Source organism: Aedes aegypti, chromosome 1 (genome assembly GCF_002204515.2).
Source record: "Aedes aegypti strain LVP_AGWG chromosome 1, AaegL5.0 Primary Assembly, whole genome shotgun sequence".
NCBI classification, from domain to species: Eukaryota; Metazoa; Arthropoda; class Insecta; order Diptera; family Culicidae; genus Aedes; species Aedes aegypti.
This window is the reverse complement of record NC_035107.1, coordinates 58,961,937-59,105,215: the sequence shown is the minus strand read 5'-3', so window position 1 is coordinate 59,105,215 and position 143,279 is coordinate 58,961,937. Positions and strand designations below refer to the sequence as shown.

Here is a 143,279-nt window from a genome sequence, read left to right as displayed (position 1 = left end):
TTCCAATGAAAATATATTTAATAAAATCACAAAGTTTTACCTCCAAATGATCTAAACAGAGCACAAATGCTTTCAGTGAAACGATTAAATGACTTATTAGTGCTATATTTTGCGGGGAATAGAGAAATGCTGTTTGGTAAAGCGATAACAGTACATTTGTTTTTGACGAGCGTGTTTCATGGCTTGACGGAGTAAAGTTATCGATTTTGATGCCCTCAGAAGAAGTTGCGAGTCGTAATACATAAAAATGTTTATTTGACAGGTTTCAATAAGATTGCATTTTTTTACATGAGTAGTTAGATGAGTTATTCAGAACTCAGAATGTCCATACAAGTAAGAATTTCAAATCACCATATGTCAATGGAATATTTTCAATGAATGGATAGTGCTTCTTTTTCTTATATTCATGAGCTAAACAAAACACAGTGCGATGAGTGTCAGTACTTGTAAAACTTGCAACATTTGCATTTTCAAATAAAACATTTAATAAATATTCAAAAAATAAAATAAACTGGTCAGTGTTTCCCCGGATTACGGTACCTCCTTTAATTTTAAGGACATAAAACACAGGCAGACTAAACCTTTTACGTAGCTCAGATATCTGGGGATTCAAGTTAATTTTGAAACCTTTTTGCATGCTGAAATTTTGGTTCCAGATTTGAAAAAAAAAACATCTAGCTTATTTGAAAACGATCGTGCATTATGAAGCGTTAGATAGGATAACGAGAAACATTATTAAAACAGTTTGTTTACATGCACATTTTTATTCTTCTTCTCAATATTAACACATTTTCCGTTTTGTATGTTGATATTTTCTATTAGCAATAGCTACTAACATCATTCTTGCATACTGCCGACAGATATAAAATTTAACAACTAACAAAAAAATCCGGAAGATTGCCGCTCCTGAGGCACAACAATAATCACTCAATATAATCGCATAAATTGATAGTGAAACTAGGTGCATCGGAAAGAGAACTTTTTTTCTTACAGATTATGGATCGTTTGTTTCTCTACTACAAGTCAAAAATTGAAAAACGTGCAAGTTTCCTATGTGGCGCCATGTAATTTTGTGCTCGCAGCACTTATTTTTTTGCGGACTTTACCATAGTCACCACCGGATGTCTAAATTTCTATCAAATAATTATATTGGATGAACCAGTTAGCTCACTTTCTAGTAGGGATCCAACAGTTTGATATTTGGCTTGTGTCCGTTCACTATTAAACGTTAGATCAATAGATCCCTTCAAGACAATGAGCTAATTTTCAGTAGTATAAGCGCATGTAAAAAGCGAAATATGATCTCGGACTCAATGCAAGCTGATAACTATTTTCAATTTATCATATATTAGGGGGATTAGGGGCATAATGAACACACGAGGCGAAATGAACACTCCTTTATTCTCTGAGAATATGAATATTACATTAAGGCTAAGTAGCCCGTCATTCGTTTTGGCAACAATGATGACTTTTCAGCTTACATTTCAAAGTGATAAAACTCAGCCTTGATAGTTTATATCGACTTGAAAAAGTATCACTGTTGATACTTTTTCAGATGTGTCAGTGCAAAACCAACTGATTTTCTTCGATTAGAAATCGTGAGATGAATTAGCAACAATCATCAACGACACTTACAAATTACAATGACGGCCTACTTCGCCTTAAAGTTTTGTGCATAGTATGAAATCTGTATGATTTGTTTGACGGTATGAAAGTTTATGGTTTGCTACAATTATCCTCTGAAATTTGACTTTTTTCTTCTTAGCTTCAATTGGGTTAGCAAGGCGGCGGAAGAATCTAATTTTTGAGCAAAGTCACTTACCTAGAAAAGTTTTTTTTTTGCTAATGTGATAAATGGGACTCTCTTTTACCTTGTAATAGGTTTAACAGCCAATAATAATAAAGTTTTTACTAAATTTCACAAAAGTGTTCATTTTGATCCGATACCTTTTTTCTAGCCTTGTTTTCTATCTCGTTTTTCTGACATTTGATATGATTTTTTTTCACCATGAATAAATGTAGCACGTCGTACTGATAACAAACTTGGAAGAACGTCGAAGGTAACTGAAAAATATTGTTATTATATGGTCTTAAAATATGTATTTGCTTAATGTGTTCATTATGCGCAGTAAACATTGCAATAACAAATGTTTTGCTTGTTTCGATTTAGTTTCGTCAGCGCAAATCAAATGGAATATTTCGCTGAATTATTTTTTTTATTAATGATTCCAATACTCTCCACATATTCGCCCACAAAATCAACTGGCTGCATCTGACAGCGAAATCTGGGCTGCATATGACGTTGCTTTTTTTCCTCTTCGCGAGTCTCGTCTCAGGTTTTGATGATATCTGCGGTTTTAGTACCTAGTAAACCGGGTCGGCCAGAGACACCAACGGCATTTCCATCGTTTTCCCATCGATGTTTGGGTGAAATAAGTTAACGATTGTCACGATTATTGGGAATTCATGGAATTGCATCGAATGTAGCACCACAATATCCTCTGCAGATAATGCGGTCCGATTCCATAACATTCTTTTGGCAACGCTGACAAGCCATTGCAATTGATGTGGAATATGCCTGATACACTAGAGATGGGCAAAAAGAATCTGCTTATTCTGTGCGGCGTGTGAGGTGAAACGAGTCGAATGAGGTGACAAATATCGATTCGCTCTCATTTGATTAACATTAGTCGTTTCACGTCACTCGCATCGAAGGCGGCTCGTCTCAACTCACACGCCGCGCAGAATAAGCACAATTAACGAAACTGAGACGATAGAACTACCTTAAAATTGTGAATTCAGATTAGACCGAAGTTCATAAGAGAAATGAAATATCTCCCATAAAAGATCGCCGAAGTTCGAGGTCGGCATTCTAACTAGTGCTACGCCGAAAAAGGCAATTCTCATGCGTCGTCGAAGCACTAAATTAGAATGCCGACGCCGAAGTTTTGACTGCCGAACTTCTATAAATGTCACTCGAATTGTCAAAATAACCTCTAGATTGACCACCGACATAACCTCACCCTTACTCGCAAAAATGCATTTCTCGAACCGGGGTTCCGATCGTTTCTGTAAATATAAAGTAACTCGTTTCGCGCCAAATTCTCCACATAGGTATATAGGTTTCGTTTCCCGTAGCTGTGCTAGCTGTACAATCTGTTACGACAAAAAAAAGTTCAAAATAGCGCACTTTCTCAAAGCAAAACCACACACGAATTTCGACTGTGAACTCGGTCCCACCTTTGCGCAGACATGTCGCACAACTATGCGAAATTACATCGGACGAACTCAAACTCTTGTTGTAACGTGACGGTATTCGTATTACTTTAGAGAGAACTAAAACTCACGCTTTCAAAAAGCTGGCTGTCTGCATCTGTCTGTCTCTTCTTATAGATGTGAATCGGAAGGAATTATATGCAATTCGAAAATTAAAAAACAAAAAATCAGAACTATATTGCGCTACTGATGTTTTGCGCTTATTAACTAGTATTTAGTGTAGTAATTTATACAAAAGAAAAACATAATACAGTAAAACTCACAACCTCTCTCTTTATCTGTTTCTTGAGATGGAAAAGTACTCTAACAAAATCGACAAAAATGAAAAATTAAGAAAACAAAAAACAAGGAAATGCACTTTGATACTTAGCTGGTAAGCGAACTACTTTACTTATATAGGTGAAAAAATGGCAACCAATTAGCTAGAACTACTGGCTGGGAAATCAAAGGCAAAAAAGCGCTGCTGGGATAGAAATCTCTGGTAAACAATTACATAGTAGGTACCCATCTGCATTACGAATATGTATTTCTGAAATCTCATTACATTTACATAAATCGAAACCAAATTCACCAAATTTCTGACAAGGAAGCAAGCAAGCACAAAGGAAATCACTGGCGAGGAATGCTCGTGTTCGGTTAACCTATTAAAGAAATTTGCTCACTTTACACATTATCCAGCAGCAATGCGCTTCCGGTCCGAGATAGGTGTGGAATTGTCAATTTGAAAAAGGGGATCGAAAAGCGAAGAACTCATCTCAGCATGCCGCGACTGAGCAACTGAGATCGGACGCCATGGCACTCTTTGATGTTTAGGTAGGATACGGTTATGACGCGAGCATTTGTGCATTATTGTACATAAAGAGAAAACGATATTACAAATCGATGATTGGCACATAAAACTCAAAGGATCATCACGAGCGAGCGACAAGTTCGGTCACGCAACCTGACACAGAAGGATATTGATAGAAAACCTTACTAGGTATAAGAGGTCATCACATATGATCGGAGCATATGAAGGTGGGCTACAGCAGAAAATGAGATAAACTATTATCGATAAAGGAAATTAGATTTTTTTCTCTTATGGAATTAAATAACACTGCTACGATGCAACTGTTGAAGGAATATGAAAGCAGAAGGAGAAGAATGTAATAAAAAAAAAAAATGAAAATTTAAACAGTATTTCGCTTATTTTGATGACATGCCATTCGTGACATAACGCAACGCTTAAATGCGAAGGTGGCGCTCTTGACGAATTCCATGTGAAATCGGTCGGTCATAGACCCCGACCATCTTCGTCCCAATTTTGCACATGTTTTCGTTATGGTAGAATAAGTGTTTTCCATAGATAAATCGATCATTTTTATTAAAGAAAAGCTTCTGAATATCGCCATGAGTTCTTCATAAAATTTATGAATGAAAAATTCTAACAACGAAACTTTTTTATCTTTCTTAACGAGATTTTTAGCCCTAGGCTAATTTATTCGATCCCAGGTCCTCGGCGTGAGAGGCGTGTATTCTAACCACTACACCAAGTCCGTGGTTAATAGTGGAGAAGTTGTATAGCACCGTTTGAGCTGCAAGATAAAAATATTTTATTTATTATCATGAAAATGTCAATTTTTACTAGAGACACTTGATGGGATGTTTGGGACAAGATAAACATATTTTTTAATAAAATAGTTTTTCTGAGAAAAAATTTTGATCGATTTTTAAATTTTTGTTCTTTGTTAAGATAAATTTGATTTTATGATCAAATATGGATCTTATATGCTGAACCATAATCCAAAATATTTATTTGTAAATTTTAAAAATGAGGTTTTTGTGTAATATAAAATAATAAAAATACTTATTATTGCAATTTTAGAGATAACTTTCCGTTCTACGGTTGAACAGAAAGCTACCGTAGCAGTCACATTACTGATTTTCACAAAGCATCATCGATCGGCTGGGATGATATCTTGGAGACCACGATGATAACTGTTGTTTTTGGCTGTTTTTCAAAGCTTTGAACTCAATTAGCATGCTTCGATCAGATGTTTTCGTTCAATGATACAATGATTCCCAAGCCTGCGGTAGAACTTTGACAGCTGCGGTAGAACTTGGCGGCTACCGCAGAACGGAATATTTTCAAAAGAACCGTAATATTATCTTTATAAACAAGATTTGCAGCCCGAGGCTGGCTCATCTCGGTACAAAAAATAATTGAATATTTGATTTTTGCATGATAAAATATATATTTGCAGTGTATATACTTTTTTGCAGCCAAAACGATTCAAACAACTTCTCCATAGGACTTTTTTTAATCAACATTTTCGGAGCTAGAATTTTTCAAATAAATCGCATGCAGAAACTCTTAAGCCATTTTCAGAAGTTATTCCTAATACAAAATGATCGATTAATCTATGGAAAACACTTTCTACCTTCAGTATGGTTAAATTTGCGTTAAATTTAATCCAAATCAAATCATCGGGCACGATTTCTAATAATTTGAACTAGATTCTAGAAGGAATTGTTCGTCTCTTCTAGAATAGTGATTCGAGGTTATGGACGTGAACTGTGGAAGAAAAATCACCATAAATATTTTACGGATTTTCTCGGAAGATGTTTGCAATTGAAAGCATAGAGAACCGTTAATATTCAATTCAGTTTGCAAACAGTCCAGGGTTCGAGTGGCTGCAACATGATACATAAATGCAATTTTAACGACGAAAGCTTCCACCAATATCTGCAGAAGTGATCCTAGAGCATCATGCTCCGAAATGGAATCTGTCCCAGAAGAGACAATGTAATCTCAAAGAGAAGAAGAAGATGTTATTGATATAGTTAAGTCCAAGTTGAATGAACCAACATGAAAGCAATGGATAATCCAGAGCTTAATTATGTTGAGCGGAAAAGCTTTTGTCTTTCAAGTCTTTCATTATGCTTTCGTTGATATGCGAACGAAAGTTCTTTCGTGATTGAGAAATGCTCTCTCCTTTTCTTCGTTTCTCTCTTCCTTTCGTTGTCTCGCTATACTCTTCAAAGTGCTTACTCTCTGTTTTCATAGACTTCCTCTCTGCATAAACTATAGTTTCTCTCGAGCTGTTTTCGGGATCCGTCCTACACAGTGTGACCAAATTCTCGATTAGTTTTTGAATAACTCGTCTAATATTAAACCTATTTGGGACAGTTAAATCGCCACAATCCTGCCTACACTTTCCAGAATAAATCTCGACGATTTTTCAAAATCTTTCATGATGCTTCTAGAATATTTACATTGATGATGCTTTTGAAATTTAGCAAAAATGGATACTGAATCTTTCTTAATGGTTCCAATATTTTAAACAGGCAGACAATTAATCGTTCCATAAAAAAATATAAAATTTCCATAAAAAATGCAAAATTTGCCAGTAAAGAAACAAAGGTAAAATCAACAGATAAGTTAAAAATTTACATAAAAAGATAAAGAAGTGCATAGAAAACACAAAATTTTCCATAAATAAACAAATTTTGAGCAATAAATAGATTCAAAAGTGCAGTAGAATCGACAATAATCTCACTAAAAAATATCGAATTTTACATTTAAAAACCTCAAAATGTCCCTATTTTCTTCACAAAAAGCAAGAAATAATTATAAATTTTCCACAAAAAAGCCAAAATTTGCAATAAATAAATAATAATTCGCCCGCAATAAATCAAAAATTTCCATTCAATAAATCAAAAAGAGCAATAGCAGTAAATACAAAGTTGCAATAAACAAACCCAACTGAGCAATTCAAAATGACAATCAATACATGAAAAATTCCAATATTTATGTCAAACTTTACATAAAAATAACGTAATTTTCCAATAATGAGTAATAATGTGTGTAATGGATTTCATAAATTTTCAGTCAAACTGAAGCATTGTTTTCACAATTGGAGCTAATTAGTCGCCGTATGTAGATGTAGTAATTGTATTTTAGAGTTCGATAATTAATTACGTAAAAAATTAGGGGAGGGGAGATTGGCCGGGTTTGAAAAAAATATTTCTTGCCATATAGAAAAAAATAATGTTTCATACAAAAAATCATACATGGAGGGGAGGCGAGGTTTCGAAAAATCACAAAAAAATGTTTTTTAATACACCCCATCGTTAGGCGCTACAATTTTAATTATTTCGGCAAAGTTGAAATGAAACATTGAACATGGGATATCTAATCTTCCAATATTAGGAACACATATGTCATTGCTTGGGTTATGTCCAACTACATTGATGGTAGAAGCTTATGCTCTCATGCCCCACCAGCCAGGGAACTGGTGTTTACAAACTAAGCATCAGTAAAGTATAAGTCCAGTTCAGTAACATAGTAAACACCAGTTCCATAAGCTTCTACTATCAATGTAGTTGGACATAACCCAAGCAGTGACATAAGTGTTCCTAATATTGGAAGATTAGATATCCCATGTTCCATGTTTCGTTTCAACTTCGCCGTAATAATTAAAATTGTAGCGCCTAACGATGGGGTGTATTAAAAAACATTTTTTTGTGATTTTTCGAAACCTCGCCTTACCTCCATGTATGATTTTTTGTATGAAACATTATTTTTTTCTATATGGCAAGAAATATTTTTTCAAACCCGGCCAATCTCCCCTCCCCTAAATTCTTACGTAATTAATTATCGAACTCTAAAATGTAATTACTACATCTACTTACGACGACTAATTAGCTCCAATTGTGAAAACAATGCTTCAGTTTGACTGAAAATTTATGAAATCCATTATACACATTATTACTCATTATTGGAAAATTACGTTATTTTTATGTAAAGTTTGACTTAAATATTGGAATTTTATACAACATTTTCATGTATTGATTGTCATTTTTAATTGCTCAGTTGGGTTTGTTTATTGCAACTTTGCATTTACTGCTATTGCTCTTTTTGATTTATTGAATGGAAATTTTTGATTTATTGTGGGCAAATTATTATTTATTTATTGCAAAATTTGTCTTTTTTTTGTGGAAAATTTATAATTATTTCTTGCTTTTTGTGTAGAAAATAGGGACATTTTGAGGTTTTTAAATGTAAAATTCGATATTTTTTTAAGAGAGAGTACGTCGAGAAAGCCCGAGAAATCGTCATTATTTTTCCCTCTCGGGTGACGCATTCTTTTCTGCCGGGCAGTGCGTCGAGAAAGTCCGAACAGTGCATCGAGAACGTCCGAGAAGTCGTCAGTTTTTTTTCCCTCTCGGGTGACGCGTTCTTTTCTGCCGGGCAGTGCGTCGAGAAAGTCCGAACAGTGCATCGAGAACGCCCGAGAAGTCGTCAGATTTTTCCCTCTCGGGTGACGCGTTCTTTTCTGCCGGGCAGTGCATCGAGAAAGTCCGAGAAGTCGTCAGTGTTTTCCCTCTCGGGTGACGCGTTCTTTTCTGCCGGGCAGTGCGTCGAGAAAGCCCGAGAAATCGTCAGATTTTTCCCTCTCGGGTGACGCGTTCTTTTCTGCCGGGCAGTGCGTCGAGAAAGTCCGAACAGTGCGTCGAGAAAGCCCGAGAAATCGTCATTATTTTTCCCTCTCGGGTGACGCGTTCTTTTCTGCCGGGCAGTGCGTCGAGAAAGTCCGAACAGTGCATCGAGAACGCCCGAGAAGTCGTCAGATTTTTCCCTCTCGGGTGACGCGTTCTTTTCTGCCGGGCAGTGCATCGAGAAAGTCCGAGAAGTCGTCAGTGTTTTCCCTCTCGGGTGACGCGTTCTTTTCTGCCGGGCAGTGCGTCGAGAAAGCCCGAGAAATCGTCATTATTTTTCCCTCTCGGGTGACGCGTTCTTTTCTGCCGGGCAGTGCGTCGAGAAAGTCCGAACAGTGCATCGAGAAAGTCCGAGAAGTCGTCAGTTTTTTTTCCTCTCCGGTGACGCGTTCTTTTCTGAGTGCTTTTATATGGCCGAGCACACGAGTGAAGATGAAAGTGGATTGTGGCTGCTCAATCAAGGATGAAGGATCAATCGGTGAGCTCGTTTCATGCTTTTTTTTCAAGTCTATAAAATATGTGTGACCGCACATTTAATCGTTACATAAATATGATTTTTCTACAAACTATGAATGGTTCGTCACTGTAAGTGTCGGCATAAACTCTAATTCATAACTTTATTGTTTTATATTTTTTATATAAAATCACTCACTCCTTTATTTTTATACATAAAAAAATGCTTTGAATGGTTTGGTCTGTGCTAGAAGTGTAGACTTGCAAAACGTTCATTTTATTCAAAAAACTTTGAATGGTTCGCCCCTGTAAGTGTCGGCATAAGAATATTATGTGATGGTCTAGCCAATCGATATTTTTTTTTTTTCAAATTGGGTAAAATATCCTGTAGGAATGTTGCTTTTAGCTATTTGTTCAACAAACTTTGAATGGTTCGTCACTTCAAGTAACGGCATTATTTTCTCATACTTGAAAATTTTTCATGTCAATCGAAAATTTTATATTTCTAAGTATGTTTATATCTCACAAATAATCGTTTATCATGGTCTAATCGCTTATCAAAGTGAATCCTGTGACCCAACGATCCTCCCCATTAACAAACATCCCTCCCAGTAACCTTTGCGGAGATGCAGAGGCAAACACGGTCTCCAAATAGCAAAGGTTACACACTAACATTCCTTCCCCCAATCCCACCTGACTGCAAGGACGTGGCCGGCGCCGTTATTGACCCTGTATAAATAGAGGCACTGAATTATGCACACTGAAGAAGATTATGGCCAATCCCAGCCGAACTTCTAGTTGATTCTTTGTGCATTTTCACTGACTTCGGTCAATCACGGAATAGCAACCATTGATATGTGTAGTCAGTCTAAGCTAAGCTAAGCTAAGTAAAATTCGATATTTTTTTAAGAGATTATTGTCGATTCTACTGCACTTTTGAATCTATTTATTGCTCAAAATTTGTTTATTTATGGAAAATTTTGTGTTTTATATGCACTTCTTTATTTTATTATGTAAATTTTTAACTTATCTGTTGATTTTACCCTTGTTTCTTTACTGGCAATTTTTGCATTTTTTATGGAAATTTTATATTTTTTATGGGACGTTAATATTTTAGCCATTTGAAACATGCTTCAATGTGTCTTATATTTTCCAATTAAGTGAAGTTCTTTTCGCAAATTTCAATTCAACTTGTCAATTTTACCCAGTTGTAATTGTTAACATTTCCACTGGACTGAATTTAGCCACAAACACGATGAATCACTAATGAAAAGCGTACAAATCGATGTTGAAATTGCTAAAATATACATATGGTCCGATGGGGTTCGAACCTTCGACTCGCTAGACGGGTGCTTCACCTACAAGCTACAGAGATCTTTCCATTCTAACTAACAGTACTAGAGCACGAATCTATGACAACAGGTCGAAATGACAAAAGGTCGAAGATCAAAAAAGATTGGACAAAAGGCCGAAAATATTTTTTCAAAGAAGGAAAAAATTCCCACCAAGTAAATCATTTTCGACCTTTTGTCCTTTCGACCTTTTGTCCATAAACCCGCACATAGTTATCTGCTGGGGGGGAGGCACAGATACTACACACGAAATATTGAACAACACTTTTCCAAATTGCAAGATAACTTCCGCACACCAACGACAATCAAGGCAGGCTTGGGAAAAATTGCTAGTTTTCTTTTGATGTGTACCTGCGATCTTTCTGGACAAACTTGGAAAAAGGGCCATAGGTTTATGTGCATTTAATTTTAATTTTGATTGAAAAAGAGTAAAAAGATGCGTATTTCAGTACTTTATGTTCGATCAAATTGAAAGGTACTATCGTGGCATTGCTTTTGGGTGTGCAGGAATTGATTTTCAACCGATAGTTGTCAACTTTGTTGAAATGCAAAAATATGTTTTGATTAATTACGCGCTTTTTTCATGTTTGTCCATTCCTTAAGATCTGGGCTCCGGTGACAGTTCGTAACAGCAGAATCTCGGCTCACTATGACGTACATAAATTTTGTATCGGTTTCTTCCTCCCAGGTTATCTGCATTTGTTAATATAAATCTCCTTCGGATAGAAGAGATGTATGTTTCAGACACATTTGACTCTTATTCTGTATGTAATCCTTGAAGTACTTTAAAACATTGAAATCGTGGTCATTTTTTTTTTCCTTTATTAACGAGCCATTGGCCATTGGCCGGTTCATCTCGCATCGTGGTCAAATAAGTATCTCATCGCATGCAAGCAGAAGCTCTTTCCATATTGTGTAAGTAATTCAAATTCAATATTTGTATAACTCTTTCCACGCTCATGTCCTTCATGAAATAATTGCTTCATATAACAATTATTATGGTTGTCTTTATTAGGGAGATTTCCAGCCCATAGCTAGTTCATATGAAAAAAAGTTCTGAAGCTACCATAATCTACCAGCAGATAGCAAAGTTGTTACAGAGTATAACGTGATACTTTCTCAACTACAGTTAAAGCAAGTTTTGAAAGTATCCGGATGGGCTTATAACAAGGAATAACTGCTAGGGTGTCTGAAACATGAATGTAAAGAGCTTCATTATGAACGTCTTGGAAAATATTAGAAGCCAACCAAAAAATGGACTTCTGCCATAGATCTTACATAAGAACAAGAAAAAAGTTTAAAAATCTGCAACGATTATTTATACAAGAATGTTAAAAAAGTGTTATGATACTTTCCAGGCTTTTTTCACCAAAATCAAGCCGATATAGCTACTTTCAACTTGTCTAGAGAGTCCTAAGCGACTGATTATTTTTCTTATTTTCTGTCTTAGAATGCTTATTTACTATCTATACCAGGCAGGATCCTTTTCAGAGTTCATTGGGGATTTATCCTTAAAACATCTGTGATTTACTTCTTGAAATGTTTCGAGAATTTTCGCAAAGTTCCTTGTTTCATTCTATCAGCATTTGAGAACTCCATCAATAGAACCTTCAGGAAGTTTTCTACACGTTTTCCAGAAATTTCAACTGACATTTCCTTTTGAACTCCTGTGAAAATCACCGTCAGAATCCATCTTAGACTTATTTTACGAATTTTTTGAAGAAATTTTCGATAGGTCCTCCCAAAATTCTTTTTTCCCGCAAAATTTGTTACAACGATTTGCGATCAGATTTTACATTCTTCTTCTTGGCATTAACGTCCCCCACTGGGACAGAGCCGGTTACTCAGCTTAGTGTTCTTATGAGCACTTCCACAGTTGTTAACTGAGAGCTACCTTTGCCATTTTCGCATTCGTATATCGTGCGGCAGGTACGATTATACTCTATGCCCAGGGAAGTCAAGGAAATTTCCATTATGAAAAGATCCTGGACCGACCGGGATTCGAACCCAGATACCTTCAGCATGGCTTTGCTTTGTAGCCTTGGACTCTAACCACTCGGCTAAGGAAGGCCCCAAGATTTTACATAGGTGTCGGTTTATTTTCGAAAGTAAATTTTTCTTTGGTAGATTTCATATAAATGTTGGACATCTGGTGCTAAATTAATGTTTCTTCTATCGAGTCAAAATTTTACACAGTTGTTAATGGGTCCAAAACGTTCACCTCAAAATAAATGATCTAGAGATTGTTGAATCTTAGTAGTCCATGATGCACGTAGTTAGACAAGAGACTCTAATAAATAATCATAATTAGCTAAACTACCAATCAAACAAGTCTTCAGAGATAACTCCAGGAATTTCTCGTGAATTTATTCTATGAATCCCACCAACAATTCTTTAAGGTATTTCTGTTGAGAAACTGGTTTCAAGCAGTAGGGAGCCGGATCCTATTCTTGGCACTTTTGATTCACTTCGGCAGTTTTGAAAGCTACAGAGCTGTTATTTGGCCACTATATGCGTCGTACTAAAACGCTTCTTATTGCAAAGTTTCAGAAAATTCAGCCGAAAAAAAACCATGCCAAAGTGAATCATGGTAGTTCCCAAATTGCTCTGCACCCCGTTCCCATGTATACTAGACGAGTTTTCCAGTGATTTATCGAGGATCTCTTCACGAATCACTCCAAAAAATCATCAAACAGTTGCTTCAGGTATTCTCTCTCGATTTCTTTTCAGAACTAAATTTGAAATTTTTCCAATATTAATTATTGGGTTGCAATAAAAAAAGAACAAACAAATAGCAACAAAACTGCTTTTTACATTTTCCAGATATTCCTGAAAGTTTGCTTTCGAAATTTCCAGGAGTTCAGTGTTAAAGGCATAACCTCACTTTAATAGTGAGCAATTCTCGCTGAGACCGGTTCACTATTTACACTTGGTCTTTCAAAATGTTTGAATTTAGGCTCATTCGAAAGCTCCTGTCGAGTAAGTAAAGAAATTGCAATCGGTTGATCAAATTGATGGACCCCTCGGTAGTTAGGGGGAGATCCCCCAGTACCGGACACCTAAGCTTCTAAAATCATAACTAAAAAACTATTGATTTTTTGTGGTCTTGGTGCCCAATTATGATAAATATTATCATTATTGTAGCGTACAAAAATAAATATGGAAATATAAATATGAATTTTCACATTGTATTTTGATGATGTATTTTAGTACCAAATTGACGTATCATAAAAGGTGGCTCCCAATACCGGACACGATCTGGAAATGTCCCGAATTCTAAAAAATTGTATATCATCGAATGCTTTTACTTCAGGAATAGTATTTTATCAATAATTCAGTGCATTTGCAACTTTCACAAGAATAATTTGAGCTTCACTAAGTCTGCAAGTTGGTCATCAAAAAACCTCTTTCATATATGACGAAAAACAACATTTTTTATATGTTGTTCTGAATTTTCATTCTTCTTATTTTTATTGCATGTTCGATACCAGGATCGATGAAATCCATGAAAAACGAATGTATTTTGAGTCACTGGTGCGAAAATTACAAAGATATCATGTAACAAATCAAATTGTCCGAAACTGGGGGACAGGAGGTGCTAGACCAAAATTGTAGTTTGATCATATTTAGTTTAAATATGGTACAAAATACATTCACACTTTCAAATTATGATTATATGCGATCATGCTTGCGTGTTTTAAATTATTTTGCCATGGTAAAAATAATTACTAATTAGGCTTAAATTTAGGGCGATACGTCAAATTTTTAAAAATTTTCATTCATCTCTACTTTTTTAAAAAGTCAAGCATATTTCAAGGATGTGATATTCTACGCAAACATTACTCTCCATTATAGCTTCCTTTTCTTCTAATACACCATCTTGATTGGATCATGATTTCTCAATTTTCGAACTTTGTCCGGTATTGGGTGCTGTCCGGTACTGGGGGATCTCCCCCTATAACCTGAGACGAGACTCGCGGGGACGGTCTTCTTTTTCTGCGATTGCTGAGTTTTTTCTTATTCCACTCAGTGTTTATATCAATCTTGCGCAAGCCGTTCAAGCTCTCATATGACCATCTCAGCAAAAAACTGCATTTGACGTTTCGTGACAGCCGAATCTGGACTGCATATGACGTTGATATTTTTCCTCTTCGTGAATCTCTCTCAGGTTATAACCAAAACTGCTAATGAGGACCTGAGACGAGACTCGCGAACATGGTCTTATTTTTCTGTGATTGCTGAGATTTTTCTTATTCCACTCAGTGTTTATAGCAATCATGCGCAAGCCGTTCAAACCCTCACATGGACCTCTCAGCAGGAAATGATTGCGTTTGCATCACACCGAATCATAAATAGCCTTTTGAGTGAAATTTCATGCCAGCAAACGTAGCAGACATTAGAAATAACTAATCTTGTGTTCAGATTTATCAGCCACTTTGGAAAAAAGTGCTCCACCGACTGAGGTTTTTAATAACAGTTTATTTTGAATACGGTACTTTTCACTTTATTTGACAATTTAAACTTGTATCATTAGGTTTTAAGAACGATACTCCTTAAATGAAACATCTAAAAAAGGTGAAACTTCATGACTCCTAGAGCAAGTACCAGGATGAAATGCTTGGAAGAATCTTTGAATGAATATCTTCAGTAATATTTTGGTGGGATTCTAGAAGGTTTTCTTGTAAGACTTCATCCTGTACAGTTCGGTTCTATCATTTTCAGACTACGAACAATTCGGTTTTATTTTTTTCAGACTATGGACATGCCCTATATCAACTGCAGCGATTCGCAGTGGACAGGATGAACCGGGCTCGATCCATCTGACAAATCAATCGGCCCCTCGTTCATCTAAAAACTGAGATATCCGATTTGAAAACGTTCTTCGGCAAACTTGTAGCTGATGGATGTATCCCACAGTATCAACGTAGCTCTAATACCCGAGAGCACATGAGTAGACCTGTGCGCCGAAATATGTTTAATAGGCGGCGGCGTTAGGGCATTTTTGCACCAGCGGCGGCGGCGTAACCGGCATCACGCCGTTGGCCATTTTCGGCGGCGGCGGTGGCGGCGTACACCGGCGTGGGGAAAATTGAACATAAAACTTATATTTAAATAAAAATTTATATGAAAAAGATACATTACCAAACCTTAATACTCAAGCTTCAATAAGCAGAGCTGCTGAATGAATAATTTTATTTTGTGCAAATTATATTAAGAATCGCCATATCTTTGATTCGTTCATAGTGCCAGTTATAAATCATAGTATCGAGCCAGGATGTCTTTTCCTACGTTATGTTGACTTAACAGGGCTGGATAACGAGCATGAGAAATTAATGATTTTAGTACAACTAATAACTTATTACAACCTAGGAACAGCCCAGATAGCCGTAGCGGTAAACGCGCAGCTATTCAGCAAGACCAAGCTGAGGGTCGTGGGTTCGAATCCCACCGGTCGAGGATCTTTTCGGGTTGGAAATTTTCTCGACTTCCCAGGGCATAGAGTATCTTCGTACCTGCCACACGATATACACATGCAAAAATGGTCATTGGCATAGTAAGCTCTCAGTTAATAACTGTGGAAGTGCTCATTAGAACACTAAGCTGAGAAGCAGGCTCTGTCCCAGTGGGGACGTAACGCCAGAAAGAAGATGAACCTAGGAACAGCGTGCTCACTCAGTAGGAAGTGAACTACATGGTTAAAGCTATACATGCAAAATTACAATTTCGATATTTTATTTTCTTCGACGAGAAAAATGTACCAAATTCTATTATAACTGATAGCAAAGCTGTATGGATTTGAAGCTAACGTATGTTAAATGTGTTCAACGTTATTTAAGAAAAAAAAACAAATTAGTAAGTATTTATGCATTTTGCTCATTCCTAAAAATAACGTATGAATATTTATGTATTTCAATAAACTTTGATCTATATTTGTAGACTAATTAAAACTGTAGGCCGAGTGTTCTTCAAATAATAGATCAATTGAAATTGTTGCCCTATATTTGTTCATATGTAAAAATCCCTGATTATCATAGGGTTTTCCTAATACAATCTAAAAAAACCCTTTCCTGAAAGAATACTTGGAGAAGTTGCTGATAAAATTCCGGTCATTTTTTTTAAATTCTGAGAGGATGCCTGAAGATAAGTCTGAACGATTATCTGTCGGTGAAGAAATATAAGTTTGAGAAATTATTGCATGAATCTTTGGAGAAACTCTTGGATAAAGTCTAGAAATGTTTTCTGAAAAGATACGTGGAACCTGAATTGCTGTAATATTAAGAAGAATCTTCTAAGGAACCCATGAATTATTTACTAGAGAGATTTCATAGTGTATAATTGATAATTTAGATTATTTGCAGGAATCACTAAAGGTTCAAGAGCACAAATGTATAAAAATATAATCCTCATGGAACCCCCGAATTAGCTTAGCTTAGCTTAGCTTAGACTGACTACACATATCAATGGTTGCTGTTCCGTGATTGACCGAAGTCAGTGAAAATGCACAAAGAATCAACTAGAAGTTCGGCTGCGATTGGCCATAATCTTCTTCGGTGTGCATAATTCAGTGCCTCTATTTATACAGGGTCAATAACGGCGCCGACCACGTCCTTGCAGTCAGGTGGGATTGGGGGAAGGAATGTTAGTGTGTAACCTTTGCTGTTTGGAGACCGTGTTTGCCTCTGCATCTCCACAAAGGTTATTGGGAAGGATGTTTGTTAATGGGGAGGATCGTTGGGTCAAAGGATTCACTTTGAAAAGTGATTAGACCATGATAAATAGTTTTTTGTCAAATATAAATATGCTTTTATGAAAATATAATATTTTCATTTGATATGAACAATTTCTATGTAAAGGAAAATTATGCCAACACTTGAGGTGATGAACCATTCAAAGTTTGTTGAACAAATATCTGAATGTAACATTATTACAGCTGTCAGGACGAAAGCATGTGTTATTATATTTTACTTATTTGAAAAGAAACAATAACTCGATTGGCTGGCACATCATAGAACACTCTTATTCTTATGCCGACACTTACAGTGGCGAACCATCCAAAGTTTGTTGAATAATGTGAACCTTTCGCAAGTCTACACTTGTAGTGTTGAACCATTCAAAGTTTTTTTTTTATAATTACAAAAATAAAGATAAAAAGAAAGGGGTGTTTTGAAAACAAAAAAATGTTAAACATAAATAATTCATGCATTAGAGTTTATGTCGACACTCACAGTGACGAACCATTCATAGTTTGTTGAAAAATCATTTTTACGTCCTACCCTTGTATCGATTAAATGTGCAGTCATACATATTTTATAGATTAGAAATAGTAGCATGAAACGAGCTCACCAATTGATCCGTCATCCTTGACTGAGCAGCAACAATCCACATTCAGCTTAACTCGTTTGCTCGGCTATATAAAAGCACTCAGAGAAAATAGGCGCACGACCGAGAGGGAAAACAACTGACGACTGCTCGGGCTTTCTTGACGCACTGCCAAGGAGCAATCGTCAAGGTCGAAGATCAAACAGAACTCACCCCCGAATTAATTGAAGAAAACCCGGAAAACTCTATCCGGTATATATGAAAAAATCCCTTGAAAACTTCCGAGAAAGAACTTATGCAGTAGTCATTTGAGGAATTCCAGAGAAATTATAGAAATCTGTTGAAAATTCCTAAAAAAAACGCATAGGGGAATTAGATGAGGAACTCCTAAAGTGATACTTGAACAAATCTATTTAAAAATCCAGGAAGAATCCTTGGTATGATTCATCAAGAAATATCTAAGAGACCTACATAGAGAATTTAAAACATACACTTAAAAAAATACGGATTACGCTGAAATTTCACCGTAATCTCAACAGCGGAAGGTTCGGTGAAAAATCACTGAACAATCTGTAAAATGATTGAACAAAATCATAAAGAAAAACAAGAAAATGGTTCGACTGGGAATCGAACTCCCGACCTTCCAATCAGGAAGCAGGCTTGCTACCACATTCACTGCTTGATAATAGTGTGCAAAAACTGAAACAAAAGGAAACTCATGGCTCTGGCAGGCATCACGATTTCACAGAAGTTTGGTAAAAATAATGCTGTTACCGAACTGTTCGTTAATATTTCACAGGGTTATAGTAAAATTGTTTGTTTCACGGATTTTTTACGATGAAATAGTCGATTTCACGGATTTTCTCCGGTAAAACAGTCAATTTCACGGATTTTTCCGGTAAAATAATAAATTTCACAGGAAAATTATTTTTGTTGTTTACAGTTCGAATTCGATGAAATATTTCACAAGATACTGCGATTTATTTTAAGTGTGTGCATTGAAGTGCTAATTATTGCATTCAGACAAATTGTGTGAGTAAACCCCCTCGAAATCAAAAGTGATTCATGCAGGTGCCTACAAAACTATTTTTCACGAAATTTCTGCAGGAATCTTAAAAACAGTTCTTAAGGAATTATAAAAAGAACTCTTACAGAGTAATGTTTGATCCTTCGACCTTGACGCTTGCTCCTGCGGGGGCGGGCGATGAGGGCTGGAACAAACATGTCGCGCGTCGTTCGCGTACCACAATGGAATAGTATCGCGGATCGCGTTAGTAGTGTTTGATCCTTTGATCTTGTCGCTTGCTCCTGTGGGGCAAGCGACGGACACTTGTACGGCGTTCAATTCTTTTATCGAGTAATATCGCGAATCCGGTTAGGCGCATTCATTTCAAATTATGTATTTATCGTTTACCAAAACGAATCCTTTACCCAAACCTTTCCCATATCCAAACTGGAAGTGCAGAGGACTCCTCGGCTTCCATAGAGCAAGTAACACGTCAACATTTCCCTCCCATCCCCAAATTGACCTGCATTCGGGCGCAGCCGGCGCCATTATTGTTTGTTATAATAATGAGAGCACCCGTACTTACACATTGATGATGCTACTGATCCCGAGTAGTGTCTGTTGGTTCCCTGTGTAAGTACAGCTGTTCTTGCAATAACGGAGTAGCATCTGCGGGCGGTCAATCATACTCATGATCATGCACTTATAGAAAGAACTCTTATAATAATTTACAGTAATATTCTTAAAAAAAATCAGGTAGTTTCTTGAAAGAATCTCTGGAGAAATAACCAGCGGAATTCTAAGACTATTTAAGAAGAAATCACTAGAGCAATCCGATAATTAATTCTGGAACAACCTTTGAACGGCTTAACATAGACAATGGTGAATACGTGGTGAGGAGGAGGAATCCTAGATAGAACTCAAGAAGATATCTGTGAACGAATACTAGAACATTTTATTTGTAGAAATCGCTGAAGAAATACTTGTAGACTCTGTGGTAACCGCGTGTTCATAAGTCGAGCGTGTATACCAGACTGCATGCTGCTGTACAGATCATGTGCTAGGTATGGCACTATTCGGTGTGTACTGTATGAAGGGTATAATGTATATGATTATGAATGAGTAGAGCGCTCATCACCACAGACTCCTTGATGAAACTCCATGATTTTTTTTTTTCTTAATTTTCTGAAGATTCCAAGAGGTGTCTCATGTCTACATAAATTCATTGAAGAAATTAAAGCATCCTTTATTCAGGTTCTACTTGGAAAATATCTTGAGAAAAAAGGGAAAACTTTTGGCAGAATCACTGAAGAGATCCTTTTGAGTATTTCTTTTAGTGATTCATAGATATATCACTAGAGACAAATCTTTGAAAAGCTTTTGGAATAATTCTTAGATATTTTAAGGGAAATGCATGGACAAATTCCAGGAATATTTTCGGAATGTTTTCAAAAGCATTAATGAAGAAATATAAAAAAAAAAAACTTTGGAGTAGATCCGAAAAAATGCAAGTATTCCAAAAAAAAAAATATACCAATCCTACGATTAGTTCTTTAAAGAATTCACAGTAGAATCCTTCAAAATTCACGAATACCTGGTAGAACCTGGAAGACATGTTTTTGATGCAATTTATGAAGAAGTCGCTAGATAAATCAATAAATAAACATCGGAAAAATCCTCGAAGAGATTTCTTGAAATAAGTTCCTGAACATAAACTCGGAGGTGATCTCGGAGGAATTCCTAGTGTAATTTATATAGAAATTTATGGAAAAATACTTAAATATATTTGAAAAAAAACTGTAGAAAAAAATCCTGGAAACAATTCTGAATAAATACACATTTATTGAGGAATTTCTGAAGAAACTCCAAAAGGTATTATCGGAAGAATTTGTGATTCTCGATGTAATCCGTATTACAATTCCTGGAGAGTCAAATGAAGAAATCCCTTGACGCATTACATGCACGATGTCCTGCAAAATTCCCAAAGCGAGGTCTAAATATTTCCTAGACCGGGGGTTTTCAGCCTTTTCGGCTCGCGGAGCACTTTTTGAAAAAAAATTGTTGCCCGGAGCAGCTGTTCTTCATCACCGCTCCATTTGAAAACTGAACTTTTTACAAGCTTAAATCGACCCTAGCATTCCTACGAAAAAAACGGATCGGCGGCGGCGTCGTGGCGCGGCGGTGCACATGTCTAACTATGAACAGTCTTAATTTTTATTCGAATGAGCTGAAATTTTGGGAGAACACTCAGAATTTGATCTTGAATCGAATGAGTGGTGTACCGCAAAAACGATTTTTTGAACCACTCTAGTCACCATATAGAAGATGATTGTTGTTGTTGTTGTTTGAGAAGGACTTTAACCCGAAGGTCATTCGTCCCTATAGAAGATGGTGTATGGTATGGTGTAATTAATAGTTTGATTTGATGTCCGTGCTAGAGATTTATATAATGCGGAGATGTTTTGATGATTCCTAAACATTTACGCTTGACCTTTTCCAAGATTTAGTAGTGATTATATAAATAAGGAAAATATTTCAATATTCCAGGACTACTTATAACTAATAGCTAATAACTTTGAGAAAGTCTATAGCACTTCTTGATGGATTAATCCAAATTTCTAAACATGACTTTACTCTCTTTCTGTAGCTGCTATGAACCAACAACAACCTTTCATTCAACGGCACAGATCGAAGAGCATGCTCTCTCTCACATCATAACTCATTCGAGCTCAAGCTCAGTTCTACCAATCCGATTCCGTCCTCCTGAATCTTGCGAACCAAAAGCCAAACCGTAGTTCAGTTCCGATTCGACAGTCGGCAGCTGAGCATCGCCTGAGCTCTCCCCATCTTCTGCTGTCTCTAGACCGAGACTTTGCTTCGCGCTGAAGTTGTTTGACTTGTTTTTTGCTTTCGGTGTGTGATGTGCATCCTAAATCTATATATTCATGTTGTTTCAATTTGCTTTGACCTCATCACCATTCGTCGTCGCCGTCGTTGTGTTTTTGTGGTGTGACCGGGAATGAAGGAAGATATTGTCTTTGAATACAGTGCATTCACAGAGTGAGTGAAGGAGAGAGAACCAAATAACATAAAACGGATTTATTTATAGGTTTTGATTTGCATGGCCTACTGTTACTCTCGTGTGTAATCGATACAAAGCGGCTCCGTCAAAATCGATCCAAGTGAGCCTTGGGGTTATGGGGCACTGAATGAAAGGTGTGTCAAAAAGTGACAAGTTTCACATTTTCGAGAGGGCGAAAGGTTACGTCGAAAAGGGTGGGAGTGCCCTTTCATGATCGTAGATTGATGATTGCGGCGAAAGTGGACAGCCGTCGGTGACAAGGAAGAAAGTGTCGCACTGCGGCGAACTCCGGAATTTGAATTGGCACGAGAGGAAAGTGTGCAACACATAGATATTAAGTGCACTACGCTGCGGATGTTTTTCGATTTCACCAACGCTAGTAGGAATTTTTCCGGCGGTGGTTCCTTGGATGCAATCTGTTTGAAATAAATTTTATGCAGGGCAATCCAAGCAACCGACATCGCGTTCAAAGTGTCTCCGAAGATAGTTTCGCTCTCTGCGTTCTGTTCGGGCTGAGGGAGGAAGACAGCGAAGAACAGCCGCCTAAACTATTCACGAAACGGTTAGAGAGGAAAGACAGGCATCCGGTCACGAAAGTTGAAGAACCTGACCAAAATAACCTAGGCCGAGTCGAGTGCGAAGGAAAACTTTTCAACACACATATGCGTATTGACGCCCACTACGGAGTTTGGGACACGTTGTTTACGAACAAGTCTGGAAGAAAACGCAAGTGAAGAATAATTACCTTAAAAACAGTCGTTTGTTTAGATTTCAACACCGGGTTGCTGTGTTGTAACGAAGCGCGTGTGAAGAACATTCGTAGCCAGCAAGTCGAGACGTTGAACTTCCGATCGAAGAGTGCGTGACAACTGTAGTCGAAGTCTCAGTCGCCGCCGCCAAACGCTTGCTTTGATTTGACCGTCGATTCGTCAAATATGGCCGCCGTCGAAAAGTATCCATTAGAATCGGACACAAGTGTTAAGGAAAGTGACCACTTTTGGGACGAAAACTAAACTAAGAGCGAAAGGTGCGGAAAAGTGAAAACTGAGCTTCCAGATCAGGATACCTTCCAAATAGCTGAGTTTTGCGGTTCTTCCTCCAGATACCAATAAATATCTAGGTGAGTTTACACGGAAAATTGTTTGTTTGTTTTCAGAGGCAGTTTCTGGCAATTCTTGCGAAATCTCACGCTCGGCCAAAAGCAAACAGAGAAGTTAATTATTATTTCATCGCCAGCCTCATTCAGTTTTGCGGGATGTATACAAACAGCGTCATTTATTTTCGGCGGGATGTGTGTCTCTGGCAAAATCAGAATTTGCTTGTTTCTCGAGTCTTCTTCGCAGAATATTACTTTTATGCAGAGAAAGTCTGATATTAGTGCATTATATCATCAAACCTAATTGGGATAAAATGTGTGTGTTTTTCAAACAGCTATTTAGTTTACTACGCATTGAAATGAGAAGTATGGATGGGTTCCAAACTATCTTCGGGCTAAGACTATTTTAATCTTGTGTTTATCTGTAGGAGTTCCTCTGGCGACTCCTGTAGGAGTTGCTCTAGAGGCTTCTGTAAGAATTCCTCTGAAAGCTTTGTGGAAGTTCCTCTGAAAGCTTCATAGGAGTTTCCCTGGAAGCTTCTGTAGGAGTTCGTCTGACGACTCCTGTAGGAGTTGCTCTAGAGGCTCCTGTAGGAATTTCTCAGGAGGCTCATGTAGGGATTCCTCTGGAAGCTCTTGTAAAAGTTCCTCTGGAAGCTCCTGTAGGAGTTCTTCTGGAGGCTTTTGTAGGCGTTTCTCTAGTGGCTCCTGTAAGAGTTCCTCTGGAAGCTCCTGTAGGAATCCCTTTGGAAGCTCCGGTAGAAGTTTCTCTGGAAGCTCCTTTAGGAGTTTCTCTGGAAGCTTCTGTAGGAGTTCCTTAGGAGGCTTCTGTAGGAATTCCTCTGAAAGCTCCTATAGGAATTCTTCTGGATGCTCCTGTAGGAATTCCTCTAAAAGCTCATGTAGGAGTTTCTCCTGATGCTCCTGTAGGAGTTTCTTTGGAAGCTTCCGTAGGAGCTCATCTGGTGACTCATGTAGGAGTTCTTCTAGAGGCTCCTGTAGGAGTTCCGCTGGAAGTTCCCATAAGAGTTTTTCTGGAAGCTCCTGTAGAAGTTCGTATGGAAGCTTCTGTAGGAGTTCCACTGGAAGCTTTATAGGAGTTCCTCTGGAAGCTTTATAGAAGTTTCTCTGGAAGCTTCTGTAGAAGTTCCTCTGGAGGCTTCTGTAGGAATTCCTCAGGAAGCTCTTGTAGGAGTTCCTCTGGCTACTCCTGTAGGAGTTTCTCTGGAAGTTTTATAAGAGTTCCTCTGGAACCTTCTGTAGAAGTTCCTCTGGAAGCTTTTTAGGAGTTCCTGTGGAAGCTCCTGTAAGAGTTCTTTTGGAAGCTCCTGAAGGAGTTCCTCTGGATGCTCCTGTAGGAATTCCTCTAAAAACTCCTGTAGGAGTTCCTCTGGCGATTCCTGTAGGAGTTCCTCTGGAAGCTTTATAGGAGTTTTTCTGGAAGCTTCTGTAGAAGTTCCTCTGGAGACTTCTGTAGAAGTTCCTATGACGACTCCTGTAGGAGTTGCTCTAGAGGCTCATGTAGGAGTTCCTCTGGAAACTCTTGTAGGAACTCATCTGGAAGCTCCTGTAGGAGTTCCTCTGGAAGCTCCAGTAAGAGTTTTTCTGGAAGCTCCTGTAAAAGTTCGTCTGGAAGCTCCTGTAGATGTTCCGCTAGAAGCTTCTGTAAAAGTTTCTCTGGAAGCTCCTGCAGTAGTTCCTCTGAAAGCTTCTGTTGGAGTTCCTCTGGAAGTTCCTATAGGAGTTCATCCGAAAGCTTCTGTAGGAGTTCCTCCGGAAGTTCCTGTAAGAGTTCTTAAGAAAGTTCCTCTAGGGTTTTCTCCGGGAATTGTACTATGAGTTTTTTACGCATTCTTCCGGAAATTCCCGGAGTTCCTCCGCAGAATTCTTCTGGGAATTGTACATTTTATCCCGAAACATCTCCCAGAATCATTCAAAAGTTGCTCTTCGAGTCCTTAAGAGTTCTTCTGGAAGTGACTCGTCAAGATTTTTGCTGTGAGTTCCTCCAAGAGGTCTTCCAGAAGTTCCACTAGGAGTTTTCCTGGAAGTTCATCTGGAGATTCCTCTTGGAGTTCCTTCAGAAGATCTTGCAGGAGTTCCTCTGGAAGTTTTTTCGGACGTTGCACTAGGAGTTCTTGTGGAAGTTCCTCCAGCAGTTTCTTCTGGAGTTCCTCCAAGAGTTTATTCTTGAATTCTTCAAGAGTTCTACCGGAAGTTTCCCTAGAAGTTACCATAGAGGTTCATATAGAAATACATCCGGAACTTTCCTACGAAAATTCTTTTGAGTTCTGCAATGAATTCCTCCGGAATGCCCTAGAAGCTTGTCCGGAAGTTCCGCTAGGACTTCTTCCGCAAGATGAAGTTTCTGTAGAAGTTCCTCAGGAAGCTCCTGTAGGAGCTCATCTAGAAGTTCCTTAGAAAGTCCTTCAAAGATGTCATCCGGAAGTTGCACTTAAAGTTTTTTAGCTGTTTTTTTAGAAGTTCCTCTGCAGAGTTCTTCCGAAAGTTACTATAGATTTCCTCCCAAAACTTCGTCTGAAATCCTCCGGAAGTTTTTAATGGAGTTCTTCCCGAAAGTCGTCCGGAGTTCCTCCAGAAGTTTCTCCAGTTCTGTAGTTAATGATTTCTCCTGGAAAAAGACTTCTCCTGGATTAAAGACTTTCTCCTGGAGGTTCTTAAGTTCTGCAAGCTTTCTTAAGAATAACTCCGCAAGCTTCTTCAGGAATCACTCTGCAGGATTCCCCAGGAGTCATTCCTGAAGCTCCGCTAGAAATTCCTGCAGAATTCCCCCTAGGAGTTCCTCCAGAATATCAACTAGAAATCACACCAAAAGTTCCGATAGGAGTTCTCCCGGATGTTCCTCCGGAGATTCATCCAGGAGCTCCTTCAGAAGCTCCTGTAGGAGTTTCTCTGGAAGTTTCTCAGGACGTTGCTTCTTGTGGAAGTTCCCCTACGAGGTGCTCCAGAAGTTCAGCCTGAAATTCATCCGAGATTTTGTTCTGGAGTTCCTCTGGAAGCTTCTGTATGAGTTCCACTGGATGTTTTTTCTAGGAGTTCCTATGGAAGTACCACTAGGAATACCCCCGGAAGTTTCCTACGAAAATTATTTTGTGTTCGGCAACGAATTATTGCGGAAGTTTCACAAGGAGTCCCTTCGGAAGTTCCCTAAGGGTGTCCTCTGGAAGTTCTCCTAAGAAATTCTTCTGCAAGTTTCTCTGCAGGATTTACTCCGGAACATCCGCTTGAAGTTTCTCCGGAAGATACTCCAGAAGCACCCCTTCCCCAAGAGTTGGTATGGTAGTTTGTCTTGGAATTCTTCCGAAAGTTCCTCAAGGAATTTCTCGTTCAATTCTTTCAAAAGCTCCTCTAGGATTACTTTCGGAAATTCCCCTAGGAGTTTCTCCAAAAGCTACTTCTAAATAATTCTTAGAATCCTTAGAATTCCCTAAAGAAATTCCTGTAGGATTTTATCCGGAAGACCCTGTAGGATTTACTGCGCAAGATACTCCAGGAGTATCTTTGGAAGTTAACCTAGAATAATCCACGGCAGTTCTACTAAGAGTTGCTCTGGAAGCGTCAGTAGAAATTATTATAGGAGTACTTCTGCCATTTTCTACATAAGTTCTGCTAGGAGTTCTTCCAAGTTTCGTTAAAAAACTTTTCTGGAAATTCCTTCGGAAGTTCTTCAAGAGGAGGAGGATTTCATCAATAAGTCCATTAGAAAAGAGTTTCTCCAGAAGTTCCACTAGGAATTCCCCAAAAGTTCCTCCGGAGATTCCTCTAGGAGTTCTTTCAGAAGCTCAAGTAGGATTTTTTTTTGTTTCTCCGAGCATTGCCCTAGGAGTTCTTGCGAAAGTTTCCCTAGGAGTTCCTCTAGAAGTTTTCTTAAATTTTTAATTGTTCTGTAATTCTTTCGGAAGCTAAAGAGTTCCACCGGAAGTTTCCCCAGGAGTTCCTCGGAAGGTTTCTTTAGGAACACATCCGGAACTTTTCTTCGGAAATTTGTTTGAGATCCGCAACGAGTTACTGCGGAAGTTCCCCAAGAAGTTATTCCGGAAGTTCCCTATGGATATTTTCTGGAAGTTCTTCTAGAAGATCCTCCACAAATTTTTCCAGGGCTTACCCCAGAAGTTCCGCTAGGAGTTTCTCTAGGAGTTCCTCCGAAAGTTTCCTTAGGAGTTTCTCCTAAAAACTATTCTGGATTTTTTTCTTAAGCTCTCTAGGAGTTCTATATTTTTAGATTTCTCTAAGAGTTACTTCAGAAGCTACTTCAGGAGTTCCTCTGGGAGTTTCTCCAGAAGTTGCTCTAGACGTTCTTGTGGAAGTTCCCCCGGAAGTTTTTCTGAAATTCCTTCGAGAGTAAATTGTTCATCCGGAACGTCCTCCCCCTAAAGATTCCTAAGGTTTTTTTTGAGTTCTTCAACGAATTACTGCGGAATTTCCCCAAGGAGTTCCTTAAAGATATCTTCTGGAGGTTCGTATTTACGATCCTTCTCAAGTTTTCCCAAGATTAAATCCGGAAGCTCCGCTAGGAGTTTCTACGGAAGTTTCTCCGGAAGCTCCCTTAAGAGTTCATCTGGTAGTTATTCTAGAAGTTCCTCCGAAAGTTCTTATGGATTTTTTTTTCGGAAACTCCTCTTGGATTATCTTTTAACATTTCCCTAGAAGCCCCTTCGGAAGCTCCGCTAGAAATTCCCCTTGAATTCCCAGTAGGAGTGCCTGTAGGATTTACTTAACAAGATACTCCATGAGTTTCTTCAGAAATTGCCCTGGAATTTTCTCGGGCGGTTCCGGTAAGAGTTTGGTAGCTTCGCTAGGAGTTCCTTTAGGAGTTGCGCTAAGAGTTCCTCCGACATTTCCACTAGAAGTTCCCACGAAATTTCCTCTATGAGTTGCTCCGGAAGTTTCCGTTAGGAATTTTTTTATAAGTTCCGCCAGATATCCCTTCAGGATTCCGCTCGAAGTTCATCCGCAAGATTCTCAAGAAGTTTGGAAATTAAACCAGAAGTTTCTCCGGCAGTTCTGCTAAGAATTCCTCTGGAATTTTCTTTAGGAAATCGTCTGGAAACTCTTTCTGTTGTTCCAGATATTTTTCTAGGGGTTACTCTGGTTCCAGAGATTCTAAAAATTCTCTAAAAATTCCTCGGGATGTTTCTCTAAGAATTTATTCGAGATTTCCTTCAGGGATTTCCGAAGTAAAGTTCCAATACAATTTTTTCATCGTTCATTTTTGGAGCAACCCCTTTCGAGAATTACTTCAGAATTTTCTAAATCACAGTTTCCCAAACTGTGGGTCGCGACCCTCAGGAGGGTCGTGAGCTAGTGTCTGGTGGGTGTTATAATACAATCTCTGATCTAGGATGACTCGGCCAGATGGGCCTTGTCACCGGGGTACCTCTGACTTCTTGTCACGGCCACGGAAATTGTCTGGGGCGGGTAACAACCACCTCTTTTCCCAGGGTCGGTTCTTCGCTGTGGTACTGATCAGTGCCCAAAGTAAAACAACACCACTTTATTATGAATTTATTATGAACGGGTGGCGTGTTGTCTCCCAACAAGATGGCAGCCGGTTGGCGTGCCTCCTACTTATAGATGGACCCGGGGAGGGCCTACGGCGGAGTGCCTGTGGCACGGATGGGAGGTCTTAGGGCTGGGTTTGACTTATGGCGTTGAGTATCTTCCATACCTGACTTCGCTGGTAATTTATCACCGAATCCTTTTTAACGAAGGATTATCATCTACGATAAATAACACAATTTATCTATATAATGCACTTTAGTGACTAACTGAATTTTAACTGATTGTAATAGTTCTTTACTCTTTGGTGGTTCAAGTTGGAAAGAACTATCTTATCCATCAGATCCCGTAGCTAACCGCTAAGCCCCTCCCCTCATGTTCTGAGCCACCACCCTTCTCCTTGGTCCATTCCAAACTTCCAATGCCACCTTATGCTTCTGTCATCCCGTGATATATATATATTGTCAAGTTGTTTGTGTAGTATGTATAGTGTGCTAACAACAATTTCGGTTGATTGATTGGGAGTGGCTTACCTATAGTATAATTCAAAAAGTAAACTGATATACACATATTGTTTAACAAATTCATGCCGAACTCTAGTATGGAATACCTCTCTTTTCTCCTATTTTATTACTCACTAGCTCTGGATTGGGATTATAGGGTAAACGTACCAGAATGGTAACATGGGTCGCGAAGAAAATCGTATATTTTATCTATTTTCTACGTTTTGAATGTTTTCTCGAACTTTAGGGGATTTTTTTTTATTTCCGTACAAAGTGGGCCGAAGGGTCTCAGATTTTCATAAAACTTTATCCACAGGCAGGGCTCATCAGTATATGAATAAAAAAATTGAGAAAATTTCAGGGTCGCTTATTTTCCCGGAAAACTCAGTTGAATTTTTTTTTGTTTTCCTCTGACACTACTTATTTTGAAAAATCATAACTCAAGAACGAAGCATCGTAGAAACAAAGTTTTTTTTTATGAAAATGAAAGCAAATTTTTTCAGGAATAAAAAAATATTAACTGGAAAAAGTTTTTCACAAAATTTTCCACCGTTGAGAAAATTTGTAAAGAAAAGCCGGAAAAACTATGTTCTAACTCGTGGAAAATTTTCAAAAAAATATTTTTGAGAAGGTAATTTCATAAGCTTTATTCGCTGAAATTTTTGAAATGTACTTTTTTTCGTTTTTGAGTTATGGCCAATTTTGTAAAAAATGTGCAAATGTGCATTTTGAGCCTTTTCTTTGAAAAATCATAACTCAAGGAAGAAGCATCGTACAAACAAAGTTTTTTTTATGTAAATGAAAGCAAATTTTCTCAGGAATAAAAAAAAATTAACTGGAAACAGTTTTCCACAAAATTTTCCACCGTTGAGAAAATTCTTAAAGAAAAGCCGGAAAAACTATGTTCCAATTAGTGGTAAACTTTCAAAAATATATTTTTGAGAAGGTAATTTCATAAGCTTTAATCGCTGAAATTTTTGAAAAGCACTTTTTTTCGTTTTTGAGTTATAACCAATTTTGTGGAAAATGACCATATATTTTTCTTTGAAAACCCATATGTCAATCGAAGCATCGGAAAAACAATGATTTTTTTTATCAAAGCTATTGCAAATTTTTTAAAACATCCGAAAAAAGATATGGGATTGGTTTTAATGAAGTATAAGTCGGAATGGATGATATTTAATGTTGCCACCGGTACCATCAGAAGGACCTTTTTCATGTGAGGTTGGGAAAAAGTGCAAACATTCATTATTTTCAACCGTTTCTTGCAGTGATGAGGTATTTAGGTCAGTGGATACCAATGATCAAAATTTGATTTGAACATTTATCTTAATCTTAACTGTCAAAGTAGTTAGGTCTAAACATATTCTCAATTAACAATGTTGCTGTTTTTGAAAGATGTGACCAGTATATTTGGAAATTTCACAACATACTATCGTTAATATGCTCTAAAAGTTTCAACTGTTTTTGAGGTTATTTGTCACGGCTTGTCATTGATGATAGACAGAGTATCGAAAGACCATGAAAGTTACAATAAAAAAAATCATTTTTTCTTTGGTGGGTCGCGAAGAAGACGGCTGATGGCTGGGTGGGTCGCGCATCCAAAAAGTTTGGGAACCTATGTTCTGAATGATTTGTCCGAGGAATTTCCCCTGAAGTTATTCTCAGGCGAATCCTTGCACAAGATTTTAGTGAATTCCGGAACGAATTCACAGGTAAATTCCTTAATGAATCCTCTAGGAAGCTATCTTGACAATTTTCTGAACACTTCCTGGAACCTTGGACGAATTTTTGAAGGCTTAGCTATTTCTGTAGAACATTCTTCACAATTTAATGATGAATGTTGGGAACAATTTCTTGAAGAGCTTATAGAGTAATTCTCTAGAGGAATTCCTAAGGTAATTTCCTGGGGAATATCTGACGTTATACCGAGATAAATTCACTCAGAGTTGCTCGATGTCACTATCTGCGATACAAATCAGATCATTCCATTTCACATCAACATCATGCTGTCTATTCCTTCACCAGTGCATTGATGGCGATAGACTATGGATATTACTGATGGGTTAGGTTTTGCTTTAAATTAAGCAGAAAAAATGGCAATTCATCGGTACAATATTTTCGACAGTGTTGCAGATAGATTGAAACTATATGTTGGTCACTGGATAATGACCACGTGATCACTCATTCTGCAGTAATTTTGATCTAGAGTGCGATGTCGCATCACTGCTGTTGGTTGTCAAATTAAAGTGATATTGATAGCTCGCAAGTGATATTGATAGTTTTAGACCATCAGCCATCAGCTGACATGATTGATATTAAGCAACTCTGAATTCACTGAGAAAATGTATGAAAAATTGCTATAGGAACTTCTGAAACAGTTCTTGGGAGAATTTTCAGGAATATTCTCAGAGTAATTCTTGGAGGAATTCCTAGGACTGGAGGAGTTCACTGACGTGTTTGCAGGAGTGGTTCCTGAAGAAATCGCTGATTACTTCCCGAAGGAATTTTCAATTGATTTCCTTGAGAATGTCCAGAATAGTTCCTTTAAAAAAATCATAAGAGAAATTCATGGAAAATCTCCAGAAGCATTCATGGTTTCTGAAGAAATTAATGAAAAATTCCAGCCGAGTTCCGGGAACAATTACCGTAAAAAATATGGAGAAACTTCTGGAGTAGAAATACATATTATTATTGCCTTTGCTTGGAGCCGGTGTTACCCGAGAAAATGGTACCCTATTTCTGGTTGGCTTCTAGGGCTCTTATAATCAACCGTGTCGTTTATCAAGACGAATCCATTATTCAACCCTTTCCCATTTCCAAAACTCTAAGTGTTTTTTCGTGCAAGTGCAGAGGACTCAACGGCTCCCTTAAAGCATGTCAACATTCCCTCCCCATCGAAAATTGACCTGCATTCGGACGCAGCCGGCGCCAGTATTGCTCAGTACAAATAATGTGAGCTCCAATACTTACACAATGAGTGTGAAACTAGTCCCAAGTTGTTTCCGTTGGTACCTTGTGCAAGTATAGTTGTTCTTGCAATAACGGAGTAGCGAATGCGGGCAGTCAATCATGCTCATGCTCATAAAATCTGCGATTGTGGTAGTGAGAAGATTTATGTTTTGCTCTCTCTTACCACTACACGCTAACACGCGATATATCTGTCAAAACACTGGCTAGCATTGAAACATGCCCTATATGCGAATATAGAGTCAATATTGTGCTTATTTAATGTATGTTCGCATCAAGCTTAGTAGCATTAAACGTGCAGTAATGGGGTTCCCATGCGGTGGAAGTGCTGTTATTAGTGCTTATGGTTACTTGGGTAAAATACGATGTATTGTATCCAATACGGTACAATGTACATCAATGGTTTATTCCGTTCAAAGAAATATACATTTTTATAAGTGCTAATCCTCAACACAGCTATTCAATGGCTTTTGAGGACTGAATATCAGTCATAAAAACGCTGGAAAAGTAATATTAAACTGGTAGGGTAAATGTACCAATAGTGGCGCATTTAGTCATCATAGTGAAAATTTTTGTCAATTTCTATGTGGAATATAAAGTAATTTCAGTATATTTCGGTTCATAAGGCTAAATGAATCTTTTTTGTTCATTAAAACTGCAATTGAGTTCTATTTAAACAAATATTTATATAAAAAAATACATTTTTCATTACCTTGTCTATGTACCTATAGTGGAGGCATGGTTCCTTTAGTGGTTGCATTGTGTACCTTTAATGGAGGTAAATTAATCTAATCAACATATTTATTGATTTGGTCAGAAAGCGACCGATAACTATGTATCAAACTCGTTTTCCTGAGCGTATAAATGGATATACATAAAAAAACAGCGAAATAATACATACATAAAGTTTCTTTTCTTTCAACTTCATGTGGTGCTCGTTAGTCTACCGTTATACAATAATTGTTTATCTTCTACGGGGTTTCGTATGCATATAGTCGGCAGTCATGTGTAGAGAAACTGTATTCTTCATTCGAATTTATGGTTTCGAAACACAGAAGGGTAGTTTCGATTGTTCCGAATCAAAAAATCCCCAGCCACGCTTTTTTTACTCATCCGCCGTTACTTCATCACTAAAGTATCTTTCAGTACTGCGTGCCCATTGTTTCCGTTTCTCTTTGTTTCCCTACGTAACTTTTCTTACACTGAAAGAAATAAAATGGGAGACATAAGAAACATAGAAATAAATGCTCATAATGCTCAATTTGAGGTGCTTATGGGTTTTTATGTATACAATAGACAATTAAACAACAAGCAATCATAGTTCTAATCGATAACTTTATTTCTATTTGAAATATTGTTCAATGTTATGAGGAAACAAATCAATCTGATTTCATATTTCGGTGATGACAAATGAACGAAAAATCTAATTCAGGAACAAAAAAAAATAAAACCCATGAATACCAGCTTAACTTTGCTGCTGCAGTTTCAAAGCCTCCAGTAGCTCCATCTTCAGTTGCTTCTGTTGATTATCTTTCGCTACTTTACTCAGCTTATCTTTCTCCTTCTTTTTCTTTCGCTGCTCAGTTTCTTCCTGCTTTCGCTTTCGAAGTTCTGCTCTCTCGATTTTTCTCATTTCGGTTTCCGCTTGTTTTTGCTTCCGAGCTTTTGCTTTCTCTTGCTTTACCTTTTCAGCCTCAATTTTCGCTAGTTCTCTTTCTTCTGCTTTAGCCTTCTTTCTCACTACTTCGTTCTCCTTCTCTTCTTCAAGACGACGTATTTCTTCCAGTCGTTCTGATGCTGTCAGAACCGGATGAAATTTTCTTTTATAATTTCTATGACTGCTGCTCCTTTGTGGAGTTGGCGGGGTCTGTAGCAATTCCGAGATGCTCATTTTACGACCAGCAAAGTTATCGCCATTGCAATCCTGCAGCACTCGTGGATTGTGAGGTGGGTCGCTTTCAAAGGAGCCCTCTTCCACGTTCTCGACAAATGCAGAATCTTCTTCAGCTGTGGAAGTATTCAGAAATGATGTCTCCTGCAATCCACATTCGGCTTCTGTGTTCTGTGAATCGAACGGCTTCAGCAGCATTTCATAAATCGTCCGGATGATTTCTCCCTCTTCCGAAGAGTTAGAATCATCTCCAAATCCATTTATGCGATCTCTGCCAATGCAATCAATTGCAGCATGAACCGTTGCCGTAGGAATAATCACAGAGTCTTCCAGAACAATGCTCTGCGCATCAAACTGTAGATTCAATTCCGGCAATATGTCAACCGTTTCAGATGCAGCTTGCTCGTTCCCAAATTCTTCGCCGTTATCTGATGCACTGCAATCCGAGGTAGGATCGACACCACGTTGTGTCACTGATTTGGCGATGCACTTCCCATAGTCCACGTAGTCGGCTCCGAAAGGATAGAGGCCACAAACTCTGAATCCATTCGTGATACTGTGTTTTTTGATTCCACCATCCATCGCTTTCTGCAGAACTCCAGGAAAATCCTTCAATAAAAGATTCTGACCTCCGTACTCCATCCGCCAGTCCGCAACAGCGCTTTTCCAAGCTGACTTGAGTGGTTTGAATATGGCGACAATGGGTACAATGCGATTAACACGATACCCAAATCCAAACATAAATCAGCCACCTCTGCGGCAGTGTGGGAGGAATGACCGTCGACGAAATAGAGTACCGGGAAACGAACCTTTTTCTTCTGGAGATGAGGATAGAATACATTTCGGATGTACAACATGAAGTTGGTAGTATCCATCCATCCTTTTGGGCTCTTCCCGACGCCCCAATCACCCGGAAAAGAGCGCAAAATTTCCACCGATAAGCGTTGCATTGGAAGAACAACTCCTGGAGACACAACAGATCCATCTGCTCCGAACGTAAACATTACGGTTATGTTCTTGTGACCGTCAGCGTGCTCGATCTCGTACACATTTTTACTACCGCGGCTTGCAAGCACGGTTTTTGTTTGCGGGTGTAGGAAGAAGGACGTTTCGTCACCGTTGTAGATTCGGGTCGGATCCAGTGCTGCTGCCATCAGGCAATTCTCTTCCAAGTAGGATTTGAGGTTAGCAAACCACCCTCTAATATCAGCTTCCTTCACCTTGGCGCTGGCGGAAGAAACGGTTTCTGGTGTACGGAACGTGATTTCACGGTGTCGACGAAGAAATCCCTTCATCCACTTTCGTCCTACAATCAATAGTCAAATTAATTTAACATTACAGTGTTCAAGAGATCAAAGACTTACCTGGAACATTGTCCGTGAACGGATTAGACCGAGAACTTGAGTCGAAGAATGTTTTCACTTTGTAGAGCAGCAAATCTTTGACCACGGGAAAGCCTTTCTTCTCCATAGCAACTAGGTATTGCACAAGTTTTTGCTCCTCTACTTCAGTGAGCACAGTTTGTGGTCCTTTCCTGACTTTGGTGGTCCATTTGCTGCTCAGCCGGTAACGAACGGTGGATTGAGGAATGCCGTAAGTTTTGCAGGCTGCATATAAAGTCATTTGCTTGGTGGTCACCAATTCCATGCAGCGGGAAATCGCCGCTTCATCGTAGTTGGGTGTCGTTTTCGTGGTAGAATCCATTCTACGGTGAATTTAGATATTATAATTATGATTTTTTTGTACTTATCAATAGTATTTACCCGTTATTTTACATAAAATCAAGAGAAAAAAACTTTGTTTACTTTTTTCAGTAGAGATGTCACTGGTAAACACTGGTATGCAACCACTAAGGGAACACGGTTGATTTTCTGTGCCCATAATGGAACAACGGGAAAATACGGGAGAATTTGTAAAAATCATTGTAAAAAGCATATGAAACACAAAAACAACTAATATTTTAGGTGCTAAGTGTCAATTTGATTTTATAAATATCATTACAAATGAATTAAAGCGTTAATGAAAAAGCTCATTTGCTAGGCAAAACATAAGGAAATGAGAGCGATTTTTCAACCAATTTAATAAACGATGTTTAATTAGTTGTTTTGTTAATACGACAAATTTATCCCAGCTTGAACGGTTCGTTGGTGTTGTAAGATCGTTTTGTATATTGATTGGCTTTAAAATTACTATTTATTTCTTGTACAGACCTTAGTTTATTCAACTACAGCCACTATTGGTACTACCTCCACTAAGGGAGCGTTTACCCTATCCCTGCCAACGCCAATCAAAACCAATCTTATTCTTGTGACAATCATCGTCCGCCCGATCACGATCGCTGTTGCGCCCCCGTTTGGCACAGGTTCCGAATCGCAACACACAAATCAGCAATTACTAGATCCACATTTGGTACCATAAGCGACCAGGATTGCGGGGAGTGAGGGACACGACACTAAAACAGCCATACCTGTTTTGGGCAGAACTTTAATTGCTTTCTACACTGGCAACGCAAAAGAGCGCGCACTAAAGCCGCCGCAAGATGGCGCACGATCGATAGCACGTTTTAGTGGTTCTTGGACGCGCGCACAAAACACAAATCGCCCGCAATAACAGGATGTTTTATGCAACTCGGCTTTGGAGTGGTTCTTCCGGTTCTCGGTGAGGTTTAGCGATGAGCAGAACCAGGTGGGAGCTACGATTTCCAATTGTAATTCTGAATATGCGTTTGAGCTGTGACATCGTGTTCGATTGGCCAGTCACAATAGTGAAAAAACGTGACCAGATGCATTTGAGTTCTAGCAAGATCAATGACCTTTAACATGCAAATAATAATACATTAAGGTGAAACATCTCGGAATCCAAAGATGGTCGACTTGTGCACTGAACTGATGAAATAATAGGCAAATATTCCGAATCGATCCTGAAGCGGAAAGCTGTTTGAGGGGACCATCAAAGTAACCATGCAATGTTGTCGACTTATGGAGGTTCCACTTTAGTACTTCTTTACTCGCCACATTCATTAAATATACTTGACGTTGCCAGGATTCCTTCAGGAAGGGGGAAGGGCGGAAGGTACCGTGAGGGCACGAACGGTCTTTTAGGTTATTTGTGTTTTTCTTGTTTCTAAAAAATAAGCATGATTTAAACAATTTACAAAGTCATGCTTTGAGTAAAGTTTTTGAGAGCTGTATATCACCCTTTTCAACCGCATCTCGGCAATGTAATCTAAATGATGCAATTTTGCATTTCTAGCGTACGGGTACAATTCCGCGTACAAGATTCGCTTCATTAGAATGACGAGATTTACTCTACTCGTGGCTTCTTTCCTTCTTGGAACATTTCAGACGCCAAATGGGAATCGCATCGACGAACAACGAGACGCACACAGAATTCATCTCAGTCGTTCCGTCGACGACGGTGCGTTCATCCATTTCGTCCATCAGTCAATCAAGTCGAGGTTTACAGGGATTCGGAGATCTTCAACTTGTGGTGGCCAATTCGAGCGGCCACAGATAAACAACAAACGAATGAGCATCCATTAGCTGTCCATTATTGTGTGATGGACGAGAAATGGGATTTTCTCGAGAAGAAGCTCCCGCTTGCCATTGCGAAGATTAGCGCGAATTTGATTGCACGCGTTCGCTTGAATTGAAATTGCGCCCAACTGAAGCGGCTGTACAGTCACCCCACAGTTATGGATAGCAAACAGATATGGATCAGAGTTGGATTCAAGCGGGAATATCTCATCAAATAGAGTTGCTATTACGCAGAACACATTTTACCCTGAGAGAGAGGAGACAGCTGGCTTAGATTGCGAGCTCCGAAAAGTCAAGGGAACCTGTCATCCACTGTCACTGGAAAACCGCACATTCGAAGGGCAGAGCGTGAAAAACCGTCATAATTTGATCAAACTTTAACTGGATGTGATTGAATATTCAGGTTGTTTTTCTGTGCTCTCGCATATAGAATCGTTGATTATTTAAATATTGTCGATCGGACTCAAATTGCTATTGAAATTGTTTAATTTTATGATCTTTTTGATAAGAAATAGGATATGAAAATGGTTTTGGCCCAGTTTGTGCTCTCCGAACCATTGTGCGCAACTCAAACATGAGAAGAAGAAATCAAAGAAGCCAAAAAAACAAGCCAGTTGTCAGTGAGCTGTCTCCTCTCTCTCAGATTTTACCTACGTGAGCCATACATCTGTACAGAATCACAATAAATTATAATATGCTTAAGCATTTTTTTTCCGTCCGTAGGAAATGAAATGTCAAACGTTCTCCCAGAAGCGTTGATTCTTAACTGTGGGGCATTGGAAACCATACCACAGTTATGAATCAAACATAAGACGATTCCGAAACAAACGCCAAAACGTATGCTTTCACTAACACACCATTCGTTTACCTCGCAGATAAATTGCTGTTATAGAGCTTTGATCCATAATATGAGTCGATTTGATCCATAATAGGGATCATCCTCTCGCACTGAACCACATCGGTGGAGTGGACATCGTTTGAAATTTCTATTGAAATCGACACTTTTTCGTAAATAACCTGGAATTTTGAGATGTACTTTCAAAAACAACCATATTCTGCAGTGCCAGAGAGGTAATTTGGTTTTGTGCTGCGTCACCATGTTTTTTAATCATATTTTGTACTGAAAAATGATCCTTAGTTGATCCATAACTGTGCGGTGACTGTACTCGCTGTATGTAAGAACGCGATTATCTGGGGACAAGTTGTTGTTTTGATAGAGAAAACGATTTCAGGTGAAACATCTCGGAATCCAAAACCGGCACAATGGCCGACTTGCGTCCCCTACTCACGTTTTCAAAGGCACTAATCTGGAGAAATGGTTGGCAAACGTTTCTGATATTCTTATTTTATGCTTCCTGCTAGTGCACAAAGCCAAAATAAAAAGTGCACTGTTGTGGGATGCTTTCTTCGCGAGATTTGTGCCTTTGAACTTTTAGTGCAATCTTAAAAGTTGATTGCAAACAAAAAGGCGTAATTAAGTTTCCGGTAAAATTTTCTTTGAGATCAATAGGGTCCTAAAGCCCGGTCTCAATTGTAGTGCCAAACGCTTAAGTTTTGGTCAATAACACATGTTTACTCAATTTTCTGATGTTTTCCGTTGGTTTGAGTCCAAAAACATTTTAATATTTTTTTTTATGTTTTGTTTTTTAGATTTTGTCACACCCCTTGGGTTAATTCAAATTTTGGGTGTATTTTGTTTTCCGTATCCCTTCCGAAATGTCAGATAGGAACAACCCCCGTGGTAAAACTAAAACCCCTGTGGTGTTTTTGCCGATTAAGTGAACGTCAAACATAATCAAAAGTGTCAAGGTTTATTTATGGACCCAATTTTTAAATTAAAGTTTAAACATGATATAGCTGTTATTGGAGCGGGGAAAATTGCTAAAGTAGTTGCAGTAACATGCTCTTTATTGAATGAAAACAAGATTTCATTAAAACTTTTAGGACCCAATTGCGCCCGTTTAACCCAAGGGGGGGGGGGTGTGGTTTGGTAGCGAGGTACGTCTACCGTTCATGTTTTGTGGATATGTTAGTGTGGCTCATAACCCGTTTGTTGAGTGACAAATGTAGCGGTCAGGAGATTTGTATATATTTTGTAAATATATATGTTATGAAATTTGTAAATATTGTCAAAATGCGTTGATAGAATAAGATAGCGATAATAGGCAATGTACAGTATATTAAGCAAATTCAATTTATAGTAAATCCCTTAACATAGGCAATTACAAGTTGCGAACATTTTGCTGAATCTCTCCTAGGGCGGGCTTATCGGTTTTTTCGAAAGGTTGGAAAGGGACAGCTGCACTACCATCGTGCCGAGTTATCCTTCGTGACTATATGGTCACGAATGTGTACGAAGAAGTTTCGGGAAATGACGAATTTCCGGTTTGTCCGAGATTCACTTTCCTTAATCTGAGGAGTCACAGACTCGTTCATTTCGTTCGTGACTACCCAGCAAATTAGAAGTGTGTGCGTTTGTAATTCGTTTGATTTTCTTTGAAAAGTAAGATTGTTCAAGTGACGTTAAGTTCATGTTAAATTAATTAAATATCTTGTTCGTTCTCTAGTTTGTTTAAAGTGTGCGTTGTGTAGGAATTGTGTGCGAATTAGCTAGAAAGCCAAGAAGTAGAGGTAATTGTGCTCGATATGTGCCATGTAGTGTCGTGCTCAGTGTTCTTTTTAGCCGTGAGGCTGTTCTATTCGCAGCAAATACACCCGCACCCAAGCGCGTGAACTTTTCCCCAACGGACGAAATCGTTTCCCAGCACCCGCCAACCAGCTGGAAGTCGGCCGATCCGTCAACAAATCGACCGAGGGAGGTCAGGGGACCTCCAGGAACTCGCAGGTCGGACAATTCACCCGATTGACTGCGAAGCTCGTCTCCGCCATTGCTAGAACCCGGCTCCGGTGAATGCACGCGTCATTGAGTAGCATCGCCATTGGAGATCGCCGCTCGTCTAGACGAGGACACTGACCTGGGTCACAGGTCAACGACAGCGTAAGGCAAGCCAACGAACTCGGTGAGTCAAGCCATTTAAAACCTTTTTTCGAAGCGGAGTGGGGCGTCCGGTGAGGGCGCCTCGGAGTGTTTTTTGTCCTGTCTTAAGACTGAAGAGTATGCGCTACTAAAGCCTTACTAGTGGAAGAAGTGAGGATCACGATGCGTGCGTGACGAATTGCCGCCGCCAGATCCAATTGTCACCAGGAGTACAGACTAGCCTGCAGATGCACTGCCATCGACGGTGACGTAGAACACGTAGAGCACATGAGCACAGAAGTAGAGAGATAGAAGTAGAAACCGCACACATGTTAGGGAGTAGTTAATGAGAACGAACACATACAGACACACGAAAATAGGATGATAGCACGATAAATAAATAGGAAATTATGTGAAATCATTAATAAATTATGTCCCTTCGACTAAATCGTGTCTGAAGTTAATAAACGTTAAAGTACTGTGTAATTATAATACTCCCAAATGTTTAATTGTTTTCATGTGTGAACCGTCACTTCGCGTTTCCTTATCGTCCCGTCCTCCTTATGGGGTTTGATCGTTGGGTACTCAGTCCGCTTCCTATTTGTTGATGCGTAGCGCGTCGAACGACGAGTCTGCCCGTGATGAGAAAGAGCGAGCGGCAGCATATGTTGGCTCGTATTGAGCATGAGTGATTCTCTTACCGGAGTCTCTGAGTGCCTTTTTGATTGTGTGGTGGCGTAGCGGTAATAGGGTGAACCCCGTTCGGTCGTTTGGTTCGTAAGTCAGCTGAAGCGATCTGTAAAATTCCTTTCGGGAAAATTAAATGGACTCGCCCTCAGGAGAGTCTCAACCGGGCAAATTAAAATTGGGCATGTGGTCTCCCTTGTGGAGTGGCGCTTAAGCTACGTGCTTTAAGACGGATCGCCCGGGCTGGCTACACAAAAAGCATCAGCGTTTGCTGCTTGGTTTGGTCCGCGTTTCCGACCTGTGTTGTTTGGGCCGGCCCGCGTGGGAGATGATTGTTAGGCGAGCTTTGTTCGTAGTTGACAGTCTTTTACCCACCCTGGTTTACCCTCATAGGCCTTTTCATGTGACAGGTCCGTCTATGCATTTGTTTACATCGGTGGAGGACCGGTGCATACACGGGCCTGTCATTTTCATAGAAGAACTGTCAAAGAGCTTCTGGATCAGCTGATTTGAAACGTCTTGTAAAAAGGCCTACCGAATTGATTTTGGATAATTCAATTTGTCGGAGTGAACCTTCAATTCGACGACAATAAAACATGTGTTTTCTGTTTTTTAGCTTTCAAGATAATTCATAATTGGTGTCAAGGTTCATCTAAAAATGTAAAGAGCTTTGCATCCAAAATAGTCTATTGTTGCTCGACTCGATACTATGTATCCATTGTTTTGGTATAGGCAGACCAACTTCAGAACGGTGATTTCCTTGTTTTTTCGCACATAAAGTCAACTCCCAGCTTTTTTTTGGGAAAGTATTTCATTTAGTTGATCTGCTTTGTCAAAGACACCATATTTATGTCTTATCACTGGACTTCATTATAGGCGAACAAAATATTTGCCGACTAGCGCCATCAACTCCGAACTAAAAAGAATTTAGGCGAATATATTTCTTTCGATTGATTCATTGGACTGAGATATAAGTGTATAAAATGTTTGCCCACTAGTACTATTTTGATGATTACCGAACTAATAAGTTTCCAGGCGACCAGGAACACCAAATTTGTGTCCAATCACTACTTGATTGACATATGGTCAGTGTTCAGAAAGACCGGAGTACATGATATTTAGGCCTTGTACCCAGGGTTGCCACATTTAAATCTGTATTTTTTCCTTCAATTATTCGTATTTCTGTATCCTAGAACAAAATATCTGTATTTTATATCTGTATGCTTAAAAATTGAGATAGAAACCAAAATTATGCAAAAAATTCATGATAATACTAATCATTTGTAACTACAGTCGCCTTTCCACATCTCGATATCGAAGGGACCATCGAGATAGGGAGAGATCGAGACAAAGAACATTTATTTATGAATACTAGGTTGAAAAACACTCCGTTGCCAAGGAAGTAATACACAAACAGACGTCATTTTGCGCTCCTAATTTGTTTTGAATCCCAAAACTTTGGTCTAGTAACCTTCGATATTGGTCATATCGACATACGGAGAGAAAATTGAGAACGAAAAATCAACAGAAACACATCGGGGATATCGACATAAGGAGGATATTGAGATATGGAGAGTGAAAATGTATGCAAACTGAAGGGACTTATGAAATCATCGACATAGGAAGAGATATCGAGATGTAGAACATCGAGATGTGGAGAGTCGACTGTACATTGCGGAATTGTTACATCAAAGGTTAAATTTGAGAGTTTTCAAAAATACAAATTTCTATTTTTCCTTAAAATCTGTATAAATCTGTATAATTTTGGCCAAATTCTGTATACAGAATCTGTATATCTGTATTTTCACAAAAAATCTGTAATCTGTATATATAGATTCTTGGTCACAAAATATTCGAGAAAATCTGTAAAATACAGATAAATCTGTATATGTGGCAACCCTGTTTGTACCAGAGGCGCGTCCACGTTCGAAACCATGGGTAGGACAAACGTTGGCAAATCTTTTGTGCACAGATAAGAAAAATTTTAACCCTGGACAGGAAATTAAAAGTTACTACATTACTATTACAATTACTATTACTATATACTATTATTTTTTCAAGGAGAAGCACAGAAATGATTTTTTTTTTCCAAAGATTACTGAGACATCATCGGAATTCCTCCAAAAATTCATTGAGAAATTTTTAAAGAAAGTACCAACTTTTCCAAGATTGCATCCCAAGATTTTATTGGGAGATCCTCCAAGTTTCTCTTTCCAAAATGTCTTCTAAAATTCAATCAAGAATATCTCAAGCAATTTCTAGGGATTTCCTTTAAAATTGTTATTCAGGATTTACATAAGATTTCAACTAGGAATTTCTCTAATAATACAATCAGCAATTGCTCCAGAGATTTCTTCTAAGATTACCACAGATTTTTTTTTTAATTTTTTGAAATTTTCTCAAGTAAGCCTTGAAAGTTTTTTTTTTTTAGGGGAAATGTCAAGGAAAATTTTATGAAAGAAAAAGCAAATCCTTGAGGTATTTCTAAGGATAATCCTTTAAATAAACTTTTAAAAATTGAATGGGATTTTTTTAGAAACTTCCTAAGTAATGTTTGGTAAAACTATAGAAGTAAAGTAGGATGAAATGCTGAAAAAAATCCTGGAATAAAGGATTCGTTCGAAGAAACGCTCAGGGAATTTTAGATTTCTGGAATTATACAGGGATGAATTCTTGAAGCAATCCGCACGGACACGTGGAGTAATTCTGGCAGGGTTTCTTAAAAAAAACATTTTTAGAACTCTATAATAAACATTTGAGAAATCGGAAGAAATTCGATAGAAATCTTTGGAAGATCTCCTATATTAACAACTGAAGAATTCAGTTGAAGGATTAGTAAAAAAATATTTGGAGGAAAAGTAAAACCTGAGGAAATTACTGTAGGTACTAGCTTTGGACTTCTCAAGGATTTCCAGGAGCAAATTCTTCTAAGCATCCTTTGAAAAATTGGTGGAAAAATTGGTAGAGAATTGGGAGAATTTGTAGAGAAAGTCCTCCAAATATTCTAAATAAAATCACTAAAATGTTTCCTGAAGCTTTTCCTCGGAAAATCTGAGACGAAATTCTTGAAGAGCCTGTTGAACCCGTTATATTCCTAAAGGCATCTTTGATGTCTGTACATTTTTTCATCTGGATTCAATGCATGCAGAATAGGAAAAAATAAACTTTAGAGACCATTTTTTTAAAGACCTTAGAGACCTTCCATTACTTTATAGAGACTTGCATTAAAATAGAGACCGTATTCTATATAAATTACACTGAAAATCGTCAAGGGATACAGCAACGCATTGATAAATTATTATAAGAGTCGCTAGCTACATTACACATGGCAACTGGTATTAAATTAATCCATTACTTCATCCAAAGATTCTTCAATAATCTTCTGATGATTCTCTATGAATGCTCCAGAAACTTCTCAAGAATTACTTCCAGGAATGCTTACAGCAATTTGTTCCAAGAACATATACAGGGTTGGTCACAAATATTTTTAAGAAACTACCTATTAATTAATTAAGAAATGCTGTAGTGCAAGATTTTGAAAGGGTCGTCTCGTCATCGACGAAAGAATGCCTGACTAACGTCAATCAAAATTCGTCAACGAACAACTTTGTCTTCATTCCGTTCGCTCCCCTTTCTCAAACGAAGGAGGTGTTTATTGTATATTCGCTTGCTATGCACAAAACGGCAAATGCAATCCCAGAATTGCTTGTATTGGCAATTTAACCCGTACTCCTCAAGCTTCAACAATGGCTCTTTTGGTAGGCGCGTGACGTTGACGATTCAGAGATCGTTTGTTCGATTCCGGACACGTATTGTTGTTTTGTTTTTGTTTTATTTTTTCAAAAAAGGCTCAATCTATCGACGCCACGGTTCATATTTTTAGTCGGCTCAGAGCTCCAGAACGAAGATTCGACCATAACGAAGGAGGCCAAGCCTTTGTGGTGGACCATAGCAGCAAATCGTCATCCAACGCTGGTTGAGTGACGATGACGATTCTTTTTTTAGTTTCGTCGACGACTTTTTTGATTGCCTGCCCTGCACGAATGTTCTTATCAAGGTTTAGTTATCGTCAAAAATAAATAGATTTACCATTTCTGTGAATATCAGCCGTTATATTCTAGTGGAATAATAAAAAAAAATATATTTTTGTTTCCACTATTAACATAATCGGCACTATAGAAATACTTCTACCATACACTAAAACAAAGTTTTAGGACTAGAATGTCACAGAATTTTTATATGTCGAAAATGAATGCTTCTTTTCTACTTCCGGAATTTTCAAAGAGAAAAACATTTTGTTACTTCGGATTTCAATACAATTGATAACACTAATAACAATTTTGCCACTATATACTGCGATCGTGACCGGTAGCTAGTGGACTTTTGCTCGTTTCTCTACACCGCCACCGAAGCGTAGAGCCACTAATGACAATCATAATCGTAAAATATTGAAAATTAATAAACCCCCACTCAACAGCACCAACGCATATTGGCTTTGGCAACAACAGTTTGGTCCCTTTTCCCTATCGGCATACAGCCGGGAAAGCAGCCACTGCGACAACGGAAGTGTCCGACCCTCCAATATGGCATGCCTCGTGTCGTCGTTTGAGACATCGGCAGCGCGGCATTATAAGGAAGTGTTTCTCGTCTTCCCCTCCCGAGCACACGATTTCCCTCAATCCATACGATTGGATTATTGTTTTATGTAATCATATTTTCCACATCGATTTCTCGTAGTCGGCCCTCACAGAGCGGGGAGCTTCTGTTGATGCATTAGTATTCCGCACTGCCGGACGAGTAGTTGGCAACTTCCGGTGCGCGTTGGATTTGACGCGCCGCCTTCTCTGATGCCTACGTTGCTGTGCGATACGTTACTTCGCGGTCGGCCTACTTATCTAATGGATTTCAACCTTCTTTCTTTCGATTTCAGAACATGCCACCTTGGATCGAGTCCATGGAGCAGCGCCGTAGAAGATCCACGCGGAACCTGCCCGAGAGCAGTAGCAGTAGCGGTAGCTGGTCCGTCCGATCAGTCATGTACAGTAGTAGTGGCGCTAGTGGTAGCAGCGGTAGTTTTAGCAATAGTTTCTCAATAAGTCCAGTAGCTGTAAGTTCGACGCCGGTATCTAGGCTAAGATGGATGTTCGGCGCGTTGACCTTGTTGACAGTATTATCCAGGGCGGAAGCGGTGTGTGATCCAGATCGGTGGTGGAATCTGGAACGGGAAGAGTGCGACCCGTGTACGGTGTGTGGTGAGCAGCAGCTGGTCCTGAGGCCGTGTCAGGAATACATGGACACGGTCTGCGGGACGATCGGGGATCTGGATATGGATCTGGCGCAGTTGGCGCGTACCGAAGCACGCCACGAGCAGCGCCACTGGAAGGAGGTAGGTTGGCATAATTCACATCTTTTATTCTTTTTTTCATTCGTTAGGGTATCTCGGTGTAATACGCCCCAACGGGGCAATACGTCTTACCTTATTTTCGCGGAATGGAGGATTTTTTTACACGTAGGGGAACTGGGTGTAAAATGCGCCATTGAGGTAAAACGCGCCACTCTCGATTTGAACAAACGACATGCTTTGGGACGCTATTTTTCACCCGAGATAATAGAAAAATCTCAAAAAACGTTTTTTGCTGTTTTCGTTGCAATTTCGTATTATTTTCTAGGTCATTTTTCAGGTCGATTAACAACAAAACTTTTAAAACTATCAGCGAGAATCGCCTTGTGAACTCCCAAAGCTTGCATTTCATGCGAAAAAAAGTATTGAATTTATCCTTAAAAAGTGTATTGGAGGACTTAAACTTTAATCAACTCGTGGGGCAAAACGGCCACTCCTATTTCATAACACCAAAACAGCTGTTTGAACTCAAATGGATCATTAAAATAACCAAAACGGCCGCTATAGAAAGCATAGATAGTGCCAGCGTAGCCTTGTGTGTTTGACAGAACAGCAATGCTGTCACAATGTTAAAAATGATAAGTGGCGCCTTTGTTTTGATGCGGTGAGCACTGACAAAAACTACCGAGTCGAGTCTAGTACACGACACTGAAGACGGCCTTACAGTTGAGGTCGAAATACGCGTATCTGTCAAAGGATACAAACTCTAGTGGAATTAAATGGTACAGTACTAAATTCGGTTTTTTTATCTACTTATTTTCAGTATGTTTTTATGAGATATCTCTAGAAAACTGTCGTTTCGCCGGTTGTCACATTTTCCCTCGAAATCCATTCTTTATATGTCATAACATTTTGCAGAATGTTAGGCAGTTGAATGTCTACGAAAAGATGCATACTCATTCTTACCTGAAACATTTCTATTAGTAACCTGACTCACTTTTCTTCGAAACTGGGACGTGCTGAAAAACTTCTGAGACATCAGATTCAGCCGCCCTAAATTTACTTGAGACACAAGGTTTGAAGTGTCTATTTCCCGGTTATTCGTGACAAAAGTTGAGGCTCGTCCCGGGAAATCCCGGGATTTTTCCGATTTTCATTGCAACTAGTATTTTTCAAATAGATGCAATATTACAACAATATTTTGGCAATGAAATATGAAGAGAAAAAAGCTTTCTAATAATAAAAATAATTATAACAATATAAAAGTTTACATTACGGGTTTACTTTTTTCCCAAATTCTCTTCAATATCAATGAACGTCGACACTGTACCTTCACAGTACCAAAAAATAATGTGATTTACGTCTTTTGGGATGCACATAAAAGAAGCGAGCCGAATGACGTAAATTTGTGTCGAATTTCAAATACGTTAGTGTCTGATTCGGGAAATGACGATCACAGTTCCATCGTTTTCGTGTCCTTTAACATGTATAATTACATTTTTTGTTCAATTCATCTTCATAGACGCATTTTTGTGTTGTTTCATCAATTACATCATGTGTCATTCAGTCATAACCAGAATTACGTCCAGAGTAATTTTCATTTTTTTAAAGAGTGTTTATAAAGGATGGTACACTAATTATGCTACGCTTGACATGACCCCCTCTCCACTTGGAAAGTGTAATAATTTGTGCAAGACCCGTAAAGGCTTAACTGACTTGATCGATTTCTCTTCAACGATGCTCACTTGCGCTAATTACTTTGGCAAACTAAAAAAAATCCGTCAAGTTCTTGTTTATGAAGCATGATATAGTGACACACACACGAAAACATGTTAAAAAATTGAATCAGTTTTTTGCAATAATACAAAGAGAGCAACAATGAATGCAGATAAGTCCTTATGAAAAATCAATGTTGAAGTATTGTAAACATTGATATCATAACATCAGTACAATTTTCTTCAGACATTTAAAAGGCCATGTAAATTTGGTAGAACAAAAAAACGTTTTGAGAGCATTGAAGGTATTGTATTGATCATATTAAAAGTTAAATACTGAATATTACTAAAGCCTGTCCACGATAAATTTCGGACACTTTTTTTTCAGTGTAGGTTTTGAATTATTTCACGGATTGCTGAAACGTTTCACTTATATGACAGCTGAAACTCTCCACCACTTTATTTCGTGGTACAACATGTTTACATTATCGTAACATTCACTGAAATGGCGTCCAATCAAGTGGAAGTGCGCAAACGCATTTTGTTTGAACGGCAGCAAAATCCGAATTTATCGGTACGCGATCTTGCCAAAAAAACTAAAGCTACCGAAAAGTACGGTATTTAGTGTTTGCAAATCATTTGACCAGCGCTTGACTGTGGATCGGAAGGTTGGAAGTGGAACAAATCGAAAATTATGCTCCCGACAAATGGATAAGAAGGTGGTAGCCATTATTGAGAAAAATCCCAATCTTTCTGTGCGAAATGTGGCTCACAAAGTTGGGAAGTCAAAATCATACGTACAAAAAGTGATTAACATCCTTGTCAACTGTTTATTTTGTAGATATAACTCTTTTATTCTGAAATAAACAATTGTTTTTGTTGAATTATGAGTAACTTTTTTTTGCTGCCATTATTTGGGTGTCCGAAATTTAACGTGGACAGGCTTTATAGTTTATGTGTAGTGAGTAGTGTGTCTAGTTTAAGACTAACTCTTTTAGCTTTGGCTTATGAATACGGATAATGTTAAAGAGAAACGCAATAAATAACATTTCAAACAAAGGCAAACCAAAAAAAAATATTTTGGGCTTGGTCTTTCTTTTCTTTACGTTTTGCTTTTTTATTTTATCGAATTGAGTTTATGCAGGCGAAAAATGTATTTGTTTTGCATTGAAAATGTTGTAGTTTCCTGTAGGTTCGAACTTATATCCCGGGAATCGGGAAATCCAGAAAATTGTCAAATCCTGGAATTTCTTGTCCCGGGGATGGACATTCTAACATGGTTTGGTTTTTTAAACACGCAGAATGTTTGTTACGCTGTATAAGCAATTGTAATTAAATTTCAAATGATTCTGGCTCCATTATGCCTGATGGCCTTCGAATAAAGAAATAAGTAAACCATAACTAAATCAGGTTTTGTCGTTTTTTTTAACAGCAATATTTCAATGGCCGACTGATTTCATCAAGAATTTGTTAACTCAAGACAACCTTGGAACAGTGAGTCTTGTATCAAAAATAAGTTTTAAGGCGATAATCTTATGAACTTTTAACTGAATAGAAAACAAAAAGCGAGATGAAAGTTTTGCTTTGAGTTTATGTACAATTCTATTCTTTGGTCAATTTTGAAATCAAAATGTTCACTAAGTCGAGTTATACCTGTACCAAGATAGTTCATAAATTGTAGTATAAATTTGACTCAAAATCGGAGTTTTATACAACTTGACAATCTACAGCTCAAAATTGTGCCGTGCTAGAACAATTTTGCAAGCGACATTGGATTGAGCAACTTCAAATGTGTACTGCAAATCTAATTTCAACCAGTACAGTAAACTCATGTTGTCGAAATCGAACGGTTATTTTTATTGAAACTTTTAACAACGCAATGACTACTAATTCTATTCAAATACCGTTTTTGAACATAGTAAGCCTCGGAAAGGTACTCAGAAACATTAAGATTAACAATATTGGTGACTGACTTGCTATTCATTTATGTGTATATGCATTTAAGCAGTCCCATAAGATTCTTTAGTTGTATTAGGTAATGTAAAACGAATTGAACTTATCATAGTACACGGATAGAAATCAGAATAAAAAAAAAAAGATTATGACTCATGATATCATGATTCCAGTGTGTTTTCAGGTTATGAAAATACACCATGATTTGGACTCATGATATCATGAGTCAAATTGTCGTAACGTAACACACGCGTTACGTTTTTGTTGCTGATTGCTCGGAATCATGATTCAAATGCCAAAAATGCTGAGCCGCGCATCCGTTTATGATCGACAAAATAAAAATAAACTAAAAATACACTATATTCAGATTCGAACCAAGAACCTTCCGATTGAGAGCCTCACACTCTACCACTGAACCACTTGGTCATCTCAAATAATAATGCAAAGCGCACCGCTTAGTGTTTTCACTCTGGATGATTATGACTCCAGGAACCATGATTTGTGATCCTTATATTATGACCTAACCAATTTATGAATTTCATGATTTGTAAATCATGATTTGAGGATCAGATTTTTCCCCGTGTATGTCTGTAGATGCATTAACCATAAGCATTAGCTTAGATGATTTTACAATTCGTAGTTGCTGCTCTGTGATTGACCAGAACAATTGAAGTTGCACAGAGATTTAATGAATGGGACTTGGGATTGGCTTACCATTGTCAATGTGCACAAAACGAGAGCTCAAATATTAAAAGACAATAACAGCGCCGGCCACATCCTTACGGTCATCGGGGAAATGAAGGAATGTTAGTGTGACTACCGTTATTTCTAAAGACCGAGATCACATCTGCATCTCCATCTGCATTTTTTCAGGAATACTTAAAGCTTTTTGCACATTTTCCCAGAAATTTTGTAGTTCTCCATGAATGTATCCCGTAATTCTTATTCTTACTGTTTAAGATCTTAAAGATGCCCCTTTAAGATCATGAACAGTAATTTCTTCAGAGATGCCTCCATTTTTTTCTTAGAAATTCATTCAAAATTGTCTTTTAGGAATTTATCCAAGAATGAAGAAGTTTATGCTAAGATGTTCGGAGGATCTACTGGATTAATTGCTCTATTATTTCCTGGAGTGAAATCTTGGATTGAATTTTGGTGTATCCTTCGATTTTTGTTTAAACAATCAGTCGGAAAATGATTGAAATGACTGAGAGTAAAAATTTCCTTGATAAAATTGTGAAGGAGCTTAATGAGGAATCTCTGGTCAGTTTTTTGAAAAGTTTTTGGAAGAGTTCCTCATAAATTACCTGGATCAAATTGGTGGAATTTTTGCAGCAATTCCAGTTCAAAACTGTAGATTAATTCTTGAAGGAATTTTAGTGGGTATGGCTGAAAATGTTTTTTCTCCTGTTCAAAAACCCCAGTATTCTGAAACCCAACCTAGCCGCCGAAACATCAACCACAGCTAAATCCACACACGACTTCAACCCTGGACATCGGCTCTCTGGCGTAACGCTCTCCGATAACAATAATAAGATGTACGATAGACGGTTGGACAAGCTGGTTTACAGTTTTGAGGAAATTAAACTATTTCCAAGCATTCTAATTAAAGATATTTTCTGGTGAAATTTCCGCTCAACAGAAAGAAATAACTTTATTTTTAGAAAACACACTTGTGTTTTAAGCTTGCTGTGTATAGAATGAAAAAATGCTGGAAGAACTTCAACGTAGATTTTCCCTAAACTATATTTTAGTCACTGACATTGCTTTCTAATCTTTTCATGCCAGTCGTTACCACAAGAACAAGAAAGCTTTCCGTATTTGCATGGCTGCTAGCGACTGAGTGTCTTAAAATAGGAAGCTAAAGACCTCTTCCCTGAAAACAAGAAACCAAAAATAGACTCAAATGCTCAAATGTTCAGGCATTACTCCGGAAATTTCTATTGAAGTTGATTATTGTCCACTTAATTTCTTCGCAAATTTTGTTGAGGATACTTCAATAATTCAGCCTCGATTTTTGAAAGGAGAACCACAGAAATGAAATCTCCCAAAGATTATTTCAGAAGTCAACTGAAATCCTCCAAAAAAATGTTGAAAGAAAGTCTTAACTCCTCCAAAATTGTATTCTTCACACATCCTCCAAGATACGCGGTCAAAACATCTTCTAAAGTTTAATCAAAAACTTCTTCAGAAATTTCTAGGGATTTCTTTTAAAATTGTCTCTCAGGATTTACATAAGATTTCAACTAAAATTTCTGTAAATATACTTTCAGCAATTATTCCACTAATTCCTCCGACAAAGATTCCTTCCAAGATTTTTACAGAATTTCCTCCAGTAGTTCTTTGAGATATTCTCAAGTAAGTCTTGAACGTTTTTTTTTCAGGAATTCTTTCAGAAATGTCTCCAGGAAATAATTGGAAAAATTACAATACTATTAACTGGTGTGAAAACTTAAACAAACTCTTGGAGATTGCAAAGGATTTTTTTTTTGAGAATCTTTTTTTAAGAATTTTTTAGAAAAACTGCTGGAAAATTTGCTTGATATGCTGGAGGTATTCCTCGAAGTTGTGCATTAGATTTGTTCGGAGAACCCCTCAGGTATTTTTGGGTTTCTGGGAGGAAACGAGGATGAATTCTTGAAGGACATCACATGAGTAGGCGGAGGAATTCTTGTTGAGTTTTTTGAAGGAACCCTTAACCTACTTTTTTCTCAATATCTCTGAAATAAACTTTAGTGGATTTCCTCAAAAGGAGTTCTGGCAACTTGGAAGATATCGTAGAGTAACAACTGGAAAATTCGGTTGGAGTATAAGTGAAAAAAAAAACATCTGGAGGAAATTCTAGGATAGTTTTGGAAAAAAATCAAAGTAATGCCCGAGGAAATTACTTTATATAAAAGCTTTAGAGTTCGCAAGGATTTTTTGGAGCAAATTCAAGAGAAATTCTCTTAAGAATCCTTTGAAAAATCGCAGGAAATTTTTTTGGGAGAATAGGTAGTTCAATCTCTAGAAGAATTGCTGGGGAGATCCCTGAAGGAAACCCTTAAAGCATTCTAAATAAAATCGGGGGATATGTGACGACATTTTTGAAGAGCCTGTTTAACCCGTTATAGTCTCAGGAAGTTTCTTTGAAGCATGTTCATATTTGCATAAGTATTCAATGCAAGCAGAAGGTTCTATCCCTTTAGGTCGAATGCCGTTAGACCGAAAGTGTCATTAAGTCGAAAACGGCCGATAGTTCCAATGGATCGTAAGGCGCATTAATTTTAAGATCGAATGGGTTGTTAGTTGTTAGGTCCAAGTAATTTGCATATCCTAGAATCTGCCGAAAAAAGTTTGGGGGCTTTTAGTTGTTAAGTCAGGATAATTTTCATGACCTAGAAGCCCACAATATCTGCAGTGAGAATAACTTAGTAGAAATAACAGCCTTTGTTAAAAAGAAGGAAAAGAACACTGTTGAATGTGAAAATGTGCTAATGTTATTTCGATCCTTTCGGCCTAACGGCATTCGGCCTAATGGCCTGCTTCCCATCAAGATTTGATGCAGAATAAGGATCGCACTCACTCTGCGCGCGTGTGTAGTATTCATAAGATGGATGGATGTGGGTTATAAAAAGGGTCTGCGTGATCTGTGGGAATTTGAATTCGAAACCAACCGAGTTATTGGGTCACCAAGTAGCTCGGTAGCTTAGTTGGTAAAGCGCTCGTCTAGCATACAAGAGTCCTGGGTTCGAATCCCAGCCGAGCACGTGGATTTTATTCATAATTTCAACGATAGTTTATCCATCTTTATCACACGTAATAAGTTAATTAATTTATAACATTTAGTTCCCAGGATTTTGACTATAGGTATTTTCAATCGTTCTTCTCATGAGCCAGTATTTTTGGGGGTCATGCTCAAGCCATGTCACGCTTTACTAGGCATGAGAATATCACGCGTTGATCGAGTTTGTATGTATATTTACAGATGATAAATAGTTTAGTTTATTTTACTGGCTTTCTGCTGATCTCCTTTTTTTGTAGAATCGTGGGTAGGACAATCCTTTGACTGTCCTACCCAGGTTGTTTTTTGGTCCATATCTCTGTGATAATCCGTTTAACCTGCCAGTTGTCGCGCGATTCAGCACCGTCAAAACCATCACGCTGCTGTTGTGAACGAAAAACGAGGTATTATCAATAGTGTTGTACAAAATACAACAGCGCGACGACTGAAGTGTTAGTTGAAACGCTATGGCTCATTCGAAAGGCAATAAGTTAATCTTGCTTTGGTATCTCGACCAAGATTTTTTTTTTGATTTTGTTTACTAAAGTACAAAACTGTATAATATTAAGTTCAAATTGTAACTACAAGGTCTACTTATAATTGAAATGACATGAAATAAATAAATTGTTACAGTTATCTGGGGGCTTATTCATCACTGGGGTGATTTTGATCAGGTCGGTACCAAATAGCATTTCCTTCCAAAGAAGCTTAATGTTTCGTTGGCAACATAGATATTCCATGTTTTCTGATCCATAGATGTCTTATGATGGTTTTGAATTACTTCATTTTTATTTAGGTGAAGAGGCAACGAATCCAAACCTTCAATTTTCAAGAGCACAAATCAAAAGATCCTGACAATCAATTGTGCTGAAAATTGGATCAAATGGTCATTCGCTAGTGGTGTTCAATCGATCTAATGCTCTGCCTAATCGGGTTTCTGATTCTTTAGAATTGTGCTCTTGAAAATTCAAGGTTTGGCATCGGTGCATTTTTTATCTTAAGGACAGTTTTGCGTAGAAATATTGACAGTTTTTTGGAGGATTGAGCAATACTTTCGGAAATGTGGTACTTAACAATTCGATGGTACTAAGGCTACATGTAAACTTTGAGTGTTAATAATGTTGTGTAAGCTTAAGTGTGAACTATTGAGCTTATTTTTGAAATTATAAGCATAGATTGTTGCTCATGAAACTAGTTTTTTTTTCTGGAATAAGGTGCTTATTTCAAGGTAAATTCCCTACATTTAGGCCTAGATTCACAAATTTGAATAATAATATAGTTGTAATAAAATGATAAAATACATGGGTTGTAATAATTTTGACATCATGTTTTGAACACAAATTTTGGATATAGAGAAATTGTTTGTTCTAACACCAGTTTTGTTATACAGTCAACTCTTCATTACTCGATATTTTATATCTCGATATCGAGTTAGAGAACCAAAGTAAAAGTTGGTTCTCATGGCTACCTCGATGGGTCCTTGAAACGCAGTTACACTGATTTTGTGTCCTATAACATACTCGATAGTCCCTTCAATATCTAGTTAGGGAGAGTTGATTGTATTAAATTAATTTAGTTTTATCAAATTCCAATGTTTTGATTATCAATTTAGTGTTTTGAAATGATATTAGGAATTAAAAACATCTATTCTTGAGAAGTCTAATCGTTCTCTCCATCCCCCCCCCCCCCCAGGAACGCCGGAAAGACGGTTCCGACGGGCCCCAGCAGCATCGGTCGCATCAGCACCACGCCAACCAGCAACACCCACATCCGGGCACGGCCAGAAAGCACGAGAACACCGAAGAAATCCTGTGGGACTGGCAGGCGGCCTCGCTGCTGCTGGCCATCATCGGATGTCTGATGTTCTTCTTCGCCGCGGCCATCATTGCGCTGAACCAGACGCGCCAGTGGAAGCGAATCGAGAAACATTTTGACGCGGGTAAGTCTCCTGAATCCGATACCATGAAACACCTAATAATCTCGCATTAAGGTGGTCGATATTTATAGAAAAAACAAAATCAAACAGTTAACGGTAGGAGCTCGTTTAGAACCCCGGATTCTACTCAAATCTTCACAATTGCTTCAGGGGGTCCCAATGAACAAATTTTGGGAATGGGTGTTTGCAGTTCGATCACTATGGGCCACCCTAAGCGCGCATGTTTTGACGGCGAAAATGCGCAAACGGAACGGAGCGAAAAACTCGAGCACGAGGAAACGGTCGATTTGAGGTTATGCTTCGTCGTCATCCGTCGTCACGCAGCAGGCGGTGATTTGCGTCTTGTTGAGTTTGCCCCGAAAACGGATGGCGATCGTTTATTGCTTCGAATCTCCGCACAGTAGGTTAGGTGGTTGCCTCGGGAAACGACCGTCCAGAACTATTTTTGCACGAAATGTGAGACGGACGTGTACTGGTTGTAGGGTAGAATAACCGATATTCGCCACAGTTCTTGAGTCATCACCCCGGATTATATATCGTTTTACGAGAACAAATATTCATAAATTGTTTAGTGTTTATTAAATCACTTTCAAATTATTTCGCAACACACTCAAAATCTCCAAAATTGAGAAACTAATAAAAATAAATCATTTCTATGAGCTTTCTTCTTTTTTTGTGCCATGTTTCGCCAATAAAAACATAGCGAATACCTGTACAAGTCTTCCAGTATTCGCCAGGCAAGTTTTAAGTGCAAAAACAATGTTTTTGACCAATCATTATATATTTCCTGCCAAACATGGATTCAAAGCTTTTGTTTAATATATTGACTGTATAAGCCTCCGTGATTGACCCATCAAAATTATTTTTCCTTAGAATGGTGAATACTGGTACACATACCCTACCTAGGTAAAATACGGATGGTCGGTCAAGTGGCGATGAATGGGAAAGACGATTAACACGTTCCTCTTATTAGAGACGAATAGTCAAAGGAAGTCTGTTTTGTGGTGGATTGGTAATTAATTGATCCTCTTAGTTCGTAATAGGGTATCTAATTCCAAATCAGACATTTTCCAAGTATTTTCACCTCTGCAGTTTGGTTTGATATGAAAATACTAAAAAACATAATTTAATGAACTGTTATGCCCTTGGTAACATTTTTACATTCATGCGAATAAGATATTGTGGATCACAAAATATTGTATGGAGTAAATAAAAAAGCGAATAAATTAGTACGCTGCTTCGAGTCGAGTCTAGTATATGACACTGAAGACTATTGTTACTTCTGTAAAGCTTACCTTTAATCTAACCCGTATAGGCCTGAGTGAAAGGAAAATTACTAAAACTTAAAACTTAAAGCGAATACTTAACGGATTTTCATTATTTTTTGTCAGTATACTCGTACACATATCTAGTTTCTAGAAGTGGTCAAAGAATCTCAGGGATGTTCCTGTGGTCAGAGTTTTTGCGGTGGATCACTGGGTCAGGTCGGGTGACAAGGGTTCTGTGCTTCCGTGCCCCTGGAGGTAGGCAAATTTCAAGTCACATATAATTTACAGAATCGGCTGTAATGTGGCCACTATATCAAGTTTTAAGAAAATTGAATCAGCGTAAACCTTCGGATAATCGATTAAATTGAATAATTATGTCAACTGCATTTGATTGATCCTGCAAATGACCATTTTCGGGTCCCCGGGATGCCTCAAATGTATGATAAAGTGCACAATTTATATCTTTACATCTGTGTCAAGCTAATGGGAACGCATTTTAGTGAACTATTATGTTCGATCTATACTTTTAGAGAATTGAAACATTTCAGTACCTAATAAATCAAGAGCCGGTTCTTCAGGGCATTAAGTCCGAGTGGCCGCATCTGGTAAACTCTAAACGGTGCAAAACTATTCACTTATAATGTTGAATATTAGATCTTAATGATTTATGCAAAATAAAATGAATTCCGTTGGAAATAGCATATCCCAAAAAACGCCTTTTTCTTCCCGACTTGACCCAGTGACTCATCGCAATAACTCCGGCTACAAGAGTATTGCCAAGTTCCTTTTTCTTCCTTTTGTAATCCGTGAAAGAAGTTAGAAATTTAGAAGCAAACACTACATAAGTTCCTGGAGAAAAATCTCTGTCAAATGAGCTTATGGGATAAATTCTGGTTAAATATGATTATTTGAAGCAAACTCAATAATTCTTAAGGAAGAAAAATACAAGGATTTTTTTTATATACTACTTTTAAGATGTCCTCAGATTTTTTTCATAATTTTTTTCCAACATAGTTTTTTGTAAGGGAATTCCTGGATGGATCCTGTTAGAAATATCTTAAGCAATCACTTGGAAAAATTCTTCAAGAATCTCTCCATAACTGGAAACTACGTATACATGGAAAAAATCACAGCAGCAGGGAGTCCCAGAGGGAACTTGGAAGTGCATACAATTTCAAAATTTCTGGAAAGAGTTTTAGTAGGATTATATAAGATGATTCTTGAAGACATACTTATAAATTTTTTGATGAGTCTTTGTCGAAACTCCTGCAATAAATCTTAGAACTTACGAAGAAATACTTGATGGAAGGCTTGGAAAAAGAAATGGTTTCTGAAATTTCTAGAGGACTACAGGTAGTAGTTTCATAAAAATATCTAATTTGTTTCCTAGACGAACACTGAATAAATTCTGGAAGTCATTATTGGAAAAAAAAATCCAGCCGGCATTGACAAAATATCTCTAAGAAACGGAAGAATAACAGGAGAAATCTCTGAGAATATTATTTGAGGAGTTTTAGAGTATTCCTTAGAGGACATCTTGGAGCACGAATGCGTTTTGAATTTGCCAGAAATATCAGCCCAACAAATTTTTTTGAGTTGAATAAATCTCCCTCAAGCGGGTCAAGCTGAATAGACTGCACATTGGGTCACTATGATGATGATTTTCTCGAACAAAAGTGTCTTCGGCAAATGTGATGAGGACTATATTTTGATATTATTGAACATTAGGATGGTCCAACAAAATACGGAAATAGTTTAACCAGGTTTGAAGATTTTCAAGTTAGCGTTCCATCATCAAAGTTTGCGAAGTGTTCAACGAAGTTGTTCTTTGTTTAATTTTGAACAACTTTGTCCAAAACGCCAATCTTGTAAGTCTTCTGCAGCGCTTACTATGGTGTTTTTAATTATGTAGAGTAGGGTGCTAAAATTACGTGTATGACAAAGTTTTGCTGTTCAATAAAGTAAAACGTCTATTTGCTGTGGTGTTAACTTTCTAAACTCATGTTTATCAATTGCAATGACAAAATAAAAAAAAATGGGAATTACATAATCTAAATTTTATTTCTTAAATTTAATTCAATCACTCTCAACCATACACTAGTCCCTTGGAAATGTATAACGAATCCAAACACTTATTGTTATCATTATTATCTTTATTAACGAGATTTGCAGCCCGGCTTATCTGGCTCATCTCCGTTATTACAAACACTGATATATGTCATCACATTTCCAGGAAGTGACAGTCAATTGTAACTCAAATTTAATTTGTATACCCTGGGTGTTGTAACGACTCTCTAATTTGAAGGCAGTTAAACCAGATTTGATCAATTATTTATTTAAATAGGATTTATTCATGGTGTTTGGAGCTCGAATCACAAAATGTTGTTCCATACTTTTGCGTAAACTTATGATAAAAAGTGAAATATTGTTGGTTTTGTTATTGTGTCATTTGCCCACAAGATGAATTTGAAGTCATCAAAGCTTCAAGTGTTAGGAATATGGATTTAAACGGTGCTTAAATAAGTATAATCTGCGGAAAACTATTCACTCGAACAGATTTCGAACGATTTTTTTAAAACTTAGTCGTAAATATTATTGGTTCAGATAACATCCTTAATTTGCGAAAATTCTTGTCTTCACGTCAAAATCATATTGTGTATTCTTCAATATTTTCCAGAAGTTTAATATACTATTTAAACCTCTGAGTTGGGGATTTTTTTTATTTCCGTACAAAGTGGGCCGAAGGGTCTCAGATTTTCATGAAACTTTTTCCACAGGCATTGCTCATCAATATATGAATAAAAAAAAATTGAGAAAAGTTCAGGGTCGCTTATTTTCCCGGAAAACTCAGTTGGATTTTTTTTTGTTTTCCTCTGACACTACTTACTTTGAAAAATCATAACTCAAGAACGAAGCATCGTAGAAACTAAGTTTTTTTTATGAAAATGAAAGCAAAATTTCTCAAAAATAAAAAAAAACTGGAAAAAGTTTTCCACAAAATATTCCACCGTTGAGAAAATTCGTAAAGAAAAGCCGGAAAAAACTATGCTCCAACTCGTGGAAAATTTTCAAAAAAATATTTCTGAGAAGATAATTTCATTAGCTTTAATCGCTGAAATTTTTGAAATGTTTTTTTTTTGGTTTTGAGTTATGGCCAATTTAGTAAAAAATGTGCAAATGTGCCATTTTGAGCCTTTTCTTTGAAAAATCATAACTCAAGAAAGAAGCATCGTAGAAACAAAGTTTTTTATGAAATTTAAAGAAAATTTTCTCAGGAATAAAACAAAAATATTAACTGGAAAAGTTTTCCACAAAATTTTCCACCGTTGAGAAAATTCGTGAAAAAAAGTCGGAAAAGCTATGTTCCAATTAGTGGAAAACTTTCAAAAATATATTTTTGAGAAGGTTTTTTCATAAGCTTTAGTCGCTGAAATTTTTGAAATGTACTTTTTTTCATTTTTGAGTTATGGCCAATTTTGTGGAAAATGACCATATAAGCCTTTTCTTCGAAAACCCATATTTCAATCGAAGCATCGGAAAAACAAAGGTTTTTTATCAAAGCAATTGCAAACTTTCTAAAACATCTAATAAAAGATATGGGATTGGAATAAGTCGGTATGGATGATATTTTTCATAAAAAATTACACCGCTAAGAAAAACTGAAAAAAAAAACTATTTCTGCCTCAATTTTTCATTACATTGAAAAGGGATTCTTTCTTTTCTATGGAACAAATAAGATTATTATTATTTTTTTTTTTCAAATTTTATTTATTCAATTATTTAGTATATAACTTACATTTTCATCTTAATATTAACTATTTTTTCTGGCTAATCATAATCATGCACTTCATGCAGATTTTCATCTTTTCCGTAATCCATCGAACTCCATTCGAATGAAACTTGGTCATGAGACCATGGCTAATCGAGCGTAAATTTGTCCTTACTGATTTGTGGCCGTCCAGTGCGAAGGGGTTACACCATAGCGAATAGTTTTCGTAGTATTGAACTTTGTCCATTTCAACAGCATCGGTAATAACGAGTAATATACAGCTGACAACACTTGCACTTTCTCACTGCTCTTTGCTAGTTTTTTTGGTAAACTTATGATTCTCAAGCCATTTCAACGCTTTAAACCAGAATTGGTAAATACCTAATTGCCATATTGTCTACCCATTGATTTAACTGTCAATTTTGTAGTTACCTAACAGGTAGCTGGAAAAAATGCCTACATTATGATTGAAGAAATCTTTGTTTCTATGCTGTTTCGTTCTTAAGTAGTTTTGTTTATAAACTTATGAATTTGAAAATAAGCTTTAAAAACTTATAAATGTATAAATTTGTAAACAGCTCATCTTGGCAATATTTGATCATGTTTTAGGAACGAAAAATGAGCGTATTTAAAAAATGTTTAGGATTGGATCTTATTGATCGCTCTTTTCAAATATACTTTGTTTGTAAGCTAGAATAGGTAATCGGGTTATCATTATTTATTTTCCTTAACGGTGAAAAATGTCCTGGAAAACTTATTCCATTTCAAAAAATCTCAAAGTTTTAAGAAAATTTGATTCCGATTTGACAAAAAAATGTTTCTGTGACGTTTTTATCTTCAGTTATGATTTTCAGACTTATACGAGAACTTGTACGAGAAATCTGGGCATTTTCCACAAAAAAAAAAAAACGCAAACGCAGGAATTAAAAAGTAGTACATCTTAAAAATTTCAGTGATTGAAATTTATAAAATTCTGTTCTCAAAAATATTTCCTTGAAAATCTTACACGAGTTGGAACATAGTTTTCCCGGCTTTTCTTTACGACAATTTTTTTCAGTTAACATTTTTTTCTATTCCTTAGAAAATTTGCTTTCATTTTCATAAAAAAAAACTTAGTTTCTACGATGCTTCGTTCTTGAGTTATGATTTTTCAAAGTAAGTAGTGTCAGAGGAAAACAAAAAAATCCAACTGAGCTTTCCGGGAAAAAAAGCGACCCTGAATTTTTCTCAATTTTTTTTTATTCATATATTGATAAGTCCTGCCAGTGGAAAAAGTTTCATGAAAATATGAGACCTTTCGGCCCAAACCCGTTCGGAAATAAAATAAAATCCTCAATCTATTGTAATTTGCTTAATCATATTTTTCCGTCTGAAGAAAATAAAATCTCAACCATAGAAGAGTTGATTAATAACTGTGGGATATTGGAAACCATACTACAGTTATGAATCAAATGTAAGACGATTCCGAAATAAACGCCAAAACGTATGCTTTCACTAACACACCATTCATTTACCGCGCAGAACAATTGCTGCTAGTGCTCTGATCCATAATATAAGGCTGTGATCGTTTCACCAAATCGTTTAACTATTAGTTGACATTTCGATAGTTGTTTTCCCCTCAAATGGTTAAATTGAACTTCGCGATCGACCCGTTTGAGCTTTGACAGTCGAGTAGTTATTTCAGAACAAAGTTGACAGATGGTTAGTTATTCTCAAATTCACGGGAGCAGAAAATAACTTTCGAACTGTCAAGTTTATCCATGCCCCAGATCAAGGTTATTTTTAACCCGAGGGGAAATAACTAGCGTGCTGTTAAATTTTAACTAAAAGTAAATCGATGAAACCAGGGCCGGATTTACAAATTTGGGGCCCCTGGGACCAGAGTCTTGTGGGGGCCTTTTTCTCAGAAAACAATTTTGATGGTATAGTATGTTATCGTTGGTAATTTTCCTAATAACTTTCATACTTAATGTTCTGGATAAGGTTTTAATTAATTTAAGTTGTGTTTGGACTGCTTATTACCCTCAGAAGCGCAAGTTGTGATCAATGGGTGTAAGTGACAAAAACTTGCTTTTCAGAAAAACAGTTTTAAATATTTTCAGCAATATTTCACTTCGTACAAATTGTGTGAGAACCAAAAAAAAAACAAACCAATTTTCCAATCTTCTTCTTCTTTTTTCTGGCGTTACGTTCCCACTGGGACAGAGCCTGCTTCTCAGCTTAGTGTTCTTATGAGCACTTTCACAGTTATTAACTGAGAGCTTACTGTGCCAATGACCATTTTTGCATGCGTATATCGTGTGGCAGGTACGAAGATACTCTATGCCCTGGGAAGTCGAGAACATTTCCAACCCGATTCGTGGGATTCGAACCCACGACCCTCAGCTTGGTCATGCTGAATAGCTGCGCGTTTACCGCTACGGCTATCTGGGGTGCACGACGTTAGGCATAAATACGTTAGGCATAAGGACGTTAGGCATAAGTACGATAGGCATAAATACGATAGGCATAATGGATGTTTGGCATAATGGATGTTTGGCATAATAGACATTAGGCATAATGGACGATAGGCATAATTCTCAAAATACAAAAAATGAAATTATTTGTGTAAAAAGTGAGCTGACTTTTTTGGTAATTGTGGGCTTCAGAGATCAAAATTGTGTCCTTTGAAATACGATTGCCTTGCAGTCGTCCCATAGTTGTGAATACTTTGAGATCAATTTCTAGGACAAAACTTGATAAAATGATTAGCATGAATATGCTGTTAATTACCTTCATTGGCTTTGTGGTAACTTCTGTGACCATAGAGTAAAGCCATGCTGAAGGTATTTTAGTTCGGTTTCAAGTCGATCCAGGCTCCTTGGCCATGAAGTGGAAACGTGTTCATGTGTCGTGCACAAATAAGAATGCAAAATGGCTACTTTGGCAAAGCAAACATTTGGTAGTTAACTGTGGAAGTGCTCCTAGAACACTAAGCTAAGAGCTTGGGTTGGGGAGTAATGCCAAGAATATGAACGACGCTGTAACTGCTGCTCATCTTTTGAGTTAGGTCGTATACATATTATTGACATTTTTTTCATCAGAGATTATCCCTTCTTTAAATTGGAGGCAGTTCTTTATAGTTATACTGTCGACAAAATTATTGGAGTTAGTGCTGCTAATGTTAAAATCAGATTTTTTTTCTTCTCTTATAGTTAAACTGTTCTTTTGAGACTTACTTATTAAAAAAATTATATCACTATCGCTCTTAATACTTCCATCATACATTTTCCCTTCTTTGAATCATAGGCTGTTCTTTTTACTTTTTAGATCAATTTAATGATTGTAAGAAAGGCACCTTCTTCCAATAATATGCTGTTTTGTGGATTATTTCTTTTCCAATAGTTATTGAAATTGTAGATGAAAATATTTTTATTAAAAAATGAACGCCATGCTTAATGCTGAAAGCTACGTTATGTTAAATTTGTGCTTGACTGTTAAATTGACTGTAAATCAAGTTTTACTATTCAAACGCGACGAATTTCAAATATTTTCGAGGTGCTTTTGGCAATGCTTTCATATGTGGCTGATGAAAATTGTTTGAAAACCATCGAAAATTGTTGACAGAAGAGGCAAAAGAACTGTTTTCACCACATTAAATTGACGAGCAAACTCAGAGTAGGAAAGTAACGCTCTTATTGGCGTCACACTACCAGAATATTGTTGAAGATAATATCACCTATCATAACTAGAATTTTTGGCTTGACTCTAGATTACTGTCTTCAAGTTAATTATTTGCATTATAAGTACTAATAATTAAATGGAAGAATTTCCTTCTTTAGAATTACACAAATATGTAAGAAAAATGTAAAAAATGGCATATATTCATTAAACTAAACATCTCTAAAAATAAATAACACTTGCACATCTATCTTCTATCTATATAAATAAAAATGGAGTGGTGTTTGTATGTCACGAAATAACTTGAGAATGGATGAACGGATTGGCGTCAGTTTTTCACAGTTGCACACGGCAAGGGATGCGACGTGTTCGTGTGAGAAAAAAGTTTGGGATAGTATCCGGAATAATCGAGAAAACCGGGAAAGACTAATGCGTAATTTTGTAGGAGGGATTACATGACGTTTTACAACAGCCTACTTGATGGCAAGACGAAGTTTGGCGGGACCACTAGTTGCAAATAAAAATGGATACTTACAAAAATGGGTTGAACTGAACCATGACCATGATAACAATCTTCTTCCATATCTTGCGATAATCGATTCATTGTCAAATTTCATAACACCGGAATTTGCAATTTATAATCAACCAATTAAACTACCCCCTCGTAACGCTTATTGTGAGAATTTTCCACTATTTTTATGAGCTGTTACATCTTAAAGACACCCACTCATCCCCATCAACGTAATGGAATTTGTAAATGGATCCGAACAATTTTCGATAGGAGAAGATTTTTTGAATGACATATACGCAAGTTATTTTATGCCAAACGTCCATTATGCCTAACGTATGTTATGCCTAACGTACATTATGCCTAATGTCTTTATGCCTAATGTCTTTATGCCTGACGTCCATTATGCCTAACATACTTATGCCTAACGTCCTTATGCCGAACGTCTTTATGCCTAATGGGGTATACTCGGCTATCTGGGCCCCCTTCCAATCTTCTACGAATTTCAATATATTATGGGACGGAAACACCACTTAAAGATAGTGTTGGAAAGCTTGAAAACTGTAATGTACCACGGGGCAAGTGGGGCTTAAAAATAGCAGTTCAGACAAATTGTTCAATATAATTTCCAAATGCGAATATTTTTCAAATCCAACAGTTCAGTCACGTTACGGCAGCATGCTAATGCTTGCATACATGGGAAGTTATGGCTATGAAATATTGAAGCTGAAGTAGAAAGTTTGAACATTAAGTTTCCCCGCTACTCGAGACAAGTAAGACCAATTCAATTAAATTTATTAATTCACCTCAAAATATTTATGGTTACTAATAAACTGAATAATCAATCTTAACATTCCATATTGGACACATATTTAATGTAATTAATATATGAATTATAAAATATTTTACGTTTTTGGAAGAAAATGTTCATTAGATGAAATGCACATCATACTTAAGATAAGCTAAAATTGTCTAATGAAAAGTGTTAAGAGGAGCATGAAATGGTAAAAAGCCTATTTTATGAGATAAATTATTAATTACGACCGCAATCATAAAAATGCCCTGTTATTAATGTTATGTTTGTCGGAAAACAATTTATTGGGTGGAATAACTGTTCACAATAACTAAAAATGGAGAAAATTTTTCGTGAAGTATGGCTGAACAGAAAAATTCATATCATAATTTTAATTCACCAATAGCCGTTTTTTTTTAATTTGAAAATTATAAATAATGAGCAATTTAGTCGTATTTTGTGGGGGCCCCTTAAATATGGGGGTCCGAGGGTCATGGCCCCCTTGGATAAATAAATAAATACGGCCCTGGGTGAAACCGTTTACAGCCTAAGTCGATTTGATCGATAATAAAGATCCTCCTCTCCCACTGATCCACATCTGTGGAATAGACAACGATGAAAATTTCTATCAAAATTAACACTTTTTCGCAAGAAACCGCGAGTTTTGAATGGTTTTCTCGAAAAGAACTAAATTCTTCACTGCCTGGGGTGTTATTTTGTTTTGTGCAACGTCACCACGATTTTTAATATTTTTTTTCTGAAAAGTGATCCTTAGTTGATCCATAGAGTAAAGTGGGGTACAAGTTCGACCTTAGTGGTATAATCAAAGTTAAAACTTAAAAATAAACATAAAGTATAATCAAAGTTAATCAAAGTCTTAAACGAACTTTTGTGCCACCGGTGGGGCAAGAGTTCGAATCTAGTGTGGGGCAAAACTGCCCATAATTGCATATTTGTAACATTAGACAAAAGTAAGCATTGAGTAAATGGGATACCAAGTTTGCATTTTATTGCAGTATAGAAGGGAACCAAAATTTCAAAAAAATCACTGAGAATTCAAAAGTGCTTATTTGAAGCTGAAATTGTGTACAACTCCTATCGCATATTGGGTGAATAGTCAGAAAATAATTCGGATAGAAATTTCGTTGCTATTGCATTATAAGGCTCGTGTATAATCTCAATGTGACTGTTATGCGGTTACAATTGTCAATGTGACAAAACAACTTGGTATTTTTTTCGAATTTTCTAGAACAATCTCACAGATTTCAGAAGGTTGATCGAAAGTATTTGCCATTTGATGACTCTCCCCGCTATTAACTCAAAAATGTCAAAAATGTCGAATGTGACAAACATGCTTTTATGGGCGGTAAATGGAATACCAAATGTGCATTTTATGGCACATTGGGAGGACACTAAAATTTCTAAAAATTACCAGGAACTCAAAAGTGCTTATTTAAGGCTGATATTTTGTACAACTCATATCGCATACCTGTTGAATAGTCAGAAAATAATTCTGATAGAAATTTAATTGCTATTACATTACGAGGCTCATTTACAATCTCAATGTGACTGTTATGCGGTTATAATTACCAATGTGACAAAACAACTTGGTATTTTTTCGAATTTTCTAGAATAATCTTACAGATTTCAGTAAGTTGATCGAAAGTATTTATCATTTGATGACTCCAGTAGGGTGCGATCCGCACGGGGCCCTGGGGCCTCAAAATCGCAGGGTGGATTTCTCATCACATCAAAAGTTCTATATAGCTTGTTCGAAACTGACAAGATCCCAAAAAGATAATGAACATGTCAAGCATAATTTTTGGAGGAGACTAGGATCAACGATCTGTGGGCTTCGTGGCCGTGCGGTTAGTGTAACCAAGCATTTAACCGCATCGTGCCAAGGAGTGTGGGTTCGATTCCCGCTTCAGTCCGGAAAAACGTTTCGTCAGGAACGTATTTCGACTGTGCCACTGGGCGTTGCATGCTAGTCCGTTGTCTAGTGTGGTGCTTCCTTCAAAAGGCTAATCGTCCACTGGAAGCATTAACGTGTCGGTGTCTTAAAAAAAAAAAAAAACCGTTTTTAGGCTTAGCACCAGAACTAGGCTGACGTAAAACTGCAACCGATGCCAAAAGGTGTCGGTTGACCAGACAAAGAAAAAGAATAAGAGCCTTCGATGAGGGCCGCTCTTGGCTTTACCTCCTGTAGATACTTAAGTAGGCTCAAATAGCTATTTGGAAAATGAGCCATTATCATTGTTTTCATTTCAGAAATGATACAGATACCTTCTCAATATGATGAATGAGTAAAGGCCTAAAACTGTACAGTTATTTAAATTTCAAAATATTTTCAAAATAATGAATTTTCTAAAATGTGTGATTTTGATTTTCATTTAACTATTTAGACTGATGAAAATACTAATTTTGTTTTATGTTCGAGACCCCTAGGAGGTCCAAGGCGGGGAAAGATATTCAGGGTACAAACTGGGGTGCAAACAAAAAAAAAATACATAAAAGGGTAATTTTAACAAATTTTAATTTCATTTTTTATTCTTGAAATATGACATAGCAATACGCTCTTTGTGTTTCAAGGTTGTCCTTGGGGTCGTTGTTCCATGGGGTTATTTGAAATTAAGAACGTTAAAACCCTGATAGGGTTGAACAGAGCAATGAATCTCTTTTGATCTCGTCTTCAAAATTTTCGATTTTTCGAAGGACGTGGTGGTGGAAGAAAAAAAATGTATCAGCCTTATCTGAAAATCAATCCTTCAGAAACTACTACAGATATTTCTCCAGGGTGTCTGCTATAGAGTATATCAATGGCTTGTTGAAATTGTGTTTTGATTATTCTTACAATAATCACTTACACTGAACAATTCCCAATGACTGCTCCATGAAATTTTTTGTTTATCGAAATTTCTTCAGGTATTATTTTTTTAATCATTCTAGAACACCAATCAAAAATCATTAAAATTTGTTGTCGGGTGACCGTGAATAATTCATAAGGATGTTTCTTTGAAAATTTCTCCTGGTAATTTATAGAAAATTTTGCCATGAATTTTTCCAACATTTAGTTTTTGTTAAACGTCTCGAGAGATTTCGTTTAAAAATACGAGTAAATTCTTTCAAGAATTCGCTTAGAATTCTTTCAGGAATGTTTGCAGAAATCCTAACTGGATTTCTACAGAATTAAGATTAGCCATAAGGGGTCATGCACAAATAACGTCACGCTCCAAGGTAGGGGGGAGGAGGTCGAGCCAAGCGTGACAAGCCTTACAAAATTTCCGTAGGACTCATATAAAAAGTGTGGCAAAGGAGGGGGGGGGGGAGGGGGTCGAAAAAATGGACATTTAGCGTGACATAATTTGTGTACCATCCCTAAATCTAGGGAACTTTTTCTAGTGCATTCATGTAGAAAACTCTACAGAATGATTTGAGCAATGCTATCAGGGATTTTTCTATAATTTTCTGAAGAATTGATTTACTATTATTTAAATTACTATGATAAAGCTAAAAAAATCACTATGATAAAGTTAGTAATAATCTATCTGGCGTTCCTATATGCACTTCAATTCATGAAGGGGTGTAAATAAGTTGTCACAGAGATTCTGAATATGTCTATTTTTTTTCTTTTTAAAGGATTCTTCAAGACTGCCAACAGGAATCATTCTAGGAATTTATCAAGGTTGCAACCAAGAATTTCACTAAGGCGACCTTTGAGCATTTCCTCTGAAAACCACTGAAGGGATTTCTTGGCGAACCTTTGGCCAAGTTCGTGGTTTTCGCAAGTATTTCTTAACCATTAACTCCAAGGATTCTTCTACGAATTATTTTACTTATTTCAAATATACCCCTTGAGATTTATCTGAGATTTTTTTTGTATTTATCTTATAAATTTGCGAGCATTCCTCAGACAAAAGGAAATCTTTTGGGATTCGTCTTTATTTTTTTTTTCCAGTGAGTTCTTTTTGGATTAGTTTATTACTACAAGGAGTTCTTCAAGTGGTTGCAGCAGAACTTGGTTGTACCAGTTTTTTTTAAGTATTTTTTTAAATATTCTTGTTACATTTCTTCTAAGACAAAAATTTTCGAAAAAAAATCCAAGAATTTAAGGAATTTTACAAAGCTCAAGAAGCTACAGAAAAATCTGTGCATGTTTTATTTTTCAAAGAATAGGGCGATATTCAAAACTGAAAAGCCAATAGAAGACTCTTTTTCAGTGGTAGTAAAAACGAAATCCTGAAGCAAAGAAAGCACAATGGAAGATGAACTAAACACAAAAAGTTTTATATTCATATTACGCTTGATTTCTAATCACTACTTTTTCGATCCAGTTTCCTAATTGCAAGTAATTTAAGTTTTTAATTATTTTCCATACGTTTTGACAGTTCACCGACTACCATTCTTCCATGAGCTTGTGTTTGAAATTTGAGAAATTTGAGAATCCAGCGTAGCGCGATCAGTGAAAGGAATACACACATCAGTGTCACCGCTAGCGGCCAGCACAGATAAACTGAATGTTCGAAGGGTTGTTGTCTGTACTTTTTGCCACTGGCGCCAACTGTTAGCGATAAAGATCAAAATAAACAGTCGTTACCCTATTGGAAAATTTTCTCTAGGGATACCTCTTTAAGTTTCGCTCGGAATTCCTCATAAAATAACAAAAACATAGCCTGCTAGATCTGCATAAAAAACCTCAATAAAGAATTTATCAGTGATTTGCACAATACTAGAATTTCTGATATTTGTCCAGCGATTTCATCAAATTTATAGTAAATATGTTCCAAGAATTTTTCAAGAAGTTCTACTAGGAATAATCGTAAGTATGCTACTTAATACCGTACAATATACAGAAAGTTATCCAAGAATATCTCTGAAGATCCTTTTAAATAGAAACATGTAGAAACTTCTGAGGCAATCTCTTCACATATATATTTTTTAATTCCACAAGGCGTAGCATTGAAAACTATTTCCTGGACGAAATTCTAGTTACGCCCTGGTATGAGCGATTATTTTGACCATTCAATCACGATTTTTTTTTACATAAATTGGGTTTGAATTTGAAACTTGTAACCTTCTGAGTTATTGAATCGAAAAATGGCTCGGTAGCTTAGTTGGTAAAGCACTCGTCTGGCATACAAGAGTCGTGGGTTCGAATCTCACCTGAGTATCGTGGTCGGACCGTACCGTTCTCTTATTCGAAGGACCGACCGACACACGTTGTAAACAGACCCGGCATAGACACGTAACAGCAACACAAGAACCAAGGAAAGCGAAGCATCGGTGGTGTCAACTAATGGTCACGAAGACCGGAGATCACCGTGCTTCCAAAGTGTTTTGGTATTATGGTGTTCTAAGCTGGATACAGCTTCGGATCATAATCAAAACACATGGTTCTAGGTTCAATCAAGACTGTTCTTTATTCATAATTGTCACGACTTAAATAGGTAATAATTGCTGATATAAACAATTTCAGTTCGATGATTGATTTCTTCAATCGATACATGAGCGAGAGAGACAAAAGGTAGACACCCGGGAACGACGTTCTTTAATTTGGCTATTCTGCATATATTTAGGTGGCGTTGTAATTTGAGCTATTTAATTTCATTGCACCGCGGTTGAACTGTGGCGCACTGCATATGGCAGTAAGTGATGGTCAGCAGAACAAGTGTATCACTCGGAATTTCTTGACCACACGTACTGCCTTTTGGAGTGCGCTTTTATCGTGACTCATGTTGTTATGATTTATGAGCTAATGAAACAAGGGAGGTCCACTACATGAGCTTTACCACTTTACCACGCGTAATGAGTTAATTAATTTATATATTGAACGTTTTCGAAAAAATGTTGAAAGTACGTGTGAGTTCGATATAAAATCAGTTTGCAAACCTCCTTCGGAGGGGCCACCAAATCTTGCTCCGCACCGGGCCCCAAAGACTTTAGCTGCGCCACTGGATGACTCCAATTTGTCAAAAATGTCGAATGTGACTGTTATGCAATTATGGGCAGAAAAGTTCGCTGGTTGAAACACAAAATATCGATACTTATCTGACAGTCATACCTTATACTAGCCGTATACTTATGTTTGCCGAAAAATACACTTTACATTTTCATCAAAAAATTGCCCAAAACAGGGTTAATTGTAATATACCTAAAAATAGCATTTTTTCACAAAACTAAGTGAAAATGTAAAATTTTGGTGACATTTTCCGCTTGATGAGGCAAATTTCGATAATTTTGAAAATAATATGTGGGTTTTAGACAATTTGAATTTTTTTCCGTTAGTTTAAACATAGGTCGAACTTTTGCCCCACTATGGGCCAAAAATTGTTTGCAAGCATTTATGCAAAAACTAATACACCTGAAAGCATCCTTATGATAGGGCTAGAAACGCCCTTACATAAAATATTTAAATAGATTTTATCTTTATTTGGTTCCATGCAACGAAAGTTTGACCAAAAATTACAATATTCACGTCGAAAAGCAACTAATAGCCCTAACTTTTCCAAATCTCAAGCGATTTTGATGATATTTGTAGTCAAAGTCTATTACTTGCATAGCATGCGAACCACCAAGACATTTATAAGTTTTGTTTCAAATTGAGTTAAAAATCTTAAAAAGAAACTCTTGCCCCACTTTACTCTAACTGTGAGGTGACTGTATTTAGTCACCATCAAATATTGACCCCGGAAACAGTTCCAGAAATGTGCTTGATCTACTATGTCTGTAGTCGTAATCAGATTGATGAAAATGATATCAGTCAAATGTACCAGTTATGTGATGGGATGGACTATAAATGTAGATTTTTTTTTAAATTCCATGGTAGTTTTAAGAATGGGCGTAATCTGCTAAAAAAATATTTATTTTACCATATTTTTTTCCCGTGTAGTAAGTTGTATTAAAGTTACAAAATCTAAGACTAACTGTACTCAAAACAGAGGTATTGCAATATACCTAAACATATCAGTTTTTCACGAAACGAATGAAAAAGATTCTACCCCATTACCCCGAAAATTTCTATAATATTTGGTGGGCAATTCTCTTTTCAGAACAGCATTCGAACCATCTTGACCTTTATAAGTTTTTTTTTTTGAATTGAGCTAGGAATGTTAAAAAGAAACTTTTGCCTTATTTGAAATGTTCACCCCGCTTTACTCCGCAATCATTCAGTTGTATTCTCATCTCAAAGAAAGTCGTTCAATCGATAAACGAGCCAAATGGTATCCGTCTTCGATTTCCAGCCCAGCTTCAACAGTCTGACACTGTCCGTCCAAAAATATCCTCTTCACCTCTGTGTTTGCCGCCACAAATTTTGACTGAGGAAATAAACTCATAAATTGATTTGGAAGTTTTTCAAGTACCTTCCGAAAAAAATGATTTTTTTTTTCGGCCAGAAACGAGAATGCATCACTTTGCTTCCGTTGCGTTGGTTCACTCCCGGAAGTGTGTCTCCGCTTTCATTTTTTTTCGGTTTTTCCAACAGAAAGAAAGAAATCAAATTTAAGATGAATAAACAGAACAATCTTCGGGAAATTGCACCACTTGAGATCACTCTCCCCGTCATCTCTTGAAACGGTAGGCCATGGATCGGAAGTTCGATTTCCGCCACCAGCCAGTCAGTCAGAGCCTGCCTCGATTGCCGTTTCATCCCATTCAGATGGGAAGAATGTGCGTAGCACGTGCCCTCTGTTCGAATTGCTTCTTCGACAACTGTGCTGTGACGCAGAGGATGAACGACGTGACAAATCGACAGTATTCGACTGTCGCAAGGAGGAAATCGATTCTCTCTTTCAAGGATCCAATTACGTGTACCTAATAAACTCCGGTCTAGTTGATCTATTCTCAAAGTATTCTTTTTCTCGTCTCATCCCAACCAGACATGGAGGCCCTGTCGGCGCAGCTGATGAACCATCTGTCCAGCATGCAGCAGCTCGAGAACGGATCGATCTTCCTGGATGACGTTCTTGGAGGTGATCAGCGACGGTTCCACCGGGGAGGAGGAGAACGCAGTGGAGACAGTGTGAGTAGCACTAGCGCTCTGCTCGGAGGCCACCACCATCATCACCATCACCATCCGATCGAGGTGCGATGTGTCTACTTGGATCAGTTGCTAGGTGAGTTAAGAAGTCGCCGACGGCCGCCGCGAATTATTGCACGTTTGACAAATGTTCCCTAATAATTGAGGTCTTGGCCAGGTGCGGTGCTGCCTTCAGTTATAGATATGTTCTATCACGGCTGCGGTTTTGTTCTATTCATGATGTAGCAGAATGCTTGTTCGTTTCTAACCGCATGATGCGCGTGATGCACTGAATACGAAAATAGTTACGCGGCTGGTGACGATCGATTTATGTCCACTTGATGGCCAACCATCTGGGAATGCTAATCAATTGTTGGCTCCCACTTGGAGGAATAAATTGTCTCACTTTGTAATTTGTGGTTGACAAACCACAATCTGGTTAATGTGCAATGGGATTTGTTTGCATCCTATAAACCGATTCCCGACTGATGGAATACAGTTGATTGAATTTTTTCGTTGAATTTCAAACAAATTCTTATACGCCAGACGCCGACAAGTTTGCATTTCAAAAACACCGTCTGCATCCCTAATTGGATGCACTGTTTTTCAAACTGAACACATTCAGAAGAAATTCTCGAAATTCTAAGAATTCGACTCCCCCCGTTTTCGATTCGCCCAACTGCCCAACTAGCTAACTGCCCAACTGGACAAATTTTGCGAAACTGGCCATCGATCATCCCACGCGGTGCACTTCCAAATTTGGCCATCACTAACATTCCGATCGTTAAACGCATTTAAGGAGCTTCCCCAACCATCAAAGTTACACATCACGTAGCCCCATAGCTTGTTGTTCCTCGCCATCCAAGTCCGGACAGCTCCTACACTGCCCATAATAGCATATTTGTCTTATATGGATTTTCTTACCAACATCTTTTTTCATCACAACAATAATTTTCTGTCATATAATTCACAACATATATAAAAATAACACACTTCGTTTGAAAAAGTTGTGAAAAAAAAAAATGAAACAAGTGTAACTTTTAACCCCAACATAAATTGCAAAACGTGAATTACAGTCAATTCTCCCTTACTCGATATTTCGTATCTCGATAATACGTTAGAAAACCATAGTAAAAGTTATTTTTTCATTGCCTACATGCTTCATATGAGACACTTATGGTTTTATGAGCTGTGCAGTAAGGTACATTTCAGTAGTAGGCTTATGAAATCACAAATCACCTGCGCGTTCAGCTTTGGCATGGCTTGCCTTGATGGATGGGAAACGTGCCCGTTTTATGCATTCCGATCACATTCGATGCGAGGCATTTAACACAAGTGGATGGATGGCTTTGATTTCGTTATTATTTTGTTGTTGTTGTTGTTGAAGTACTTCAACACTTTTATTGTGTGTTGGACACAACGCGACAGATTTCCAAAGGTTTGATAGTGTATCGAGAATGCGACATGTTTGAAGTGCAAGAAGAATGTGGGCTTATAGAATTTCGGTCTACTTCGTCGCAAGCGCTATTATTCGTCGTATCAAACTTGAAATGTTCCACTATGGAGAATATTCAACAAACCTACAATATAGATTCATTTTTCAAGTTTAATCTTGTTGAAGCTGTTATGGTTCGTGCACTTGTACACCAAAAAATGCAATAAAACTAATGTGTTTCGATAAATAACTTCATTTCAATAATCCACTTTACACCGAGCGAAATATTATTAGTGATCGACTTGAGCCACGCCACCTTACGATTCACATTTCTTCCCACCACACAGCGAGACTTACTTCACCGGGCACTCATTTACACTATGGAAAACCTTCGTACTTTTTCACAAAAGGATTTCATTCCAATCACACGCCGTCAAACTTCTTCATCATAGGACAAGTTTGAATAAAATGGGGTTAATTTTTCAAAAGTATTTGAATTAACTTAAAACAGGAAAAAAAAAAGAAAACTTTGAATAACGTACAACAAAATTCCATTTAACATGTTAGTAATGAGCTTCTATGGAAAAGTTTCGAAATGCAGTTGAGCTTTCAGTATACCTGACAGAGTTAAGAATTGTTTTCAATAGTCATAACAAATATTTGAACATGTTTGATCCCTGATGTATAAAAATTCTACGTTTCGACCATTTTTACACTAGTTTGACAATAATTTGGTTCAAACCAGGAATCCCGGGATATCTCGGGGTTTGGAAAATAAAAATCCCTAATCCTGGATTGTTGGTAAGGATCCTATACTGCCCATACTCGCATAACAGTCCCGTTTGAATTTTTGTCATTTTTAAATTTTCTTCATAAATAGTATTTATTTATAGTGCACTTTTTAAAATCTTTTTTAAAATTGTATTTTTGTATGGACGAACTGCGAAAAAAATACCAAATCATGTGCATACTTCGCCTTAACTGAAAATTTTTGTCTGACAGGACGTTTTTGATGCGTCTATCGATGTATATCGATATATCGAATATGAATAAAATTCTATCAGAATTTCAGATTTAGACTTCCGTGAGAGAATGTCTGAATCTACCAAACATAGTGCTGTGACGCTCAAATATTTGACTTGATACACTACACCAAGGCTAGTAATGACCGCCAGTAGGGCCAACCACTAGGTTGGTTTGATACAACTCTTGAACGTTTCTGACGACGGATATCATTTTCCCTACTACTGCGCCTCTCATTCCATAGGTTTGGTTCATTCCAATCTTCATAGAAACGTTGAATATTTAGATTGGACAGGAGGAACATTTTGTACTATTCAATACGGGGAGCTTCTTGCATTCAATTGATCTCCTGTGAGCTTATGACAGTGATTCAATCCTGAGATTGAATCCTGGCACAAATTCCGCACGCTGAGATTAAAACAATCAGGATTTAAAACGATCCCGCTCATTGAGATGAATTTAAAGCATGCTTGTTTAAATCTTGGAGCAGAAGGATGATCTTAGAAGACTGGTCTCTATCGGTTGACGGATGGAATGCAAACGTGAGCAGGGGTATGCGGAGCAGTGCTTACAATATTCATGAGATAGCTGACTGAAATCTTCATATCTTATACAAATCAAACGTAGGGGAAGACGGGGTAAGAGCGCCCGCCGGGGTAAGACGGACCACTTTCAGTTTGGCATGAAAATGACGGTTTTCTTGAAAGTTCACCAAGCACTTTACTTAAACACTAGATTTTTGATATTCCGAAGCATTTAGGGTGATATTTACATTATATTTTTTCATAACAAATATCAGAAACAAAGTTTTTGCTCGTAGATACTAAATTTGATCTAAATTTAACAGATGCTAACTTGAGGATTTCGGAAGGATTTTTTGTCAAAGTATAGCAAATTACCCGTCAATGCTTTAACTGAAATGTGAAATATGATTCAATGAACTGGAATACGAATGGTAAACATTTAGCTTTGTAATTGAGCTCTAGTTGTGAAAATTGCGCAAGCGGGATAAAACCGATCACTACGGATGGGGTAAGACCGCCACCCCCAATTTATACCGAATAAAATGTCTAAACCACTTTAAAAATTGTAATTACGTTGTACATTTCTATTCAAGTAAAATAAATTCAATTTTATAAAAATACTGGCCAAATCCGCATATTTCCAAAATATGGGTGTTTCAAGGTGATGATAAGCATACATCTAAGTTATTGAATATTTTAACCCTAAAAATAATTGAATATCCACGTTAATCACTGTAGAAGTCATTTAACATTATACTTTGTATAATCACAGGGAACTGATATTTTTTTCGCAAAATTGTGTACGAAAATCGTGGTGGTCGCTTTTACCCCGTGGGTGGGCGGTTTTACCCCGTTGCTAAAAATAATCGTGATAAGAAAGCACTTTTCCAAGCATCGAGAAATAAACAAATTTTTCTAATACAACACCTGTGATATTATTTAATCATGCCCATGGCTTCAAAAACGACATGCTGCGTCGGAAAAGAATTGATTGATTCTTGATTTTGACATATGAATTAAATTGCTTAGGCGGGCGGTCTTACCCCGTCTTCCCCTAAACGTAACAGACTCCTATTTCAGCGCAAATTTGTGGAATTAGAATTTAAGAAGATATTCAATTTCAAGGCGTTGTTTATGAAGAATTGCCAAGAATTGCCTTCTTGTCATCGGTTCCAACAAATAATCGAAGAACTTAAAAAATGGCTTTGAAAGTACCATTGAGAAGCTGAGGAGTGCGAACTCGCACATTTTGGGCTTTCAATTTGAACATTTTTTTTCCATCAGTGCTAACCGTTGCTTTTTTGCTTGTCTCGCAGGAAACCATTTCCAAAGTGCCCACTTAACATAGCGGAATTTGGGGCAAGTGTGCCACCTTAAGCAAATTGATTTCTGACTTTACCCAAAGCTTATAAAATCCACTTATTTAGCCTCATGATGTTAGTTTCACATCTTTTCATAACCACTGTATCATTCCAAAAGAAAATAACTTCAAAAAGTATTAGTTTTATAGCTTCTCAAATACCATCCAAACTCACCTATTTTTCGACACTATGGGGCAAGACGGCCACCGAATGAACATCGCATGGAATTCTACTTGTAATAAAATTTTCTTTATTTCCTAATAATATTACGCTAATCGATAATTTAAAAAATAATTTAAGTTTACCGTAACAAGGGGATGATTTATAACAAGGTTCAAAACATGCCTAGCTCTCTATTACTCAATTCGAATAACTTAAATGATTGTTTTTGTCTCCATTCAATAGAATATATGTATTACCCTTATATTATGGCGAATATGTATAATACTACACTAGATCAGCACTATATAACGGTAAAATATTGATGTAGATATGTAAAACGGTACTTAATAAGCCGAAAAACAAGTTATTTTTGAATATTTAGAGAAAAAAATCACTTAAGGGTTAAAATGTCAGTTATTTCCCTACTATACTTCAGAAACCACTACTGGTGCCTCATTTTGGTCTATTATTATGATTTTAATGATGATGATTACATTTTTATAAATTTCACTCCAACAATTTTCGTTTACCAAATAGGTGGCACACTTGCCCCAATAAGTATAGATTTCAACCAAACTGGATTTCGTATGTAGAACTAAATATTTTTTTCGTTCAAATGTCACAATAACTTACACATTTGAATAGTTTCACGATCTGCAGTACATAAAAAAATCTGTTAATAATTTACCTTTTACCATGCTATTTAGAAACAACGAAATCTTATAAAAATCCACTCAAATATGGTTGTCTTTGAAAAATTCGATGTAAATACGTGAAAAATAAAGCAACTTTCATCATATTTTGATAATTGTATTGTGAACTATAAAGAAACATATTGCTAAGCTCAAATAGAAAATATATATTGTAGTTTTTATGAAAAGCAGGGGTGGCACACTTGCCCCAAAGTCCGCTACTTCACACAAAACTACTGCAGATTGATGCTGGTAATAAATCAGCTGAATCAGGTAGTTTCTGACCGTCCATTAGTAAGACATATATTTTACCAGACTTTTGATAAACTTATACATAAATAAGACCATGTATAACGTTTTTTCAAAAGTTGTAAGTTCATGTGTCACATAAATTTCATAACATTTTTAGCGTGATTAAGTAATAACCGCACACTCCTAGGCATACTTGGATAATTTTCATGAAAAACTTAACTTGACAGCAGCCTGGCTGCTTGTTGATTTCCAGTTCGCACCCCCTAGTTGGGAAGTACTGTTTCATTACATCAGATCAGTGATTTTCGCATTTTGTACCGTATAGGCCTGAGTGAAAGCAAACATTCCAAAACTCTCATCGCTCAGCGCATATTGGACAAATTAAATTTTTTGTCAGTTTACTGGTACACATATCTAGTTTCTGAAAGTGGTCGGAGGAACTCGGGAATATTTCTGTGGCCAGAGTTATTCCGGTCGGTTACTGGGTCACGCCAGGTAAAAAAGGGTAATTTTTTGGGACATGCCAAGTTATCTTTATTAGATTGCAATGACTATGATTTAATATGCATAAATCATAGGTCATATTCATACTTAGATCTGATATTCAACATTATAAATAAAGAGTTTTGAAACTCCTTTGGTCACTTTTAGAAACTAAATATGTGTACGAGTATACAGTCAAAAAATTATTGGAATCGATTAAGTATTCGCTGAGCGAGCGGGTTAACCATTTTTTATCGTTTTTTTTCAGTTTTTTTTAGCTACAATGCACAATGGTTGGATAAACTAAAATTAATAGTAACAATCTGTTTGTGTTCAAATTTCCGTATTTTCAAGTTTAATGTCGTTCGTAGACAATTTCGACCGTCCTCCATCTTGTCTGCTCTATTGCGAATCAAAACATTTGGTCAACGTTGAACGGATTGAACACCTTCTTGCGTTCACCGTATCGGATGTTTCTGGTTTCCTACAGCTGATTAACTACCACTGGGTCGTCTGGGTTTCCTTGAATGATTTGCCCAATCAGAACACCGTCGAATTTGGAGATCCCGAGTGTTTCACGATCCGAATTGTCCACAATCTGGTCTTGCGATGAACTATTGCCACACTATAAGCTAGTTTTAGTCAGAACTTCATTAACCAAACCTTCACGCTAAGAAACTGCAAACCAGACGATGTGTTTCATAGTTTTTAGCACATTAATTAATTAATTTGATATAATATTGTTTTTTTTTTTGAATTGTGGTTCAGGACTGATTAGATGTCTTTGCCTTTCTCTTGGGGGATTTTTTGTCTAAATTTGATAACTTCACACTCGATGTAACGTAATGTTAACTATAGCTTCACTCAGCCATAACCTTTCATAAAGTTTCTCCACAAATATGACAGCGAAAAGATGACATCCAGGTGTCAAAACAATCCTCACCTTTCACAGCGTGCGAACAAAATGGAAAAGGCCTCTCCATTTAATGTACTAGGATACTGCTCGCTTGAAGTAGAAAGTATAATTAGCCCATTCATTCCTACTCATGTTGCACCTTTCGCCGTTCGCGTTTGCTGCTGCTGCTGTGAATGTTTTAATTATAAACAAAACGCCAAACTGAGGTAAACGCATTAGGCCGCCGCCTTTGCCATGACTGCCGCACGTGGCCACTAATTCACTTAACTCACTGTAACGAGCGAGAACACAAATCTGACAGGGGGCTGCCAGCACCATCTGGTTCCCGTTTTTCGAGATTAACTCCGGGAAACATTAATTGCGCGCAAAAGCAAGTCATGAAATCGCATACTGCGTCAATCCATTCCATATAGCCTGCTGAGATCGAGGATCTTCTTTCTCAGGGTCTGATTGAGAGGGGAGTAACAAACAATCAAATCCGAAGATGGAAATCGCTCACCATTCGTCGGTTTTGTGCTGTTTTATAGCCAATGTGACACCTTGCTTAACAATACCCGACCCCTCATTTTTCGACCGATGACGATTGTGACATCAATAATCAATCATTGTTTCTGTTTTATATCGTTTCAGACGGCAAGAATTGCATCCAAAGTCAGGGCCCGGGCAATTTGTACATCGAAGAGACAAACAACACCCCAAACGTGGACCGTGGAACGACAGCCGCAGCAGTTTCCCAACCGCCAGCGTGTCATTTCCCTAACGGTGGTTCTCCACTGAATCGAGTTCGATTGTATTGAGTGAAGTCAATACAAACTGATCCTTAAAAAGTTAGTTCTTAGCAGCGCACACATCACCACAATGACTCAAATGATAGTATTGCATCAACTACCTGTCGAAGTGTAACGTCGAAACAGAGAAACGTATTTTCCTTTCGTTTTATTTTCTGATGAAATCTTAGATTTTAGAAAAATAGAGTATCAATTGAAAATGTACAGCCGTCTGTGTAGCAATTAGATAAAGTGCCTTGTTTCAAAGGGAACACTAACCACAGTTTTAATAAGAGAACACTATTATCACAGCACTAAAACCTTACGAGCGTGTAGCCACATGGTGTAGGACTTTTTGCGCAAATCGCTTTAAGTGTGTAAATATATTTTTGTAGAGGAGTTTTTCGGCTGCACTGCCGTAACAAATAACAACAGTAGGCAAAACAGCACAATATTAATTCTATAACGCTGGTAGCTAGTAGCAACGCAAAATGGAACTTAAAACAAATAGAAACGCACATACAGAGGGAGCCTGCTTGAATCCCGTGTGCATTTATCGATTGTAATAAATTCTTGCTTCCGAATCCGAAACTGCTGCCGCCTGCTTTCTCTCTTTAAGTCCGAAATCCATGCACTGACGACGACGGCTACAGGCAAACATGCAATGGAATTTCAATGGTTTCGATTCCTTTCGATTGATTACATCGCCGTAAAACGTGTAACGGACTTTGAGTGGGTGGGCGCAAGCTATTGGCATTGTTTCAGGTGATTGGAATTTAGTTTGGTAAACGCGCTGAAATGACGTTCGATGAACATTGTACACTTGAATCGGGTTGAGTTATTCTTGGTCAAAGTATATTCACTTCAAAATTTGCATGTAAAAATAGATTAAACAATATGTTGTGCAACGCGTAATTACAGTCTAGTACAATCATGATGTCACAAGACAACACAAGCCATCAAGACGCATCTAGATAATGAATGTGAAATGTTGCGAGTGAAATTCATAATTCTAAAACAGACACTAGAAATGACGGAACGTGACTGCGGAACACAAATTTGAAACATCTGTCATGGCATCAAACGTTCGTGAAGCATAAGAGAGCGACATGTAGGACTGCTACGTTTGAGTGATGCATGCCTTCATAATACTTTGCGATTCATTTCACACTTGGATCTTCTGCATGCCTTAAAATAACGCACATGGAAACCGAAGGTTTTGATAAGCGAAAAAGATAGACAAGAAATGATGTGACTTTGAACTTTGCTGGATGGCCTTATGTTAGTTGATCTTTGAACATCGACATTAATGAGGTTCAGAGATCGTGTTTGCTCCATGCTGCTCTTTTGATTCATGCTCAAATTCTCAGTTGTTTCGAAATTTTCTAAAACATACGGATGAAAACCAAGGCTGCAAAATTCTTTGAATATTGTATATATGTTTGATGTGGAGTGTCAGTAGGTAACAGGTTGAAAGAATATCTCCAGGAGCCGAATGCTAGTGGCCGGTAACTACAAATTGTTAAAGGTTAAGGTTTTTGGGCTTTTTGGAGATAAACGAATTGAAAGACCAGGGTGGCTTTTGGTGTGCAGAGGGTTGGATCCCCCAGAGTCATACATATTTGACTTTCTCACAGATTTGAAGCAAACTTTTTGAAGCTTGATTAATTTTAGTATAATCAAACTTCTCAAGCGATATCAAGGGATAGCTCCTGCTTTGAATCTCTTGGAAATTAAACATGTAATATTGTCTAATTTGTTCATATTTGCAAAGTGACAGGACAAACATTAGTTTTGTGCTTACTTTTTATCCGGATCCAATCAAAAAAAAAAAAAATACATCACAAATTATGTATGTTTTTTTAATGGCAATTTTGCTTCAAATCTCGAAACCATACAAGAATTATCTACGAAAAGCGTTTTTAGAATGTCTCTTGTCATCGAATCTTCAGAGGAAATGTGTTGAAAAACCTCAGGAGTACTATTGCTTTTAAAATTCAAACATTTAGCGAAATAGCGTGGAAGGGGGGGGGTGTTCAAAATAATGGGGTAAAGAATAGAGATCTTCCTCAAATTTTTTTTTTTTTGCAGAATTCTGGGGAATCCAGTTGTCAAGGTAGGAAATCTAAAACATTTCAAGGATAATTTCTAAAGAATATTCTGATGGAACTTATCGAGAATTTTGTATAGAGAAACTTAAAAGCAGATGGAGTACCGTGTACCTTTTAATTCCGCTCCTAAATGCTTATCTTTGACAGATAAGCGTATTTCGACTACCACTTGCAGTCTTCTTCAGTGTCAGTTACTCGTATCTTCTTCAGTGTCAGTTACACGTATCCACGAGTAACTGACACTGAAGAAGACTGCAAGTGGTAGTCGAAATACGCGTATCTGTCAAAGATAAGCATTTAGGAGCGGAATTAAAAGGTACACGGTACTCCATCTACTTTTAAGTTTCTCTATTTGAGATTCTGCTCAGAGGATTCGAACATTCATTAAAGAGAATTTTGTGTTTTTCTATTAATGAAGGAGGGTTCAATTATCTTGAAACCATTAACCTCTAGAAAATAATAATATAAATAATCACTTATCTCTCGTTGTCCAACTGTTTTTTCAACCTACTCCAACACTTTGTTATTTTTCCTCACTTAGCATTACGCTTTCTAGAGGAACTTCGCTCAAAAGTTGTTTCATACACCCGAAAAGCAACAACAACAGAAACAAAGGAAAAAAGTAGAAACTGTAGGAGTTTGGAAATTTGTATTTTTCCTATACTCAGGGATTCCCCAACAAATTTTTCATATAATGCAAAAATTTTCTCCAAGATTTAAATTTAGTAAAAATTTACGTTACGAATTTTATAATAAAACTTATTTTGACAATGTTCTTAAAAAATACTGCCAATATTTTCACATCCAACTTCTACAGTTCTATCAAAATAATGGAAAAAAACTCAAAAAAAGTTTTTTTTTGGGATTTCTGCAAGTAGGAAAAAATTGGTTTCTACTCCAAACCGTATCATGAAACTTCGGAGTTCATGAAAAATATTTTCTATGATTTAACAAATACATTCAGTAGAAGTTCCATCCGTATTAATGCCAATTGTTATAAATCGGAAAAGACGAAACAAAAACAAACAAGATTGTTTGTAGGAAATCCTACAAAAATCACTTGAGTTGCTGTGTGAGTTATATCAGGTTCGTCCAACTCGGCTTCAGATTGGGTACCACTTCTAGTACTGCGTTTGGTCCCTTGGTACTGCAAAGGAACCCAAGTTTGACAAATCGCAGTACACTTTTCACGGCATTCTAGATTTTGCTCTATTGCCTTATGTGCCATCAAATTTTGGACAACTGCAAGGGACATGGAGGTCTTTATTTAGTCTTTGGTTATATGGTTAGGAATTTTGTCAAAAAATTTCAGAAATTCTACGGTGATTTCTTGAATTTTCCGACAGGAATTAAGCATTTTTTTTTTCAAATTATCAAACAAATTTGTTTGAAAGTTCTTCCAAAACTTTTTTGTCTGTGTTACTCTTGAAATCTGGATATGGAGTGATTCGATGAGAAATTTATAAAGATATCCCAAAAAATTATTAAGGTAATCTTGGAGTAGTTGAAGAATGAAGAATCGATAGATTTCTAAATGTTCATTGTGGAAAAATGTCGGAATTTACATTCAGAAAAATATGAAGTAATTTCCAGACCCTAAAAGAATACTTGATGGAGTATTCGCAATTTTTTTTTGTTAATTTCAAGAATGAATTGCGAAATCTCTCCTTCACTACATCCGACGACACTTCTGCTTCGGAGATCTTCTTGCCTAGGACAGGACGTGACAGCTCAACTAAGACTGCCCAGTTGTTCTTCAGTCGATAAGCTTGACTATGCAAAAGCTCTCGGGCTAGGCATTGGATATGTATAGAAAGCGTTGTGTTTGGATGGGCATCTAATTCTTCCGAAAGAGGTGCATTTTGCGAAACAGGACCACGTGATTATTGAGCTGAAATCGAATTCAGGCTAACTTCTGCGTTCATGAGTCCTCTCATGGCGTAGGGATAACGCGCCCTAACTAGAGATCAGGGAGTCGTGAGTTCGATTCTCACTGAGAAGACGTGTAACTTTTTCACAAATCTTCACATCAATTTGTCTATCTAATGCAATTGCAAATTATATGTAAAGTTTAGCTTTTCGGTAGTTGTGAAAACTTAAGCTTTCATTCCATAAAAAAGATTGGAAATCGGTTGAGCTGTGCAAAAGTTATTTTTTTTTTAAATAAAAAATCTATTCCGCTAAGACCTACAGTGTGTGCAGATAAAAAATGACTGATCTTTTATTTTCAAAAAAAAAAATATCTCAAAAGATAAAAAACATACATCGCTGAAAATTTAACAGTAAACGTAAAATTTTCTGAACTTTCAAGAAAAATTAAGAACAGCAAATGCACCTTTGGTCCCGACGTCTTTAAAATACGAAAAAACGGAAATGATTGATTTTTTCTATGTAAAAAATAAAACAATTTATTTGAATTTTTTATATTTTTTCTTCAAAAGTTAAAATCTATAGCTTTCATTTCGTACAAGAAAATTGAAAATCGGTCAAGCGGTTCAAAAGTAAAAGAATTGCAAAATCGCGAGTTTTTTGATCACCCTATTTCGGAAATGGTCACTCTAATAAAAAAAAATCCAAAACCACGTGTATCCCTATTTCGGATAGTGAACAAAATAGCGAATTTTCACGGAATTCGGTGACCCACTAGACCGTTTTTTCATGGAATGGCTGTATAAAGAGGTATTGTATTAAAAACTATTGATTCTCAAAAATTATACCCAAAATTTAAATGGACCTTTAATAGAAGTTCTAAAATTTTGCCAAACGATCGATTCGTTGTACCATTTTGACACATTTTCCGAACCTTTACGGCCAACGGTAACTTCAAATGCATCTGATAGGCATATATAAGCTGGCATTTGAAAAAAAAATCTTCGCAAAGTCCAACTGTAAGCCGTTGGGTGTGCCGATATTTATTTTAAACAAACTTGTTTAGTATTGTTTTTACGTAAAAGTATGGAACAACATTTTGATTCAAATGCCGAACACTGTATTTATTCTGTCTCACCACAATCATTTATCTGACTGGGCCTACTGTAATGGAACTCATATTGAGTGCCATTCACTGGAAGGCTCGGCGCACACTTGGTGTAAAGAACCCTTTCGCACCCACACACACATGGTGTTTCTTTTGTATATCAGTAATAATATAACAATTTTTATTTCACAAAATTTTCAGTTTTATATAAAAGTACTAAATGCTTTGTATGTAACATATAAAATTGCATTTTCTCGACAAACACATGAGTAAATGTGACCATCTTAGATAAAGTTTCGGAACACCGGATTTGGTCCCAAACTTACCCATTTGTGAATCACTAAACAAAACTGTTTTAGCAAATTCAAACTATTGGAGGAAAAGTTTGAATATTTTGGATGTAAATATGCCATTTTAGGTTTTGATTTTCACCAGAGTCTTATCAGTACTCTCTTTACAATCCTTTCAAATTTCTCATCAGAATCTTTCTAGGATGCTCATAAGATTTGTTCCAGAATGCTTATCAGAATCTTCTTAGAATTATCATCAGAAATATCTCCGAACTGTATCAAAATCCTTTCATTGTTCTTATCAGAATCCTTCCTAGATTCTCATAAGAATTCTCCCAGATACCTCTAACCAGAATACTCTCCGGTTTCTCTACGAAACCTTCCTAGTAATCTCATCAGAATCGTTACACATTTTTCATCAGATTCTTTCAGATGCATTCCAGGATTCATATTACAATCTTCTCAGGAGTATCTTTAGAAGCATCTCCGGAGTCTCATGAGAATCGTCTCAGAATTATCATCAGAATCCTCTCAGGATTCCCATCAAAATTCTCCCCAGATTCTAATCAAACACTTACCAGGATTTCCACCAGAATCTTACCTGGATTATCATAAGTATCATTTAAACATTCTAAGCATAAGTTTTGATGACCGTACAATTCGTAGTTGCTACTCCGTGATTGACCAGAATAGTCGAAGTTGCACAAGGGACCAATAGATGTAGCTTGGAAGTAGCTTTCCATCTTCAATGAACACTCAAAACTCGAGATCTCAAACCATTAAAAAGTCAATAACGGCGCCGGCCACGTCCTTACGATCATCGGGGAAGGGAAGGACTGTTAGTGTGACATCCATTGTTACTGGAGACCGAGATCAACTCCATGGTTGTCATGGGACGGAGTTTTGTTAGTGGGGAGGAATCATAGCTGCAAAATCATGATTCACCTTGGTAAGTTATGCGATTCTGGCAACCTCAGTTCAAATAATCACCTATCAGTACTCAACGACAATGAAAACATACGGTAAGTCGACATTTTCAGCGTCAAAACATTTAAAGGTTATTTTTTATAATTATAAAAATCAGGTAAAAGGAAAGGTATGAGATTTTGAATGTTAATGTACAAGAGTCTTTGTCGACACTTACAGTGACGAACTGTTGTCATGATAAAATACGTTTCAAAATATATTGTACATTAATAATAAAAGCATGAAACGAGCTCACCAAATTGATCATCCATCCTTAATTGAGCAGCTGTAGCTACTTTTATGAGCATGCTCAATTCACTAAAGGAAAATATCACTCCGGTGACGCTCAACCCCTAACTCGATTGCACTCAGAACGCGTGCAAACTAAAACGAGAAAAAAAAACATTTTTCTGGTCAAGATAAAAAGCAGCCAAAACTTAAACCCTCAAGAGCACAAATCTAGAGAACCAGACAGCGGTTCAAGCTGAAAACCTAATCGATTGGACCAGCGAGTGACTATTTGATCAAGCCTTCAGCTCGATCCACTGTCCGGCTCTCCAGACCTGTGTTTCTAAAAATCTGAGGTTTGGCCTCGATGCATCTTCACCTACGGCTGGCGCTTTAAGGAAGCACTGCCCAGCAGAACGCGTGCAGAAAAAACCGTTCTTTATCCGCTATAGACGGATTTCACGCCAACTCGACAAAGGGATTGGCAGCACCCCTACAGAATTCAATGGAACTTTGTGTTTTTTACAAAATCGATCTAGACTAACACATGAAAAGGGTCAACGTTTTTTTTTACTTTTTTTATAAACCCGTATAACTCGAAAACGATAAGACCTACAAAAAAAGTGTTGTATGGGGGACTGTCGTGAAATTTCGTGAAGTTTTAGAAAAAAAAATGAAAAAAATAAAAAAACATTTTTTACACTGAAAAAATTCAAATTTTCAAAATGATTCAAAACATCAAAGTCGATTTAAAAAAACGGCCATTTTGATCGTTCTTAGGCAAAAAGTTTCGCAATTAATTTTACTAAAAGTCGTCCATACATTGCAAATTGGCCATATTTAAGGAAAAAAAGTTTTTCTAACAACGAATTTCGATTTTGAAAAAAAAAAAAAAACAAAATATGCAAAGTATCTTAGTTTCACACACTTTTGACATCCAGAATGTTTCATTGAATTCTGTAGGGGTGCTGCCAATCGCGTGTCGAATTGGCGTGAAATCCGTCTATAGACACCTTTTTCAAAAACTGCACCAGAATCTAATAACTTGCGAAGTCGAGGAAAACGTGTCAGATAAATTTTCAACACACCCGTTCGCGCGCGCTGCCTACTGCGATCAGTCACTTACAGTACTCCACCAGTATCATTTCAACATTCTCTTCAGAAACCTTCCAAGAATCGCATAAGAATGCTTCTTTCACTCTCATTATTAATCAGAATGATCATAATAATTGAACCAGGATGCTCATCAAACCCGTATAGGATTCTTATCAGAAATCATATTTACATCACAATCCTTCTAAGATTCTCATTCGGTTTCTTCCAGGATTCCCATCAAAATATCTCCAGGATTCATTTAAGAATCGTCTCAGGATTCTCAAGATTCTCATTTTAAGATTATCATCGGAAACCTTACAGTTTAGTTGCAAGAAACCTTCCAGTATTTTTAGTAAGAAACATTCCAGGATTATCATTAGAAATCTGGTAGAATTCTCATCCGAATCCTTTCAGAATTCTTACAATAATCCTTATGGTATAAGAGAAACCGTATAACAATCTACGTATAACTGTGTTTTATTTTGTAGATTTAGTGCACTTTTTGAATAGTGCCTAAACTGTTGATTTTAGCGATATAGTTTGTTCGGAGATGTTTCTTGGTATATTGCAGCGCATCTTTTGTTACAAAAGTGTTGTGATCAATTCTAATCCTAAATCAATTCTAATTCAAAAATCCAAACTCTGTGTGAATATTGATTTTCTTGCTTGAATCAGTCATTATTTTAATTAAAAGCATTGATTAATAGTTAACAATGGCATCGTCCAAATCCCAAGAAATCGTGGTACCGTAATCCGGGGGCAAATTGATCACTATTTCATAACTTTCTGTTACGCTATCCTGTGGAATTCAAATATTGTCAATTTCATTTTGACAAAATCAGAACTTAATTGATCTTTATCAGTTTCTGTAATCGATTTTTTATGAATTAAAATTAAACATTTCATAAAATTAATTTTAATATCAAAAATTGAACAGTGTGTGGTGAAAATTCCCAAAGTCTTCCCAAACGAACACCGAACACGTTGGTTCAAGCGGTTTCGTACTCTCCTAGTACTCTGTTTTCGTGTTCAAACCGTAACGCTCGAGACTGAACCTAAATCCAAACATGTGTAAAGTGAACATCGGTGCAAACGCCGGTTTGAAAACCGGTCCATTTGAACCTCGATTGCAACCGTGGTTCAAATTTTGGTACTAATCTTCGGTTGCATCCAAGGTACAGAACGATGACACAAACGGAGAGACAGAAAATTGTCGATATCCACGCTTATGAATTTCTTATTATCGTGTCTTGTTGTTTGATATAGTAAAATCCTTTGGTTTTACATAAAGTTACCGCTAAATGTTATTTAAAGTATTGATCTTAGTTGATCTGCCTAAATGAAACATTTATCCAAGCCTCAAGGGTCTTGCGATTTGAACCAAAAAGATCCATATATGATCGTAGAAATTTATCGGCGTGGATTTCAACCGTTCCCTGCCTGCCTGTTTGTGCCATTATTGCAATTTTAGAGATAACTTTCCGTTCTACGGTTGAACAGAAAGCTACCGCAGTTGTTACATTACTGATTTTCACAAAGCATCATCGATCGGCTGCAACGATGTCTTGGAAACCACGCTAATGACTGTTGTTTTCTGTTGTTTTTCAAACCTTCGGACTCCACAAGCATACTTTGATTAGTTGGTTTCATTCAATGATACAATGATTTTCAAGCCTGCGGGTGAACTTTGACAGCTGCGGTAGAACTCGGCGGCTACCGCAGAACGGAAAAAAAATCAAAAGAACCGTAATATTCGAACCCAAGTTTGAACCGAAGTACACATGTACCGGGTTCGGTTTGATACACTGGCACAGAGACGAAGCGCGTTTGTGGTTCAACACGTTCAACACAAGTTGCAAGGTTCAAACCGAAGTTGTACATCGGTTCGGTCCATGGGAAAAATTGGGGTGAAATTGATCACTTTATAAAAGAGCATAGTTTAGAATAAAAAAAATCCCCATCTACTAAATTTGGGTCTCCTGAATCTGAAAATGATGTCAAAATTCTTACAAACACTCATTTTATTGCAAAATTAAACTTTGTAAATCTGCACAATACGCCTAAATGCATGCAATTTCTTTTTAAATAAGTACTCTATTCAACAATAAACAGTTTTATGGGCAAAAAACTACTCTTGTAATGCTGTACGAATTCAAAAATGAGTTCAGTAGTTTACACTCAAGATTACACAAAATTTTTGACACTCTAAGTTTGCATGCAGGCTTAGCACCAGCGGCTTATTTAGCGCAGACATTTTCAACAGTACTGCTTACACCCTCAAAAATTGTGTATATTTATATGCAAAACTGACCTTAATAAATATGAAATATTTATTAAGCATGCTTGGAACGAAACGGTGTCCAGCCATTTGGCCGAACGCCGTTTGGCCGAATGCCATTTTGCCGAACGCCATTTGGCTGAATGTCATTTGGCCGAACGGGTCGTTTGGCCGAATGCCGTTTGGCCGAATTACGAACAAAAAAATTATCAAATTACTACAACACTTATGTGTGAGATTCTTAGGTCTACCCAATAATTGATCGGCTAATTAATTGACTTTAATGATGTGACGGTACGTCATGTTTGTCACTATATAAGTGCTCCAAGAGAATGATAAAATTAACCCGTTAATTTAGGACTAAGTTGTGAACTCCACTCGTTGCATCAAGAATCAAAGCTCAAGGTTGTTTCATCTGGGGCTACCAACGGTATGATAAGGTTCCAGTTTTTTAATGATTTCATTAGAAGTTTTTCCTTCTTTTAAACATAGGCTATTCTTTCGAGTTATACTGGTTTCATTACTATTACATACCAGGTCCGTCACACTCGGGCTCAGATTGGGTACCACTTTTAGTACTGCATTTGGTCCCTCGGTAGTGCAAAAGGTACCCAAGTTTGACAGATCGCAGTACACTTTGAACGGCATTCTAGATTACCTTATGAGCCATAAAATTTTGAGCACCTGCAAGCGACATGGGGGTCTTTAATTTGTCTTTGGTTATACTAATATAAAAATTGATTGCACTGCAGTTGCTTAAAATTTCATAAGAGATTTTTCCTTCTTTTGATCATAGGCTGTTCTCTCTGTTTATGCTCCAATATGAGGATTGCAACGTGTGAACAGAGCTCTGCATCGTTGCTTGCGTATAGCAGTAAACCCATTGAATCGGTAAACAATTACGTGGAAAAAGCTCACAATTTCTCCGCTGGGAAAATAAGAAGCCAAAATTCGAGGGATCGAAGCAATCCAGTCCTGCAGAAGGACTAATAAGTCGTGAGCCGATTTAATTACTGTCAAAAGCTGACTTCAAACACAATGCAAAAACTTCTGCTGGCAGCTATTCTGCCCATAAAGGCATAACTGTCCCATATGGAATTAGTAGGCATTGAGAAAACAGCGCACAAAGTTTGAAGTATGCATTTTCATACATATATTTATAACAAGGGGTGGATCACTTGTTCAATGCACATCAAATGTACATTCATTTGCATCAAATGCATTTTTTCAACTTTGAGATCAACTTAGCCTTGGTGTACTATCGAGTCGTATAGTGCTATAGCAACGAGACCTTGTTTGTTGTGCATGTTTCAAATGCTTTGTTTCCGATAAACCAAATCTTATAATTCTTATGTTTCCGATAAATCATTTCCAATATTTTTATACTAATCAACCTTATTCCTTTCAGCATATCAAGATGATCATTTACGATCAAATTTTTATTTAATTATTCGAGGTCTAATCGATGCCACTGAGCGGTCCTCCGAGGCTTTGAGCAGCACCAACTGAATTGATTGAGCATATCAGTATTCCAACCACTTCATATATGATTTCATGGATGGTATATTTGTTACAGGAACAATCAGCTTAACGGAGAGAAGAGGAGAATGATGGCTTGGTAGAAATAAATAGTCTAGAAAACTTCTTCTCGGGGAGCCTGGGGCCTTTGATATGCATTCAGCAGTCTAAATAAGCAACACTTTGCAAGGTGAAATTATTTGGTTTGATACATACCTAAAACTCTGTATCGAGCTCTACAATCAAAATCCGAAGAAAGAGCCATGCATAAATAATATCACGCTCCAAGGGAGGGGGAATTGGCTCATTCTGATCATTCCTACAAAATATTTAAAGATTCCATGCAAGAAGTGTGACAAAAGGGCCTACCGTAACATAATTTTGTGGATATTTTGGTAAATTAGATACCTTCCTTCATCTCAACAGTGTACATTAATATAAAATCCTCATCGGATCTGTTCTCTTTCTGAACAGATAAGGGTTTTCGATAGTGATATGCCACTTTGCAAAAATCATCTCTAAATATCAAAACCATTGTCGTCGCGGAAAAGCATTAGAAACTGTGTTTCTTTCTGGAAATCTATGCTAGGTACCCAATTTTGAAAGTGGTGCAATCAATTCGCATCCAGATGCGCTCCAGATATGGAAAAGGAATTAGTTGGAGCTCGTCTGAAGCTTCGTTGAAACGCCCACACAGCTGCCGGTCTGCAGTAAGGTTTTTGGGAGTTCCTTTACTACTATCAGCATCGAAAAATAGCACCTTCGCACTGGTTCCGAATAAGTGGGTTGCCTTACCCTCTATCAGTTGGGACGAAGGATTATCAAGACCGGTTAGAACACGAGGTATCATTGGCAGTGATTTGTTTAGGGAGTGCAGAAGCTTTTTTTCTCGAGCGCTTCGAAGAATGAGTTTATTTATGTCAAAATGCCAAGACAAGGATAGCAAATAAACATTTGAGCAAGCCATGAACTGCAAATTTGCTGAGTGTGCATTTAAATGCATTTGAATGTATTGACCATTGCACGAATTTTTAGATTCTAATGAAATTTTTGATTTGTCAGATACAATTTGCACACTCACTAATAACAGTAGGCGTGTGCTTCAAAAGCTATGACGCTTCAAAATTGTTCAAAGCAGTGAGATAAATTTTATCAAAACATGTCCATTTTCGCGTACGTTTACATTTCGGCATGATTTTTTTATAGAGGTATTGAGATCAAATTCAACCATAATATGCATCGTATTAAGATTGGAAAATGCTAGATAAGGCATACCATTGCAACCTCGCGTATCTGCATGAATAGAAAAAGAAGGCTGTTTCGCCCAGGGTTGACCAGGCCCTACGTAGTGTCTAACTTTGGTCCCGAAGGGGTAGACGAATAACGAAAGAACTTCTCCTTCAGCTAATTTATTGCCTCCACCGAGAGGCAGTGCTCCTGCTCGGCGGGGAAACGATATGAAACGATTACAACAAAAACTTAAATCTAATTTTATACATGGAACAGGTGCCTCTTTAGCCCAATGCAAGAGCATCAAATAAATTGCTACTAGCTGGGGCAGAAGGAACTAAATTGAATAAACCGCTGCAATTATAGCTGACTGCGCCTAGATAACAATTAATGGGAGATGTCGTTGCGGTGTGACCGAACAACCCCTTTATATAGCCCTAGCCTCCTGCCCAGCAAATCCTATCCCTACTAGCCGGGGTACGAGCAACCTTAGGGATAATCGGATAACCAATCCGGTGGGAACTTGATCGTATGCTGACATAAGGGGGGTAGGTTCGCCGTTACCAGATTTAGGTCGTAATAACTACTCATTGAAGCATTCTTCCGGGGGCTTCAGGTCGTTTCAGGCTAAGTTCGTAATTTGTCGATGATGGCTAAAGCAAAATAAGTTGTGAGAGTACGAAATCACTGTTGATCACGAAAAACAGCTCGAATTTCAAACGAAACACTTACCAGAGATCGTTAGCACAGAAAATAAACAGAACAGATTCGAAAAGCGTTGGTAACAAAGCAACTGTCAAACTGTTATGCAGGTGTATGTGTGAGGTGTGAAAATGTTCACTGTGCAAAAATGTTTTGCACAGTAGTCTAATATGGTGCAAAATGCTCAATATGAAATTTATCAGATGCATCAGAAGTGATCCACCCCTTGATTTATAATCTTCTAGTAAATTGTTGAATGCAATATTAATTTAGCTCCACCTTACAGAATACTCAATTTGCTAATATTGATCAGTAAAAAATATAAAGTTAAACATAATTCCAGTTTTGCAGTTGCTATTGCGGTTCAAAGTTCATATAGGGACTGTTATGCCTTTATTTTTCAATATGGGACTGCACCAACTTCATATTTTTCCACAACATTTTCAAACAAAGTGTATACATTTTCATATGCCTAGTGAAGTGCATATTGAAACATGAATGTTGCGATGAAAAAAGGTGTTGGTTCGAAAATCAATTTGGGACAGTTATGCTTTTATGGGCAGTATTACCGCTAGCAGAAAAGTGAATATTTGCCTACATTTAGGATGTTCTTCTTTCAGCACTGACTGTTTGTAGAACTAACATTAAAGAGCCAGTTATGTGTATATCAATAATGATTAACCTTCTCTAAAAATAAGTTGAATAAGTTCTTTGAAATTCAGCTGCGAAACTCACTACAATAACATGTTAATTTCGGCCAAATGAGCCGGAACCAAACGAAACGCTATTTGGTACCGACTTGATCAAATTCACCCCAGTGATCAATTTGCCCCCGGATAACGGTACAACAAACAAGCTGTAAATAACAAGAATTACCATTTAGAGTAACATCGTTAAAGGGATCATCCAAGTATAGTATTTTGTCTCATTCTTCTTCTTGGCATTGCGTCGTCACTGGAACAGAGCATGCTTCTCAGCTTAGTGTTCAATGAGCACTTCCACAGTTAATAACTGAGAGCTTTCTTTGCCAAAGCTTCCGTTTTTCGTATTCGTATATCGTGTGGCAGCAGGTACGATCATACTTTATGCCCAGGGAAGTTAAGAAAACTTCCATTACGAAAAGATCATGGACCGACCGGGAATCGAACCCAGACCAGAGATGCTTTTTGAACGCTCATGTTCTGTGAGCGTTCCAAAATGTTCCTTTGATTGCTCATGCATTCATGTTCAGTATGTTGAACACGCACATGATTACTAGATTGATCACAAAGGTAGGATCTCCAAAACCTCAACCATTCGAGCATTCACTTCAATCCTAGTGATTCTCTAACCTGACATTAAGAGTTTAACAGATTATCTTCCATTCCTGTATAAGAAAATCGGATGAAAAAAAAAGTTTTTCAACTTTTAAATCACCACGGCATACAATAGTAGTTATGAGTGTATGATTTTATCAAATCCATCGGAATATTTAAAGGATTCATTTATCGAATATTAAAAAAAAAAACTAGAAAACATCACTTTAAAAGTTGTATTTTATTTGCACATTCGCAATTTTGACGGCTGATTGTGCGATTTTATGTCACTAGCCCGAAAGTCACTTGTCGAAATGCCAGTAGCCCGGATGTCACAAGTCCGAAAGTAAAATTAGTCCTTATGTCACTGTTCCGAATAATGTACATTGTCTATTCTTCGGAGATATTTATTTTAAATCTCGTTAATGTTTTTTCTTTCTTTCAATGATCGGGTAAACTTTTTTCTCGGTGATCCTCGTGATTCACCATTCGTAGATATCAAAAATCACGTTTACGGTTGCCAGGAGATGAACAGTGTGCTGTGTTCAAACATCTAAAATTGTTTGAACTTGAACACGGATCTCATGAGCACAAGCTTTGAACAGAACGCGTTTAAATTTATCTCTGACCCAGACGCCTTCAGAATGACTTTTTGTCATTTAAGGTGAAGATGAATCGAAGCCAAACTTCAAATTTTCAAGAGCACAGATCTGGAGAACTAAACATCCGTTTAGGCTGAAAACTTAAACGATTGGTCAGTCGCTGGTGGTGACCAATCGATAAAGTTTTCAGCTTAAACGACTGTTCGGTTCTCCAGATCCGTGCTCTTAAAAAATTTGAAGTTTGGCTTTGATTCATCTTCACCTTAAGAGAAACGGAGAATTTTATACGGAGTCTGCAAGCATGTTGGAAAAGTCGATTTAATTTGAATTTAATCGTCAATATCAACCAATATCTAAAACGAAAGTTGGAGTCCTACATCAATGAAACCACCCCTTCATAGAACTTTAGCGACCTGTAGCTCAAAATTGTAATGTGATGAGATCGGCACCAGATTTAGCAAACCCAAATCAACTAGATATATATGTTTTGAATCTTGAAACACGTGAAAATGTCATTTTTGTAATATCAAACTTGACAAGTTGCACTCTAACAGATAAAAACGCTATTTTGTTTGTGTCCTCACAAACCGAGGTGTATTAGCCGAATGCATTAACGATGCAATTATATCGTTAAAATTGCATCTGTAAGCGATTATCTCACTGTATTTTCCCTGCATTGCTTTTCATTCACTAAAATTTTCCCGCCTACTGTAGGATGTAGTCCAGCATAAAGCATAAATAACAGCTCCGAAATGGTCCCATAAATCTGGTTCCTTTTTGCCGTATTATTCTAAACAGCAACACGTGCGCAAACGACAACTGATACCATCGCACTCCTCCATTCAAACCAAACCGAGATCGAGAAGCAATCCGCCAGCAGCAGCAGCATCATAATTTTAGGGGTCGTCCATAAATGACGTAGCTTTTTAGGGGGGAGGGGGGGGGGTTCACGAATTTGTGACGATGTGTGACGAGGGGGAGGGAGGGGTCCTAGCTAGTGGACGTAGCATTTTGAATCACGTCGGTAAAATAAGAGGCGCTGAAAAAATGACATACGATTATTTTTTTATCAAAATTCTTTTTTCATTGTTTGACTTATAAAGTTGGGTTCTAAAGTGATGATTCAGCTTCAAAACATTCATATGACAAGATTGGAAAAAATGTAAGAAATTTTAGATTTTCTGTAGTGCAATCAAACAGATTTTTTTGATTCTTTAAATATGTATGTGAACATTATATTCATGTAATAAGAAATTTATTTATAAATAAATAAATTTTCATATAGATAAATTAATTAAAAATCAAGGCTTTAATGACTTGGAAAACATTGTTTAAGTTTTATTCATATTTTCTGTTAGAGTACATTTCTTTAAAAAGCATGTGTTCGTTTTGGCAAATATTATATTAAAACAAGATATTCATTCCGTGAATTATGCTCTCAATGTTGCAGAAGATCTCCACCCAATCAACTCATCGATTTGTTTTGATATATCAATGCTCTTGATGGAATAGCCTGAATAAAACTTGATGGAAAAGCCTGGACAACAGATTCGAGTGTTATCGACATTGTTCTATCATTCAATTTTCTTAATAACTCGGTAATTTGAAGAAAGATTATTTTTAGTATTTATTTGTTTCGTTATAGTTTGTGTAAGATTATTTTATTATGGGGAACGATAATGAAGTTAAGCTGAAATATCAATAAAGTTGAATAACTTGTACAATGATCGCTAAGATTTTCTGAACATTTCAAATACTACAAGTGTAATCTTTTCTACATCTGGCACCTGATTGCTAAATGGATTTGAATTTTGATGAAAATGACAAATATTCATTTCAAATCAAATTTATCTTATCTTGATCATTTTCATTGAAATCTATTTTCTAACAACGAATAATTAAAAAACGATTCTCTAATGTAACTAAATTTCTTTTCAATATATTATAAAATCTATTGTACCCTAACTCGTTACTGTTAGCTTCATCAATCCAATCAAAGATTTTTCCTTTTTTCTATATTTTCAGCTGTGAACTAATTTTTCATGGTAACAACAGCAAAAGTAGCCAACAACTTAAACAGGAAAGTTCATTTAAAACTGTTTTCCAAATTACTTTTGAGCGCTACTGCAAATCAAACATTTATTCGTTATATTATCCTTACGTTTCAGTCAGTAATTACTATCAAAATCTGTATTGAACTTAAGAAATCCAATTTTTTGTTTTAACCCAATTGCTAAGGAAAATAAATAAAAAAAGTTGTAGGGAGGGGGGGGGTTGCTTGATATGCTACGTATTTTCCAAGGGGGGGTATAAGCATTTGTGACGAAATGCTACGAGGGGGGAGGGGGGTGTCAAAAATCAGTGAAAAAAATGCTACGTCATTTATGGACGACCCCTTACCCTTTTGGATCGCACATCACATCCCATTGACGTCGTCTTCTCGGTCGGATCTTTCCAGATGCTGTACTCTGCGCTGCACCACGCCTGCCACCACTGTTCCACCCTACGCACACAGCAGGCCGTGCTCGAGAAATGATGCGTTTTCCAGCATTAGGTACGCATCCATGCACAAATGGTGAACCGTTGAGCGCTGATGATGAGCGATGGGAGCACGAGCAAAAGGAAGCGCAAGGAGGACTTCCACTCCGCCGTCGTCGTACCTTACAAGATCGTACACATATGGGCACCAGCAGAAGCATAAGCATCAGCATAGAAGATGCGTGTGCTCGCAGATTTTCAACAAAAATACATAACAGCTTATATTTATCCATACAGTTCCTAGTTTGGTTTTCGCGCCGAGTGACTTTTTGGAGGGAAAGCAACCGAAGGCCATATTTTTAGAACTGCACCAATGCGGAATGAATCTCGAATATGGTGAGAAATGGATGCGGTTTGTGACTGTTTACGCCCAGTGGAGTAATCCATCAGTGTCGTCAACATTATTGTGACCGGGTTGTAACTGCGTGTTTTGAATTAGGGAATATGTCCATGGGATTACTAATGAGAAGATTCTGAAGCTTTGCTATAATTGGACTAGTTATGCATTATTCATATTGCAGCATGATAATTGATTTATCCTTAATATATATGGCAAAATTTCGGTAGAATAAGAATTACAAAATAAAATTAATTTGTTGAGGATAGAAAATAACAAAATCAGTTCTTTTGTTGACATTTTATGGGACCGTCCATAAAAGACGTAGATTTGTAGGGAGGAGGGAGACTGTGACGAACCATGTATTAAACATGGGAAAATAGACTATAGTAGGGGAGAGGGCTCTTCCTTAGCCGAGTGGTTAGAATCCACGACTACAAAGCAAAGCCATGCTGAACGTGTCTTGGTTCGATTCCTTGCACACTTAGAACAAATCACCGAAGTCGGTAATCTATTTACCGAAATCTCAACAGCTGATCTATCGGTAACCCGTTCGGTAAATGAAAAGATTACCGAACAGTCCGTAATTTGTGTTTGGGGTGGCAACTGTCAAAATTACTGAACATTCGGTAAACGTTACCGAAAATCTGTAGCTACGGACCAGCGATTATCTCCAGGATGAGTTTTAAAAAGAAAAATAACATTCATTGGATTATTCCACTATACTTTATTAGCACATTAGCTTGTAAATCATTATTGTCACTTAGCTTGGCAATTAATGGGGACATTCCGATGCTGCACACGTCGCATTCAACCAAATTCGGAATATGTAGCTTTAGCGTGGAATCTTGGTGTGGTGCTGCAGAAGAAGCAGCGGAAAAGCTGCAGCTGGACGTCAACGTGGGCTGTAAACAATTTGAAATAGCATACTCAATATGACCTAAACATTTCGCTTGATTTACCTTATTGCAGCACAGTGGCCGCATCCCATACAAATGCTGGCCAAAAGTACAATTCTCATTCAAAAATGCTAATTATATGACAAAACATGACTTTTAGAGGTAATTTGATAGAAATAGTCGCTGAAACAGAAAATCGATATTTCCGGTACATTTGACATAATTACTTTAAAATAGCACATTTTTTTAATTCACGCAATGAAATCCGTATCCAAATCAAAATCAAATGAAACGTCATTATTTCGATGCCAATTTGAAGTTAAATATCGTGGGCAAGCTCGAGGTGGTTTTTGAATCTATTCAGGAGCTTATAATGGAGAAAAATGCAATATTTATATCAAGTAGTGTAACTAAAAAATATTTTTTCTTATCTTGGCGCAAAAAAGCGCAAGTTAAGCCATAGTACATCGAATACTATGGAATATTTGCCACACATTGAGGGGTAAGGGGTCATTTTAGAGAGTTTCCCAGATATCATGCACCACCTTTGAAAAAATGCCTCATTTTTGAAGCAGCTCTATATTATACACTTCTTGACTTTCTCAAATAGTGAACATGTCAAATATGGTTCGAAATATCTTCAAAACATAGCCTTAGGTATATTCTTTCGAATGAGACCGGTTGAGAAAGATTTGGCCATGATTTAGTACAGAAACTGCAATTTCTATAGAACAACCTTAACGAAATTCGAAAAATCCAAAAGGGTCAATTTCAGCTGACATCTCTCCAGGTCACATGCTGTTAAAAATCCAAATATACACCGATCGATCTGAAACTTTGGGTCATTGTTATTCAATACTGAAGATAGCAGGAAAAAATATTCCAGAAGGAATTTGCAAATTTCATTTTTTTGACTTTTGGCCAGCCTTAGGCCACTGCTTATTGTAATAACAACAACCACACTAAATCTTCAAAATAATTGTTTTGCTAGAATGCTGGATAAAACCAAAATTCGAACTCCACAGGTGAAAAGCAAAAGTTTTGTTTTGACGTTTCCATCGGGCCAAATTACTGAGCTGTCGGTAGTCTAACTCATTGATTACCGAATTGTCAGTGGAATATTTTACAGACCTCGGTGATATCGTAGATTTACAAAATGTTCGGTAAATTTTTACCACAGTTTACCGAAATTCAGTAAGCGCACTGTCAAAAGCAGGTCATTTACCGAAAAATCAGTATTTTTATAAAGTACAGATCGGTTTCGGTGATTTCGTTTACCGAACTCATAAGGTATGTTTAAGTGTGTGGTCGGTAACATTGGCAATAATAACCGCATAACAGTAACATTGAGATTTTACATGAATCTCGTAATGTACTAGTAATGAAATTTCTATCAGATTTTTTTCTGACTATTCAACCAAAATGCGATATGAGCTGTTCAAAGTTTCAGCCTTAAATAAGCACGTTTGAGTACTCGGTAATTTTTTGAAATTGTAGTTTCTTCCCATACTGCCATGATTTTTTTTTTATAAAGACACTACACGTTAATGCTTCCAGTGGGCTTTTAGCCCTTTGAAGGAACCACCACACTAGACAACGGACTAGCATGCAACGCTCAGTGGCACAGTCGGAAAATGTTCCTCATTTTTTCCAGAGATTTTTTTTAGAGATTCTTCCAGGGATACCAGCAGAAATTTCTTCAAAGGTTCCGTCAGGGATTCCTCCAAGGATTTTACAACAAATTACTACAGCATTTTCCTCCGAAAACTCTCCCAGGGATGTCTCCAAGGAAATCGTTACACTCTAAAGATTTTTACAAGCCTACAATCCTTTACAAAAATTGCATGAAGAAATCCTAAGCTTTATTCCTAGAGATCACTGGATGATCCCCTGCAGAAAAAGTAAGGAGTAATATCTGAAGTAACTTAAGCTTTAACTTTGCATGCTTAGCATGCTTAACCAACTGCTCGGCAGGCAACAACGGTGCTCCTCCTGGCGGATAGAATGGATCAAACCCAGTAAACACACGATCGTATATGATGGGATATAAGAGTACAAATGTGGAGGCGATATACGTACATCTTGCATGCAGCCTTATGGCGCATGTACGTACACTCCCGTGCATAAGTTTGGGTTCACCCCTAAAAAACATACAAAAGTGTTCTGTCCATATCTCTGTGAATATACGTCCAATTGAAACTCTCGAAGCCGCATTCGAAAGGCAAAGAGTTATTCTTATTTCGTATGTATTTTTCCAAAAACATTTTTTGAATTTTGTATACCGTAAAACGGGGTAACTTTGATAGTTTTTTCGGAGAAAACTTCAATATTTATGCATTCTGTATCAAAGAATTATATTTTATATTTTTAAAACAAGTACTGACATCCTAGCTATCGATTGCACTTGATAGATTGCCAAAAGATTTATTCTGAATGGATATATAATTTTTCATATAATCGAAAGTCGGTTTTCTGTTTTGGGGTAACTTTGATAATGGAGTATAAATCGAACAAGATTGAATGAATCACGGAACATTTATAGGGCGTTGCATACCTCTAGGCGTTTAACGCTATATGGAAATTTCTGACTTAGATTACAAAAATGGTCCCAGTTAGCAAAAATGGTTTTCGCTAAGAGATTTGAGACCGAATTCATGTTCTACTATAACTAGGCTGTCATGGGTAAGTGACGAACTCATTATGACTTTATCAAATAGTGGTCGTAGAACAGATTGTTTGTAAGCGTTGCAAAAATGCTAAAATCTTGTAAATTTTTAATATTTGCATAAAAATCCTCAAATGCACTTGATTTCATCGAAAATAGCTTTGACATGAAGTGTCATACTAATACTCTTTACTTTTGCATTCGTTTTCCTTAACTGATTGACAGAAACTTCGATATTTCGTTTACTATGTTGGGGGTCTCGCACTATCAAAGTTACCCGCATTATCAAAGTTACCCCGTTTTACGGTACTAAATTTTTACTTAAAGTTGTGACATTTTTCAAAAAACACATTGAAAAATCATATCTAATTTTCTCAGCATTGGATCGACCAAAATTTTTAATCAAAGTATCATTAGAAACGTAATCTTATATTCTTTGAAGAGCACTCACGAATTTTTTCCGGAAAAATCTGATAACTATTCAAAATCAGTAAAACAGTCATTCAAGTCATCGTGCAAAAGTTTGGGTTCACCCCTCAGTATGGTGTATCGTGCAAAAGTTTGGGTTTACCTGAACATACTTTAACCATGAAAAATCTGTGAAATCTCAAACCAATCATTATTTGCACTCGAAAAAGCTTTAAACTGTTAAAATCGGTTGAAAAATGGCAGAGATATTGACAAAAATGATGTGCATGCGGCTCAGGTGAACCCAAACTTTTGCACGATTTGCATAATATTGAGGGTTGAACCCAAACTTTTGCACGATGACTTGACTGACTGTTTCATTGATTTTGAATACTTTCCAGATTTTTCCGCCAAAATTTCGTGGGGTCTCTTCAAAGAATATGAGATAACGATTCTAATGACACATCGATTTAAAATTTTGGTCGATCCAAAGCTGAGGAAATTAGATATGATTTTTCAGTGTGTTTTTAAAAAAATGTCACAACTTTAAGTAAAAATTTAGTATACAAAATTCAAAAAAAGTTTTTGAAACAATACATACGAAGTATGAATAACTCTTTGCCTTTCGAATGCGGCTTAAAGAGTTTTAATTGGACGTATATTCACAGATATATGGACAGAACACTTTTGTATGTTTTTTAGGGGGTGAACCCAAACTTTTGCACGGGAGTGTATATCGCCTCCACATTTGTACTCTTATGCGCTATCGTATACGAATTTGTGTTTACTGGGAAGTAATCCTGGCTACTATGTTCTACAACAAAAAAGCAGTGTTGCTTTGAAAGTATTTGAATGATCATCTCAGCATAATTTAGATTTTGTTATCAATAACACATTATTCTTACGTCCCTTCAAAACCAGCTTGAGGACTAAACATGAAAAAATTGCATTTTCTATAGTTATTTCCATATAAACATCAAATGGCATGCGCACAGCCAAATTTCTTTCAAATCATTTCGAATTTTGGAAAAATGATTTTCATCATAATTGACTTAGAAACTGTTGGTATAAACTCCGCTAGAAGGTGTTATGCGGAGAGCCGGGTATAACAGGCAAGGACCGATGTTCGCGTGATCCAGCTAATTTATTTGCTTCGCGGGTGATATGGACATTGTAGGCCGACCAATTCAAGAGATGGCAGACATGTGTATACAGTCACCTTAAACGCGTTAAAAACAAAGTAGTTATAGAAAAATACGAAGTCACATCATTTGTGGATGACGGAGTATAAAACAGGCTCCAGAAGAAGCTGGAATCGAAAAAGATTCATTCGAAAAAGCTGAAAATTTCACACACTATTTTTATTGTAAGGATGGTGAGATAGGAGATTAGATTTTCAAACTTTTTAAAATCCTGGACCCCCCTACTGTACTCTGTACAAAACGCTTATAAAACCGGTAGTGAAAGATGACCCACGAGCTCGCTCAACTCTACGGCGAACTCAGTAAAATTGGAAGAACACAATAGGCATGGCATGTTTAAAGAATGCCGGAAGTCCATCTTCGTTAGAAATCAAGGGAACATTCCTGGAAAAATCTTTTTGACTCATTTATCGATGTTGAAAGTGTTGTAGAATTATCCTATAGTAGAATTATTTGTGACTATTTCGGGGATGGGATTCGATCCCAGGTCCTCGGCGTGAGAGGCGTGTGTTCTAACCACTACACCAGGTCCGTCCCCCCGATTTATGAAGGGTTTCTTATGAACCTTAGTTAAAGTTTCCTGAAGGGGGCTTGGTGGTCTAATGGCTACCGCTTCTGATTGGTAAGCAGAAGGTCCAGTAGCGTAGGTAGGGGGGGTGCGGTGGGTGCGGTCCGCACCGGGCCCCGAGCTCATAGGGGCCCCAAATTGCAGTGCGGATTTCTCATAGTATTGAAAGTTCGACCTAGCTTATAGGAAATTGACAATTTGTATGATCCCAAACTAAAAATTTGTATAATAAGCATAGGTTTTGGAGAAGATTTGGATTAGCTATGTATAGGGGCCCCTTGATTATCCCTTATTTTCAATGCTTTAGGGCTAGATTTAGAACCAGCAGAGGGGCCCAGAGGGATCGTCACTTCGGGCCCCCACATTTTAGGGGCCTCCACAAATATTTGTTTAGTAAGTTATTTTCCTTGTTGTTGTTCAATCAATTGGGCGCATGAAAGAACTGAGCCTTCGAAAAGGGCCACGTTCAGCTAAACCTCATATGGAAACTTAAGTAGGCTCAGATACTTTTTTTTAAATGTCGAATCTAATTACGGCTTTGGATTTATAGAAAATTACTTCATGAATTTTGATTTCCAATTAAATGAACCTATATTTGTTGGCCTTCAAAAATCTGGAGAATTGGTGAGCTTTGAGCTTGAGGTAATAAAAATTCCTTATTTTGTTATCATTCAAAAATACTTATCAAAAATCATCTGAATTCATTCTCGATATTTCTTTAAAAAATTCGCCTGGTAATTTATATGAAATTATGCCATGAATTTTACCACCTTTTTTGTTAATCTTATTTTGAGATCCCTCCAAGGTTTCGTTTAAAAAAAGGGAAGATTCTTGCAAGAATTCGTTTAGAAATTTCAGGATTTTTTGCAGAAGTTTTAATTGAATTTCTTCAGAATAAATATTAGCAACAAATTCAGGGATCTTTTTCCAGTGCTTTCATGTAAAGAACATTATGTGCAATGCTACCTGAAATGTTTCAATTTATTTCTGAAGGAATTGCTTCGGGCGTAAAACCGCTATAAAATAGCTAGTAATACTCGATTTGACATTCCGATATGGACGGGTTTAAAAAAAAATGCCACAGAGATGCCGACAATGATTACCCTGATTTGTTTCAACGATGCTTGAAGATTGCATACAAGATTCGTTCTAGGAATTTATCAAGGTTTCAAGCAAGAATTTCATTGAGAGGACTTCTCAACATTTGCCCCTGAAAACCACTGAAGGGATTTCTTGGCGTACCTTTGGTCAAGTCCGACATTTTCCCAAGTATTCCTTTACAAATGCAATGACTCCAGGGATTCTTCCACGAATTATACCTTTTCAAATATACCCCTTGAGATTTATCTCAGGACTTTTTTCTGACATTCATTTTAAAAGTTTGCGAGAATTTCTCAGATAATTGGAAATCTTTTTGGGTTCGTCATTAATTTTTCACTGGGAGCCCTTCTTGAATTTGTTCATTACCACAGGATGTCCGTAAATTACAAAACAACAAAATATGTGAAAGATTATCTCTCATTTTAAACAATAAAAAATCTATGTAGATGTATGGTTTTTTATACATCTATGTAATAGCGAAAGATACAATGATTGATAATTTCAAAATCAATGCTTCTTACTGAGATAATTCAATTTTAATTTATTGGAGACGTTTTCTTCTGAGGGGTGCTAGCCATATTAGATATAATTTCTATAAGATGAATTCAAATATTCTATTTATTTTTGAAATTATCTACAGAATATTGGCTTTAAGATTGACTGGAAACAGAAAATTATTCAGTTCAAATTGAGTTCGAAGGGCATTTATCTTCCATCATAAAGCTCGAAAAACGGCGTTCGTTAAGACAGTCCAACGCCATTGGGATGGATTTCACAAATATTTGATATCAAAAATGGGTCAAATTTGTTGCTTGAGAATATAATATTAAACCATGTAGGAATGCTCAATGTATCTTTTTCGGTTGCATAGAGGCATGTCTTCAAATTTAGTACGGATAATATGCGGATACCCTGTATGAGAAATTCTTCAAGTGATAAAATCAACAATTTCCCTAGTAACTTCTGCCAGTTTTTTTTTATCAAGAATTCTTTCAAATATTCCTGCAAAATGTCTTCTTGGACTTCTTTTACAAGGCCTTTTTTTATCCAAGAATTTAGAGAATTTCGGTAGAGTTCCAGCAGTTCCAGAAGCTCCAAAGTTTTACCTCATTCTGTCCATTTTTTTTCTTCAAGGGCGATCCATTAATTACGTAAGACAATTTTCGGGATTTTTCACCTCCGTCTTAAATATAAATTGTATGGTGCGTAAGAAATCTTGAACCACCCCTCCCGCCATAACCCCTTACGTTATTAATGGTTGGCGCCCAAGGTATATTCTTAAAATTTCTCTTAGGGTACCTCTATGAACTTTGCTGGGAGTAGAGTTACATATTTCTCAGGAGCACATAAATGTACTGTCGAGCCTCCAACCAAACCGTCTCTCAGCTCATCGGAATCCTAGTGTGCTGCGCTAGACGGAGGCTCACGAAAATTCTAAAAGCGCGCGTTAGGTGCGGTGCTCTCGGGGAGACTTGTCTCATGCGCTGCTCTACGCTATGTCTCGCCATCGGTATCCAAGTTGTGAAACAACTGCTTAGTAACGAAGAGCCTCTACAACGCCTCATTATGCAAGTGTCTAGATGGCCTACATGATATGATCGAAAACTCGCGATCTAAGAGTTACAGTTTCGATCCTCGTTGAAAACTTTTGTAATCACTTCAATTATTGCGCTGACTTTTAAACAGCACATGTGACGGAGCGCATGAGACCGCAGTGAGACACATCTCAAGAAAAATGAGGCGCACCAAAAAAGGTCTCACGAAGTACAGCGCTCCCGTGCGCTTGCAAGCAATGAGGCTCCTGCGCCTAAGGCTACAGCACGTGCACAGTAACTCTGGCTGGGAGTTCGTCATAAAAAAAAACACATACAAAATCAAGCATATTATCTTGATTGCCTCCTGGGTCTGCACAAAAAACCACAACAAAGAATTTTTCAGTGGTTTGCGCAATACTGGAATTTGTCCAGTGATTGCACCATGTATTTACCTATGAATTGTTCCAATTTTTTCACGAGTTTTCAAAGAAATCAAATAGGAATAACCGTCAACATACTACTAAATACCGTACAACATACAGGAAGGTATCCAAGAATATCTTTAAAGATCTTTTTAAATAGCAATCGCTTTATATACACTTAAATTATTTCGTCAACCTCAGGGGATTTTTTTTTATTATCGGACAATTTGGGCCGAAGGTTCTCCGATTTGCATGAAATTTTCACCAGAGGTAGAGCTCGTGGATACATGACCAAAAGTGAAATTCAAAAAAAATATAGTGGCCTATTTTCCCGGAAAACTCTTGATGAATTTTCACGATTTTTCTATATACCTCAAACTTTGAAAATTCATATCTCCTGAACTATGCATCGTAGAACAAAAGTTTTTTAGTGAAATCGGAAGGAAATTTCCTCAGCAATCTATTAAAAATATAAAAAGAAAAACATTTCTTGGAAATTTTTTCACCATGGAGAAAATCGTCGGAAAAATAGCGAAAAAACTATCGTCTGTATCATGAAAAATTTTCAAAAAAATATTTTTTGTTTCATCAATCTATACTCTTACTTTCGTCCATAGACGCCAAAGTGGTATCTTTTACCGTTTAGGCGACAGAACTGAAAAACCGATGACCACCCGCACGCTTCCCATAGAAAAATGTGTTCTATTGTGGGCCTCATAACCGTGCGCCAACGGCGGCAGTAATTTACACGCATTGTAAGTGTAACGCAGTAAACCATCCTTTCCTTTCCAGTCAGAAGAAGCTTTTCGTCAATCGGACCACTCTCCTTTGGTCTGTTGGGTGTTTTGTATGTCCTTTATTCGTAACCTTTACTATTGAGGGATTCCACGGAGGCATGCAAGTCGATTCTGATCGACCATTTCAAAAATATCTGAAACTTTGCACAGTTTTTCAGTTCCATCTAAATCGTCATTTTCCGATATCAAATCTTCAAGTTGAGTCACGACTAACTTTTCAAAAGGGTGTATGTGAAAATGGTTCAAAAATATTCAAAAAGCTGCACATCAAAAACGGTTCGTTCGATTGTTAGACAACTAAAGAAACAAAGTTAGACAACTAAATAAAGATTCCAAAAAAAATACACACCGTAAAAAAAAAATTTTTTTTTGCATTAAAAAACATCATTTTTGTCACAAAAACTCAAATATCTCAAAACCCTATCGGAATACCAACGTAATTTTTTGAGTGAAAACGGTCCATTATATTAGCTATCTACCATAAAAATTTGGTGATGGTAAGCCAATAAACAAAAAAGTTATGACATTTCAAATATTTCACAAATTTGACACTTAGTGAATTTTTTTTTTTTCATTGTTAATTTTTTTTAGGACCGCAGTTTGTTGCTGAATTTTTTGTTAAGGGTACCACATGAGGTTAACAAGTTGTTTTCATGATATTTTATTTAATTATTCATAACTATTATAGCATCTATTAGAAAGTTAGACGCGATCCAGTGTTGTGATCTAAAGTCTTGATAGTGTCATATTTTTTATTGTACGTAACTGAAGAAAAATTCTCTCAATAAAGTTGAAACCTTTTGATAAAAGAAACGGAAGTACGCAAATTGAACATTTTAGTTTTATTGTAATTTCCGAAGATTTAAGACACGACTCAGTATCTGTAAATTTGTTCATTGCCAAAATGATTAACTTTTTACGCGTTGATAAGGATAAAGAAATCAGAAAGATATATTTCATGTCTGATGGAGCAGCATCGCAGTACAAAAACCGTAAGAATTTTTCGAGCCTATGTCAATTTAAATCAAAGTACGGAATTGATGCAGAATGGCATTTCTTTGCTACGTCACATGGCAAAGGTCCTTGTGATGCTATTGGAGGAACCATAAAGCGCATGGCCACAAGAGCAAGTTTAGCCAAAGAACGTGAGCATCCAATTAAAACTGCAAAAGAACTATTTGATTGGGCGAATCGCAGAAAAGAAGAAGATTTAACAAAATTATCATTTTGTTTTACTACTACTGAAAAGTACGAATTAACGGCATCAGAGCTCAGCGAGCAATATAATAACGCGAAAACGATCCAAGGAACCCAAAAATTTCACTGTTTCATTCCATTGTCAGAAAATAAAATTAAAGCAAAACTATACTCGAACTGTACTGATAATGATGCAAAAGTGTTCGATATTGTAAAAAAATTGAATAACAATAAATAAATAAATAAGTATTAATAAAATGTTTTCATGATCTCATAACGCATACCCAAATCCAAAACTTTTAAAGTGTATATATAACATTTTGAAACTCATCGATCATACTCTAAAAAAATATCCTGGTAAAAAAAAATTTATTTTCGTGTAATCTGTTAATTCATTTTAATTTATACATATAATATACACAATACTAATGAATACATGAAAACGACTTGTTTAATTCACGCAAGGCCCTTAACAATAAAATCAGCAACAAACTGCGGTTCCCGTAATAATTTACACCGAAAAAAAATTTTTTTTTTTCTACTAAATGTGAAAATTGTGACATGTTTGAAATACTTTAACTTTTTTGTTTATTGGTTTACCATCACCAAATTTTTATGGTAGATAGCTAATATAATGGACCGTTTTCCCTCAAAAAATTACGTTGGTATTCCGATAGGGTTTTGAGATATTTGAGTTTTTGTGTCAAAAATTATGTTTTTTAATGCCAAAAAAATTTTTTTATTTACTGTGTGTATTTTTTTTGGAATCTTTATTTAGTTGTCTAACTTTGTTTCTTTAGTTGTCTAACAATCGAACGAACCGTTTTTGCTGTGCAGCTTTTTGAATATTTTTGAACCATTTTCACATACACCCTTTTGAAAAGTTAGTCGTGACTCAACTTGAAGATTTGATATCGGAAAATGACGATTTAGATGGAACTGGAAAACTGTGCAAAGTTTCAGCTCAATAGAAAAAAATGAATTAAAAAATTTACCAAATTTTGGTGCTGTTGCTTGGAATCACTCTATTGAGACCAACGGTCTTTAATTGAAAACGATCCTAACATTTAATAATATAGGTAATAGGAACTGACCCTCAGCAAGCATGGGAAAATTCACTCACTCACCCGAACGCCACCGATGAAAAATAGCAAACAATCTGCTGCTATCGAACATTCAGTGATAGCTGAACCGTCCTAGGCGGAGTGTAGCATGGAAGCGTCGAAACCGATTGATTGTGTAAAAGCGACAATCGGAAGGAACGCGAAGAGAAGCGAATATCAATACACTTGTATCTGCGAGGCACGAGTTAATGCACTTAGCATCCATTCGCCGAATGCATTGAACTGACTGAGAGGATTCCTACTCACTGAATCATTCCGTGGTGTGGACTGCCAGTCAGTGAACGCTCATTAGCACTCAAACCCGAATGCCATTCGAACGGAATCAGAATGTAAACAATCATTCCTGGACAAACATTTCAAAAGGGCACATCGACATTGGTAAACATTGGCTTTGCAAGCCGCTGTTGAACCCAATTCAACTCGATCACGCTCACCAATACCACTATCAGGAAGAGCTAACACCAATCTTTCTGATAGTGGGGTAAGTTTGCGTGGGCGGGCTAAAAAGGGCTCAACAGCAACGTTTCTGAAAAAAGCTCAAGACCTCTTGGACCCTTTTCAAATGTTTGTCTTTTGTCCGAATTTTGGTATTGCATTCGACTGATTAGATGCCGTTTTTTGTTTCGCTTAGTGCTCGCCGACGAAAAAGAATGGGCACTGGAAATTGAAACGTTCGGCTTGGTAAACAAACGGCTTTTTCGTTCCTGACTGTGCATGGAAGCGAGTGAGGGAAACACAATAACTGAGTAGCTGTTTCCCATGCTTGACCCTCAGTATCATATAGTTGCCAAGCATATAGTTGATCCTTCATACGCTACCATAATGATTGATTGTAACAAGAACTTCTCGTGCGGCTTTCATAGAGGCTGTTAGCTTTAATACTAAATAACGTTGCTGATGAAGGACACACAAAACACCCAACTGACCAATGGAGAGTGGTCCGATTGACGAAAAGCGTCTTCTGGCTGGAAAGGAAAGGATGGTTTACTGTGTCACACTTACAATGCGTGTAAATTACTGCCGCCGTTAGCGCACGGTTATGAGGCCCACAATAGAACACATTTTCCTATGGGAAGCGTGCGGGTGGTCATCGGTTTTTCAGTTCTGTCGTCCAAACGGTAAAAGATACCACTTTGGCGTCTATGGACGAAAGTTAGAGTATGGATTAACGAAACAAAAAATATTTTTTTGAATTTTTTTCATGATACAGACGATAGTTTTTTCGCTATTTTCCCGACAGTTTTCTTCATGGTGAAAAATTTTCCAAGAAATGTTTTTCTTTTTATATTTTTATTAGATTGCTGAGGAAATTTCCTTCCGATTTCACTAAAGAACTTTTGTTCTACGATGCATAGTTCAGGAGATATTAATTTTCAAAGTTTGAGGTATATAGAGAAATCGTGAAAATTCATCTAGAGTTTTCCGGGAAAATAGGCCACTATAATTTTTTTGAATTTCACTTTTGATCATGTATCCACTAGCTCTACCTCTGGTGAAAATTTCATGCAAATCGGAGAACCTCCGGCCCAAACCTGTCCGATAATTTAAAAAAATGCCCCTCAGCAAAATGAATAGCCGAGAATCCAACAGCTGAGAATTTGGTAATTTTCAATACTGAATCTCGGTTATTAGTTTACTTATATTTCCGCAATCCAAGGTTTTTAGCGAGATTTTGACAATCGATACCGATAAAATATATTTTTTTAGGTTCCACAAGACGAAGCAACAAAAAGTATTTCTTAGCGGAAATTATTTTTTGAGCTTTTAATCACGATTTATCATAACAAATACTGAAGGTACGTGTGAACTCGCTAATAAAAGACATATTTTGCAAACCTCTTTACGAGGGGCCCCCAAATCTACCTCCGCACCGGGCCCCCAACACTCTAGCTACGCCACTGAGAAGGTCATGGGTTCAATCCCAGGCCCCATCCGTAATAAGACTACTTTCTAGATACGATTCTTGGTTGTACAATCTGTATTTTTTTCAAGGCACTCTGTGCTCGTGGCCAAAACTGTACCGGAATCAGTTGATCTGTAGCTTCTTTACCGATACGATCTATTTCAACTTATCTATATTTACATCTTCTTTCACTCTCTCCTACTCTTTCTCTCACACCGAGCAGGTAGGAGAGAGCTCTGTTGTTAGTAGGCTAGCTGCCTGCGAAGGGGGTCAGTTTGTCTCAGTCACCATCTGATACTGACGGAGGATGGATGTGCTCCCCAAAGCACGGTCCTCCGTGAGGCGTCTTCTGGTGGCTGGACGGGTTTTTTGTGGAGAGGCTGGGAATCGAACCCATGACCTTGCGCTTATGAAGCGAAAGCGTAACCTCAAGGCTACAGACCCCCCTAATCTGTATCTATTGATATCTTTCACTCTTCCATTAGAAACGGACATTATACCGTTTCCCTCCCCCTATCATCATTCTAATCACTACCTCCTTTCAACTCTATTACAATATACATACAAATACTATACACGGGTGGGACATGGGCAGGCAGTTCGTGGGCTGGATGAGGAAGTCGTGGATACCAGGTCCGAATCAGGGAGAAGAATTATTCATTCTTCTCCAACAGAACGCGGCGAGTGCCTGCAAGTCAAACCAACAGACGGAAATCTTAATATCTTAATATCTTAAAATCTTAATATCAATTGAATGGAACCATATAACATGGCAAGACCTGCACTGGTGGTGACTCTTAATCACATTACATACATTACATACATACAACCTTAGTTAAATTTCTCTGAATCAAAGTTTGGACCCCTCCAGAATCATGAATGAAGTTGCAAATCCTATGCAAAAAAAAATCTAAAAAAATTCCACCAATAATAAAAGATAGTTTGCATCGTCTTTCAAAAATTCCAAATGAAATCACTAGAATAATTTGACAAGAAAGATGGAAAAAATGTAGAAGAAATGTTAAAACAACTTCTAGGATATTTTTTAAGGAAGAAGTTGAAGAAAATCATTGAGCGTTTTTTTTTGTTTGAATTAAAAGAGGAATTCTAGGAGAAATTCCATGATAGTTTTATTGAGAAAAACAATAAAAAAAATCTGGATGAGAATCTTGATAACTTTTTGGAGAAATCCTTGGAGATATTTTGTTAAAATACTTGCATAATTTCTTGCAAATATTTCCGGAGGAATTTCAGAATATATGCTACTAACACCTACTTCAAAGGGTCCATCCAATAATTCCTGTTAAATTTTCTTGAGGAATCTATTGTGAAATTCATGGGGAATCTCGGTAGAAAACATAGATGTATTAACAACTACCGAAAAGCTAAACATTACATATACAATTGGATTCAATGGACAAATTGATGTGGAGTTGTGTGAAGAGCTGAAATCGAATTCAGGTTAACTTCTGAGTCCTCTCATGGCGTAGGGGTAACGCACCCTAACTAGAGATCAGGGATTCGTGAGTTCGATTCTCACTGAGAAGACGTGTAACTTTTTCGCAAAACTTCATAATTAAAAAAAAAACAAGTATAGATGGATTTCTTGCAAAAATCCAGGAGGAATCCTGGGTAAAAAAAAATTCTCGACTGGAAGAATGACTAAACGAATAAGTGGAAAATTATTCTAGAGTATCACATGCAAGAAACCCTGGACTATTTATTTTGTGAATATTAAAAAAAAATCCTGCAGAATTTATATGAGAAATCATTTAGTAAAAATATTGAAGAAGAATTGAGTTGGCGAATTTCTATACGAATCCCTGAAATCATTCCATGAGAACATACTTTAGATATCCCTGAACAAATTCCCGAATACATTCTTAAAAATGTCAATAGAGGAATACAATGCAGAACCCATAGACAAATAGCACGAGGGACTCAGTCAGAGTGCCAACGCGAACCCGTGGGGTGATGCCTACAGGATCGTAATGGCGAAGACAAGAGGTGCAATTGCTCCTACGGAGCAATCTCCACAGATGCTGGAGGGGATCATCGAGGGGCTCTTCCCGCGCCACAACCCTAGCCCATGGCCTCCTTTTGTAGGACAGCTGGCGATTGGGGCTGGCGATGAGGATAGAGTAACCGATGAGGAACTTGTAGGGATTGCAAAATCCCTAAGCATGGGGAAGGCACCAGGTCCGGACGGAGTTCCAAACCTGGCCCTCAAAGTCGCAATCTTGGAGGCTCCCGGTATGTTCAGATCTGCTATGCAGATATGCCTGGACGAGGGAGTATTTCCAGATGCGTGGAAGAGGCAGAGCCTGATACTATTGCCAAAGGCGGGGAAACCACCCGGTGACCCGTCGGCGTATAGACCAATATGCTTGATTGACACGGTGGGGAAAGTGCTCGAGAAGATCATCCTCAACAGACTGTCGAGGTACACCGAGGGTGTAAATGGTCTCTCAGGCAACCAGTTCGGCTTCCGGAAAGGGAGGTCCACTGTAGACGCTATTCTGACGGTTAAGAAAACCGCTGAGATAGCACTCCAGCGTAAGAGGAGGGGTATTCGCTACTGCGCAGTAGTGACTCTGGATGTAAGGAATGCATTTAATAGTGCCAGTTGGGCGGCTATTGCTGATGCGCTCCTGCGTCTGGGGATACCCGAGTACCTGTACAAGATTCTCGGAAGTAACTTCCAGAATCGGGTATTAGTCTATGACACAGAGGTGGGTCGGAAGTACTTTCACATAACCTCAGGAGTCCCGCAAGGTTCCATCCTGGGTCCGGTGTTATGGAATGTCATGTACGACGAGGTGTTGAGATTAAAATTCCCGGCGGGTGTGGTCATCGTTGGCTTTGCCGACGATATTACGCTGGAGGTCTACGGTGAATCGATCGAAGAAGTGGAATTGACTGCAGCCCACTCGATCGCAATTGTGGAGGAGTGGATGAGCTCCAGGAAACTGGAATTGGCTCATCACAAAACTGAGGCGGTTGTTGTCAACAACCGAAAGTCGGTGCAGCAAGCGGTGATCAGTGTAGGCGACTGCACAATCACTTCGAAGCGCTCCGTCAAACACTTGGGGGTGATGATCGACGACAAGCTTACCTTCGGTAGTCATGTCGATTATGCCTGCAAGAGAGCCTCCACAGCTATTGTGGCACTGTCCCGGATGATGTCCAATAGCTCTGCGGTGTACGCCAGCAAGCGAAAGCTTCTGGCCAGTGTCGCCTCGTCCATACTGAGGTATGGTGGCCCGGCTTGGGGCACGGCTTTGAGTACCAACAGCTACCGTAGCAAGCTAGAGAGTACTTATAGGCTAATGTGCCTGAGGGTTGCGAGCGCGTACCGTACCGTGTCACACGATGCACTTTGTGTCATCACCGGTATGATGCCTATTGGTATCCTTATCATGGAAGACATAGAGTGCTTCGAAAGGCGCGGCGCAAGAGGCATACGCAGGACTGCCAGAACGACCTCCATGGTCAAATGGCAGCGTGCGTGGGACAGTTCCACCAAGGGAGTGTGGACTCACAGGTTGATTCCGAGGTTAGATATCTGGGTCAATAGGCGCCATGGGGAACTAACATTCCACCTAACACAGGTCCTTTCGGGTCATGGATGCTTTAGACAATATCTACACCGTTTCGGTCATGCGGGTTCTCCCGAATGTCCAGTTTGTGCAGGTTTAGAGGAAACGGCGGAACACGTTTTGTTCGTGTGCCCGCGTTTCCGCACAATGCGTGACCGCATGTTTGCCACATGCGGTCGGGACACGACTCCGGATAATTTGGTCCAGAGGATGTGTGCAGACGAGTTTGGCTGGAATGCCGTTTCATCGGCTATCACCCACATCGTCTCGGAACTCCAAAGGAGGTGGCGTGTGGACTCGAGGAGTGACTAGTGCAGACGCTAATCAACAGGTGGTCCAAGGGTTCGCAGTCGGCTACGTAGGTCATACCGGTGCCCTACGGTCGAAATCGACCCTTACAGCGATTAAGTGGCCGCGGGGAGAACATCCTGGTAGCGCTGCTGTCGTGGCGCCGGCCTACTGGGTGGATACGAGCCTCTGGTTGTTCGGGGTAGGTGGAGGCCCCTTCGTCAGCAATCTCAGCTGGTGCTAGCTGATAGGGCCTGAGCCTTCAGTAGGTCAAATTGCGAAGCCCGCAGTATCAGTTCTTGATACCTGCGGTGCAGCTGGGCGCGGGCTTAGTGGTCGACCCTGCCCGCCTTCAGCGGACAATGGGAGGTGAGGACCACCCGGGAAGCTGGCAATGCGCCAGCATGCTACCTTGGTGGACCCCCATAAGCGTGTCATCGATGTTCGTTGCTGCATGGCTACGCAGCTAACCTGGAGGATGCGATGTGCAATAGCCCCTCTCCGAAGCAATGCCTTCTTGGTGGTCCCGGAGAGACGAAGGGTTTGGCGGCAATGGAAATGGTTTAGTGGGTCGGGGGTGTAGTCCTGTTTACTGCTTGTACGTAGTAAATGGTCCCCAACCCCACACTCCCGGACCTCGGTCCGGAGTCTGTTGAGCAGATTATCCCCCCATTGCTTAGAAGGAAAAAAAAAAAAAAGACAAATAGCACAAAGCATCCTTACTTCACGATCAGCGGGGAAAAGGAAGGAATGTTAGTGTGACATTCAGAGGCTACACAATCTGGATTTACCTTTGTAAGTGATGCGAATTATGTAACCTCAATCGAAAACCTATGGTGACGAACCATTCAGAGATTTTGTAATAACAAGAACAGACATGTGTGTCGTGTTTTCATGTTACGGTCGTCAGGTGATAAAAGCAACGTTTGTGATATTCATTATTATTAGAGACCGAGTTAACCTCTGCATCTTATTGATTATCACAGGAAGAGTCTTCTTTTAGTAAGGAGGATTCGCAAGTTACATCATATAGTTTTAATAGATAGTCTTTTATCAGTATCTAAAGAAAACATCACCACTCTTAGTAATACAATTTTTAAAAGTTTTTTTTTTATATAATTACTAAAACAAAAGTATAGGTATGTTTTTTTTATTTGTTATGTGAACCATGAATAAGGACTTGTAGTGACGAACTAAACAATGTTTTCTGATAAAAACAAAACCGTAACTTCAAAAACCATTGTCACGTAGAACATAAAACAAAAAAGTTAGACAAAAATAGATGTTTTGGGTCTATCCAAAGCTTAAACTTTCAGAATCGATTTTCTCAGCTCAAATAAAGAGTTATAAAAACAGTGCCTTCGGCAGCGTTTTTCATACTAAAATTTTCTAAAAGTTTGCTGAAGAATGCAACCACAAATTTCCCCACACAAAAAACGTTTATGCCTAATTTAAACCTAAATAAGAATATACAGGTATGTTCCGTTTTTATCAACACGATCCGCAATTTTCAGTTGATAAAAACGGAACCGTGACAAAAACGGAATAATTTTCTTAGACAAAATATTTTACAAATTTTAAAACAAAATTGCAGTTTTGCCAGGATAATACACAATTTCATCATATAAATGCACAGTATTGATGTTTTGGAGCTGCGGTAGGTATTAAGATTGTTGATTCGTATAATATTATTTACGATATTGGGTCTGTAATCAACCAATATGATTATTTAATGCGATAGATCTTTAACAGTTTATGTTTTGTTGGTTAGATATTCATTGTATTTAACATGGAATATGAAACCGATAATCACATAAATGTGCTTTACATAATGAGATGCGTCATATTTGTAAAAATAACTACAAGGAAGTGGGTCAAGCTGATAATTGTCTTTTTTCAAGAAAGATTTAACACGAATTAATTTCTTTTTCTTCTATCCATGCTTATCCTTTTGCTTTTTATAAGAACAGTAATCTGAAAAAAAGCCTTTCCTCAGTTGAGATGTAATGCCATACAGACATTACATCCCAACTGAGGAAGAGCCTTTTTCTGAGCTTACTGTTCTTATAAACACTTCCGCAGTTATCAACTGAGAGATTTTTTTTTTATTTTGCTAAGGTACATTTTGCACACATCCGATTGGTGATTAAATGTGGGGATATGTTGCGATAGTTTTGCAACCTTAAATGAATATTTACGGTGTCCTGTGACTTTATTTGTCAAAATCTATTCTGTAGAATGATTGGGCAATTTTTCTTCACTACTTCGACTGGGATGCACTAATCGACATTCTAGAACAGCGCCACCTTTACTGTTTGCCGTTGAATCACGAATTGGCTAGCACTAACCTAAATAAAAATCCTACTATATTGTTTGGTAAAACGATGTTGAATACGTTCATCAAGAACACAAAGTGTACAAACTCCAGAACAAACATAACCAAAATAGAACTTTTTGGTTAGAATCTCATTTGCTAAGGTTTATGAATAAGCGTAAGGTAGTTGGTATAAGCTCTTTATTAAACTTTTGGTCTCCACGAAGAGGTGCGTGTCCGCCCAAAAATCAAGATCCCAACAAATTTGAGATGGAAACGTGCGTGACGTGAGACGATTCAGTGTCAACAGTTTCTCAAACTGTTAGCCATCAGCCCTTTTCTATCTTCCCTGATGCAAACTTATTGTATGAAGATTCCAAATATTTCAATAGATTGTTTAGTTTTGCTGGACCTCTTCCCCTACCCTTGAAACAGGACCTAATCAATGGCTAATGCTATAATCTGTGTAATGTTATCGAGTTTGAGAGATGGAAGATTATGTAAAAAATATGACGGGATCGACAGTCTTATCAAAAATAAAATGAGCTCGATAATGTTCCATGCCATTCCTTAAATATTGTTGAGTTCATTCTCATTAATATACGCCTATCACATTGACATAGAAAATTATATGATGCCATGTATATAAGAATAAGGAGAGGTCTCTGCAACACGAATTCCAGACGATGCTAGCAGGCTTGATTATACTCCTGTACATCATCAGAGTTCAGTAACATACTCTAGAGCAGCGTGCTCTCGTTACCTTTTTCCGTGAGACTGAAAAATACTAAGCAGAGAGGCATCGAAAAATCAGCGAGGAAGAACAGAGCAAAATTCAATGACAAAAGTGCCATAACAACTCCGCGAGTGCTGTTTTGTTCGGGCGGGACACTGAAGAGTTCTTTCAAAGTGTGGGTAAATGTGATCTTAGCAGCAAGAAAGAAAGAGAACCAGAAAAAAATCTTCATACTTTTTTGCACTCTCATTCGAATCGTTTGAGGATCTGTGTTGAAAATGTTGAGTGCAATTTTAAATCCTCAATAAAACATCAAAATCGCCTTATTTTTGCATCGTAGAGGAGTTCTGTCAAGCCTGGTTGCTAGGACGTGGCCAGAGAAACTCTCGAATGTTGAAAGATGCATCAATCTTGTCCATCAGCCCATGCTAAATTTGAAAACTTCAATTAATTAGCGGATAGGAAGGAATCAAACCTTATTGAATCGTATATGACTTGACACCTACCATGTATCATAGGTGATCAACCCCAACATAATGTCGAAAATTCAACCCTGAGGCTAATGAAAAACATTTAAATAGCTTCAAATAAGTTTTGAGATTATATTCCAAGCATTTTAAAAAAATAAGAAAAAACATTTTTTTGTGTTGATAAAAACGGAATAATTTGTTGACGAAATCGGAACGTGACAAAATCGGAGCGTGACCAAATCGGAACGTGATAAAAACGGAACATACCTGTACTATTTATTTCGAAGAAGTTTTTCCTTAATACTAACAAAAATATCAAACTTCCAGACCAAGTATGTTCTGAAGAGTTTTAAATGTGAGTAAAATACACATTTTCTCTGAAGACGTCATATTAAAAGGGGGCGTCCACAAATTACGTAACGCTATAGGGGGAGGGGGGAGTAGGCAAAAGCGTTACGGCTCATACAAAGAAATTGAAATTTTTCATACAAAAAGCGTTACGGACTGGGGGGAGGGGGTCGAAATTTTCCAAATTTCGCGTTACGTAATAAATGGACGCTGCCAGATATAATCGTTTTTGTAATATTTCCATTTTAACATTTCAAAATGGTGGAAATGTAATCAAAAGCTTTTCCCACTACTTGAAAAAACATATTATAAAATGTATTTAAAGTAACTTTGGTGAAGGTATTTATTTTGAATTTCGCTGATAAATACGTTCTGAATAATGCCTTAATTGTACTGAGGAAACAGATTTTTTTGAGACTCGATAAGGGGTCCTGCACTAAATATGTCATGCACAAGGGGGAAGGTGGTAAGGCATAGTGTGACAAGCCTTACAAAACTTTTGAAACTCTCATACACAAATCGTGACTAAGGGGAAGGGAGAATGTTTCGAAGAAGTCTCAATTAAGCTTGGCTTAATATGTGTATCATCCCATATTTTATGATACATTCATAAATTATGAATTGGGTCCTAAAATTTTTAATGAAATCTTGTTTTTATTTAATAACACGAAAGAGCATGTTACTGTAACTACTTTAGCAATTTTTCCCGCTCAAATAACGGCTATATCATGTTTAAACTTTAATTTAAAAATTTGGTCCATAAATGAACCTTGACACTTTTGATCATGTTTGACGTTCGCTTAGTCGACAAAAACACCACAGGGGTTTTAGTTCGACCACTGGGGTTGTTCCTATCTGACATTTCGTAAGGGACACGGAAAACAAAATACACCCAAAATTTGAGTTTAAGCCAAAGGATGTGACAAAATCTAAAAAAATGTTTTTTGGGCTTAAACCAACGGAAAACATTAGAAAATTGAGTAAACATGTGTTTTTGGCCTTAACTTAAGCGTTTGGCACTAAAATTGGGACAGGGCTTTAGGACCCTATTGTTAGTGTAAACCAGAATTCAAATCGTTAATAATTTAATTTTACAAAAACAACGGACTATTAATGGATTTCCTGCTTTGCTCTTGTCCACAGTTGATCACTGGGAGTTTTCTCGTTTTATTTTGTGTGAGGAAAGTTATATAACTTCAAATTGCTCGTAAATGAGAGCATTTATCAAAAAAATATTTAGTAGGCGTGATAGCCACCATCATAATACACAACCGGTACCAAATATTTTTTCGGAAATAGTTCCCACTTTTTGAGAAATAACTCGTTAGATGCATTTCGCCATACAAATATTTTTCGCGTTACCTTTTAGCGATTTTTCGTGCATAGACCCTAGCGAATGTGCGTTACTATGAGGTAGGTAGCGAATTAGGCCATGTATGTAACCCATTGAATATTTACTAAAATCAGCATTAGTGTAATGAAAAGTCGCTCTCCCCTACAATCACCTTGCATTCAAGTTTGGCAGAAAATACGTGAAAAAATTACTACTTATTGCCATTCTTGCATTAATTCTCGCATAATTTATGATCTACTGAACAAATGAATGGATTCACGCGATATTCAACAATGCAACGATGAAAGAAGATCCTTATCTATCTCCAAGTAGTGATACAGTCATCTCTCCCTTACTCAACATTTCGTATCTCGATATCGAGTTAGAGAACCAAAGTAAAAGTTGGTTTTCATGCCTACCTCGATGGTCCCTTAGATCGCAGTTGCACTGATTTTGTGTTCTTTAATTCGATACCTCCCTAACTCGATGGTCCCTTCATTATTGAGTTATGGAGAGTTGACTGTAGTTTTTTATTCTGATCCATTCATTTGCTTAAAAACAACGAGCAACACACTCGGCTACCAATGACTTTTTGAGCGAGATCAGAGGTTATGCGAGAATTCTTAGTTCTTACATTATATACATTAAATTTATTATGAAGAAGAAGTAAGTTATTATAAGGAAGAAGTAACTACACGGAGAATTTTTTTTTCCTAAATTTTGAGTTTACTTTACTCAACATTAAATACAAAGATTATACTACCAACCGAAAATCTCTCGGTATTCTTTTCCTCACGAATGTTGTGAAAAATTAGAATCGGAATGGCGTTGAAACCCGTCACCGTGTAGTGATTATTGATTGAACAGGCAAAAAGTCACGATAAAAAGTCAAACGACTTTATAATCGCGTTGTTTTGAAGCTAATTAGGACGTAGAATCTTTTAAGGGTACGCAATGCACATGGTCCTCGATTGATTGTATGCAAGATTTTATTGCTTACGAGTATAGTTGGCCATGGATTATGCCGCCAGACGCTAGCAGATGTCGTTGCGGTAGATCAGAAGATATGGTGGGAAGTCCCGATCAGACGAAAATAATAATATAAGAACATTGAACACATTAAACTTTCTATTTCACCATCAACGAAAAAAATATTTGTTTTGCACAAAAAATGCTCAAATTGTATATTTTTTATTAAAACCTTAAAGTTTTGTGTCGTTTTTAGATATAAGGTACAGTGGGGTAAGTGGATACAGAAAAATCATTAGTCAACTTCATTATTACGTACAGCTTACGTTAATAATGTAATTCAAACTTTTTTCTGTGGATAACAAATGAGGGACTAATATACTTCAAATCGCCATTTATTTAGATTTTTCTGATTTTTATGTATTGAGTATGAGGGACTTGAAAATTTGCGCCAAATGATCCACTTGCCTCACTATGGTGGGGTAAGTGGATCACCACTAAAAAAAATCTTTTCTCAAAACATGCATGGTGTAATCATGTATACTAAGAATGATATTGCTCTCGTTCTTGTTATTAGTGCTAGTTATGTTATGTTTTGATACCATAAAAATTGAAAAGTGTCTTCATTTTATCAAAATATTATTCAAAATATTTATACATTAGTTCACACTAATTCAAACAAAATAAAACATTGTAGCCAGAATTATTTGAAGAAAATTCTTTAATATAATCACATAAGTTATAAAGAAGTATTGTAGGATTATTCCTTACGATGTTTTCGAAAAACACTTGTAGTTTAAAAATATTAGATACATTTATTTTCGTTCAACAAACTGAAATCTTCTTATTCTATTTTTGAATGTATTTGTATCATCTGTCTAGAACAATTTATATGGTCAAATAAGACACGATAATATGTTTTCAATTGGAAAATTTGTATATTTTGCTCTTTTGCAACTCAGCTTTAATAAACCACGAAAATTTTTGTAAGAATTTTGCAATATTCCTTCTTTTATATTTTCTTATACCAGAAAGATTAAAATAAACTTTAGGTGGATTAATTCAAATTTTCTATAGTCAATAAGACAAATTTAAGCTAGTAATGAGAAACAGTAAAAACAAAACAATATTTGCGAGTATTCAAACTTATTCAAATTATCGTAAACAGTCTGCCAATAAATGGTAATAATACTTGATCAACTTTCCCCACCCCATTAAAAAGTGGGGGTAAGTGTACCATGTCCAATATATCTGTATTTATTTATAAAATTCACATATTTTTCATTTTGATTCATACAATTAGAACTGAAATGTTCACCATGCGTTGAAAAGACTAGTAGAATTTGATTTAAGGCAGAGATACAATGAATTTTTGATTGTTAGAAAACAATTTTGAAATGAATTGATTTTTGCAGCCAAAAAGTATGCTTGTGTTAGTGTTGGTGTAGTATCAGTTTTGCATTAGTATCGGTGTGGACGTAGGAACATAACCTAAAACGAAGCAATGCTGCGAAAACATTCAACATATTCAAGTATTTATGCTCAATATAGACAAATGATCCACGTACCCCACTGATACACTTCCCCCACTGTACCTTATTGCCGAAAATTGTAACATATTTCAAAACAGATTTTGGGCATATTACGGTGTTGCTGTCCATTTGATGTCAGATGTTAGGAAACTTTATTCGATTGAATACTCTCCAAAAATTTTCAAGATTTTTTGATTTAGTTTTAAACTATTTCAGTGGCACAAAGAATAAGGCGCCATCCACAAATTACGTATTGCTCTAGGGGGAGGAGGAGAGTACGGCTCATACAAATTATTTATTTTTTTTTTCCATACAAAAGGCGTCACGGGCAAAGGGAGGGGGTCGAAGATTTCTAAATTAAGCGTTACGTAATACATGGATGCTGCCTAATCTGAATAAGATTCCGAAAAAGAATCTTCAGAAAGAGCTTTAAGAAGAATCCTTGCATACATCGATCTACAGCTGGAGAAATGTTCACAGAAGTTCTTGTGAAGTTGCAGGAAAAAGTCATAGAGGATTAATGAGGAGATATTCTGGAGAATCTAGCAGCAAATATTGGAACTTTTCTGTAAGATCCCTGTGGAAATGTTTAATAGAGCATTTTTAAACAGAATCTGTTGAAATTCAATGATGTTTTTTGAAAGTAATTTGGATCATTGATCAAAATGAATATTCCAGCATTGTGGTTCTTTCATATTTTGATGAATGCAGTAAGACCGAAAGTCGTCAGGCTAAATGCCGTTAGTGCGAAAAGGTTGTTAGGCCAAAATTTATTGATATTTCTAATGGAACGTAGGGCTAAATGGGCTGTTAGTTGTTTGGTCAAGTTAATCTACATCAGCTGGAAGCCCATAACATATAAAGAACAGTATTTACTTAAAAGAAGGAAATAACACCGATAAATTTGATATTTCATATAGTAGTTTGAATCACTGTAAAAAATCTAATGTTATTTCGGCCTAATGAACCTTCCGGCCTAACGGCCTGCTTTCCTGGGAAGAATTGAGAAGACTTTAGTAAATATTATTGTGGACACTTCGATTGAGAGTTCTGTGGAGACCCCTGCAGAGTATTCTATGGAGAGTTTAGTGATTTTTCGTTACCTCAGTGAAGACTTCTGCTGAGAGGAGATTTCAGCAAAGATCTCTGTCGTGACTTCTGTGGATTCGATTGTTGAAGCTTCTATGGAAGCTTTGAAGAATTTTCTATGGTAACATCTATGGAGTGTTCTAAGCTAACCACTGTGAAGACTTCTGTGGGGATATCTATGAAATGTTTTATAGAGAATTATCTGCTCAGTAGTTTTTTCCGCTCTTTTTACATGTTAACCTAGATCATAAAAGTGTTTCATGGTTATGATTAGGGGCTGTCCATGAATTATGTGAGGGTTTATGGAGGGATGTGGGGTTTTGAGATTGCTTACGTGTCATACAATTTATTTTTAACTTTCATACCGGTTCCACGCCGTTTCGCAAACCCGATTATTTTTGTATTTTTTGAATCACCTGAAAATTTGCATACAGATTCTTTATGACCAAAAATGCCATTATGCACTTTCAGACCGCCATCTAGAACCTCGCCTTATTTTTGAGAAGGGCGTATCGGAAAATGCATGGCAAATCTTTAAAAAGCTGTAACTCGAAAACGGTTTGTCCGATCGATTTGAGATCTTCTACAAAGTTGTAGGTATTGCTTAGGACTATATGGAGAGAAATATGCACGGTAAAAAAATTACAGATTATTTTTTATTTCAAAAACAAAATCTTAAAATCAATTTTCTCCAGAAACACAGTTTTGATTTTTTTTTTTATTTTTGGATATGTTTTAGGGGACAACGTATGTGATTTATTGTACAATGTTCTAAAATGGAAGAATTATAGACAAAAGAGTAATGATTTCTTTAAAAAATACAAATTTTGAAAAAAATCGAAATAAAGGAAAACAATATTTTTTTATGTGTTTATTTGATAGTACAGAAAATGCATTGGAAGAGTACTTAAGTAAAATTTTTCTAGGTTGCATCAATTTCGAGATATAAGGTACCCCGGGGCAAGTGAGAATCCGGGGTAAGTGGGGCGTTTCGTCATAGCTCAACTAGGAAAAGTTTTTCATGGGGGTATTCTTCTAGAGAGTTAAAGATACTATGAGAAGAAATGTATCTAGTACTAAACATATTGTTATTTTTATTACCATGTGGTTCAAGTAACAGTTGTCAGTTCAGCGCCATTTCAACTTGCATGACAAATTGTGACACGTTTCACGTCTTGCATTGACTCGCAAAAAATAAATGTGTTTTAAATCGAATTTCTAACAGTAAGCTATAATTTTAAGTATTATTACAAGCTGCTAACGATAAACCAGTATTTTGTTTTCATTTCATATGAAATTTTCGATGGTCTATCTTACCCAAAAATATATTTGTACCTGGGGTAAGTGGGACCTATCAAAACAAAAACCAGAATCATAACTTTTCGTACACGTTTCATACATTTTGCTAGAGAGTAGCACTAAAACATTCAAACAAATGATTTTTATCAAAAAATATCAACCTCAAATTACGTTATTGCATAAGAGGGAGAAAAAAGTGTTATTATTCTTAATTTTTGAATTTATTTTTTATTTTTTAAATACGACTTCATAATTGAACATACACACATCTGAAATTTGTAATGCACCATGAGAACGATTACTGTTCTATGTTATTTGAACTTTATTTGTTACTTCTACCAAATTAAGTAGTGATGGAAAACAATTCCATCCCATAAGGTGGTTTTCTACCATGCATATAAATAATAACAAAACATATTTATATTTTCGTCAATTATTGATTGTTTATGTGCTACATTTTAATTAACAACTTATAAATGATATATTTTGAACATGTTTGATTCCTCTTTACGCTTCTATAGAGGAATTTTCAGTTAATATTAAATGTGAGGTTACATGCTATTAAATAAAGGGTTTCTTCACAAAACGAAACGTATTTTATGGTTGATCCCTTATGTACATCAAATATGTACTTAAAATTAAAAATCTATGACTTATCAATCCTATTATTGTAATGGTTGAATTACTGATGTGGATTGACGTATGAAACTGGATGTGTCCCACTTGCCCCGCTTAGCGAGGTAACTGCGTCCATTGGCTCATTCTAAAACTTTCTTCCAAGGTTTTCACAATTTCGAAATTATTCGATTAGTTTCATGCACACACCAGCAAATATGTTGCCAAAACGTGATTGTGTTGTTGGATTTGAAAAATATTGACACTTGAAAATTTTATTGAACAATTTGTTTGAACTATCGTTTTTTTCGTTCCCACTTGCCCCGCGGTACCTTACTCATACTTATATAAAATTGTCAAATGTAAAAAAGAAAAATAGGCCCTTTTCAAACATATTTCGTGTTTCTCCACTCCGGAAAATTTTATTTTGATTTCAACAACACAAACCAAGTCAAGTCAAGTACACAACACTGAAGACGGCTTTACAGTTGAGGTTGAAATACGCGTATCTGTCGAAGGATACAATAGTAAAATAAACCCTCTAATACCCAACCCCGCCTTTAGACGGGGTACATTTTGGAATATTGTGTATTTTTTCGTAGCTCAGAAATCATAATTATTTCATTTTTGGCATGAACATCGACTCATAACACGCATATTAGAAAAGTTTTTTATGACTTTTAAAACTTTTTTGTATTTTTGAAAATTGTTTGAAAAATTGTATTCTTATATAACCTACAAATTGCCGGGGTTCAATTAACGTGTGATATAACAAATCGTAGCTTTAATATTTTTCTACGATCAACCTATCATAAAAGAAGAGCTTGGTGGTATTAAAATAATTTCAAACCTAATTTTCCGTTAATTACACGGGAAATAAAAATAAATCCAGAAAAAAATTAAAAATTTAATATTTTTAGAAGTACCGTAAATACTTGAATTTTTATTATTGCTTAAAATCAGTTACTAGAAGTGGCTTCAAGAAAAAATTAAAAAGAATAGGGATGTTCAAAAATAAAAATTATTAAAATCAAAAACCAAAATTCATAGATTTGCGAATAAAAATAAATCATTGCTCAAAACGTGTTTAGAACGAATTTAGATAACTGAAAGTGATATTTATATCGAAAATAAAAAATTGGGTATTAGAGGGTTAAAAGGAACAGTACTACTCATCTTTTTGTATATTTACATGCATTCTACTAAACAGGCTCCACAAGGGTTTTCATCACTTATGCCTGAGTTAGTAGGTATGATGAACAAATACGTTTTTCCCATACCCATACATTTGGACATGGTAAATGAACAAAAGAAAAACGATGCTTTTTTTTAAACGTACTTCATGGGTACAAAAATAATGCGCTATGTTGTCTAGTTTTATCACTGTAGCAATCATCATTGACAAAAATGCGGTACAAAAACTTCGTGGTGTGAAGTACCTATGTAGTATATAAGGTAAGTCCGAAACCGTGAGAGCATTAGTGTTGTATTGTTCAGTGATTGTAGGTGACGTTTATTTGCCTGTGAAATTGACGTGCTGCGAAAGAAGATACAGCATTATATTGTGGATTAAGGAGGCGTTTTACAGAGGTATTTATTTTTGTTGTGCGTGAAGCTGTATAAATATCATTTTTCGCAATGAGTTATATCAGTTCAAGATGTGTTCAAACAAAGTTGTTCTAAACATTGTCGAAATCTTACCGAAGATAATATTCAGAAACTGGTTTTGTTGGGATTTGCTGAACAGAATAAATTAAATAGTAAGCTTAAAATTTGTGATTCTTGTCGTTTAAAACTGTCTAATTGTACTCAACTATCTAGTAGCGATGACTCATCGAGAAGTGATGGACATGTAACTTCTGATACTGAAATGAATGTTTCAAGTCAGGAGTCTTTGGTAACTGTACCGTCAATGACCTCGGTCAATACGACTGATTCTGAAATAGGTGAATGTTCACAAAGTGTAAATATTGAAATTTTTGATAAATCAATTTCCAGTATTTTAACATCTCGAATTGATCGTAAACAAATTAATTCAATAAATTATGTAAAGCGAAAATATGAAGAAGTTAATAAAAAAATAAGAAGGGAAATATTCAAGTTAAATACAATTGATGAAATTGACAGAGATAAGGATAACGAGTTTGATGAAATGATTGCACAAATTAAAGATAAATTTTGTAAAGACGGCATCACCAGGAACGAAAAACTCCAACTACTTTCAATATTGCCGAGGTCATGGACGGTTCAGAAAATAATGGATACATTTAATATATCCAGGTATTTGACAACACAAGCTAAACAGTCATTAGAAGGAACAAGTAAATCTCGTACATCTTTAGAGCTAAGTAATGTAGCAAAAGAAATTGTAGTAAACTTTTACGAAGATGATGAAACTAGCCGAGTGATGCCTGGCCAACGCGTTGCAACGTGATTATGTTTCTGTAATGAGAGTTAATGGCAATTCAAAAAAGGTTAATGATGACTACATTAAGAGAGTCGTTTAATCGATTTACTGAATTACATAGTGGTGTTCAAATAGAATTTTCATCTTTTGCAAAATTGAGACCGAAGAATTGTAAATTGTTAACTAGCTCTGGAACACATAATGTGTGCGTATGTACTATTCACGAAAATGTTAATTTGATAATCCATAGTTTAAAGAAATATAATTTACTGCATGATTTAATTTTTTTACTGATAGTTTATTATGTGAAACAAAAACAGTGGATTGCACCTTACGTTGTTGTGAAAAATGTTCAGATTCTTTTCTCTTATAAGCAGGTGAAATCAACTCACCTGTAAAAAAAAACTGAACTGCTACGGCAAATGAAATGTAATATGTTGTTAACAAAATGTTAATTAAATCTTAAATTTGTTTTACCAAATTAGGATGATAGTGTTGTCAAATAACACAGAACACCTAGATATAAGAAATGAATGTAATGTTTGGAATAATACTAATAAAGATATTAAAAAAAAAAAAAAAAAAAAAAAAAAAAAAAAAAAAAAAAAAAAAAAAAAAAAAAAAAAAAATTTTTAGATTCTACTACCTTTGAACGAAGCTTGTTATCAGAAATCGAAGAGAATGGCGTTGACGAATTACAATTTGAACAGTGGGTCACAACCGACAGGTGTGATATTGCAACTTTTTTAAAGCAGCCTGATGAATTTGTATCATATTTTACTCGTAAATTTGAGAAACTAATACCTCATGATTTCATCAAAAAAGAGCAAGCTACATTTTTAAATAACACAAAAGCAATTTGAAAGAAGGTGATTTGTGGTAATTTGTGATTTTTCGGAAAACTACACATTTATTCTTCAAGATGAAGTTCAAAGCCATCATTGGAATGCTCAGCAAGCTACTTTGCATCCGTTTGTAATATATTATCGTCAAGATGGCAAAGTCAATCATTTAAGTTTTGTTGTAATTTCAGAAGATTTGCGCCACGATTCTGTATCTGTCAACTTATTCATATCTAAAATGATAGATTTTTTGCGATTGGATCACAAATTAACTGTCAACAAGATATATTTCATGTCTGACGGAGCTGCATCACAGTATAAAAATAGGAAGAACTTTTCTACTCTTTGGCAATTTAAAATCAAATATGATATATATTTTCGGAGATGAACCAGCCAAGGGCTGAAAATCTCCCTAATAAAGATAAATAATAATAAATATGATATAGAAGTTGAATGGCATTTTATTGCAACATCACATGGAAAAGGGCCATGCGATGCCATAGGAGGGACACTAAAACGTATGGCTACCAGAGCCAGTCTTGCCAAAGAACGTGAACATCCGATAAAAAATGCTAGGGAACTATATGATTGGGCTCAAAATCGGAAATCTTCTTTTATTATTCAACTACTGAGGAATATGATATCATTGCACAAGAACTTAACCAACTATTTTCAAGTGCAAAAACAGTTCAAGGCACTCAAAAATATCACTCGTTTATCCCTATCTCTGAAACACAAATTGAAGTTAGACAATTTTCGAGCTGTGACGATAACAAGAAAGTAGTTGATATAATTAAGAAATAAAATTGCAGTATTTATATAAAAAAATAAAAAACCAAAAAAACAAACTCCTTCTCCATGGTTGTACGATCTTGCCGCGATGAGAGGGCTTTGCCCATTAGCCGGGCTTAGCCCTGGGGACCAAAGGTACATCGTTGTGGTAGAATCACATTTTTAATGCCACGTTTAGATTTACCGTGTATATCTCGGAAGTGATGCAATTTTTATATTTAAAAATATAAAGTTATTTTTCTGTACTCAATAAACGCACCAAAAATATCGTTTTACATAAATTCGTTTTATTTATTTTTTTAAATAATTAATTTTTTATCCAAAAATTTTCCGTTTTGAGGCATTGTGCAAAAAATTACAAACAATATGCTGCAAAACATATCCAAAAATTAAAAACATCAATTTTGCGGTTTTTAAGAACAATGAACTTCAAATTTTCATTTGAAAATTTCGTTTATATATTTATTACCGTGCATACTTTTTTAAATACTTTAGAATATAGGTTTTGATAAAACAATAAACAATTCAGCTACGATTCACTCAATCAAAATAAAATATTTCCGGAATGGAGAAACACGAAATATGTTTGAAAAGGGCTTATTTTACTTCTTTTATTTGAAAATTTTATATAAATATGAGTATATCTCGAAATTGATGCAACCTAGAAAAAAATTACCTCAGTACTTTTCGATTGCAATTTTTCTGTACTTTCAAATAAGCACATAAAAAAATATTGTTTTCCTCTATTTCGATTTTTTTTTCAAAATCTGTAATTTTTAAAAAAAATCATAACTTTTTTGTCCATAATTCTTCCATTTTAGAACATTGTGTAATAAATCACATACGTTGTCTCCTAAAACATATCCAAAAATAAAAAAAATCAAAACTGCGTTTCTGGAGAAAATCGATTTTAAAATTTTGTTTTTGAAATAAAAAATAATCTGTAACTTTTTTTACCGTGCATATTTTTCTCCATATAGTCCTAAGCAATACCTACAACCTTGTAGAAGATCTCAAATCGATCGAACAAACCGTTTTCGAGTTACAGTTTTTTAAAGATTTGCCATGCATTTTCCGATACGCCCTTCTCAAAAATAAGGCGAGGATCAAAATGGCGGTCTGATGGTGCAAAATGGCATTTTTGGTCATAAAGAATCTGTATGCAAATTTTCAGGCGATTGAAAAAATACAAAAATTAAATTAAAAAAAAAAAAATCGTCATGTTCGGTGGAATTGCTCAATAATCTTTCAAGTACTTTCACAGTTATTAACTGATAGCTTTCTCTGCCAAAGTATCCATTTTCGCATTTGTATCTCGTGTGGCAGGTGCGTTGAAACCAGGGGGGTGGCATGAGCCAATATTCACCAACCCAACATCATTTCAACATGGCGTCCAGTGTTCTTGTTTTGATTATTTTGGGAGGGACAAAACATATGTTTTTATGGGTAGGAGACATCAATGATACCTCGCTGATGCGTAAAACATCAAACAAAATGATGAACTAATGAAAAGCGTCGTCAAATACGACGATTCAATGCGATATGTTTAATTGCCAGAATCTAGCACTAGCAACGCATGAGCCGTATACTCGAAAATCAGGAGCAAGCTTAGGGCAAACCGACCAGAAAGTGGGTACCAAAACGCGAAGTACCAAAACGATGTGAGGAAGAGCCGAAATGTATGCAGGATGACAGCCGTGTCGGTCCTCTGGTTGATACTCTATGCTTAGGTAAGTCAAAGAAATTTTCATTACAAAAATATTCTGGACCGATCGTGAATCGAACCCAGACACCTTCAGCATGGCTTTGCTTTGTGGACGTGGACTCTAACCACTCGTCTAAGGAAGGCCCTTGTTTCGTGAAACTAGAGAATCGCAATTATTTTATAAGGTTCAGGATGTTTAAACTCTGGGTGCGCATTATAGGAGAAAACTTTGCTCAATAAGAATATAATGCAACACAAATCCACGAGCTCTGTTATAACACTTATCATATAATTGTAATTCTAGAAACCAACCAAAATGTTTACCGTCATAATTACCCAATTTGAATTCAAAACGAGCACAAAAATTTTGTCGCTATCTTGCTCCTTGCCAAACGACAAACCAAAGCTACGCTCTTTTTCCCCATACAAGGACCAGTCAACGAGTCGACAAAAAACTTGCAATAAAAATTAAATACAACCCAAAAGATAACATTGCCAGTTAGGGGGCCTTGTTTTAAGAATTTTATTGTTGTAATTAGATTTTCTCCGCTCCCGTGCTGCCCTCTACCGACAGCAAGCCTTCTTGGATCGCGACATTTGTATTCCCTCCGGTTGGAAATTATCACAGATTTCTCCCTCCCTCTAAGCAGCCTAGTGGTGTGATTATCTCCGTAGTCCTGCGTTCTGGTTCCGACGTCGACTGAAGACGTGAGAGTTTTCCGAGAGAGGCTTCATTCTTTCTGCTGAACGATGCAGCACTTGTTTCTTTATTTCCGGCCAAAAATTAGCCCAAAGACAAACACCTCCACCACCGTTCATCGTTTTGGTTGGCTTTCTTTTGTCATCCAAAATTGCCGTTCCTAGAGCAAGCGTCTTATTCTTTATCCCGAACTCCATCCCCCATTCGGAACCATAAGAAACGATAATAGACTCCGGATCTCCTAGCACCATCGTTTCGCCGAGCAGAATGGCCGGAGGAACTGGTTTAATTGACTTGTTACAACTGTCGTTAAGAGCCGGAGAACAAATGCGCGAAAATCTCCCCGGATTCCGGTTCATGATGATAGGGGGAGGAGCGAGCGAGGGGTGGTGGAGCAAAAAATCGAATTAAAATAACAAGACGAAAGCAATAAAATTTTAAAAAGTGCCGGGGAACGGGATTATAATGGCATTTCGGCTTCGGCTTTGGTATTTCGTAAAGGGCAAACGGGCGATTGAATGGGATTTTTCACCGGTACCCTTTCGAAACGGGGTTGAGGGGATAAGATTCGCTTGAATGGGTCTTTTGGAGTAGACAGGGGACTTCCTTTTAAATGGTCGAGGATTATAGTCAGAAAACTGGAAAAAGATTCTTTGAACGAAAATTATTACTTAGGTGTACATATGATGAACACGTAGATACAAATAAGAAAGCAGGAAATATAGATCTAGGATATTAAACAATAATGATGCTTTCTAAAAAAGTGATTCGAGAATCCGTGAGCATGAGTGCTGATTTCTAGACTGTCTCTTCTTCTTTCTGGCGTTGCATCCTTGCTGGGACAGAGCCTGCTTCGAAGCATAGTGTTCTTATGAACACTTCACCAGTTCAGCACTTCAGAAAGTTCCTCCAAGAAGTTACTTCAGGAAGTTCCTTCAGAAAAATCCATCAGGAAGCTCTTTCAGGATGTTTCTTCAGGAAGTTCCTTCAAGAAGTTCCTTCAAGTAGTCACTTCAGAAATTTTCTCCAGCGAGTTCCTTCAGGAAATTCCTCCGAGAAGTTCCTTCAGATAGTTCATTCAGCAAGTTCCTCATAGAAGTACTTTTAGGAAGTTCTTTTAGGAAGTTCCTTTAGGAGGTTCGTTCAGGAAGTTCCTTCAAGAAGTCACTTCAGAAAGTTCCTCCATAAAGTTCCTTCAGAAAGTTCCTCCATAAAGTTCCTTCAGGAAGTTCCTCCAGGAATTTTCTCCAGGAAGTTTCTTCAGAAAGTTCCTTCTGTAAGTTTCTCCGAGAAATTCCTTCAGGAAGTTCGTCTACGAAGTTCCTTAGGAAGTTTTTTCAGGAAGTTGCTTCGGGAAGTTCCTCCGAGAAGTTTCTTCAGCAATTTCCTCATAAAAGTTCTTCCAGGAAGTTCCTTCAGGAAAATCTATCAGGAAGTTTCTTTAGGAGGTTCGTTAAGGAAGTTCCTTCAAGAAATCACTTCAGGAAGTTCCTTTGAGCAATTCTCGCTGAAACCAGGCCGCCACACAGTGGGGCGAAATCAAAAAAAGTGGGACATGTGTGTTTGTGCTGAAACCATTGGGTTTAGCGTTTCGACATGTTGTACAAAGTTTCATCATTTGTTGAGTACTTAATTTAAACACTGAAAAAAAATTCACTTGAAGTGATATACACTGAGAAAAAAAATAACTTTTTGAATTATTGTCAAAATTGAAAACTGTCTAAGGAAGTTTTGTAGGCGACATCATTTCATGAAAGTTTGTCGAAGACAGGAAAACTCTATCTCCTACACTGACGAAGTTAGGGGGTAAAAATGATGGGTACCTCCTTAAAACTCATATTTTCTCCATAACTTCTAAATTTGAATTTTACATTTTTACAATGTTCTACAATGTTTAAGGTGCTGTAAAAATACACATTTTTGCCAAAGACACTGAAGCGCTCGCTCTCCATTTTGAAGATTTACGAAAGATTTTCTGATTTTTTAAAATTTAAGTGTGCATATCTTGTAGAGTTGCAAGTAGTAGCAGCTAATTTTAGCATCATGCTGTTCCTCAACCTATACCCTTTTATTATTTGTACGAATAATTGTGGGGTCAAGCGGGGCTCATCGCAGTTTGTTTAATTGAAAATTGTATTTCCTATGAATAAATGTATGTTTTCTAAATTTTAATTATTGTTTTTTTCTATCTGTTATGTTTTTTATGTTTTGTTACCCCCTAACTTCGTCAGTGTAGGAGATAGAGCTTTCCTGTCTTCGACAAACTTTCATGAAATGATGTCGCCTACAATACTTCCTTAGACAGTTTTCAATTTTGACAATAATTCAAAAAGTTAATTTTTTTTCTCAGTGTATATCACTTTAAGTGAAATTTTTTTCAGTGTCTTAATTAAGTACTCAACAAATGATGAAACTTTGTAGAACATGTCGAAACGCTAAACCCAATAGTTTCAGCACAAACACATATGTCCCACTTTTTTGATTTCATCCCACTGTGCGCCATCGGCACCCATCGTTAGAATTACAATTTTATGTCACTGATCGCTAGTTTTCGATAAAACTTAAGGGTGAACCTTTCTGTTTTCTCAAATTGGTGGACCCCTCGTACGCCAGCTAGCTAAACAGTTTGCGAAAAAGCCCATTTTTTGATAAATCTTGGGTATTTCTTCACGGGATATGTCTCATATTTCGCTTGGAACACATAGCAAACTTAGTGGCATCCATAGAGCATAGAGTCCATACGATGCCACTAAGTATAGAGAAAGGATATAGCTTTCAATTAAAGTTAAAAAAATTTTGGCGGTCATTTTGAATTTGGCCGCCATCTTGAATTTTGTTAGAAAAATCGTTTTTTTAACATTAGCGCACCGCTCGTTTTGAATTCTGAGATCGCCATCAGAAAGCTGAGGAAAAATTGCGTAAGATTGGCTACAGAAACTAGATGAGCAATGGTACTTACCCTATAAAATGAACGATTTTCTAAATCATGTTATATGATTTTGATGTATATGGCAAGTGCAATCAATGCAAAAATCTTTTTTTTTTGTACAAGAAGAAAAAAGTTTTCTACCTTTGGTGTTTTATTTGAGTCGAGTGAAGAACAAGATATTATTTTGAGTGATAAAAATCCGGCGACCATCTTGGATTTCGATTCCATCTTGATTTAAGGTAAAAGCATGAATTTTTCACCTTGATAGCACTCAGCATGCTGAATTTAGAGGCTTTCAATAGAAAAAGGTTACGTATACTCTTCTTCTTATTATTCTTAATTATTCTTCTCAGCCTGATATTGATCATAAATCCAGGTTATTAAATAGGAATTTTCTTTTATAATGTAATTTCTGACAAAAGAATAATTCTTCGACATATCTTTGAAGTCAGTATTAATGAATAAATAAATTCAATAAATGAAAACCGTCCAAAAACATTGATTGTATTAAACAAACATTTTTTTACCATATGCATTGTTGTTCATTAAATTATAGATTGCGCATCGGGACATTAGTAAGTCTTGTGGTAATATCTGTAGTTTTGACGTAAAACATTGACAAAAATGCATTAATTTAGAATGGAAATCTTAAATTTTGAAGCAAAAAACATCCTTGATTTTCTGAGCCATAAAGTATTGTTTTTAGTACCGCCCAACATGCATGTGTTAAATAGCGAGATTGAAAGATGAGAAGCAGGTTTTGTTCTAATGTGGGCGTGATGCCGAAACGCAGGTGTATTATTTCGAGGTTGGAAAATCTCTCGGCCATATTGGATTTCAACGCCATCTTGGTTTTTAGCAGTTGAATGATTTTTTACCATCTCAATGCTCATCATGTTGAATTATGAGGGCTCCGATAAAAAAAAAACAAGAATCGGATTCTATTTTTCTTATCTTATTTCAGCTGTTCAACTGATTGTTCATTTCTATCAATGGTTTTAGACCAAATAAATGAAGGAAATAATGCTATTTTTCAACTCGAAGATATGCAGAAGAATCGTTCAGGTTGCAAATAAGCGTTAAAAAATCATATTTGATAATTTGTTTTCAAAGCTAGTTAAGCTAAGGTGCTGGCTCTATTCCAGTAGGGACGTAACGTCAGGAAAAAGAAGAACAAAAAGAAGAATAAGTGTAACGGTAGCATTAAAATTCAACATGTTGAGTGCTATCAAGGTGAAAACTCATTCTACTACTTAAAACCAAGATGGCGTCAAAATCCAAGATGGTCGCCAGTTTTTTTTTACTCAAAAAAATACTCTTATTCTTCATCTGTCTCAAATAATACACCAACGATTGAAAACTTGTTTCTTTGTTGTACAAAAAATGATGTTTGCATTGATTGCACTCATACGTCAAAATAGTAGAACATGATTTAGAAAATCGTTCATATCATAGGGTAAATACCATTGCTCATCTAGTTTTAGTAGCCTATCTTACGCAATTTTTCCTCAGCTTTCTGATGATGATCTCAGAATTCATAACTAGCGGTGCGCTAATGGTGAAAAAACGATTTTTCTAACAAAATTCAAGATGGCGGCCAAATTCAAAATGGCCGCCAAAATTTTTTCGGGTTTAAATGAAAGCTATATTCTTTCTCTATACGATGCCCGTAAGTTTGCTCTGTGTTCCAAGCGAAATATGAGACATATCCCGTGAAGAAATACCCAAGATTTATCAAAAAATGGGCTTTTTCGCAAACTGTTCAGCTGGCTGGCGTTCGAGGGGTCCACCAATTTTAGAAAACAGAAAGGAGCACCCTTAAGTTTTATCGAAAACTAGCGATCAGTGACATAACATTTGAAATCTAACGATGTGTGCCGATGGCGGCCTGGTTTCAGCGAGAATTGTTCAGGGGGTGAATCGATTCATTTCTTGCAATCTTTAAGCAATGGTAATTTTAGTAAGGTCAAAGGTAAGTAATATTAAAACAAGATTTGGATAAAGTCAGTTTGTTAGTAGCGTTTGCCTTGGTTAGCTATTTTGAGCTCCTAGCTTATTAACCTGAAAAGATAGACAAAACATTATAAAAATTGAAAATTATTGTCTAACTTGGATCGCCTGAAGCACAAGACACTTTTTTGAAAAATTATTTTTTCATTATTAAATAGTCAACAATAGGGTCCTAAACCCCTGTTCCAATTTCAATGCCAAACGCTTAAGTTTAGGCTTAAAACACATGTTTACTCAATTTTTTTAATGTTTTTTGTTTGTTCTAGTCCAAAAAAAAAAAATGTTTTGAGATTTTGTCACACACCTTGGCATTAACTCAAATTTTGGGTGTATTTTGTTTTCCGTGTCCCTTCCGAAATGTCAAACAGGAACAACCCCAGTGTTAAAACTAAAACCCGTGTGGAGTTTTTGTCGACTCAGCGAATGTCAAACATGATCAAAAGTGTCAAGGTTCATTTATGGACCCATTTGTTAAATTAAAGTGTATATAGGGGAACTTACGTATTGTCGGCAGCCTAAGCAGCTGAACTTTTAAGAGGGCAATTTTACGCAACAATAGAGCACAACAATTAGCAGCAGACACCTGAACTACACTTGAGCACTCTTCATTTGTTAATTATTATACACAAAACACTATTTTATTCTCTTAATCTTCTATTTTTCCTCACCAAAGTCACGAGGCACTTGTTCTTTTATCGGCAATGCAATTACTATTGTCGGCAACAAAAATGTTCGCTTCGGCAATCCAAAACTGCACAAAAACTAGTTTATGTATTGGTAACATTTCGTATTTGTTGACAAATCCTGAAATTAAACGTCACGCATTATGTTCTACTCGTTGAAAGGGCCAATGCAGAAAAATACAGACTACACTGAGAACAGAATTGCTGTTATAAATAGAATAGCAGAGAGTCAAATTGAATACACAACGCCACTAAATTTATGCAGACTAAGACACCGTCCACAAATTACGTAATGCTCTAGGGGAAAGGAGAGTAGACTCAAACGTTGCGGCTCAAACACAATTTTTTTTATATGCAAAGACCGTTGCGGAGGGGGGAATGGTCAAAAGTTGTACATTTTAACGTTATGCCATAAATGGACGCTGCCTTATTTCGTTTTCATTTATTTTATCGAATATTTTTTGTATTCAATCTCACTATGGCAGTATTTCGGCTGTAAAAATTGCCATGTCATGGTCCTGCAGCAAGTGCGAATCCAGCCTAGAAGTTGCAGCGTGACGTCATGGTTAATTGATTTATAAGGTTGTGCTCTGCAAGAAAAATCCACGGAACACGATTATCGGATTACTTGAATTTCAGAGTTGCGTTTGAATGGGTTACATGCATGCCCCTATTCGCTACACACACTACTGTTTATTAGGGTGCCGGCTTATCTTCCAAAACCTTTCAAAACCAAAAATTCTTGTACTCTTATGAATTAAGAATTATATTAGAAGAGAAACCTCAAAGTTTGAGCCAAAAATATTAAGATTTAAAGGGGAAAGCGTCTTGAAGGTAAATTTTCAAATTATAAAAAATGGCCTTCAGTGAAGTCACCATAATTTCGGTAATTTCTAACCAATTTTGAAACTTTTAGCACCATTATCTTAAAAACTAAATTTATGAAAACTTTGTAGAACATCAAATTTGTTTAAAATCAAAACTAGTTTCAAAAAAAAGTAGATTACTCTAAATGTTTCCTCATTTTACTAAAATAATATCTTTGTTTGACCATAACTTCATGAATACTCAACCGATTCCCAATCTTTTTGCATGGTTTTGAAGCTTACTAAATTATCCAAAGAAATTCCATTTTTTCTTTAAAAAATCATGTTTTCGAGTAGTTTTTGTTACAAAACTAAGCCAAAACCATTTTTTAGAAACATATGTTGTATGAACAGTATGGAAATAACTATTTTTTGCTTCAAAAACATGTACAGTCGAAGCTCGTTATAACGATCACTTTAAAAGCGAAAAAAGCTCTCTACAGTGACATTTTTCAGTCCCTTGAAAATGATTTTAATGTTATCACTATTCTCTATAATGACATTTCTCTATTACGACGCTCCCTTGCCATGTCGTTATAACAAGCTTCGACTGTGCAAATATTTGAAATAGGTTGAGTAATAATGAACTTATGGTCAAACAAATATGAATTTTCCAGTAAAATAAAGAAAAGAGAAAACTACTTTTAACAAAGATTTGTTTCGATTTAAGACAAATTTGATGTTCTACAAAGTTTTCATAAATTTAATTTTGAAAATAATGATGCTAAAATTTTTGAAATTGGTGAGAAATAACCGAATTTATGGTGACTTCATTGAAGGCCATTTTTTATAACTTGAAAATTCACCTTCAAGACGCATGCTCCACCCCTAAATTGTTAATAGGTTAATATACAGAATTTAAGCAAAGTACATAATATTCTCTTTTTTTTTTTATTTTCGACTTTTGCAGTCAGCTATTTTTACTGTTAGGGGAAAGGTATTCAATATCGGCAGATAGAGATATGGTGAGGGATAAGTGTGGTATATTGGACTAGCAAGTTTGTGGGGCTTGGGGATGCTACAAAGGTCATTAGCCAAATACTTCAGTTTACCGTAGCGTAGCTGTAGTATAATTGGTAATGCGTCCGTGTACAGAATGGAAATTGTGGGTTCAAGTCCCGCCGGCTACATAATCTTTTAGCACAATGTTACCACAATTACACTTAATTTGGCAAACATATCTCTATCTGCCGATATTGAATACCTTTCCCCTAACAGTACATAATATTAAAATTTCAGTCTGTGTGACCTGTAGTCAAAGACGGTGAATGAATAAATAAGGAGTGTATCGAAAAGTAGTCGCAAATATTTAGAACGGTATATCTCAAAGCAAAGTTCATCTTTTTTAAAGCTTTTTTCACGCAAATCTTCATCATGTCATCAAATATTGAAGCAACTAAAAAATATTGAATAATATGCAGTCTCGATATAAATACAACAAGGTTTATAAAGCATACAAAATGCCACTTTATTGAAACAATATCACCGCATCATTATTTTTAAATACATTGTAAAGGATTTCTGATCAAAAAATTGTTTGTAGGTTCTACCCAATATTTTTGAGACTGTTTTGAATGTTTGCGACTACTTTTCGATACACTCCTTATTTAAATCTTAATATTTTTGGCTCAAACTTTGCGGTTTCTCTTTTTATATGATTTGCATTCATAAGAGCACACGAATTTTCGGTTTTGAGAACGTTTGGAAAACAAACCGCACCCTAGTGTCTTTGCGCAAAAAATCGCTTAAAGGTAACGAGAAATTGAAAATTCTACAGGCTATTTTTACATTTTTTTTTCGGCAGCTCACGAATGACTATAATTTCGTAAGCATTTATTTCATTCAATGATAAAACCCACGTTATATCATATTTTTGTGAAAGATGAGGTTTACATGGAAGATTATAGTTCAAGGAATAGGGTAACGGTCGTATTTTGGACCCCCTAAGGAAGTGATTCTAGTTTTGTGTCCCAATTTATTATTTGCACAGCGTAACCAAGTCAAAGAACATGCCAAAATGTAGAGAAAAAACTTCCTCTACGAGATAAAAATGCAAATACGGTCATGTAGGATCCAAAAAACATCAAAATTAATTGAATTGTGAAGCACTGTTTTTTATTATTTTGGACACACCAATACATTTTGGACCCTCAAAGTATATATTTTGGACCCCCGGCATTTTTTTATCGTTTGGCGACAAAGTCCATGACACTGGATGTATAATATGCTTGCCCATAGTCTAATCAATCGATCGACAATGGAAAACCGAACAAATTTTAC

At 36.9% G+C, this 143,279-nt stretch overlaps 2 protein-coding genes and 2 non-coding genes across 5 annotated transcripts; 3 read left to right on the top strand and 1 right to left on the bottom strand.

Annotated features, from left to right (window-relative positions):
* Nucleotides 1-21,675: 21,675 nt before the first annotated feature.
* LOC110681501 (tumor necrosis factor receptor superfamily member wengen) lies at nucleotides 21,676-82,076 on the top strand. Its single transcript, XM_021857369.1, has 5 exons — nucleotides 21,676-23,090; nucleotides 46,078-46,533; nucleotides 55,612-55,858; nucleotides 73,731-73,967; nucleotides 81,349-82,076. Exons 2-5 carry the CDS (start codon nucleotides 46,081-46,083, stop codon nucleotides 81,513-81,515), a joined length of 1,104 nt encoding a protein of 367 aa, XP_021713061.1. The 5' UTR covers nucleotides 21,676-23,090; nucleotides 46,078-46,080; the 3' UTR covers nucleotides 81,516-82,076.
* On the bottom strand, nucleotides 33,372-35,843 carry LOC110681500 (DNA ligase 1-like). 2 transcript variants are annotated; one of them, XM_021857354.1, is made up of 3 exons: nucleotides 35,711-35,843; nucleotides 35,312-35,652; nucleotides 33,372-35,253 (listed from the first exon to the last, which is right to left on the bottom strand). In XM_021857354.1, exons 2-3 carry the CDS (start codon nucleotides 35,649-35,651, stop codon nucleotides 34,559-34,561), a joined length of 1,035 nt encoding a protein of 344 aa, XP_021713046.1. In that variant the 5' UTR covers nucleotide 35,652; nucleotides 35,711-35,843; the 3' UTR covers nucleotides 33,372-34,558. The 2 variants fall into 2 exon arrangements, with proteins under 2 accessions (XP_021713046.1, XP_021713038.1); XM_021857346.1 differs by having other exon boundaries at nucleotides 33,372-35,652.
* Trnaa-agc lies at nucleotides 53,834-53,905 on the top strand. Its single transcript has one exon. It is a non-coding gene; the product is annotated as a tRNA-Ala (tRNA).
* On the top strand, nucleotides 70,953-71,024 carry Trnaa-ggc. The gene has a single exon. It is a non-coding gene; the product is annotated as a tRNA-Ala (tRNA).
* Nucleotides 82,077-143,279: the final 61,203 nt, after the last annotated feature.

What these genes read in the sequence shown, in the direction of transcription:
- LOC110681500 (XM_021857346.1), bottom strand. Translation starts at nt 34,688, where the DNA reads ATGTTTGGATTTGGGTATCGTGTTAATCGCATTGTACCCATTGTCGCC.
- LOC110681501 (XM_021857369.1), top strand. Translation starts at nt 46,081, where the DNA reads ATGCCACCTTGGATCGAGTCCATGGAGCAGCGCCGTAGAAGATCCACG. An exon ending in AGCAGCGCCACTGGAAGGAG is followed by an intron (nt 46,534 to 55,611) that starts GTAGGTTGGCAT and finishes CCCCCCCCCCAG; the next exon opens with GAACGCCGGAAAGACGGTTC. An exon ending in CGAGAAACATTTTGACGCGG is followed by an intron (nt 55,859 to 73,730) that starts GTAAGTCTCCTG and finishes CATCCCAACCAG; the next exon opens with ACATGGAGGCCCTGTCGGCG.